Source organism: Bubalus bubalis, chromosome 5 (assembly GCF_019923935.1).
Source record: "Bubalus bubalis isolate 160015118507 breed Murrah chromosome 5, NDDB_SH_1, whole genome shotgun sequence".
Lineage (NCBI taxonomy): Eukaryota > Metazoa > Chordata > Mammalia > Artiodactyla > Bovidae > Bubalus > Bubalus bubalis.
The window spans coordinates 122,906,485-123,009,920 of NC_059161.1; the positions used below are offsets into that span (position 1 = coordinate 122,906,485).

Consider the following 103,436-nt stretch of genomic DNA (forward strand, 5'->3'; position numbering starts at 1 on the left):
CCTCTGTCGTCCCCTTCTCCTCTTGCCCCCAATCCCTCCCAGCATCAGAGTCTTTTCCGATGAGTCAACTCTTCCCATGAGGTGGCCAAAGTATTGGAGTTTCAGCTTTAGCATCAGTCCTTCCAAAGACCACTCAGGACTGATCTCCTTTAGAATGGACAGGTTGGATCTCCTTGCAGTCCAAGGGACTCTGAAGAGTCTTCTCCAACACCACAGTTCAAAAGCATCAATTTTTTGGCGCTCAGCTTCCTTGACAGTCCAACTCTCACATCCATACATGACTACTGGAAAAACCGCAGCCTTGACTGGACCAACCTTTGTTGGCAAAGTAATGTCTCTGCTTTTCAATATGCTATCTAGATTGGTCATAACTTTCCTTCCAAGGAGTAAGCGTCTTTTAATTTCATGGCTGCAATCACCATCTGCAGTGATTTGGGAGCCTAAAAAAATAAAGTCTGACACTGTTTCCCCATCTATTTCCCATGAAGTGATGGGGCCAGATGCCATGATCTTAGTTTTCTGAATGTTGAGCTTTAAACCAACTTTTTCATTCTCCTCTTTCACTTTCATCAAGGGGCTTTTTAGTTCCTCTTAGACCTAAATAGACGTTTCTCCAAAGGAGACACACAGATGGCCAAGAAACATATGAAACATCATTGTTCATTATTAGAAAAATGCAAATCAATACTACAATGAGGTATCACATCACACCAGTCAGAATGGTCATCATAAAGAAATCTATAAGCAATAAATGCTGGAATGGGTGTGGAGAAAATAAACCCTCTTGCATTGTTGGTAGGAGTATAAATTGATACAGCCACGATAGAGAACTGTATGGAGGTTCCTTAAAAAGTTAAAAATAGAAGTACCATGTGCATCCATTCTCAGTTGCTTCAGTTGCATCTGACATTTTGTGACCCTAGGGACTGTAGCCCACCAGGCTCCTCTGTCCATAGGAGTTTCCTGGCAAGATACTGGATGGGTTGCCATGCCCTCTTCCAAGGGGTCTTCCTGACCCAAGGATCAAGCCCGTGTCTCCTGCATCTCTTGCATCTCCTGCATTGCAGGACTCTTTATCACTGAGTCACCCAGGAAGCTGATGAACTACCATATAACATAGCAATCCCACTCTGGGCATATACCTTGAGAAAACCATAATTCAAAAAACATGTGAACCACCATGTTCATTGAAGCAATATTTACAATAGCCAAGACATGAAAGCAACCTAAATATCCATCAACAAATGAATGGATGCAGAAGATGTGTACATTTATACAATGGAATGAAACTGCTTCATTTGTGGTGATGTGGATAGACCTAGAGTCTGTCATTTGAGTGAAGTAATTCAGAAAGAGAAAAACAAATATTGCATATTAACACATATGTACGAATCTAGAAAGATGGTACTTGTTTTCAGGGCAGTAATAAAGATGCAAACATAGAGAAGGGACTATGGATATGGGGAAGTATGGAGGGTGAGACAAACTGGTGGAGTAGGACAATCATTGACACAGCCACACATATCCCAGACAGGCACACAAGTCCCCTAGAAAGCACAGCAGCTGGGAAGTTGAGCATGGGAATTGGAGGGCAAACCCAGGGCAAGATCTGTTGTTGATTGCAGGGAGATGACCCCAGGGCACACGAGGGAAGAGATCATGGTGGGAAATGCCTGTGGGGGAAAACCAGGCGAGGGGATACTGCTGAGTCACGTGCAAAGAGTGGAGCCATCACGGTAGCCTCTCTCCCCACACACCAGCACAGGCAGCTGAACAATAGAGAAAGACTCCAGAGAGGCTGGCCCTTTAAACACCTGAGGCACTGAATCAGAGAGAAAGACCCCAATCAGGAGGCTTCTTTAAGTGCCTGACATATGGAGCAAGAGAGAAGGACTCCAGCCAGGGTGGCCATTTAAGTGTCTGAACAGGCTGAGAAACATAGAAGGACCAGCCAAAGAGGCTGTCTGATTGCCAGCTGCCAGAGGCTAGAAAAAGACTCTGATAGGGCCATGGAGGTGGCCATGATGCTTTGAAAGTGCTGCACTCAATATGTCAGCAAATTTGGAAAACTCAGCAGTGGCTAGAGGACTGGAAAAGGTCAGTTTTCATTCTAATCCCAAAGAAAGGCAATGCCAAAAAATGTTCAAGCTACCACACAATTGCACTCATCTCACATGCTAGCAAAGTAATGCTGAGAATTCTCCAAGCTAGGCTTCAACAGTACATGAAGCAAGAACTTCCAGATGTTCAAGCTGGATTTAGAAAAGGCAGAGGAACCAGAAATCAAATTGCCAATATCTGTTGGATCACATAAAAAGCAAGAGAATTCCAGAATAGCATCTACTTCTGCTTCATTGACTTCAAAGACTAAAGTCTTTGACTGTGTGGATCACAAGAAACTGCGGGAAATTTTTCAAGAGATAGGAATACCAGACCACCTTACCTGCCTCCTGAGAAGTCTGTATGCAGGTCAAGAAGCAACAGTTAGAACTGAACATGGAAAAATGGACTTGTTCCTAATTGAGAAAGGAGTACATCAAGGCTGTATATTGTCACCCTGCTTATTTAACTTATATGCAGAGTACATCATGCAAAATGCCAGGCTGGATGAAGCACAAACTGGAATCAAGATTGCTGGGGGAAATATGAATAACCTCAGATATGAAGATGACACCACACTTATGGCAGAAAACAAAGATGAACTAAAGAGCCTCTTGATGAAAGTGAAAGAGCAGAATGAAAAAGCTGGCTTAAAACTCAACATTCAAAAAACTAAGATCATGGCATCTGGTCCCATCACTTCATGGCAAATAGATGGGGAAACAATGGAAACAGTGACAGATTTTTTTTTCTTGGGCTTCAAAATCACTGCAGATGGTGACTGCCGCTATGAAAAAAGGCGCTTGCTTCTTGGAAGAAAAGTTATGACCAACCTAGACAGCATATTAAAAAGCAGGGACATTACTTTGCTGACAAAGGTCCATCTAGTCAAAGCTATGGTTTTCTTAGTAGTCATGTATGGATTTGAGGGTTGGACCATAAAGAAAATTGAGCCCTGAAGAACTGATGATTTTGAACTGTGGTGTTGGAGAAGACTCTTGAGAGTCCCTTGGACTACAAGGAGATCAAACCTGTCAATCATAAAGGAAATCAGTCCTGAATATTCATTGAAAGGACTGATGCTGAAGCTGAAGCTCTAATACTTTGGTCACCTGATGTGAAGAACTGACTCATTGGGAAAGACCCTGATGTCAGGAAAGGTTGAAGGCAGGAGGAGAAGAGGATGACAGAGCATGAGATGGTTGGATGCCATCATCGACTAGATGGATAGTTTCATAGGGCTTCCATAACAGAGTTCTACAAACTGAAATTTTGAAATTGTCTTACACACATCAGGAGGCTGGAAGTCTGAGTTCAAGTTGTTGGCAGGGGCACGCTTCCTCTGAAGGCTCTAGGAAGGGTCTGTTCTATGTCTCTCCTGGCTTCTAGTGGTTCCTTGACTTGTGGAAAAATAACTCCAATTTTCACATGGCATCTCCCTGGCATGCCTCTTTGTCCACTGAGTGCATGCTCAGTTGTGTCCGACGCCTGGTGATCCCATGTACTATAGCTTGCCAGGCTCGTCTGTGGAATTTTCCAGGCAAGAATACTGAAGCTGGTTAACATTTTCTACTCCAAGGGATCTTCTGAACCCAGGGATTGAACCTGAGTCACCTGCAAGGCAGGTGGATTCTTTACCACTGAGCCACCTGGGAAGACCCAGAATTCCCCTATTTATAAGGATCCAACTATATTGGATTAGGGGCCCATTCTACTCCAGTTTGACCTCATCTTAATTACTCATATAAGCAACAACCCTATTTCCAGATATGGTAATCTCACATCTGAGATACTGAGAGTTGACAATATGGGTACTTTGGGAGGGACACATTTCAACCAATAATAAATGGGGAGTTCCCTTAGATTTAAAAAAATATTCAATTAGAGGATAATTGCTTTACATTGTTCTGTTGATTTCTGCCATACAACACCACAAATCAGGTGTGTTGATATATATATATAGACTTCCCTGGTGGCTCAGTGGTAAAGAACCTGCCTGTAATGCAGGAGACATAAGAGATGCAGGTTCAATCTCCGGGTCGGGAAGATCCCCTGGAGAAGGGCATGGCAACCCACTCCAGTGTTCTTGCCTGGAGAATCCCATGGAGAGAGGAGACTGCTGGTCCATAGGGTCTCAAAGAATCAGAAACGACTGAAGCAACTATATATATATATATATATATATATATATATATATATATAGCAGCAGCAGCAGCAGTGTACATATGTCAATGCTACTTTCTCAATCTGTCCTACCCTCTTCTTCCCCCACTGTGTCCACAGATGAATGGATAAAGAAAATGCTATACATATATATAATGGACTATTACTACTACTACTAAGTCACTTCAGTCGTGTCCGACTCTGTGCGACCCCATAGACGGCAGCCCACCAGGCTCCCCCATCCCTGGGATTCTCCAGGCAAGAACACTGGAGTGGGTTGCCATTTCCTTCTCCAATGCATGAAAGTGAAAAGTGAAAGTGAAGTCGCTCAGTTGTATCTGACTCTTAGCGACCCCATGGACTGCAGCCTACCAGGCTCCTCCGTCCATGGGATTTTCCAGGCAAAAGTACTGGAGTGGGGTGCCATTGCCTTCTCCAAATGGACTATTACTCAGCCATAAAAAGGAATGAATTTGAGTCAGTTTTAGTGAGGTGGATGAACCTAGTGCCTGTTATACAGAGTGAAGTAAGTCAGAAAGAGAAAAGCAAATATTATATGTTAATGCATACATATGGAATCCCTTAGATTTTTAATTTACCTCTTGCCTTCCTAAAGGTGTCATTGGTCAGAGGTCTGAAAATCTCAAGTGAGAGCAGCAAGTTTCAAGACTACTTTCTTGGGTCTGTATGGTTAGCAAAGCCTTTCTCCAGCATGAGTTTCAATCCCATGGATTTTACTGGATTACAAAAAGGTGATGGTTAGAAGGCCAGTTTGTATTTATGCAGCGAGTGCATCCCAAATTATTTTTATTTTTGTTTTATAATGTTTATTTTTGCTAATTGGTTGATTGGCTGTGTCTGGTTTTTTTTTTTTTTCAGCAGAAAATTCTCGAGAAACAAATGAAAAAGATTCCTACCTGACAAACTTTTAAGACTTCATATCACTGATGAGAAAGAGAAAAATATGAAGGAAAAAACCCTTTCTATCTACAAAGTAGCAAGAAAATACACTGGAAATATTAATTTCATTTACAATTCAATGTATAATATATGGGAACAGGCAATTCTACTAACAATTCAATATTTGGGGGAGGTAGCTGAAAAGCTAACTTATCAATAAATTATTAATATTAATGGATGAGATAATTCAGAAACAGAAATACTATGTAATTAGGATGTGGCTGGTTTATATATGGATCAGCACATAATGAACTCTAAATTTACCAAAATCAGAACAGAGTAGCATAGGTAACCAGTACCAACAGAAATACAGAAGTAGATACCAATACATTTGTAAACTTAGTACATGCTAGTTTCGACAACAAAAGTCACTGGCAAAGAGAAAGATTAAGTGCTCCTTGGAAATTCACTCATTGAAATTATAATGACGGGGACCTTTAAAGAGCAGATTTTTAAGTGGTTACTACTTTTTCTTTGCAATTTTCTCTTCATTTTTTAAAACAATAAATATATGCAAAATATCATGAAGTTATAAAAATCGTGGGGAAAATAACAGGATAAACAGAATTCAAAATGTATATACATTTAATAAAATCACTACAAATTAAATTTATATTCCAAATGCTCTGGTTAATTAATATATGAAAGTTGTTCAAATTTAATAGTAGTTTAAGTCAAATCCAGTGTGAAATATTTGCTTGCATTTTTAAAACAGCAGGTTCAGGCGGGGGCGATCAGCGCTCAGGAAAGTGGATGGGTCCGAGCCTGCCCGGCGTGATCCCGTGGGCCCGCGTGTCCCGCGCTGAGCTGTCATCGCCGCAGCGCACCTGAGCCCGCGCCTTCACCCCTCCAGCCGTTGCCTCGAGAAGACGCGCTGGGGCTGGAGGAGGGACTCCAGCGGATGCGGCGCCCTCAGAGCCTTTTGTGTGTCCAGCTGGTGGAGCGTTGGTTTGGAAGATGACACTCAACGGCGGCAGACTTCTTCTCATTGTTCATTTGCTCAGTCGTGTCTGTCTCTTTGCCATCTTATTGACTGCAGCATGCCAGGCTTCCCTGTTTTCCCGGAGTTTGCTCAAACCCATGTCCATTGTGTTCATGGTGCCATCTGACCATCTCATCCTGTGTCAACCACTTCTCCTCCTGCTAGTGGCTGGAAAAGTATGGCATAAGTCGGATGTCTGTGTCTGCTTCCCCTAGGTCAAGAAATTATCTCCTTAAAAGGCAACATACTATGCATGCTATGAATTGTATCTGCTTGGTCAGTAATAAAGGAAGTAGGAATAACACCACAGCAGCTGGATGCATGGCTGGGCAAGCACCACCACCAACTCCTCTCCACCCACCGACCAGGTTCAAACTCCTTAGAAGGGTTTCCTCTCTCTCCTCCCTCTCCCCCTCCGTTGACTGGAGGGCCTCTGGTCCCCCTCCCCACCCCAGAACTACCCTCAACCTCTCACCTGAACAGCTACAGCCACCTTGGTAAGAAAAAGTGAATGAGAAGCTTTTTTTTTTTTTTTAATTGGAAAACCATTCCAGAGGACCAAGTTCATAGCAAAACCAACGTCTGGACCTTGGCATCAGGCAACAGCATCAGTACCAAATCGACACAGGGACCACCCAGGAGCTGTTTGGGCAGCAAGAAAATACCACCAAGTCTTCCTCTTCTAGGAGAGGAAGGCTTTAAAATTGTCCTTCAGGAAGGCCAGAGAAGAGATTACTATCTTGGATGCAAAACAGAGCATGAACGTTGGGATATTTCCTAAGTTATTTAAGAATTCTCCTTGGTCCATTGAAGAAGACATTCACCAAGGAAAGAGTGAGCATGATGGACCAGAGGCATTGCGAGAATTTCTTAAGCTTTTGCCAGAGTCAGAAGATATGAAGAAATTAAAAGCATTAAGTGAAGACATGGCCAAGCTGTCCTGGGAAGACCCCTTAATTCAGATGCCGAACTACTCACTGCGGATTGAAGTCATGGTGCTAAATTAGAATTTTTGCCTTCTTCTTGTCTATACACAGACATGATGATTCTCAAAACTGCTACAAAAGAGCTGATGTGTGTGAGGAACTACATTCGATATTATTAATATTATTAATATACTTGGTGCTGCAAGAAGGGAATATCATGATTGCAGAGGGGGCATGCTAGCAATGCAGTGTGATTTAAACTGTCTTCTTTGCTCAACTTGGCAGACAACGCAAATAAACCTATGGTGAATCTCCTGCATTGTTGCACGGGAAGCCCAAAAGGAAGATGCCGTGCTTCTGAACTTTTCTGAAAAGTTTCATCATGTTCTCAAGGATGCTAGATTATCTCTGGAAAATGCGGAGGCAGGGTGCACCCTCTCTTTTTTTAAAATACAATTTTATTTATTTTTGGCTGTGCTGGGTCTTCATTGCTGCACGTTGGGTTTCTCTACTTGCAGGAAAAGGGGGCTACTCTCTAGCTTCTCAATGCCGTGGCTTCTCTTGCTGCGGATCTCTGGGCTCTAGGGCGCTGGGGCTTCGGGAGCTGCAAGTGGGCTCAGTAGTTGTGACCCACGGGCTTAGCTGCTTCCTGGCCTTTGGGATCAGGACGAGATCTCTAAAGAACATCCAGTGGGGTGGTGGGTGGGTGTCAGTGGACGAAGATTTTCTTCTTTCAATGTGCCCTGGAAAAGCTGGGGCGCTGGAAGCAAGGGCTCGAAGACAAGCCGCAATGCCTTCACGGACTTCTTTTGTGAAGACAAAGACACCGCGCAACTGGACAAATGCCTCCGGATAGTCAGTGACTTTGTGTCAGATTCAACGAAGCGGTGAAGGACAAACGAGACCACGAGGCGCAGGAGCTGAAGTAGCGGCTGGGAAGCTGGGGATCCGGCTGGAGCAGCAGAGAATGACTCTGGGCTGTTGACCGAGAGGAGCGCGGAGGACCCGCCCGCTTTCCTCCACCCCACCACCCCGCGCCCATTAGCCCTTCCTACCAGACCCTCAACGCCCGCCGCTCCAGCCTCTCCCTGGGCGCCTCGGACCCTGAGCTTCTAATTTTCGTGGAGAGAGCTCCACTGGCAGCCCCAAGGAGGAGCTCAAGTTCAACAGCTCGGCCGGGAGCTACCCCCGGCGGGATCCGCCCAGCGGAGCCTGGAGAGCCTAGGGACCAGGACCCCAGCCCAGCGTTCAGACCTCCGGCCTCGGAGAGCCAGGAGGAAGCCCCCGAACCTGCCTTGGCTTGGCCGAGCTAGTCCCAGCTCTCCCCGCACCCCCGGTCAGAGGACCCTCCTCCGTCTTACCCGGGGTTCAGCGCAGTGGGCTCGAGCAGCGAGCCGGGGTCTGGGTTCCGAGCGGTACCCCCTACTCTCGCCGTCGGCTCTAAGGATTAGGGGGCATGAGCTGGTGACTGGACTGGCTCACTTCTACCGCCAGGTTCCCACGGGCCCGGAAGAGCCGGGCACCTGACGGTGAATGACTTCAGCCCTGTAGAGCTGGCGTCTGTGGGTGGATGAGAGACTTAGTCTCCGGGCGCCTGAAAAGACAGCCTGACGCCCGTGCGGGCAGAGGTGCCCAGGGCGGGGGCTGGGGAATGGCGGGGCGGCCCCGAGGGGCCCAGGAGCGAGGGTCTGATATTTGAGGGCAGCAGTGACCCTGAGAACCAAGATCCTGGCTCTCGGTTCTAAGTCTCAGACACCACTGACTGCTCGCTGCCCCTGGACTGCCAGGAGGGAACCGACTCCAGACCCGAAGCGGGGGACCCGCAGGATCAGGGCGGATGGGGGAGGGCTCCGTGTCCTCCGGAGCCAGGGAGACCGGAGGCAGCTAGGTCTCCTCTAACCACACCTGCATCCCACCTGGGGAGGCTCCCACTGCAGCCGAGAGCCCGGCTGGCTGCCACAGGGACCTGCCCAAGGACAGGCCGGCCAGAGGGAAGGAGGTGATGGCCCCCCGAAGAGGAACTCCCTCAAAGAGGCGTCGGCGTCTGCTGCGGCCTCCGCGGTCACTGTTGCCCAGAGGGTCGCGGGGCCCGGGCTGGCGCTGATGTGCTGGGAGAGCGAGAGCGGGTGCGCTCCCCTCCACACCCTCCTCCCCCTGCTCTTCCCGCTGCAGAGGGCTCCCTTCGCAAGGGCTGGCGGCTGGGACCGAAGCTGGTGAGGGGGCCTCCGACAAACTTCCGAGGAGGCCCTGGACAGCGGCCTGGCGGGGAGGGAGCCCCGCGCGCCACCCAGGACACCTTCAGGAAGCTCGGCTCCGAACTCCGCGCCCCCTGCCCCCTTCCCCTGCCGGCAACTTCAGGCGGCAGAAGTGCGGGGGTGAGGGGTGAGGAGTGGGGTGGGGGCGGGGGCAGGGTGAGGGGGACGTCTCGGGCCGGCCGTGTCCTCAGGTTCGCTCGCAACACCAGAGGACCAACTCTCACCACTGTGGGCAGAGCCCCCGGCCTCACCCGGACCGTGTCTCAGCGGCAGCTGAGGGTGAAGGGTGGCCCAGAGACTCCGCTCCCCAAGGAAAGCGGCATCTGCGTTCCCCAGTAGGGGCTGGAGTCGGCCTGGGGCCCCGGGGCTGCACAGAGATCCCGGGAAAGGACCGATAGACCGATAGAGATAGACCGGGGAAAAGGCCTCCCTCCCGTTGAAGGACGCCAGTCCAGCGGACCTGGGGAAGGGGCTCCATCCCTTACGGAAGCAAAGAGCATCCGCCCTCCGCTCTCGCCTCCAGGACAGACTTCTGAGAATGGCCGACCCGCCTCTCCTTCCAGCTCATGGGTGTTCCACATAAAGTCATCCTCTGAGGCCACCTGCTCCTGTCACAGAAGGTGACAGTCTCTGGAAGAATGCTGGAGCTTCTGGAATTTACACGTGCTGCATTTTGATGGAAGGTCATCAGAGAGGTTTCAGTGAGCACATCTTTCCCCTTCTGTGTTTTCTCATTTGTTGTTGCTGTTCAGTTGCTAAGTTGTGTTCAGCTCTTTTCTACCCCATGGACTACATGCAGTACGCCAGGCTTCCCTGTTCTTCACTATCTCCCGCAGTTTGCTCAGACTTATGTCCATTGAGTCGGTGATGTCATCCAGCCATCTCATCCCCTGTCTCCCCCTCTTCTTCCTGCCCTCAATATTTCCCAGGATCAAGGTCTTTTCCAATGAGCTGACTCTTTACATCAGGTGGCCAAAGTATTGAAGCCTTTTCTCCTTTGAGTATCTTATAAAACTAAGTGACCGCTGCTATGACTTGTGCTCGCTCTAGTTACAGGAAAGAATTAACTCTTCAGTCTCCCAGTCTTTCTCCTGGAACCTGGAGAAAGTCCCTCTTTTGTCTGTCTGTCTGTCTCTCAATACTTTTTAATGTTGATATCTCTTTTCCAGGTGGCTCAGTGGCAAAGAATCTGCCTGTCAATGCAGGAGACGGGATTGATCTCTGGGTCGGGAAGAACTCTTGAAGAAAGAAATGGCAATCCACTGCAGTATTCTTGCCTGGAAAATTCCATGGACAGAGGAGCCTGGTGGGCTACATGGGGTTGCAAAATGTTGGACACGACTGAGCACACACACACACACACACATCTGTTCTTTGGTACTGTAGTTTTAAATCCTGAATAAAACCAGATCAACTTTTTAAGGGCCATTGGGCCACTGGGTTTTTAAAAACAGACCTCCCAAAATGAAATTGCTTTCCGTTCAGTTCAGTTCAGTCACTCAGTCGTGTCCGATTTTTGCAACCCCATGAATCGCAGCATGCCAGGCCTCCCTGTCCATCACCAACTCCCGGAGTTTACTCAAACTCATGTCCATCAAGTCAGTGATGCCATCCAGCCATCTCATCCTCTGTCATCCCCTTCTCCTCCTGCCCTCAATCCCTCCCAGCGTCAGGGTCTTTTCCAATGAGTCAACTCTTCACATGAGGTGGCCAAAGTACTGGAGTTTCAGCTTCAGCATCAGTCCTTCCAATGAACACCCAGGACTGACTCCTTTAGAATGGACTGGTTGGATCTCCTTGCAGTCCAAGGGACTCTCAAGAGTCTTCTCCAACACCACAGTTCAAAAGCATCAATTCTTCGGTGCTCAACCTTCTTCAAAGTCCAACTCTCACATCCATACATGACCACAGGAAAAACCATAGCCTTGACTAGATGGACCTTTGTTGGCAAAGTAATGTCTCTGCTTTTTAATATGCTATCTAGGTTGGTCATAACTTTCCTTCCAAGGAGTAAGCGTCTTTTAATTTCATGGCTGCAATCACCATCTGCAGTGATTTGGGAGCCTAAAATAATGAAGTCTGACACTGTTTCCACTGTCTCCCCATCTATTTCCCATGAAGTGATGGGACCAGATGCCATGATCTTCGTTTTCTGAATGTTGAGCTTTAAGCCAACTTTTTGAAAATATAAATTTATTTATTTTAATTGGAGGTTAATTACTTAACAGTATTGTATTGTTTTTGCCATACATCAACATGAATCCTCCACAGGTATATCCATGTTCCCCATCCTGAACCCCCCTCCCTCCTCCCTCCCCGTACCATCCCTCTGGGTCATCTCAGTGCACCAGCCCCAAGCATCCAGTATCATTCATCGAACCTGGACTGGCGATTCATTTCACATATGATATTATACATGTTTCAATGCCATTCTCCCAAATCATCCCACCCTCTCCCTCTCCCACAGAGTCCAGAAGACTGTTCTATACATCTGTGTCTCTTTTGCTGTCTTCCATACAGGGTTATTGTTACCATCTTTCTAAATTCCATATATATGCATTAGTATACTGTATTGGTGTTTTTCTTTCTGTCTTACTTCACTCTGTATAATAGGCTCCAGTTTCATCCATCTCATTAGAACTGATTCAAATGTATTCTTTTTAATGGCTGAGTAATACTCCATTGTGTATATGTACCACAGCTTTCTTATCCATTCATCTGCTGATGGACATCTAGGTTGCTTCCATGTCCTGGCTGTTATAAACAGTGCTATGATGAACACTGGGGTATGAACATGTGTCTCTTTCAATTCTGGTTTCCTCTGTGTGTATGCCCAGCAGTAGGATTGCTGGGTCATAAGGCAGTTCTATTTCCAGTTTTTTAAGGAATCTCCACACTGTTCTTCACAGTGGCTGTACTAGTTTGCATTCCCACCAACAGTGTAAGAGAGTTCCCTTTTCTCCACACCCTCTCCAGTATTTATTGCTTGTAGACTTTTAAGCCAACTTTCCACTCTCCTCTTTCACTTTCATCAAGAGGCTTTTTAGTTCCTCCTCACTTTCTGCCATAAGGGTGGTGTCATCTGCATATCTGAGGTTATTGATATTTCTCCCAGGAATCTTGATTCCAGCTTGTGCTTCTTCCAGCCCAGTGTTTCTCATGATGTACTTTGCATATAAGTTAAACAAGCAGGGTGACAATATACAGCCTTGACGTACTCCTTCTCCTATTTGGAACCAGTCTGTTGTTCCATGTCCAGTTCTAACTGTTGCTTCCTGACCTGCATATAGGTTTTTCAAGGTATTTTTTCAATACCAGGTAGTCTGGTATTCCCATCTTTTGAAGAATTTTCCACAGTTTAATTGTGATCCACACAGTCAAAGGCTTTGGCATAGTCAATAGAGCAGAAATAGATATTTTTCTGGAACTCTCTTGCTTTTTCCATGATCCAGCCAATGTTTGCAATGTGATCTCTGGTTCCTCTGCCTTTTCTAAAAGCAGCTTGAACATCTGGAAGTTCACAATTCATGTATTGCTGAAGCCTGGCTTGGAGAATTTTGAGCATTACTTTACTAGCATGTGAGATGAATGCAATTGTGTGACTGTCTGAGGAGGCATTACAAATAGCTGTGAAAAGAAGGGAAGTGAAAAGCAAAGGAGAAAAGGAAAGATATAAGCATCTGAATGCAGAGTTCCAAAGAATAGCAAGAAGAGATAAGAAAGCCTTCCTCAGAGATCAGTGCAAAGAAATAGAGGAAAACAACAGAATGGGAAAGACTAGAGATCTCTTCAAGAAAATTAGAGATACCAAGGGAACATTTCATGCAATGATGGGCTTGATAAAGGACAGAAATGGTATTTACCTAGCAGAAGCAGAAGATATTAAGAATAGGTGGCAAGAATACACAGGAGAACTGTACAAAAAAGAGCTTCACAACCAAGATAATCACGATGGTGTGATCACTGACCTAGAGCCAGACATCCTGGAATGTGAAGTCAAGTGGGCCTTAGAAAGCATCACTACAAAGCTAGTGGAGGTGACAGAATACCAGTTGAGCTATTTCGAATCCTCAAAGATGATGCTGTGAAAGTGCTGCACTCAATATGCCAGCAAATTTGGAAAACTCAGCAGTGGCCACAGGACTGGAAAAGGTCAGTTTTCATTCCAATCCCAAAGAAAGGCAATGCCAAAGAATGCTCAAACACTTAGGAAAATAAAATAAATCAGAGAGTCAAAAAAAAAAAAAAAAAAAGAAGAAGAAGAAGAAGAAGTTAACTAGGATATATAAAACATAAAATATTCTATAGTGAAGGGAAATATTTCTCTATAGGAGAAAATTATTTGTATACATTTGCAAATTTCCTTGTCCTGCCAGGAAGGTAGAAGTAGTTTTCCATGGCAATGGCTTTAGGGAAGTGGGACTTACAGGAACCTCATCTCACTACCCCTTCCTATCTCCATGAAGCTAAAGCTGGGGCCTTCTAGGTCCCAGTTTACAGTAAGACCTAGCCAAGTTGGCCAAGTCCATTCCTCCCAAGGGCTCCTCACTTCAGCTTGTGGAGGCCCAGCAGCCCCTCCTAACCCCAGCCCTTCTTCCTTAGGCAATCATCAGAGCCCTCCTTGAATCAAGCTCCCACACCTTATCCTGCCATGGAGACCCTCTGGGGACACCAACTCTAAGGCCAAGGATCACCCAAAGACTTCTTAAATAGCCTTCCTCCATGAAAAAGTATTCTGAATAGACTGGCCTTTCCCTATATAAGGTCCTTCTCTGTGAGACTGGGAAGTGCATGGAGTTGGATAGGCAGGAGACGAAGATGCTGAACAAGAGCCAATCCCATCCCATCCGTGCTCCTTGAAACTGCCATGTGTCACCTACACAACTCTGTGCACTGAGATGTGTGGTTGGGAGTAACTTCTCTCTGTTTTGCACTTTGGACTCAGGTCACTGAATGTGGTTAGTCACTTTTCCAGGAAATGTGAGACTGTAACTACCAAGCGAATCCTTGGAATTTCCTGGCAGTCCAAGTTCATTTAACTCTGACTTCAGAGGGGGATCAGTCTCCCAGTTTATGCACCCTGTACTCTGTTCTCAAACTTACAATGCTGCCTCTTCTCTTCCCCCTCCATACCCCCCACTGCATGTTGGAAGGTGTCCCATATGTTACTGGGGAAGAGTGGAGGGCAATTACAAATAGCTGCAGAAAGAATGAAGTGGCTGGGCCAAAGCAGAAACAATGCTCAGTTGTGGGTGTGTCTGGTGGTGAAAGTAAAGTCCAATGCTGTAAAAAACAATGCTGTGTAGGAACCTGGAACATTAGGTCCATGAATCAAGATAAGTTGGATGTAGGCAAGCAGGAAATGGCAAGAGTGAACATCAAAATTTTAGAAATCAGTGAACTAAAATGATGGGAGTGGGTGATTTTAATTTAGATGACCACTGTATCTACTACTGTGAACGAGAATGACTTAGAAGAAATGGAGTAGCCCTCATAGTCAACAAAACAGTCTGAAATGCAGTACCTGGGTGCAATCTCAAAAAACACAGAATGATCTCAGTTCATTTTCAAAGCAAACCACCCAACATCATAGTAATCCAAGTCTATGTCCCAACCACTGATGCCAAAAAAGCTGACGTTGACTGGTTCTACAACACCTTCTAAAACTAACACCAAAAAAAAGAAAAAAGAAAAAGATGTCATTTTCATCATATAGGATTGGAATGTGAAAGTAGGAAATCAAGAGATACCTGGAATAACAGGAAAGTTTGGCCTTGGAGTACAAAATGAAGCAGGTCAAAGGCTAACAGAGTTTGGTCAAGAGAACATGCTAGTCATAGCAAACACCTTTTCCCAACAACCCAAGAGGTGACTCTACACATGGACATCACTAGATGCTCAATACCAAAATCAGACTGATTATATTCTTTGCAGCCAAAGATGGAGAAGCTCTATACAGTTAGCAAAAGCAAGACTGTGGCTCAGATCATGAACTTCTTATTACAAAATTCAGGCTTAAATTGAAGAAAGTAGGGAAAACCACTGGACTATTCAGGTATTACTTAAATAACTTATGATTATACAGTAGAAGTGATGAATAGATTCAAGGGATTAGATCTAGTAGACAGAGTGCCTCTAGAATTATGGACAGAGATTTGTAACACTATGCAGAAGGCAGCCATCCCTAAGGAAAAGCAATGCAAGTAAGCAAAGTGGTTGTCTCAGATAACCTCAGTGGTTATCTGAGGAGAGAAGAGAAGTGAAAGGCAAAGGAGAAAGAAAAAGATATACTCAACTGAATGTAGCATTCCAGAGAATAGCAAGAAGCAGTAATAGTACAAGTGCTTAGCTGCTGAGTGGTGTCTGACTCTTTGGGGCAGTTTGGACTGTAGCCTCCCAGGTTCCTCTGTCCATGGAATTTTTCAGGCAAGAATATTGGAGTGGTTTTCTATTTTCCTCCTCTAAGGGATCTTTGCTATTTTTCTCCTCTGAGGGATCTTCCTGAACCAGGGATTGAAGCCACATCTCACAATGCAAAGAAATTGAGGAAAACAATAGAATGGGAAAGACGAGATTTCTCCAAGAAAATTGTAGATATCAAGGGAATATTTCTTGCAAGGATGGGCACGATAAAGGATAGAAATGGTGAAGACCTAACAGAAGTAGAAGAGATTGAAAAAAGGTGGCAAGAATACACAGAAGAACTATACAAGAAAGGTCTTAATGACCTGGATAATCATGATGGCGCCATCACTCAACTAGAGCTGGATATCCTGGAGTTTGAAGTCAAGTGTGTCTTAGGAAGCATTACTACAAACAAAGCTAGTGGAGGTGATGGATTCCAGCTGATCTATTTCAAATCCTAAAAGATGATGCTGTTAATGTTGCACTCAATATGTCAGTAAATTTGGAAAACTCAGCAGTGGCCACAGGGAAAAAGTCAGTTTTCATTCTGGTCCCATAGAAAGGCAATGCCAAAGAATGCTCAGTTCAGTTCAGTCACTCAGTCGTGTCCAACTCTTTGTGACCCCATGAATTGCAGCACGCCAGGCGTCCCTGTCCATCACCACCGAACTCCTGGAGTTCACTCAAACTCACATCCATCAAGTCGGTGATGCCATCCAGCCATCTCATCCTCTGTTGTCCCGTTTTCCTCCTGCCCCCAATCCCTCCCAGCATCAGTCTTTCCAATGAGTCAACTCTTCGCATGAGGTGGCCAAAGTACTGGAGTTTCAGCTTTAGCATCAGTCCTTCCAATGAACACCCAGGACTGATCTCCTTTAGAATGGACTGGTTGGATCTCCTTGCAGTCCATGGGACTCTCAAGAGTCTTCTCCAACACCATAATTCAAAAGCATCATTTCTTCGGTGCTCAGCTTTCTTCACAGTCCAACTCTCACATCCATACATGACTACTGGAAAAACCATAGCATTGACTAGATGGACCCTTGTTGGCAAAGTAAGAATGCTCAAACACCACACAATTGTACTCATTTCACATGCTAGCAAGGTAATGCTCAAAATCCTTCAAGTTAGGCTTCAATGGTATGTGAACCAAGAACTTAGAGATGTACAAGCTGGATTTAGAAAAGGCAGAGGAACCAGAGATCAAATTGCCAACATTTGTTTTATCTTGGAGATAGCAAGGGAGTTCCAAAAAACATCTATTTCTGCTTCACTGACTAAGCTAAAGCCTTTAACTGTGTGGATCACAACAAACTGTGGAAAATTCCTAAAGAGATGGGAGTATCAGACCACCTTACCTGTCTCCTGAGAAACCTGTTTGCAGGTCAACAAGCAACAGTTAGAACCTGACATGGAGCAACTGGCTAGTTCAAAATTGAGAGAAGAGTATGACAAGGCTGCACATTGTCACCCTGCTTATTTAACTTCTGTGCAGAATACATCATGTGAACTGCTGGGCTGGATGAATTACAAGCCAGAATCAAGATTGTCAGGAAAAATATCAACATTAGATATGCAGATGATAGCATTCTAATGACAGAAAGTAAAGAGAACTAAAGAGCATCTTGATGGCAGTGAAAGAGTGAAAAAGCTGGCTTGAAACTCAACATTCAAAAACTAAGATCATGGCATCTTGTCCCATCACTTCATGGCAAATAGGAGGCAAAAAGTGGAAGCTGTGAGAGATTTTATTTTCTTAGGCTTCAAAATCACCGCAGACAAGAACTGCAGCCATGAAATTAAAAGACATTTGCCCCTTGGAAGGAAAGCCATGGCAAATTTAGATAGTGTATTAAAAAGCAGAGGCATCACTTTGCTGAAAAAGGTTCATTTAGTAAAAGCTATGGTTTTTCCAGTAGTCATGTATGGATGTGATAGTTGAACTATAAAGGAGGCTGAGCACCAAAGAATTTATGCTTTTGAATCATGGTGCTGGAGAAGAGTCATGAGAGTCCCTTGGACAGTAATAAGATCAAACCAGTAAATCCTAATGGAAATCAACCCCTGAATATTCATTGGAAGGACTGATGCTGAAGCTGAAGCTCCACTACTGTGAACACCTGATGGCAAAAGCTGACTCATTGGAAAAGACCCTGATGCTGGGAAAGATTGAAGGCAAAAGGAGAAGGGGGTGGCAGAGGATGAGAGGTTAGATAGCACCACTGACTCAGTGGACATGAGTTTCAGCAAACTCTGGGAATTAGTGGAGGATAGACCCTGGTGTGCTGCAGACCATGCAGTTGCAAAGAGTTGGACATGGCTTGGCAAGTGAACAACAGCAGCAAAGTCCATATAAAGAAGTAAAACCCTTCCTTTTTTGTTCTTTCCACAGAAAAACCATGAAGCAGTTCAATTCTGTCCTTTCCATCTTCTGAAAATGACTGAATACTTGTAGCAGGTTTATTTTAACTTGTTTGGAGACCATGTACATGCCAAAGTTCACTGTTGATGATACAGAATCACTGAGGACAAGCACATCAGAGAGTAAATCTTTAAACAGATTTAATGTTCATCAGATACAAGTATCTTTGGTAAATAATTTTCCCTATGACTATTAAAAAACGAACATCCTATGCTTCCAAAAGGACTAGGGAAACTGTTTCCATTTCTCTGTTGTAGTAGTGAGGTGAGTTGGATCCACTCGGTAGTGAGGAGAACCTGACATGAGGTCACATAGATTTAATGTGAATTAATGAAAGGATGCTGTTTTCTCCCTTTGAAGTTGCAGCTTTGATGTCATTGTGACTCTTCTTGAGGATCACCTGTTCACAATGGCCTTTGAGGAGCTCCTGGATAAAGTTGGTGGCCTCAGGAAATTCCAGATTGTTCAGATGGTTTTTGTTCCCCCCATTTACATGACAGTAGTCTGTCACTCACTGTTGGACAACTTCACAGCAGCCATTCCTGGTCATCGCTGCTGGGTCCACATTCTTGATAATGCCACTGTCTCTGGTAATGATACAGGGATCCTCAGCCCTGATGTCCTCCTGAGAATTTCCATCCCACTGGATTTGAACTTGAAGCCAGAGAAGTGTCATCGTTTCCTTCACCCCCAGTGGCAGCTCCTTCACCTGAATGGGACCTTCCCCAACATGACTGACCTGGACACGGAGTCCTGTGTGGACGGCTGGGTGTATGACCACAGCTTGTTCTCCTCCACCATCGTGACTGAGGTAAAGGCCCCATTTACCTCTTGTGAGTACTTGTTCTCTGTGTTTAGAATAATGTAAAATAAACACAGGTTCATTATTCAGGTAGCCAGCTTTTATTCATTCTTTTAGCAAATAGTGATTGCTGATTTTTTAAAATTGTCAGTTACTTACAATTTGAGGACACTGAAATTAACAAACTGATTATGGATTTTACTATCACAAAACTTAAGTTTTGTGTGAATTTTTATATTTAGCCAAGTTAATACTTGATATAAATTGTGGAAAATTATTCTTGGTCACATGTTCTTAGCCTCTGTGCAAGTTGGAAATACTTATATTTATTAAAAAAAATTCCATGTCCTGGATTCTTATGAAAGACACAAACCAAATACATTTTATTCCATGTGTAAAATCCAGGCATCAGTAATGAAAAAAAAATCCCCTCAATATTTTCAATGTGTGGCAAAGTTTGAGAACCAGTGAGGCACACGGTGCTACGTGAGTATGATTTGCCATGATAGAACTTAGAGGATTTAGTTGAGGATTTGGAGAATTCCGTGCTTAAGCTGAGACTTGAGTAATATATGTGAGTAAATGTTCAAAGGAAATCAGAGGCTGTGTTCTCTGAGGGTTGTTAGAGTGAGTGAACGTTCGTTGAGGGATATAAGAAGCTGTGAAGCTCCTCTGTGCTGGTTTCCTTCTCTTCCAGTGGGACCTCATTTGTGATCATCTGTCACAGAAATCAGTGGGTCAATCCCTATACATGGCTGGAATGCTGGTGGGAGGCCTCATATACGGCCTTCTCTCAGACAGGTGAGTGTCTCCACATCACTGCTGCCCTTCCTCTGGGTGGTTTCACAGTTTTCTATTAACTCTTTCATAAAGAAGTCTTTATTGAGTTCCAATAGGCAGTTTATACTGTTGGTTTCTAGGGAGCTATAGACAGAAATGGAGAATTAGACTCATTGTTACAAATGCAATTTTTAGAGCTCATTGTACTGGACACAGAAATAACATCTCTATTAGGTCGGGGGGCATTTCAGAACAGTAGAGGAGGGTTACGTAAACTTCATTTGTAAAGATGAGCAGAAATTACCAATGAGAAGTGAGAGTAAGGTGCTTCAAGACAGGAGGTTCAATCTTTTTAGAGAAACAATATTGCAGGTTTATATGTTATGACTCTATGTTAATTCACTCCTTGACTCTGTGAAATAAATGCCTGTGGATTCTCATATTGGTCCTGCTGTCATAGTACCCCCCATATTCATTTCTAGAAAACTTTGGTGTTTAGTGAGACGGTTCTGAAGCTGAATTAAGAAATAATTGTGACTATAACCTGGATGTTTGGTTTTGCTTAAAAAACCTCATTAGAGGTAATACTTCCAGCCACGTGAGTTAACTAATCTGTAAACCTCAGGTGCTATAATTTGTGTTGTGAGACATTTGGGTTATCTTGTACCTGGCAGTGGTCATCCAAAAGTAAGAGAACAACTGTGGCAGCCACACATCAAGTCCTCTGTAGGAGAAGTGGGAGGCTTAAAATATCCCTTGTCTGTAAGCCTAATATCATTTCCTCTTACATCTGAAAATTGTGAACTCTAAATGTATCACCTCTGTGTAATTCATAAAAGATTTCAGAGCTGAAGTGCTCATATTGGCCAGTCTTCTGACTGAGCCTTTTATGATGATTCACAACCAATGCTGATTGATCAATTTATTTTATTTTATTTTATTATTTATTTATTTTTTTACTTTACAATATTGTATTGGTTTTGCCATACATCAACATGCATCCACCACGGGTGTACATGTGTTAGATAATACTGATGTGTGGTGATGCTTATAGATATGTGTTTGTTAGTATGTTATGACAGAAAATGAGAGAAGAAAATTCAGTGAAGAAGCAGGAAACTTATAGCTCAGTCAAAGATTTTGAACTAAAAATAGATAAAAAGCTCTGGACATTGGTATCAAAAGCAAAAATAGACAAGTGGGGTTATGTCAAACCAGAAACTTCTCCATTGCAAAGAAAATGATCAGCAAAATGAAATGGAAACCTACAGAATAAGAGAAAATATTTGAAAAACATATGTCTGATAAAGAATTAATATCCAAAGAAAGTATTACAGCAAATAAGAAAAGCTTTCAAATATCCTGATATTTAAAATGGCATAGGACCTCAGTCAATATTTCTCCAAAGAACATATAGAAATAGTCAATCAGTATATGAGAAGACTCTTTTTTTTAAATTTTATTTTATTTTTAAACTTTACATAATTGTATTAGTTTTGCCAAATAACATCACTAATAACCAGAGAAATAGAAATCAAAAGAACAGTGAGATATATCCTCATGCTGGTTCTGATGGCTATTATATCTAAGATACTATTGCCAAGGAGATTTTCCTTTTCTTTCTTCCAGGAGTTTTACTGTTTTGGGGTAATGTTTAAGTCTTTAGTTCACTTTTAGTGAATTGAAAAATTTTTTGTAAGTTTTCAGAATTTTATATATATAATTTCATATCATATGCAAAGTCAATATAATTCCTCCTTTCCAGTGGATGCTTTTTGCTTTTTTCTTGCCTTATAGCTCTGACTAGGGCTTCCAGGATTATGTTGATAGGAGGGGTGTGAGCTGGCACCTCCTTTCCCCTCCTGAACTGAGAGGAAAATCTTTCAACCTGTCCATACTAAGTACGCTGTTATCTGAAGACTCATCATAATGTTGATGTGCATTGCTTCTATCCCTAATTGATTGAGTATTTTTATCACAAAAAGATGTTGTATTATGTCAAATGGCTTTTCCTGCATCTTTTGAGATGATCATATTATTTTTATTTTTTGTTCTATTAATGTTGTATATCGCATACATTGAATTGTGTATGTTGAACTCCAGGCATCCTAAGGATAAATCCCACTTGATTCTAGTGTATAATCCTTTTAGTGTGCTGTTGAATTCGGTTTCTAATATCTTGTTAAGAAATTTTTGCATCTATATGCAGCAGAGATGTTGGTCTGTAGTTTTCTTGCAATGTCCTTATCTAGCATGAAAATGGTGGTCTTTTCCTGTGAGTTTGAGAGTGTACTCGCCTCTTTAATTTTTTGGAAATGTTTGAGAAGAATTGGTGTTAATTGTCATTTGAATGTGTGGGAATATTCACCTGTGAAACCATCTGGTCCTACCTTTTAAAATTTAAATATAGTTGATTTGTAGCATTATATTACCTTCAGGTACACTAAATTATATTTCAATATTTTATAGATTATGCTCCATTTAAAGTTATTATGAATTAATGGTTACATTTTTCTGTGCTGTACAGTAGATCCTGTGGTTTATTTATTTTATACATAAAGACATATTTATACATAAGAGATACATTTGTATCTTTTAATCCCATCCTAGTTTGTCTTCTGTATCTGTGAGGCTGTTTCTGTATTGTTACATCCATTCTTTTCTATTAGTTTTTGATTTCACATATAAGTAATAGAGTACTTGTTTTTCTCTGTCTCCGTCATTTCATTAAGCACGTAGGTTCATCCACGTTGTTGCAAATGACAGAATTTCCTTCTTCTCTAAAGCTGAATGATATTCCATTGTATATATGCACTGTATCTTGTTTGTTCATTCATCTGTTAATGGCCACTTAGGTTGCTTCCATGTCTTGGCTATTATAAATAATGTTTCAGTGAACACTGGGATGCATGTATCTTTTTGAATTATTATTGTTGTTGTTGTTGTTTTTTTTCTGGTATGTACCCAGGAGTGGTATTGCTAGATCATATGGTAGTTCTATTTTAATTTTTTGAGGTGCCTCCATATTGTTTTATACAGTTTTTGCACCAATTTACATTCCCACCAATATTTCATGAAAGTTCCCTTTTCTCCATACTTCTGCCAACAGATGTTATTTTTGTCTTTTCCTTGATAGTGATCCTGATATGTATAAGGTGATATCTCAGCGTGCTTTTGATTTTCATTTTTCTAGCAAATAATGAGGGAGAAGGCAATGGCACCCCACTCCAGTACTCTTGCCTGGAAAATCCCATAGACAGAGGAGCCTGGTAGGCAGCAGTCCATGGGGTCACTAAGAGTCAGACACGACTGGACAGCTTCACTTTCACTTTTCACTTTCATGCATTGGAGAAGGAAATGGCAGCCCATTCCAGTGTTTTTGCCTGGAGAATCCCAGGGACGGGGGAGCCTGGTGGGCTGCCGTCTATGGGGTTGCACAGAGTCGGACACGACTGAAGTGACTTAGCAGCAGCAGCAGCAACTAATGATGCTGAGCATTTTTCATCTTCCCATGGGCCATCGGTATGTCCTCACTGGAAAAATGTCTATTTAGATCTTCTGATCATTTTAAAAATTGAATTATTAAAAAAAAATTGAGTTATTTACTTTTTGATACTGAATTACATGATCTGTTTAAATATTTTTGATAGTAACTACATTTTGTATGGGGTAAGGTAGTTCAGATTTTCTATTTTTATGACAGATAAATAGGAATTTATCCATTTATTCTAGCTTATCAACTTTATTCTTTATAAATGTCAGTAGCAGTCTCTTAAAATCCTCTGTATTTCTGTGGTATTAGCTGAAATGTCTCCTTTTTAAAAAAATTTGAGTCTTCTTTCACTTTTTTAGTTTAGATAAAGTTTGTCAATTTTGTTCACTTTCTTAAAAAATAATCTCGGGTTTTTTGATGTTATTATTGATTTTCTGGTTTCCATTTATTTTATTTCTGATCTTCCCTTTGTTATGTAATTCTTTCTGCTAACTGTGGGATTGTTTCTCTCTCTTTTTTCTGTTCCTTGAGGTTAAAGTAATGTAATTTGAGAAATTTCTTTTTCATAACTGCCTTATCTATTGCTATAAAGTTCATTCTTAGAGCTGGTTTTGCAGCATTTCGCAAGTCTTGATGTGTTGTATTATCATTCTTGTTTGTTTCAAGATGTTGGGGATTTCTCTTTTGAATTATTTTATGTCCCATTGGTTTTTTAGTTAATTTTTATATATTTTAAAATTTCCAATTTTCCATCTGTTATTTATTTCTAGCTTCATTTTATTGTAGTTAGTCACAAAGATACTTGACAAAATTTCAAAAATTCTTAACTAAGACTTTTTTTGTGACATGGTATATAATCTATTTCAGAAAATGTTCGCTGTGCACTTAAGCATGTGTATTCTGCTGCTGTTGGATGAAATGTGCTTTGTATCTGTTAGGGCTGTTTGCTCTAAAGTATAATACAAGTTTATTGTGTTTTTATTGACTTGCAGTCTGGATGATCTCTTTCCATTGTCAAAAATGTGGTATAGAATTTCCCTCTTATCATTGTATTGTCTATTTCTCCCTTCATATATGTTGTTGTTTGTTGTTCAGTCACTAAGTCATATATGACTGTGACCCCATGGATTGCAGCATGCCAGGCTTCCATGTCCTTCACTATTTTCTGGGGTTGCACAAACTTGTGTCCATTATGTCAATGATGCCATCCAACAATCTCATATTCTGTCGCCCTCTTCTCCTATCCTCAATCTTTCCCAGCATTGGGGTCTTTCCCAATGAGTTGGCTCTTTATGTCAGGTGGCCAAAGTACGGGATCTTCAGTTTTAGCATCAGTCCTTCCAATGAATATTCAGGACTGATTTCCTTTAGGATTGACTGGTTTGATCTTGCTATCCAAGGGACTCTCAAGAGTCTTCTCCAGCACCGCATTTAGAAAGCACCCATTCTTTGGCTCTCAGTCTTCTTAATGGCTCAATTGTCACATCCATACATGACTACTGCAAAAACCATAGCTTTGACTATATGGACCTTTGTCAGCAAAGTGAAGTTTCTGCCTTTTAATATGCTCTCTAAGTTTGTCATAACTTTCTTTAAAAGGTGCAACCTTCTTTTATTTTCATGGCTTCAGGGACCATCTGCTGTGATTTGGGAGCCCAAGATCATAAAATCGGTCACTGTTTCTACTTCTTACCCATCTATTTGCTATGAAGTGATAGGACCAGATGCCATGATCTTGGTTTTGTGAATGTTGAGTTTTAAGCCACCTTTTTCACTCTCCTCTTTCACTCTCACCAAGAAGCTCCTTAGTTCCTCTTCACTTTCTGCCATTAGAGTGCTATCATCTGTATATCTGAGGTTGTTGATATTTCTCCTGGCAGTCTTGATTCCAGGTTGTGATTCATTCAACCTGGCCTTTCACATGATATACTCTGCATAAACTTAAATAGACAGGGTGACAATATACAGCCTTGATGGACTCCTTCCTCAATTTTGAACCAGTTCATTGTTCCATGTCTTGTTCTAACTGTTGCTTCTAAACTTGCATGTAGATTTCTCAGGAGACAGATAGAGTGGTCTGGTGTTCCCATCTCTTTAACATTTTCCCACAGTTTGTTGTGATCCATACAGTCAGAGGCTTTAGAATAGTCAGTGGAGCAGAAGTAGATGTTTTTCTGGAACTCCCTTGCTTTCTCTATTATCCAATGGATGTTGGCAATTTGATCTCTGATTCTTCTGCCTTTTCTAAACTCAGCTTGTACATCTGGAAGTTCTCGGTTACCTATTGCTGAAGCCTAACTTGAAGGATTTTGAGCATAGTCTTACTAGCATGAGAAAAGAACACAATTGTCCAGTAGTGAAAAGTTGTTGTTGAATCACGCGAATACACCGGGATTCTTGGCCCCCGGAGGAGAAGAATTCAATCCGGGGCCAGAGACGAGGCTTGATCACTCAGAGCTTTTGTGTAATAAAGTTTTATTAAAGTATAAAGGAGATAGAGAAAGCTTCTGACATAGGCATCAGAAGGGGGCAGAAAGAGTACCCCCTTGCTAGTCTTCAGCTGGATGTTATATAGTCACTAGCAGTCTGTTAATGAAAGAAAGGAATGTCTTATAATTCAGAATAGCACCAGGCCCCTCGCCCATAAGATGCATTTTGGGATAATCTTGGCACCAAATGATTTATCTTGGGCCATAAAATAATTAACTTGAATATTAAGGAAGGGCAGACCACCATACAAATAGTTTCATTTACATAGATTAGGGGAACAATATCTGAGTATAACATACTGGTTTGTCAAGTAGGTTTTGGGCCAAGAGGCGGAACCGACTTGGAGACCGAGTTTGGGGTAAAGGCGTAGTACATTAGCATAGCTTAAGACAAACATTTCCATAAGAAAAAGGCATTGGTTATCTCTAGGCTCAAGAATAGCTAACTTCAGGTGAAACCAGGTGTCATTATGGCAACACAGTATTTTAAGAGAAACCTCTCTTTAAATTTGTATAGAGAAGGAAAAAAATATTGCTAGTTTGTTTCCTCCTGCCACTTAAGAGAGATAAAAATGTCTGACACTTGCAGGCTATTTCCTCCATTTGGAGACCCCTGGCCTTCCTGCCTGTTACCCTCTCAGTAGTCTGAACATTCTTGGGCTTCCCTGGTAGCTCAGTGGTAAAGAAATCACCTGTAAATCAGGAGCCACAGGATATGCTGGTTCTAGTTCTGTGTTGGAAAGATTGAGGGCATGGCAACTCATTCTAGTATTCTTGCCTTGAGAATCACAGGCCTGGACAGAGGATCATGGTGGGCTACAGTCCACAGGGTTGCAAAGAGTTGGACATGACTGAAGTGATTTAGCATGCACATTGAGCATTCTTTGGCACTCCTCTTCTTTGGGATTGAAAGGAAAACTGACCTTTTCCTGTCCTATGGTCCTACCAAACATTTAAAGTAGAATCAATACCAACCCATCTTAAATTTATCCATACAAATAGAAGGTGGGATAATATTTTAGAATTTATTTACTAGGCCAGCATCCTACTGATACTATAATGAAAAAACAGCAAAGTAAAGCTATAGGACAATATCAATGGTAAACATAGATGCAAAAATCCTCATTAAAATACTAATAAACCAAATTCAATGACACAGTAAAGCATTTTATACCATGAACAAGTGGTTTTTACCCCAAGGATGCAAGAATGGTTCAAAACATGCAAATCATTCAACATGATACAGCATATTAACAGAATACAGGATCATATCAATAGATGGTTAAAAAATTGAAAATATTCAGCATCTTGCATGATGAGATATTTGCTATGACCAGTGTATTCTCTTGACAAAACTCTGTTAGCCTTTTACTTGCTTCATTTTGTACTCCAAGACCAAACTTGCCTGTTACTCCAGGTATCTCTTGACTTCCTTGCATTCCAATCCCCTATGATGGAAAGGACATCTTTTTCTGTGTTTGTTCTAGAAGATGCTGTAAGTTTTCATAGAACCAGTCAACTTCAGTTTCTTCAGTATCAGTAGTTGGGGCATAGACTTGGATTACTGTGATGTTGAATGGTTTGCCTTGGCAACAACTGAGGTCCTTTCATCGCTTTTGAAATTGCACACATGTACTGCATTTTGGACTATTTAACTATGAGGGCTCCTCTATACCTTCTAAGGGATTCTTGTCCACATTAGTAGATACAATTGCCATCTGAATTAAATTCTCCCATTTCCATCCATTTGAGTTCACTGATGCCATCTTCTGTTTTACCATGTCCAATTTACCTTGATTCATGGACCTTAAATTCTAGGTTCTAATATTATGTTGTTCTTTAGAGCATCAGACTTTGTTTTTACCACCAGACACATCCACAACTGAGTTTCGTTTGAGCTTTGGCCCAGTTGTTTAATTTTTTCTGGAGTTCTTTGTTATTGCCCTTCATTCTTTCCTAGTAGCATATTGGACATCTTCTGACCTGGGGGCTCATCTTCTGGTGTCATATCTTTTTATGTTTTCATAATGCTCGTGGGGTTCTTGTGGCAAGAATACTGGAGTGGTTTGCCATTTCCTCCTCCAGTGGACCATGTTTTGCCAGAACTCTTTACTATGACTCATCAGTCTTTGGTGGCCCTGCATGACATGGCTCCTAGTTTCATTGAGTTACACAAACACCTTCACCATAACAAGGCTGTGATTCATCAGAAATCTTATCAGTTGCAGTAATACGAATAAATAAATTATTATACTATGAATGTATTATTACACTACATGAATAAACATGACACAAGACACATACTGCATGACTAACTTATATGTCGATTATGAAATACTTGAATCAGAGGAAGATAATGTAGAGAAGTGATTGTCAAGATTTTGGAGGTGAGAGAAATGGGAAGATGTTGGTCAAAGGGTATAAAGTTTCAGTCTTGCAAGATGAATATATCCTGGTCATGTATGGCACAGTTGTTTTTCAGTTGCTAAGTTGTGTGCAACTCTTTGCGACCCCATGGACTACACCATGCCTGGCTCCCACGTCCTTTCCTGTCTCCCGGAGTTTGCTCAGATTCATGTCCACTGAGTAGATGATGCTATCTAACCATCTCATCCTTTGCCTCTCTCATTCCTTTTGCCTTCAATCTTTCTCAGCATCAGGGTCTTTTTCTTTTTCTTTTTAAATATAAATTTATTTATTTTAATTGGAGGTTAATTACTTTACAATATTGTATTGATTTTGCCATACATCAACATGAATCTGCCACAGGTATTTTTCAATGAGTAGGTATAGTTAATAATTTACTGTATACTCAAAACTTGCAAGAGACTAGATCATGAGTGCTCTCTCACACACAAAAATTGTATCTGACATGATGGGTGTGTTAATAAGTGGTTGAAGTGATTGCTTCACAATATACATATATCAAATCATCACACTGAACATCTTCAGTTCAGTTCAGTCACTCAGTCATGTCTGACTCTTTGTGACCCCATGAATTGCAGCACGCCAGGCCTCCCTGTCCATCACCAACTCCCGGAGTTCACCCAAACTCATGTCCGTCGAGTTAGTGATGCCATCCAGCCATCTCATCCTCTGTTGTCCCCTTCTCCTCCTGCCCCCAATCCCTCCCAGCATCAGAGTCTTTTCCAATGAGTCAACTCTTCGCATGAGGTACATATATGCAATTTTATTTGCTTTTGTCAATTATATCTCAATAAAGTGGACAAATTACCAATGGATTTGAACACATACATTTCTTTACAAAGAAGATATACAACTTGTAAGAAGCACATGAAAAGAAGCACAACAGCATCACTTGTTAAGCCATACCAATCAAAGCTATATTGAAACCCCAACATATAATATAGATAACTAATAAAGACCTACTCATAAAAAAAGCAAGAGAGTTCCAGAGAAACATCTATTTCTTCTTTATTGACTATGCCAAAGCCTTTGACTGTGTGGATCACAATAAACTGTGGAAAGTTCTGAAAGAGATGGGAATAGTAGACCACCTGACCTGCCTCTTGAGAAATCTGTATGCAGGTCAGGAAGCAACAGTTAGAACTTGACATGGAACAACAAATTGGCTCCAAAAAAGAAAAGGAGTTTGTCAAGGCTGTATATTGTCACCCTGCTTATTTAGCTTATATGCAGAGTACGTTGTGAGAAATGCTGGGCTGGGTGAAGCACAAGATGGAATCAAGATTGCCGGGAGAAATATCAGTAACCTCAGATATGCAGGTGACACTACTGTTATGGCAGAAAGTGAAGAGGAACTAATAAGCCTCTTGATGAAAGCGAAAGAGGAGAGTGAAAAAGTTGCCTTAAAGCTCAACATTCAGAAAACTGAGATCATGGCATCCGGTCCCACCACTTCATGGCAAATAGATGGGGAAACAGTGGCTGACTTTATTTTTTGGGGCTCCAAAATCACTGCAGATGGTGACTGCAGCCATGAAATTAAAAGACGCTTACTCCTTGGAAGGTAAGCTGTGACCAACCTAGACAGCATATTAAAAAGCAGAGACATTATTTTGTCAACAAAGGTCTGTCTCGTCAAGGCTATTGCTTTTCCAGTAGTCATGTATGGATGTGAGAGTTGGACTATAAAGAAAGCTGAGCGTCAAAGAACTGATGCTTTGGAACTGTGGTATTGGAGAAGACTCTTGAGGATCCCTTGGTCTGCAAAGAGATCCAACCATTCCATAATAAAGGAGATCAGTCCTGAGTGTTCATTGGAAGGACGGATGTTGAAGCTGAAACTCCAATACTTTGGCCATGTGATGCGAAGAGTTGACTCATTTGAAAAGACCCTGATGCTGGAAAAGATTGAAGGTGGGAGGAGAAGGGGACGACAGAGGAAGAGATGGTTGGATGGCATCATCAATTCAATGGACATAAGTTTGAATAAACTCTGGGAGTTGGTGATGGACAGGGAAGCCTTGTGTGCTCTGGTCCATGGGAGTCGGACACAACTGAGTAACTGAACTGAACTGAGCTGAAAGACCTACTGTATAGCAGAGGGAGTTGGAGAAGGGAATGGCAACCCACTCTAGGATTTTTGCCTGGAGAATCCCATGGCCAGAGGAGCTTGGTGGGCTACAATCCATTGGGTCGCAAAGAGTTGGACACAACTGAGTGACTAACACACATGTACACACATAGCAGAGGGAAATCTACTCCATACTCTGTAATAACCTATATGGGAAAAGAATCTAGAAAAGAGTAGAATCCCTTGGACAGCAAGGAGATCATACCAGTCAATCCTAAAGGAAATCAACCCTGAATATTCATTGGAAGGACTAATGCTGAAGCTGAAGCTCCAACACTGGCCACCTGATGCAAAGAGCTGACTCTTTGGAAAAGACCTTCATACTGGAAAAGATTGAAGGCAGAAGGAGAAGGGAGTAACAGAGGATGAGATGGTTGGATGGCATCAGTGACTCAATGGACATGAGTCTGAGCAAATTCTGGGAGATAACGAAGGACAGGAAAGCCTGTTTTGCTGCAGTCCTTGGGGTCACAAAGAGTTGAATTCGACTTAGTAACTGAACAACAACATGTTTATGTATAACTGACTCACACTGCTGTACAGCAGAAACTAGCACAACATTGTAAATCAACTATACTCCAACTTAAAAAATCTAAATTGTATGGCAAAACCAATACAATGTTGTAAAATAACTAGCCTCCAATTAAAATAAATAAATTTATATTTAAAAAATCTAAATTGAAACCAGTTCAAACACACTAGGATGACTAGAATAACAAACAGTAAAAATCAGAAATAAGAGTGAGATGGTAGTTCAAGAGGATATGTAATTCACCCTCCCACCTGAACACATGAAAAACTACATCCATGTATGGAACGATCCTCAGCAAGTGCTATTGGGAAAGTAGCATAAGGACTTCCCTGGCAACCCAGTGATTAAGACTTTACCTTCCAGGGCAGGGATTGTCAGTTTGATCCCTGGTCAGGAAATTAAGATCCCATATGCTTTGAGGCCTAAAAACCAAAACATAAAACAGAAGCAATATTTAATAAAAGACTTTAAAAGATGGTCCATATCAAAGAAAATACGGGCAGGGAGGTGGGAGGAGGGTTCAGGATTGGGAACACATGTACACCCGTGGCGGATTCATGTTGATGTATGGCAAAACCAATACAATATTGTAAAGTAATTAACCTCTAATTAAAATAAATAAATTTAAATTTAAAAAAGAGATACATTTGACATCTTTAGCATTATTATTTCTGGAAATGTATTTTGCTTTGAAATTTATTTGATGTTAGTATAAATATTCCAGCTTATTATTATTACTATTTGTGTTGTATATATTTTTTGCCAATTTAGTTTTAATCTATAATAATGTAAGTACTATTGTGGGAAGCGTGGACTTCCCTGGTGGCTCAGATGGTAAAGAATATGCCTATGATGCAGGAAAAGCAAAAAATTAAGTTTTCAAAGAGTCCATTCTGGTAATTTCTATCAGTTGAAATTAGTTTGATATGATTGCTACATTTTTTGTCTATCAAGTCATTTTGTGTTTTCTAAATTATTTTCTTTATGATAATGATTACATATATGATTATTTGATGTGTTTGTTCCTATGTTGTACATTTTCTGTTTTTGGAGGAACTGTTTGAATAACTTAAAAATTTCATTTAAATATTGCAGAGGAATTCCTGATCCCAAATGTGTTTATCTGTTTTTATTATTGGATATATAGATTTGCATATCCTGTTTAGTCCTAGATGTCTCCACTAAGACTCTGTTTTCATGACTCTCAATGAAACAGAAAATTTATTTTTCCTTCTTTGTTCTTTATCTTTTCCTATTCATTCTCCATCTTACATAGTTCTTTTCTCTGAGAGATTTATATAATATCCTCTATCTGTGTTGTAGTGCTTTTACATTCTGTTCTAGAAAAGAATATTGCTTAGACTAATAAATCCAGATTCAACAAAGAGTGGTCCTTACATAAACCTCTTACAACTTTGTTGCATTTCCCACCAGTCTTTTGTATCAGTTAGCCTTAATCTGTCTGATCCTAGAGACCCAAGTACACTTTTAGCTCTTTTGTGGTCTACACACTGGATAGACTATCTAGTTTGTTAAATATGTAAGTTAGTACAATATGTGCTTACAGTATGTTACAATTTCCAACATTATAGTTCTCTTTATATGCTAGATGACAGAGTCCATTAGTGATTGGAGGATGAAATTTTGGTATTGCTAGTGTACATTTGTAGCAAGGAATTTTATTTGAGGAGATTTCCATTGCTGATTTAGCTCTTGATTTTTCAAGCATTCAGGTACAAATAATCATTTGTTAAAGCATTCTTTACATTTCAGTGTATGCTTTTGCTTTCTTAATGTTTTGCCCCAAATTATCATTGCTTTCATATTCTAACTGCCTTCTGTTTCTTAGGTTTGGGCGGAAGTTGATTCTCAGGTGCTGTTTGCTCCAGCTGGCCATCTCTGGGACCTGTGCAGCCTTTGCTCCCACCTTCATTATTTACTGCTCCCTACGCTTCTGGTCAGGTTGTTCTGCAGTGGTCATCTTATCAAATAACGGTATGCTCGGTAAGTTGACAATTTTGATATCCTCCATTTTCCAAACCTTGAAATTTCTTCATCTAACATTACTACCTCAATTTTGTTTCTTTCAGTTGCAGAGTGGACCAGATCCCAGTCAAAAGCCATGGTAATAACATTGACATCCTGTTTTCTTAGTATTGGACAGATAATGCTGGGAGGACTGGCTTTTGTCTTTCGAGAGTGGCGCACCCTACAGCTGGTGGTGTCTGTACCTTTCTTTGCCTTCGTTCTCTTCTCAAGGTAAAAGTCTTCTCTCTCACTCTGACTTAAGGGAACTGGGGTGAAAATACATATTGAATTGGAATATATTGACTTCCTTATTCCCTGGGCCCTTTCTTATTGTTAGGATATAAAACCCATATTTCTCATCTGTTCATTCTATACAATTTGAGATTCCAGGAGCAGATTTGTTGTTGTCATTCATTTGCTAAGTCATCTCTGACTCTTTGCAACCTCAAAGACTGTAGCATGCTAGGCTCCTTTGCCTTCCACTGTCTTCTGGGGTTTCCTCCAATTCATGTCTATTGAGTCAGTGATGCTATCTAACCATCTTATCCTCTGCCTCCTCCTTCTCCTTTTGCCTTCAATCTTTCCGAGTACCAAGTCTTTTCCAATGAATCATTTCTCCACATCAGGTAGCCAAAGTATTGGAGCTTCAGCTTCAGCATCAGTCCTTTCAGTGAATATTTTGGGTTGATTTCCTTTAGGATTGACTGGTTTGATCTTGCTGTCCAAGGGACTCTCGAGTCTTCGCCAGCACCACAGTTCAAAAGCATCAGTTCCTTTGGTGCTCAGGCTTCTTTATGGTCCAATTCTCACATGCGCCTGTGATTACTGGAAAACCTATAACTTTGACTATATGGACCTCTATCAGCAAAATGATGTTTCTGCTTTTTAATATGCTGTCTAGGCTTGTCATAGCTTTCCTTTCAAGTAGCTAGTATCTTTTAATTTCATGGTTGCAGTCAAAGGTCTACAGTGATTTTGGACCCCAAGAAAATAAAATCTGTCACTGCTTCCACTTTTTCCCTTTCTATTTGTTATGAAGTGATGGGACAAGATGCCATGATTTTAGTATTGTTTAAAGACCTAGATAAGAATTATTGATCGGATTGTTTTAGAAAACCAACATCAAAACACTGACAAGATATGTCAATACAGATTGGACATTTTAGGGTAAATTCACTGTATTTCCTACCTGCTTGTAGGTAACTAGGTAAGGTGGAGAAACTATCCTGATCATAAGACATGCACATCAGACTGCAAAAGGACTTCCACACTATTTAACCGAACTGTGGTAAATAGCTTTAAAGTAAGGCAGGCATCATGTGAGGCCTAAGCAAAACATTTTTTAATTTAATTAACTACCTGACCTATTTACAATATTTTTTTCCCTATTCTCTTAGAATGGGACTGGTGATGGGACCAGATGCTATGATCTTCGTTTTTTTTTTTTTTTTTAATTTTTTTTTTTAATTTTTTATTTTTTTTTTTTATTTTTTATTTTTTTTTGCTTTTTTTTTTAATTTTATTTTTAAACTTTACATAATTGTATGTTGAGTTTTAAGCCAGCTTTTTCACTCTCTTCTTTCACCTTCATCAAGAGGCTCTTTAGTTCCTCTTCACTTTTTGCCATTAGGGTGGTGTCATCTGCATATCTGAGGTATTGATATTTCTCCTGGCAATCTTGATTCCAGCTTGTGATTCATCTAGCCAGGCTTTTCACATGATGTCCTTGCTGTGGCTAGGACTTCCAAAACTATGTTGAACAGTGTCTAGAGTGAACGTCCTTGTTTTGTTCCTGGCCTTAGGGGAAAGGCTTTCAGGTTTTCACCATTGAAAATAAAGTGTGCTGTGTATTTCTCCTATATGGCCTTTATTATGTTGAGGTAGGTTCCTTCTATGCTCACTTTCTGGGAAGTTAATCATAAACGGGTGTTGAATTTTGTCAAAAACTTTTCTGCTTCTATGGAAATTGTCTTATGGCTTTTATCTTTTAATTTGTGACTGTGGTGTATCACATTGATTGATTTTTGTGTAAGCATTCTTGTATCCCTGGGATAAACCCCACTTGATCACAGTGTATGATCCTTTTAATGTGCTGTTAGATTCATTTTGCTAGTATTCTGTTGAGGATTTTTGCATCTATGTTCACCAGTGATTTTGCCCTGTAATTTTCTTTTTTTGTGTGATGTCTTTGTCTGGTTTTGGTATCTGGGTGATGATGGCCTGTAGAATGAGTTTGGGAGTGTTCCTCTCTGCAATTTTTTTGAAAGTGTTTGAGAAGGATAGATGTTAGCTTTTCTCTAGACATATGATATAATAGAAATCACCAGTGAAACCATCTGGCTCTGGACTTTGGTTTGTTGGAAGGTTTTTGATCACAGTTTCAATTTCAGTGCTTGTGATTCATCTGTTCATATTTTCTATTTCTTCATGGTTCAGTCTTGGAAAGTTGTACTTTTCTAAGAGTTTTCCTGTGTCTTCCACATTGTCTGTTTTATTGGCATATAGTTGCTCATAGTAGTCTCTTTTGATCCTTTGTATATTTGTGGTATCTCTTGTAACTTCTCCTTTTTCATTTCTAGTTTTATTGATTTTAGTCTTCTTCCTGTTTTCTTGATGAGTCTGGATAATGGTTTATCCATTTTTCTCAAAAAGTAGCTTTTAAAAAAATATATAAATTTATTTATTTTAATTGGAGGTTAATTACTGTATAATATTGTATTCGTTTTGCCATACATCAACATGAAACTGGAGCCTATTATACCGAGTGAAGTGAGCCAAAAAGAAAAACACCAATACAGTATACTAACGCAGCTTTTAGTTTTATTGATCATCACTATTATTTTCTTCATTTATTTATGCTCTGATTTTTATGATTTCTTTCCTTCTACTAACTTTGCCCCCTTTTTATTCTTCTTTTTCTAATTGCTTTAGGTGTAAGTTTAGGTTCTTTATTTGAGATTTTTCTTGTTTCTTGAAGTAGAATTGTACTGCTATAAACTTTACTCTCACAACTGCTTTTGCTGCATTCTATCGGTTTTGAATGCAAGACCCAGATTTCCCCACAGCCAGTCCCTCCCATCAGGAAGCCTCTTATACTCGTCCATCAGAGCACAGACAAAATGAAAACCACAGTGTCAGAAAACTAACCAAAATTGATCACATGGATCACAGCCTTGTCTAACTCAATGAAACTATGAGTCATGCCATGTAGGATCACGTAAGATGGGCAAGTCATGGTGGAGAGTTCTGACAAAATGTGGTCCACTGAGAAGGGAATGGCAAAGTACTTCAGCATTCTTGCCTTGAGAACCCCATGAACAGTATGAAAAGGCAAAAAGATATGACATTGAAAGTTGAACTCCGCAACTCAGAAGGCGAACAAATATGCTGTTGGAGAAGAGTGGAGAAATAGCTCCAGAAAGAATGAAGAGATTGATCCAAAGTGGAAACAATGCCTAGCTGTGGATGTGTCTGGTGGTGAAAGTAAAGTCCAATGCTATAAAGTACAATATTGCATAGGAACCTGGAATGTTAGGTCCATGAATCAAGGTAAATTGGAAGTGGTCAAACAAGAGATGGCAAGAGTGAACATCAAAATTATAGGAATCAGTGAACCAAAATGGACCAGAATGAGCGAATTTAACTCAGATGACCACTATATCTACTACTGTGGGCAAGAATCTCTTAGAAAAAATGGAGTAACCCTCATAGTCAACAAAAGAGTCCAAAATGCAGTACTTGGGTGCAATTTCAAAAATGACAGAATGATCTCTGTTCATTTCCAAGGCAAACCATTTAATATCACAGTAATCCAAGTCTATGTCTCAACCACTAAGGCTGAAGAAGCTGAGGTTGAATAATTCTATGAAGATCTACAAGACCTTCTAGAACTAACACCAAAAAAGATGTCCTTTTCATCATATGGGACTAGAATGCAAAAATAGGAAGTCAAGAGATACCTGGAATAACATGCAAGTTTGGCCTTGGAGTACAAAATGAAGCAGAGCAAAGGCTAACAAAGTTTGGCCAAGAGAATGAACTGGTCACAGCAAACACCCTCTTCCAACAACACAAGAGATGACTTTACATATGGACATCACAATGGTTAATACCAAAATCAGATTGATTATATTCTTTGTAGGCAAAGATGGAGAAGCTCTATAAAGTCAGCAAAAACAAGACTGGGAGCTGACTGTGGCTCAGATCATGAACTCCTTATTGCAAAATTCAGATTTAAATAGAAGAAAGTAGGGAAAACCCCTAGGCCATTTAGGTATGACCTAAATCAAATCGTTTACAATTATACAGTGGAAGTGACAAATAGATTACAGGGATTAGATCTGATAGACAGAGTTCCAGAAGATCTATGGACAGAGGTTCGTAACATTGTAGGGAGGCACTGATCAAAACCATCCCCAAGAAAAAGAAATGCAATAGTGCAAAATGGTTATCTGAGGAGGCCTTACAAATAGCTGAGAAAAAAGAGATGCAAAAGCAAAGGAGAAAAGGAAAGATATATCCATCTGAATGCAGAGTACCAAAGAATAGCAAGGAGAATTAAGAAAGCCTTTCTAAATGATCAATGCAAAGAAATAGAGGAAAACAATAGAATGGGAAAAACTAGAGACACTTCAAGAAAATTAGAGACACCAGGGGACCATTTCATGCAAAGATGAGCACAAAAAAGGACAGAAAGAGTATGGACCTAAAAAAAGAAGAAGATATTAAAAAGAGATGACAAGAATACATAGAAGAACTGTACAAAAAAGATCTTATTGATCCAGATAACCATGATGTGTTTGCTCACATCCTGGAATGAGTGTCTGTCCAGCCAGACATCCTGGAGTCCAAAGTCAAGCAGGCCTTACAATACATGACTATAAACAAAGTTAGTGGAGGTGATGGAATTCCAGTTGAGCTGTTTCAAATCCTAAAAGATGATGCTGTGAAAGTGCTGCACTCAGTATGCCAGCAAATTTTGAAAACTCTGCAGTGGCCACAGGACTGGAAAAGGTCAGTTTTCATTCCAATCCCAAAGAAAGGCAATGCCAAAGAATGTTCAAACTACTGCACAATTGCACTCATCTCACATGGTAGCAAAGTAATGCTCAAAATTCTCCAAGTTAGGCTGCAGCAGTACGTGAACCAAGAACTTCCAGATGTTCAAGTTGTATTTAGAAAAGGCAGAGGAACCAGAGATTAAATTGCCAATATCCATTGGATCATAGAAAAAGCAATATAATTCCAGAAAAGCATCTACTTCCGCTTCATTGACTTCAAAGGCTAAACCCTTTGACTGTGTGGATCATAATATACTGTGAAAAATACTTAAAGAAATGGGAATACCAGACCACCTTACCTACCTCCTGAGAAACCTGTTTGCAGGTCAAGAAGCAACAGTTAGAACCAGACCAGACTGGCTCCAAATTGTGAAGTACATCAAGACTATATATTGTCACCCTGCTTATTTTACTTTTATGCAGAGGACATCATCCAAAGTGCTGGGTTTGATGAAGCTCAAGCTAGAATCAAGATTGCCAGGAGAAATATCAAGTACCTCAGATATTCAGAAGACACCACTCTAATGGCAGAAAGTGAAGAGGTACTAAAGAACCTCTTGAAAAAGGAGAGGTAAAAGCTGGTTTAAAACTCAACATTCTTAGGGCCTACACTATAGCTGACAAGTTAGATTAAGAGTGATGAGCCTAGAAATCTGCATTTTTAACAAGCTTGCCTTATGAAATGTCTGCTTACTATAATTTGAGAATTACTAGACAGAGGAGAGTGAAAAAGTTGGCTTAAAGCTCAACATTCAGAAAATGAAGATCATGGCATGCGGTCCCATCACTTCATGGGAAATAGATGGGGAAACAGTGTAAACAGTGTCAGACTTCATTTTTGGGGGCTCCAAAATCACTGCAGATGGTGACTGCAGCCATGAAATTAAAAGACGCTTACTCCTTGGAAGAAAAGTTATGACCAACCTAGATAGCATATTGAAAAGCAGAGACATTACTTTGCCAACAAAGGTCCACCTAGTCAAGGCTATGGTTTTTCCAGTGGTCATGTATGGATGTGAGAGTTGGACTGTGAAGAAAGGTGAGTGCTGAAGAACTGATGCTTTTGAACTGTGGTGTTGGAGAAGACTCTTGAGAGTCCCTTGGACTGCAAGGAGATCCAACCAGTCCATTCTGAAGGAGATCAGCCCTGGGATTTCTTTGGAAGGAATGATGCTAAAGCTGAAGCTCCAATACTTTGGCCACCTCATGCGAAGAGTTGACTCACTGGAAAAGACTCTGATGCTGGGAGGGATTGGGGGCAGGAGGAGAAGGGGACGACAGAGGATGAGATGGCTGGATGGCATCACCGACTCAATGGACGTGAGTTTGAGTGAACTCCGGGAGATGGTGATGGACAGGTGATGGACAGTGTATTAAAAAGCAGAGACAGTACTTTGCCAGCAAAGGTCCATCTGGTCAAAGCTATGGTTTTTCCAGCAGTAACTTATGGGTGTGAGAGTTGGACCATAAAAGGCTGAGCACCAAGGAATTGATGCCTTTACATTGTGGTGCTGGAGAAGACTCTTGAGAGTCCCTTGGACTGCAAGGAGATCAAGTCAGTCAATCCTAAAGGAAATCAGTCCTGAATATTCATTGAAGGACTGATGCTGAAGCTGAAGCTCTAATACTTTGGCAACCTGATGCAAAGAGCTGACTCATTAGAAAAGGCCCTGATGCTGGGAAAGATTGAAAGCAGAGGACAGAGGATGAGATGGTTGGATGGCATCACTGACTCAATGGACATGAGTTTGAGCAAGATCCAGGAGACAGTGAAGGACAGGGAAGCCTGGCAAGCTACAGTCCATGGGGTCGCAGACAGTCAGACATGACTGAGCAACTGAACAAAACCACCCAATAGGTCTTGGGTCAGTGTGTTTTTGTTGTCATTTGTTTCTAGGTATTTTTTATTTTCTCTTTGGTTCCTATAGTGATCTTTTTGTTGGTTAGAAGTGTATTGCTTAGTCTCTGTGTGTTTGAGTTTTTTAGTTTTTCCCTGTAATTGATGTCTAATCTCAGCATTGTGGTCAGAAAAGATGCTCAATATGATTTCAATATTCTTAAATTTATGGAGGTTTGATTTGTGCCCCAAGATCTGATCTATCCTGGAGAGTCATGTGCAGTTGAGAAGAAAGTGTATTCTGCTGATTTGGGATGGAATGTCATGTAAATATCGATTAAGTCCATCTGTTCTCATGTGTCACCTAAGGCTTGAATTTCCTTATAAATTTTCTTTCTGTATAATTTGTTCATTGGTGTAAGTAGGGTGTCAAAATCCCCACTGTTATTGTGTTACTGTTGATTTCCCCTTTTATGGCTGTTAGCATTTACTTTATATATTGAGGTGCTCCTTTGTAGGGTGCATAAATATTCACAATTCTTATATCTTCTTGTATTTATCCCTTGGTCATTACGTACTGTCCTTCCTTGCCTCTTATAACAGTTCTTATTCTAAAGTCTATGTTGATCCCCTTACTTTCAGTCTATACATGTCCCTAGGTCTAAAGTGGGTCTCTTGTAGACAGCTTATATATGGGTCTTATTTTTTTATTCATTCAGTCAATCTGTATTTTTTGGTTGGAGCTTTTAATCTATGTACATTTAAGGTAATTATTAATATTTATGTTCTTATTACCATTTTCTTAATTGTTTTGGGTATGTTTTTGTAGGTCTTTTCCTTCTCTTATATTTCCTGCCTAGAGGATTTCCTTTATCATATGTTGTAAAGCTGGTTTGATGTTGCTGAATTCTCTTAACCTTCGCTTGTCTGTAAAATTTTTTATTTCTCCATTGAATTTGAATGAGATCCTTGCTGGGTAGAGTATTTTTGGTTGTAGTTTTCTTCCTTTCATTACTTTAATTATATTCTGCCACTATCTTCTGGCCTGCAGAGTTTCTGCAGAAAGATCAGATTTAAACTTATGGGGATTCCTTTGTATAGTATTTGTTGCTTTACCCTTGCTGCTTTTAATATTTTTCTTTGTGTTAATTTTTTAAAAAATTTGATTAATATGTGTCTGTCATGTTTCTCCACTGAGTGTATGCTGTATCAAACTCTCTGTGCTTCTTGGACTTGATTGGCTATTTCCTTTCTCCTGTTAGAGTAGTTTTCAACTATAATCTCTTCAAATATTTTCTTACCCCTTTCTGTCTCTCTCTCTCTCTCTTTCTCTCCCTCTTTTTTCCCTTGGGATCCCTATAATTTGAATGTGTGCATTTAATATTGTCTCAGAGGTGTCTGAGACTGTCCTCAATTATTTTAACTCTCTTTTTTATTCTAGTGTGCTTCAGTAATTTCCAGCAATCTATCTTCCAGCTCATTTATTCATTCTTCTGATTCAGTTATTCTGCTGTTGATTCCTTCTAGAGTATTTTAAATTCAGTTTTTGTGTTGTTCATCATTTTTTATATTATTATTCTTTATTTCTTCTAGGTCCTTACTAAGCATTTCTTGTGTTTGCTCCATTCCATTTCTGAGATTTTGTATCATCTTTACTATCATTGGGCTTCCCTGGTAGCTTAGCTGGTAAAGAATCTGCCTGCAATGCAGGAGACCTTGGTTCAATTCCTGGGTTGGGAAGTTCCCCTGGAGAAGGGACAGGCTACCCACTCCAGTATTCTTAGGCTTACTCTGAATTCTTCTTCTTGTAAATTTTCTATTTTCTGTTTGTTTATTTGGTCTTGTGGGTTTTTACCTTCTCCTTCATCTGCACAATATTTCTCTGTCTTTTTAATTTTGTCTAATTTTATGTGTTTAAGTTTTCCTTTCCCCAAGCTGCAGGGTTATAATTTTTGCTTTTGGTCTTTTCCCCAAGTGGGTGAGGCTGGTCTAGTGGCTTGTGTAGAGAGGGGCAAGTGTCTGCATTCTGATGGGTAGAGCTGAATCTTTTCACTCTGATGGGAGGGTTGTGTAAAGTGATGTGTTTTGGGGTGTCTGTGGGCTTAGTATGACTTTAGGTAGTTTGTCTGCTGATGATTTGGTTTGTGTTCCTATCTTGCTTATTGTTTGGCATGAGGTGTGCAGCTCTAGGTGCTACAGGCAATTGGGTGGAACTAGGTCTTGGATTTGGACAGAGGCCTTTATGGGAGCTCTCACTGATCAATAGTCCCTGGGGCCAGGAATCCTCTGTTCAGTGTCCTGGACTCAGTGCTTCGACCCTAGAGGCTCAGGCCAGACTTCCAGTCATGGAATCAATACCCCACAAGCCATTCATCATGGTAATAAAAGGGATAAAAAAGAAACCCAGACAAATGTTAAAGCAAAATCTAAAAAAACAGAAGAGCGAAGGAAATATAAGCATGTGTATGCATGTGTGTGTGTGCACACGCATGCACACACACACACACACACACACACAAGAAACCAAAACAAAATCAAGAGGGCAAAGTAGAAGACAGCAACCAGACAATCAAAGGAAACCCAAAATGAAATCAACCAATTAAAAACAAAACTAACAAAAATACAAAACAGAAAATAAAACCAAAGCACAGTGCCAACTGAGGAATAAAACAAAGAAAACAAAACAAATGGAAAAATGATAAAAAAAAGGAACAACAGAAAAGCAAAGTTAATACAGAAGTATATAAAAGATGTATATCTATATTTAAATAAAAGAAATCCCCACAAAACAAAAAGAATCAACCCCCTCCCCCCAAAAACAGAACAGAAAACCAAAGTAAAAGTAGAGATAGATTTAAAAAATTAAAAGTATGGTTAAAAAAGAATCCAACAAAACTAAATAGAAATAATAATAATAATAGGATTCATGTTGATGTATGACAAAACCAATACGATATTGTAAAATAATTAGCCTCCAATTAAAATAAATAAATTTAAATTAAAAAAAAAACAGCAACCACAACAGCAGAGAATAAAGAAATTTCAAAAATAGCCAAAGTGAAAGTGAAGTCACTCAGTTGTGTCCGACTCTTTGTGACCCCATGGACCTCAACAGACCTCCAGGCTCCTCTGTACATGGGATTTTCCAGGCAAGAATACCGGAGTGGGTTGCCATTTCCTTCTCCAGGAGATCTTCCCAACCCAGTGATAATGGCACAAATCAAAACACAAAAACAATAATAAAAGTTTTCCTAGGGTCTCAGCCATTGGTGTCCTTTGCCCCACCTTGAATCATTTCCCTCCACTGCTTTCCCAAGAGACCCCACAAATGCTGGGGAGGGCTAATCTCTAGACCTGCTGTGGACCCTGTGAGGACAGCTGAGACTCTAATTTGGCCCTCCTCCCATGTGTGCTTGCCATCAATATCCACAGCTGCCAGAGCTAGAGCATTTTCTTTTGTGGGAGCACTCGTTATACTCTCATATATTCCATAGATGCAGAGTCTTTAGTTGATGTTGAGTATTTAATCTGCAGCTTGAACAGCTGATGAAAAGGTTTTTGATCCTCTTACTTAATTGCCAGGCCCCTGTTGCTCACTTGTGGTTTTATCGCCAACTCTGCATGTGGGCCACTCACAGGAGTCTGTTCCTAAGGCTGCCCTGGAGGACTTGGGTCTGCTGCAGTGGGGACCAGGCATGGAGGTAGCATAGCTGCTTGAGTTGAGAAAGGCTGGTGGTGCCCAGCATACAGGGAAGCCAGTGGCCATGGATGCAAGAGATAAGGCTCTATTGGTTGCTTTTCCTAACCTCCAGAGACAGTCAGGCAAGGGGCAGCCATGGCTGGTTCTTCTCTATTGCTAGGTAGCCCAGGCTGGTTTGTAGGGCGAGAGAAGCTTCAGTGGTGACTCTACTCCCTGCATGTGACTCAGCAGTAGTGCTCTGCTTCCATGGCAGTCCAATTTTCCTCCAAAGGCATTCCCTGTTGTGGATTTTCTCCTCCTATTCCCTTAAGATGTCTCCCCCAGCCAATGGCAGTCTTCGCCTGGGTTTGCTCTCCAATCCCCAGGCTCCAGCTCCCAGACCCACTGCATACCCATGGATGTGGCTTCGAGTCTAGGGTATCTAGGACTGTGGCACAGATTGTCTGTATGGTTCTAACTCTATCCAGACTGTCACAGATCAGCTGGTTCATAACTGACAGCCTCAAATTCTTCCCTTCTGTCCCAATTGATTTCCCTGGATGTGGGAATCTCTCTTTTCCTTCAGCTACCCCACCCTGAGGTGTAGGTCTGGTCCTGCTTGCTCTCCTCCTTCTTCTCCCTTCTTTCTTTCATCTTAGCCAGTTATGTGTGGCTCCATATGGTCCTTTCTGGTGATTGAAGTCTCCTGCTAGTAGTGTTCAGCCAGTGTTCTGTGAGAACTTTTGCATCTGCAGAGGTATTCCTGATGCATCCTTGGAGAGAGATGCACTTCATGTCCATCCACTCCCCTACCATCTTGGAAAGCCCCAACAAACAGTTTTTAAATAAATAAATTCATTCCTACACTTAAAACCATTCTAGGATGAATCGGATTTAATAGATCACAGAAAGATGACTATAGATTTAACAGTGAGATGAGTTCATAGAGAGAGGACAATGTAATCCATGTCTGAATCACATGCTCAGTCATTCTATCCTCTTAAAAACCATAAAAGGAAGCTAGGCTTCTTGTTCCCATTTTACTGATGAGAGAATTGAGGCACATGTAATACGTGACTCACATGTGTAGTTAGATATTAACATTGTTGGTAGTGGCAGGAGTATGTATTTACTTTTTTTGGGGGGGTTAGTTATTTTATTTATTTATTTTAATTGGAAGCTAATTACTTTACAATATTGTCATGGTTTTTGCCAGACAGTCACATGAATCAGCCATGGGTGTACATGTGTTTAAAAATATTTGTTGACCTCTACCAGACCACCTGATCTGCCTCTTGAGAAATTCGTATGCAGATCAGGAAGCAACAGTTAGAACTGGACATGGGACAACAGACTGGTTCCAAATAGGAAAAGGAGTACGTCAAGGCTGTATATTGTCACCCTGCTTATTTAACTTGTATGCAGAGTACATCATGAGAAATGCTGGACTGGAGGAAGCACAAGCTGGAATCAAGATTGCCAGGAGAAATATCAATAACCTCAGATATGCAGATGACACCACCTGTATGGCAGAAAGTGAAGAGGAACTCAAAAGCCTCTTGATGAAGGTGAAAGTGGAGAGTGAAAAAGTTGGCTTAAAGCTCAACATTCAGAAAACGAAGATCATGGCATCCGGTCCCATCACTTCATGGGAAATAGATGGGGAAACAGTGGAAACAGTGTCAGACTTCATTTTGGGGGGCTCCAAAATCACTGCAGATGGTGACTGCAGCCATGAAATTAAAAGACGCTTACTCCTTGGAAGGAAAGTTATGACCAACCTAGATAGCATATTCAAAAGCAGAGACATTACTTTGCCAACAAAGGTCCATCTAGTCAAGGCTATGGTTTTTCCTGTGGTCATGTATGGATGTGAGAGTTGGACTGTGAAGAAGGCTGAGAGCCAAAGAATAGATGCTTTTGAACTGCGGTGTTGGAGAAGACTCTTGAGAGTCCTTTGGACTGCAAGGAGATCCAACCAGTCCATTCTGAAGGAGATCAGCCCTGGGATTTCTTTGGAAGGGATGATGCTAAAGCTGAAACTCCAGTACTTTGGCCACCTCATGCAAAGAGTTGACTCATTGGAAAAGACTGTGATGCTGGGAGGGATTGGGGGCAGGAGGAGAAGGGGACGACAGAGGATGAGATGGCTGGATGGCATCACTGACTCTATGGACATGAGTCTGAGTGAACTCTGGGAGTTGGTGATGGACAGGGAGGCCTGGCATGCTGTGATTCATGGGGTCTCAAAGAGTCGGACATGACTGAGCGACTGAACTGAACTGAACCATACATAACTGGGGCTTCTTTTTTTCAAAAAGTTTTTATTCATTTGTTTATTTTTGCTATGCTGGGTCTTCGTTGCTACATGGGCTTTTCTCTAGTTGCAGCCAGCAGTGGCTACTCTTCATTGTAGGGCATGGGTTCTTACTGGGGTGGTTTTTCTTGTTGTGGAGCAGGAGACCTGAAGCACACAGACTTCAGTAGTTGTGGCACATGGGCTCAGTAGCTGTGGTTTCTGGGGTCTAGAGCACAGGCTCAATAGCTTTGGTGCATGGGCTTAGTTGCTCCCCGGAATATAGGATCTTCCCAGAACAGGGATTAAACCTAGGTCTTCTGCGTTGGCAGATGGATTGTTTACCACTGAGATACCAGGGAAGCCTGGGGCACTTTTTGAAAAGAATATATATTATGTGCACAAAATTGCTAGATCTCCTGTCAAGCTTTGAGAGGGAATTATGTATGTGAGGCATTCTCCAGTTTAACCTTCATAAACTTCTAGGAAAAATTTCTGCTGAATAAGCATAAAGGCAATTTGTCTCCAAGTCTGTCATCCCAGCATGGAGTTATCACTCTCATATTTTCCTAGAATTAGTTTAACACAACATGAATGTCTAGTTGATGTAGTGGATAGTAGGTGGAAGGCATAAAACATGTTGTCAATAACCATATAGCAAATAAGCAAAGAAGCGTTGACTATACCTGTCTGCTCTTCTTTCATCAGGTGGCAGGTGGAATCTTCACGGTGGCTGATTGTCACCAATAAACCAGATGAGGGCTTAAAGGAACTTTAAAAAGTTGCACACAGAAATGGAATAAAGAATGCTGAAGAAATCTTGAGTATGGAGGTAAGCCGGAAAGGGAAGGTGGTTATTGGGTTGGAGGGAAGTCATGAACTAGTACCTGCCTCCTCCTTATTGAGAGAGACAAACTGCTTTTCTAACAAGGCCATCTAGTTGAGAATGCAAGCTCAGTTTCCTGGTCTTTCATGCCCATTTCTTACAAAAGGAGCTTTGAACACTATACAAGGACTTCTTCCTTTAGTTCATCTGCTGATTTGAACCTGCAGCCTATGTGCTCTCATGGATGCCCTGCCCACTTCCCTCCACCATGGCCTCATTAAAAAAAAAAATCATTGTTGCTGTGTAATTTCCTGGAGTCTCCCTTAACTCCCTACATCCTCCTTCATATCATGTTCACACATGTGATTGCATGCGTAATCTGTTGTACTACAAAGAAAGGGAAGGTATCTCTCCTATCCTATTGGGTGCCAGTGTTCATCACAATACCTGGCACTATATCAGCAAGTGATATGTGTTTGTTGTTGTTGAACGGCTTGAAAGCGACCATGCAGGAGGAGCTGGAGGCAGCACAGACCAAACCTACTCTGTTTGACTTGTTCCGCACACCCAAATCTGCGTAAAAGGATCTGTCTTCTCTCCTTTTTGAGGTGGGCTTCACAGAATGCATGTGGTTGTTGCTATTGTTCAGTTGCTAAGTCATGTCCAACTCTTTGTGACCCCAGGGACTATAGCATGCCAGGTTCTTCTGTCCTCCACTATCTCCTGGAGTTTGCTTAAACTCATGTTCACTGAGTTGGTGATGTTATCTAACCATCTCATCTTCTGAAGCCCCCTGTCCTTTTGCTTTCAATCTTTTCCAACATTGGAGTCTTTTCAAACAAGCTGGCTCTTCACATCAGCTGGCCAAAATATTGGAGCTTCAGCTTCAGCATTAGTCCTTCCAATGAATATTTGGGACTGATTTTCTTTATTATCGACTGATTTGATCTCCTTGCTGTACAAGGAACTCTCAAAAGTCTTCTCCAGCACCACAGTTTGAAAGCGTCATTTCTTTGGCACTAAGTCTTCTTTATGATCCTTCTCTCACATCCATACAGGACTACTGGAGAAAACAGAAACTATAAGCAAGGTGAAAGACAGCCTTCAGAATGGGAGAAAATAATAGCAAATGAAGCAACTGACAAACAACTAATCTCAAAAATATACAAGCAACTCCTGCTGCTCAATTCCAGAAAAATAAATGAACCAATCAAAAAATGGGCCAAAGAACTAAATAGACATTTCTCCAAAGAAGACATACAGATGGATAACAAACACATGAAAAGATGCTCAACATCACCCATTATCAGAGAAATGCAAATCAAAACCACAATGAGGTACCATTTCATGCCAGTCAGAATGGCTGTGATCCAAAAGTCTACAAGCAATAAATGCTGGAGAGGATGTGGAGAAAATGGAACCCTCTTACACTGTTGGTGGGAATGCAAACTAGTACAGCCACTATGGAGAACAGTGTGGAGACTCCTTAAAAAAAACTGGAAATAGAACTCTCATACGACCCAGCAATCCCACTGCTGGGCATACACACCGAGGAAACCAGAACTGAAAGAGACACGTGTATCCCAATGTTCACTGCAGCACTGTTTATAATAGCCAGGACATGGAAGCATCCTAGATGCCCATCAGCAGATGAATGGATAAGAAAGCGGTGGTACATATACACAATGGAGTATTACTCAGCCATTAAAAAGAATACATTTGAATAGTTCTAATGAGGTGGATGAAACTGGAGCCTATTATACAGAGTGAAGTAAGCCAGAAAGAAAAACACCAATACAGTATACTAACACATATATATGGAATTTAGAAAGATGGTAACGACAACCTTGTATTCGAGACAGCAAAAGAGACACAGATGTATAGAACAGTCTTTTGGACTCTGTGGGCGGGGGGGATGATTTGGGAGAATGGCATTAAAACATGTATAATATCATATAAGAAACGAATCGCCAGTCCAGGTTCAATGCAGGATACAGGAAGCTTGGGGCTGGTGCACTGGGATGACCCAGAGGGATGGTACAGGGAGGGAGGTGGGAGGGGGGGTTCAGGATGGGGAACACATGTACACCCATGGTGGATGCATGTTGATGTATGGCAAACCAATACAATATTGTAAAGTAAAAAAAATAATAATTAAAAAATAAATAAAATAAAATAAAAATAAAAGAGAGTGTACATGAAACTATTTCATTAATTACAACAGTGTTGTGAGAGGGAGGCACTGATTTGAAGATAAAAGATGAGGGAAACACACCAAATAATACTGCCACAGAAATTAGTATATGAAGTAGAGTTGGTTATATCACTGTGTCAGTCTCTTCAGTGAAGGTTTATGTTGGGAATTTCTGTCACAGTGTGGATTTGGGGGTTTATTTTTTCTTTAAATTTTAATTGAAGCAATTTTTGCCAATTGATACATGAAGATATTATGAATATATACAGATTAATAAATATTTCAACATGTAAAAATGTAGCAACCTCCAGATCAAAGCAGGAAAATCCTGATACCCCAGGATTCCCCTCACATATCCTGTACAATAATAAGCACCACTACCTCCACCACTGCCTCATTCTTGTTCTCTTCTCACTGCCCTGGCCTGTCCAGAAGCTCTCATCTCTTTCACTGCAGAAGAGTCTTGCCTGATCCTGACCTTCACCTAATGTAAATGATAAGAGGATTCTGTGACAGGCCCCCTTTTCTCATGCTCGTTCCTGAAGATTCACCCATTCTGCTGCACGTAACATTAGGTGGTTTTCCTCCCTAGTGCTTCAGTTTTCATTAGATGGATACACTACAATTTCTTTCTTTTTTTTTTTTTCCAAATTATACCTTTTTATTATTTTTTAATATAAATTTATTTATTTTGATTGGAGGTTAATTACTTTACACTATTGTATTGGTTTTGCCATACATCAACATGAATCTGCCACAGGTATACACGTGTTCCCCATCCTGAACCCCCCTTCCTCCTCCCTCCCCATTATGTACTTCAATGTTGGTGGACTTTTATTGGTTTCCAATTTGGATACATTTTATTTGTGTATTAGCACAAGGGCTTCTGTAAGAAAATCTTGGTCATTGTCTTTTGAGGGGATATAAGTACTTACTTTGGTAGAGTCAAGAGAAATTTTAAATATAATTCTTAATTTTTGAATACTGAATGCTCATGCACGAAAAACATACAGGACAACATAGACCCACTGACAAGCTTAAGTAAGTGACTATTGCATTGCATAATTGATCTCTTCCCAGGCATAACCTAGTAGACCATTTATGCATTTAACTTTATTATGCTTTTTCATAATGAAGAATGAGGGGGAGGCACTGATTGGGAGATAGAAGATGAGGAAAAGACACCTAATAATACTCACATGGAAATTAGTGCCTCCTTTTTTTGAGGGGCTTCCCTGGTGGCTCAGACAGTAAAGAATCCACCTGCAGTGTGGGAGACCTGGGTTGGGAAGATCCCCTGGAGGAGGGCATGGCAACCCTCTCCAGTATTCTTGCATGGAGAATCCCCAGGACAGAGGAGCCTGATGGGCTACAGTCCATTGGGTTGCACAGAATCTGACACGACTAAGTGACTAAGTTCACAGCACAAGCATTTTCAACTTTTCCATATTCACTAGGACATAGACTTGTGTTTCTGAATCCTAGACAATCAGAGTGGAAGGAAAAAGTAAAGATGACAGTCATCAGACACCTTTCTTGGAATACTGTGATCTGTGATGTTTCTTCTATTTTAGTGTCTAAGTCTAGTTGTACTAAATCTAGCTCTCTATAGGTATAGTAGATCATTAAAGTGGGCTTATTTCCTTTAAATGTTTTCTGGATAAAATCTGAAGTGAGATCCTTTGATTCCATTTCTGATGTTACTGTTGGTATATGTTTGCTTTCCTGTATTCTTACACTGTTTCTTAGCCTTAAAAAATCAGGAATGAACTTTAAATTTCCTAGAACTGTGTTAATCCCCAGGGCACTATGCTGTCAAGTCAAGGGGACACAGACAGTATTTTCCAGCTTCAACCACTAGTTGAGAAAATAGAAATTCTTTGCAGTATTGGGATTGGGCGAGGAGGGGAAGGACACACAGCATATAGACAACCCTCAAAAAGAAATTATTTCCCTAATTTCTAAGTTTTACTATTAATGCTTCTGTTGTCAAATATTATATACTATCCTGTTTGGAGACTGAGTCACGTTATGTTTCCTCTTACTGTCATATTTGTGTTTAATAAATCAGACAAAAGAATGTCGGAAAAAGTGTTGTTTTCATATACAGCCATGTAATTTTTATGGCAACTTTTCACTTTAAAATGAAGAATTACACAAGTCAGATAGGGCCTTTATTGTTTAATATTGATCATTGGCTGCCTGGGTGAATATAATCATCAATTATAGTACCTTTGCTCTAAGTCTTATGGCTAATGTCTTTTTTCTTCTTTTTTTTTTTTTTTTCCGCTACAGATTTGCAATCACAATACCCTATTATGGCATCTTTATGAATCTACAGCACTTTAGGAGCAATATTTTCCTGTTCCAGGTAATCTTTGGAGGTCTCACTGTCTCAGTCCGAAGTCTTGCAGTTTTACCACTGAATCACATGGGCCATCGACCAACCCAGATGTTTCTCATGTTCCTGGTGGGAATTTCCATTTTGGTCAACACATTTGTGCCCCAAGGTGAGAGAAGACTGGACTTTAGGGAAACGAAGGGTCTTTTTCTTATTCTTCAAGGTTTGTTTGGTCATACTTGTCTGAAGCCAGGAGTAAAAAGAGGTCCTAATGAAAGGTTAAGTATTCCCCCAAACCAAACTGGTGAGAAATTCTGCTAGTAAGTTTTTGAGAAAAGAGCTAAAGGTCAGTAAGGGGCAGCGCAAACATATATTTATCTTTCATCACATAGTGGAAACGTCTGGAAAATGGTCCCATTTATTCCAGGTAGTCTCTCTAGGACAGCAATCATTCACTTGTGGTTTTCCCATTCACACATTAAATAACCAGTAAAGAGGGATGAGGCCTTGCAATTATACCCCATGTGAGAGCATACTATGGCCACTCCCTCTATTTGGGCTCTTCATTACCAGCTTTGATGACTGGTCTACTTCCCCATTTCTATGTATCTACATATGACTCTGAGCTTAAGTCACTATGACTACAGTTCTTGCTTAAGAAAGTCTCCCAGGAAATGAAAAAAAAAAAATCCTCTTTTTCAAGTGGGGAAGGAGGGTGTAGTAGAAACAAGAATTGAAGCTGAGAAAAATCCTGTCCATTCCCTATCAGATTACTTTATAAGTTAATAGAATGATGATATGTAATAATTAGGAGAAACTTGGTGGGCAATTTGCATCTCCAATGCAGGAATGTGACACAGCATTACAGATAGGTATTTTTATTGCTCCTCAGAATATCATCAATAATGCATTAATAATACTTCTTTACTATGGAGTTCTTTCCAATATTATCCAGTTATAATTACATTTCTTTTTATACTGTGTAGAAAACTGATTCCCCTCAATTTTCTCAATTGTTCCCTAATTCTAACAATTTTTCCCAACTAGAGGCTTCGATTTTAAGTTCTTCATGTCTAACATTGATGTAGATCTAGCTTCTCCACAGCCTGTTCACTAATAGAGCAGTACTGTCCTGTTACTCTCTGGTGTCATACTTACCCCATGGCAATGCTGTATCTACACTAGGTTGATTGACTTATTTGGGTTTACCTGGGACTTTTCTGACTTTATCAATGAAAATCTCACATTATCAAAACCTTCAAATTCCCAGGATGACTGGTCACTTTAAAACCTGCACTTTAATTATAAACGTCTCAAGATTGGAGCTGAACATTAGACTCAGTAATTGTCCATATCACGGTCTTAACTTCAGCAATAAGGATATTGCAAATACTAGACAAAATTAGTGAAAGCAAATTTCTGCCACACTGTTTCCTTTTTCTTTTCTTGCAAATCTCAGATATGCAGATGGATTTGTTGCAATTATTCCAGATAGTTTTATGTAATTTTACCACATATATTGATGATTTTACATCTCTCAGTTTATATATATATATATATATATATATATATATATATATTCTATGGTATATTTCAAATCTATCAATAAACCATAGTTTTCTTTTCTTCCTGAGTAAATTTGGTGGATGCCACTTCCTCTAGCCCAGATTTCTTAGTGTTGCTGGTCTTCCTGTCTCCAGAAATGCAGACCCTGCGTGTGGCTTTGGCAAGTGTGGGAATTGGCTGTGTTGCTGCCTCTGTGTCTGCTCTTTCTGTCCACTCTACTGAACTCATCCCCACTCTCCTCAGGTAAGAGTTTATGGATGCTCTGCCAGGATCTAAAGTATGACTTTCCCATCTAACTGATGCTTATTTCAGGAGTGAACACAATAAGATCTTTAAGTTATAAATTAATCATTTGTAATGGTAATAATATATGTACAGCAACTATAGCCAAAGTTAATTGAAAAACCGAACTTTGTTCTGTGTATTGTTCTGAGTAGTAATTCAATGTATCTTCTCATTAATCTTTTGAATCTCTTATTACTAGAGGTCCAATGTGTAACATTCCATATAAAATAATGAAAATATATCAATACACTTGGACAAAGACAGCTAGAAAACCAGGGAGCAAATCTGAATAACAAGGGTTTATCATCAAGCTCATGAATATAGTAATTGTGTTTCATTGCAGAATTATATCTCATGAATTTTGTGTGCAGATATTTAGTGAATTACTACATCATGTAATTTATTCCTTCAGGGCAAACTCTTCAGGATTAGATATGCTAGCTAGTAGATGTGGGGCAACTCTGGCTCCCCTCTTGATGACCCTAGTAGTGTATCTACCCATCCTGCCCTGGATCATCTATGGAGTCTTTCCCATCATTGCTGGTCTTCTCATTCTTCTCCTACCTGAAACCAAAAATCTGCCCATTCCTGACACCATCCAGGATGTGGAAAATAAGTGAGTAAATCTTCTACCATCCCCTGGGAGGGACTGTGTGCTTTGGATCTGTGGGTGAGAAAGGCAACACACCTCATAAGTCCCTCAGATCACTGGGGAGGCTGAGCCTTGCCTGGGATACTCCCATCTTAGGCCATTATCTTCATGAGAAGCAAGGTCATTTCCATCCATTGTGAATTCTAGTCTAGACTGCAGAGATCCCCTCTGCCCTGTTCTCATTGGTAGTTTTAGTGCTGAAGTGATGGTAATTAGCTCTGTTATGATTTTATATCCTACCTGTCCTCATGAGAAACACACATTCATATTGGGATCATGATCTTCAGATCCATAAGAGCTTGGGATAGAGGGGAAAGAAATGGGATGACTGGTGAAGGAGCATTGTTAGGAAAATCACATTTTAAGGACTTTTCCACAATTTAAGGACTTTCTGTGGAAAGGCAGTAAAAAAGTTATTTATTTCTATGTGGCTGTAAGATTCAGTCAGTTTTGCTGCCACAAGTTATGCAAAGATTGAGGATAATAAGAAACTGGAAAAGGCATTTTAAAACTATAACGTTGTATCTTAGTTTCATAGGGCTTCTACAGTAGAATCTGATAAACTGAGTGACTTAAGCAAAATAAATTTACTGTGTCAAGTTTCAGGAGGCTGAAAGTCTGAGCTCAAGTTGTTGGCAGGACTCTACATCTTCTGAAGGCTCTAGAGAAGGGTCTGTTCCAGGTCTCTCCTGGATTCTGGTAGTTCCTTGGCTAGTGGAAAATAGCTCCAGTCTTCACATCGCATCCCCCTGGCATCCCTTTATGTTTCAAGTTCCCCCCTTTTAATAAGAACATCATCATATTGGATCAGGGGCTCTTTCTACTCCAGTTTGACCTCATCTTAATTAATCAGCAACAATCCCATTTTCAAATATGATAATTGCATATTCTGAGGTAGATGGTTAAGACTTCAATATATATACTTTGGAAGGTACACAACTGAACCTATAACAAGTTGGGAATTCCTTTAGATTTTTAACCCAGCTCCTGTTATCAAAGGTGTCATTGGCCAGAGATCCAAATGACAAAGTGAGAATCCAAAAAGACCAAGTGCGAGTAGCACTTTCAAGTGCTTTCATGTGCCTGCACAGTTGGTGTCGTTTAGTCGCTAAGTCACGTCTGATTCTTTTGGGACCCCATGGGCTGTAGCCCATGAGGCTCCTTTGTCCATGGAATTTACCAGCAAGAATATTGGAGTGGACTGCCATGCCCTTTCTCCAGGGGATCTTTCTGACCCAGGGATCAAATCTGTGTCTCTTGCATTGGCAGGAGAGTTCTTTACCATTGAGTCATCCTGATTCAGTGGTAAGGAATCTGTGACTTAGTGACTCAATAGCAACAATGAAAAAAGCTGATGGTTAGGGATCAGTTTGTACTTGTACAAGGAGGGCATCCAAACTTACTTTTATTTTTTCTCTTTCATAATGTCTAATCTTATTTTCTGATTGGTTGGTTAATTTGTTGTTTCTCCTTTGGTTTTTCAGCCAAAAATTCTCAAGAAAAATAAATGAAAAAGATTCTTACATAAAAGTGACAAAATTTTAAGGCTCTTCATGGTCTTGCTGGTGAGGAAGAAAAAAATATGAAGAAAAAATATCTCCAGGAGTAGATATCTCCTTTATATCTACAAAATGGCAAGAAAATACACTTGAAAAATACATCTCATTTATAATTATTGCATTAATTGGCAATTAAACATATAATAAATGAGAATACATAATTCCATGAACAGACCCATTTTGGGGGGAAGGAGTCAAAAAAGTTTCAAATTTGTCAATAAATTATTAATAGACAATGTGATTCAGAAACAGGAATACCATGGCAGGTTCATGTAAGGAGGACCATATGATGAACTCTAAATATATTTGCAAAAGTCAAATCAATCAATGTAATACACCACATTAACAAATTGAAAAATAAAAGCCATATGATTATCTCAATAGATGCAGAGAAAGCCTTTGACAAAATTCAACATCCATTTATGATAAAAACTCTCCAGAAAGCAGGAATAGAAGGAACATTCCTCAACATAATAAACTATATATGACAAACCCACAGCAAATATTATCCTCAATGGTGAAAAATTGAAAGCATTTCCCCTAAAGTCAGGAACAAGACAAGGGTGCCCACTATCACCACTACTATTCAACATAGTTTTGGCCACAGCAATCAGAGCAGAAAAAGAAATAAAAGGAATCCAAATTGGAAAAGAAGAAGTAAAACTCTGTTTGCAGATGACATGATCCTTTACATAGAAAACTCTAAAGATGCCACTAGAAAATTACTAGAGCTAATCAATGAATATAATAAAGTTGCAGGATATAAAATCAACACACAGAAATCCCTTGCAGTCCTATACACTAATAGTGAGAAAATAGAGAAATTAAGGAAACAATTCCATTCACCATTGCAACAAAAAGAATAAAATACTTAGGAATATATCTACCTAAAGAAACTAAAGACCTATATATAAAAAACTATAAAACACTGGTGAAAGAAATCAAAGAGGACACTAATAGATGGAGAAATATACCATGTTCATGGATCAGAAGAAACAATATAGTGAAAATGAGTATGCTACCCAAAGCAATCTATAGATTCAATGCAATCCCTATCAAGCTCCCAGTGGTTTTTTTCACAGAGCTAGAACAAATAATTTCACAATTTGTATGGAAATACAAAAAACCTCGAATAGCCAAAGCAATCTTGAGAAAAAACGGAACTGGAGGAATCAACCTGCCTGACTTTAGGCTCTACTACAAAGCCACAGTCATCAAGACAGTATGGTACTGCCACAAAGACAGAAATATAGATCAATGGAACAAAATAGAAAGCCCAGAGATAAATCCACACACCTATGGACACCTTATCTTTGACAAAGGAAGCAAGAATATACAATGGATTAAAGACAATCTCTTTAACAAGTGGTGCTGGGAAAACTGGTCAACCACTTGTAAAAGAATGAAATTCGAACACTTTCTAACACCATACACAAAAATAAACTCAAAATGGATTAAAGATCTAAACGTAAGACCAGAAACTATAAAACTCCTAGAGGAGAACATAGGCAAAACACTCTCCAACATAAATCACAGTAGGATGGTCTATGACCCACCTCCCAGAATATTGGAAATAAAAGCAAAAATAAACAAATGGGACCTAATTAAACTTAAAGGCTTTTGCACAACGAAGGAAACTATAAGGATGGTGAAGAGAGAGCCTTCAGAATGGGAGAAAATAATAGCAAATGAAGCAACTGACAAAGAATGAATCTCAAAAATATACAAGCAGCTCCTGCACCTCATTCCAGAAAAATAAACGACCCAATCAAAAAATTGGCCAAAGAACTTAACAGACATTTATCCAAAGAAGACATACAGATGGCTAACAAACACATGAAAAGATGCTCAACATCACTCATTATCAGGAAAATGCAAATCAAAACCACCATGAGGTACCATCACATGCCAGTCAGAATGGCTGCTATCCAAAAGTCTACAAACAATAAATGCTGGAAAGAGTGTGGAGAAAAAGGAACCCTCTTACACTGTTTGTGGGAAGGCAAACTAGTACAGTCACTATGGAGAACAGTGTGGAGATTCCTTAAAAAACTGGAATAAAACTGCCATACGACCCAGCAATCCGACTGCTGGGCATACACACTGAGGAAACCAGAAGTGAAAGAGACACGTGTACCCCAGTGTTCATCGCAGCACTGTTTATAATAGCCAGGACATGGAAGCATCCTAGATGTCCATCAGCAGATGAATGGATAAGAAAGCAGTGGTACATATACACAATGGAGTATTACTCAGCCATTAAAAAGAATACATTTGAATCAGTTCTAATGAGGTGGATGAAACTGGAGCCTATTATACAGAGTGAAGTAAGCCAGAAAGAAAAACACCAATACAGTATACTAACTCATATATATGGAATTTAGAAAGATGGTAATGATAACCCTGTATACGAGACAGCAAAAGAGACACAGATGTATAGAACAGTCTTTTGGACTCTGTGGGAGAGGGAGAGGGTGAGACGATTTGAAAGAATGGCATTGAAACATATATAATATCATATGTGAAATGAATCACCAGACCAGGGTCGATGCATGATACAGGATGCTCAGGGCTGGTGCACTGGGATGACCCAGAGGGATGGTATGGGGAGGGAGGTGGGAGGGGGGTTCAGGATGGGGAACATGTGTACACCTGTGGTGGATTCATGTTGATGTATGGCAAAACCAATACAATATTGTAAAGTAATTAGCCTCCAATTAAAATAAGTAAATTTATATTCTAAAATAAATAAACAAACAAATAAATTTGCAAAAGTCAGAACTGTATAGTATATGCAACTGGACATCGAAAGAAATCCAGAAGCAGATACCAATATATCTGTAAACTTAGTGTTTGATACTTTTGATGTCATAAATCACTGGCAATTAGAAAATTATGTTTTTTTTTGGAAATACATTCATTGAAATGGTAACAATGGTGAACTTTAAGTGGTCAAATTTTAAGTGAATACTTTTTCTTTGCAATTTTTTATGTTCATGTTTTTAAAAAGTAAGCATACAAAATTAAAATATTATAAGGGGATGACCAATAACTGCTTAATAAGGAAATTGTTATGGATCAGCCATCTCAACAGAAGCAAAGCTATTGTTCAAGGTCATGGAAGAATGACCGTGAAGGCAATTCAGAGAGCTGCCACTCCATTCAAAAGCCCAGAGGGCAAGGGGCTGAGAGGGCCTTGTTGTTATTGTTATCTGGTCTCTAAGTCATGTCTGACTGCCACCCCATGTGAGTTCTGCCTGGTGCTGTCTCATCTTGTTGTTGTCTATGGTTCCCTTATTTTTGGTATAATTTACACATGGTAAAAAGTACAAATCCCAAGGTCAAAATTCAGTGTATTTGCATAAATTCATATACCAGGGTCAAATGCAACCCAATCAACAGGGAGATTAATTCCATCACCCAGAAATTACTTTTGTGCTCATTCCTCAGTCAGAATTGTCCCTTAGCCTTCAATCCTCTTCCACTGTGTATTTCACTAGGTGTTAACTTTGTTTCTCCTAGAACATCACATAAGTTTATTACAGATTTATACTTTTTTTGTATTGACATTTGCTTGGTATATTGTACTTGAAATTCATGCCTGTTTTTGTTTGTATCAGTATTTTATTCCTTTTTATTGCCATGAAGTATTGCATAGTATGGATTTGAAAATACTGCCAAGTTAGATATCTGAAAAAGGGTTAATATCCAAAATTCATAAGTAATCCCTACAATTCAATAACAAAATACCAAGTAACCCAATTTAAAAAAGACAAAGAACCCTAATAGACATTTTCCTAAAGAAGGCATACAAATGGCCATCAGTTTTTGGACAGTTGCTCAACATTACTGGTCATCATGGAAAGGAAAATCAAAACTACAATGAAGAATCTCCTCACACCTCTTAGAATGGCTGTGATGGAATAAAATTTGTACTTTAAAGCAGGACAAGAAACTTTAAGCATGACATATTCCCTGCCCATACTGATCCCTCCTTCATGTGCAATGTGTGTCTGCGTTAAACATTAATCAGAGCTCCTAAAGGATGAGACTGCTCAACTGTAACAGGTAATGGTGATCTGCTGCCTGCTTGGTGTGTGCAGAACTGGACTATGTATCTTTGGTGAACTTGATGCAAAATGTCAGTGTGTCATTTGTGACATAAATTTCTTTGTCTCAAAAATATATATATGACTGTACCTTCAACTTCTAACAAATAGAACAGTCCTCAGGGTTTTCTGAAAGGCTGTCTCCTGGATTACAATCCTCAGCCTGGTTCAAATAAAATTCTCTATTTCTCCTTTGGATTGACTATTGGTTAATTTTTCATTGACAGCTAGCATCAAGAAGACAAGAGGCAATAAGTGTTGGTGAGTATGTGGTTATGGTTGTTATTTAGTTGCTGAGTCTTGTCCAACACTTTTGCGATGCCATGGGCTATATCTTGCCGGGACCCTCTGTCCTTGGAATTTTCCAGGCAAGAATACTGGAGTGGGTTGCCATTTCCTTCTCCACGGGATCTTCTCGACCTAAGGATCAAGCCTCCCTCTCCTGCATTGCAGGCGGATTCTTTACCACTGAGCCACCAGGGACATTAATATGTGGAGTAGAGGCAATACTTGGTGCTAATATGAATCAGTGCAGTCATTATGGAAAACAGCATAAAGATTCCACAAAAATTTTTTTTAAATAGCATATAATCCAGCAATCCTGTTTCTTGTTTTACATGCAAAAGGAATGAAAACAGGACAATGAAAAGATATTTGCATTCCCATGATTATTTTTTACAATAACAAAGAAGCAACATAAGTGCTCATCTGAAAGTAAATGGTTAAAAACATAGTGTAAGTTTAAACAATAGGATATTATTCAGTCATGAGAAAAATAGAAGTGCTATTTGTGAAAACATGAATATACCTTGACAGCACTGTGCTAAGTAAGATAAATCAGACAGAGAATAACAGATACTGTATATAAGTTAGACGTCAAATGTAAAAAAAGTCAAACTTGTGTAAAATGGTATAAGTAGGATGGTGGTTATCAGGAGCTGGGAGATCGGGGAATTGGAGAAAAGTTTAATGGTACAAATTTGCAACTAGTAGATAAGATGTAATGCATAATTTGTGATTATAGTCAACAATGTAGGTGTGTGTATGTGTGTGTGTGTGTTTGTGTATGTATGTGTGTGTTAGTTGCTCAGTCGTGTCTGGCACTTTGCAATCCCATGGACTATAGCTTGCCAGGCTCCTCTGTCCATGAAAGTCTCTTGGCAAGAATGCTGGAGTGGGTTGCCATTTCCTTCTCCAGGCGATCTTCCCAAACCAGGGGTCAATCTTGGGTCTCCCGCATTGCAGGCAAATTCTTTCCCATCTGAGCTACCAGGAAAGCCCATAGTCAACAATACTATATTGCAAATTTCAAACGTTGTTAGTCTGGATCTTAATTATTCTCCACACAAAAAAGAAATGATAATTTTGTGGCATGATTAGAGTGTTAGCTTGTAGCTAACACTATGATAATAATCATATTGAAGTATATAAATGTATCAAATCAGCACTGTTGTATATCTTGTTGTTTAGTTGCTAAGTCATGTCCAACTCTTTGTAACCCCATGGACTATAGCCCACCAGGCCACTCTGTCATGGATTTCCCAGGCAAGAATACTGGAGTTGGTTGCCATTTTCTTCTCCAGAGGATCTTCCCTACCCAGGGATCATACCCACCAGTTTCTTGCATTGGCAGCAGATTCTTGACCACTAAGCCACCAGGGAAGCCCCCACTGTACATCTTTTGCATGTGAGCTAAGTCACTTCAGTCATATCCGATTTTTTGCGACCCCATGGAATATAGCCCACCAGGCTTCTCTGTCCATGGGATTTCCTAACCAAAAATACTGGAGTGGGTTGCCTTGCCCTTCTCTAGGGGAGCTTTCCATCCTAGGGACCGAACCTGCATCTTCTCCATTTCCTGCAGTGGCAGGGGGGTTCTTTACCACTAGCACCACCTGGGAAGCCCCTTATCTTAACCTTATACAATTTTTTATGTCCATTATATCTCAATAAAGAACAAAGAGACAAATAAAAACTTGAAACAATCCTGTTGGGCTTTGCCAGTTAAACTAACAATGTATATACATTTCATGTATTCAACAGTGAAAAGAAATAAGCTATAGAAACACATAGAATGGGGCTTCCCTGGTAGCTCAGCAGGTAGAGAATCCACCTGCAATGCAGGAGACCCCAGTTTGATTCCTAGGTCCGGAAGATCTGCTGGAGAAGGAATAGGCTACCCACTCCAGTATTCTTGGGCTTCCCTGGTGGCTCAGCTGGTAAAGAATTCACCTGTAATGAGGAAACCTGGGTTCAGTCCCTGGGCTGGGAAGATCCCCTATGGAAGGGAATGGCTACCCACTCCAATATTCTGGCCTGGAGAATTCCATAGACTATTCCATGGGATGGCAAAGAGTTGGAGAGGATTGACTGACTTTTACAATAGGATAGGCTGTCCAGGTGACTCACTGGGTAAAGAATCTGCCTGTCATGTGTGAGACCTGGATTCGATTCCTGGTTTGGGAAGATCCCCTGGAGGAGGGCATGGCAACCCACTCCAGTATTTTTGCCTGGAGAATCCCATGGACAGAGGAGCCTGGCAGGCTACAGTCCATGGAGTGGCAAAGGATCGGATGTGACTGAGTGACTAACACTTTCACTTTTCATTTTATTTGCATCTTGATACAATTTTCAACACGATTTTTTTTTATCTTTTCTTTCAGATATTCCATTAGAAGTGCATAGAAATGCAATAGGTCTCTGTATTAATCTTGTGTCCTATAGCCTTGCTAACTTCATTCATTACCTCTAACAGTTTGTTGGCGGTTACTTTAGGGTTTTCTGTAGAGAGTATCATGACATCTACAAATAGTGATAGCCTTACCATTTGGATACATTTTAGTTCTTTTCCTTGTCTGATTGCTGTGCACAGGACTTTCAGTACTTTGTTAAGTAGAAGTGGTGAAAGTAGGCATCCTTATTTTGTTCCTGAATTTACCAGAAGTCTTTCAACATTTTGCCTTTGAGTATTACATTGGCCATAGGTGGTTTTGTTAAGAGGCCTTTATTATGTTGAGTTATGTTCCTGCTATAACCACTTTGATGAAAGTTTTTATAATGAATGGATGTTGAATTTTGTCAAATGTGTCTTCTTTGTCCATTGAAGTAATTATGTGATTTTTTGGTCTTTCTTGTGACCCTGGAATAAATCCAATTTGATCATGGTAAATGATCCTTTTTATATACTGTTGGATTTAGCTTGGTAATATTTTTTGTTGAGGATTTTTGCATCTATATTCATCAAAGATACAGGCATGTGATTTTATTTTGTTTCTTGTGTTGTCTGATTTTGGTATCAGGGTAATAAGAGCAGCCTTGTAGAATGAAGTTGGGAGTGTTACCTCATCTTCATTTTCTGGTAAATTTTTGAGAAGAACAGGTTTAATTTCTTCTTTATATGTTTGGTAGAATTCCTCAGTGAAGCTGTCCAGTCCTGGACTTTTTTTGGGCACGGATTTAAAAAAAATACAGACTCTACTTCACACATAGTGATTGGTTTGTTCAAACTGTTTCATCTTGACTTATTTTTGGCAGGCAGTATGTTTCTGGAAATTTGTTTATTTCCTCTAAGTTGTCCAATTTGTTGGCGTATATTTGTTCATAGTATTCAATTCTGGTTTTTTTTTTTTTCCTGTATTTCTATGGCATCAGTTATTATTATTTCTCTTCTTTCCTTTTGAATTTTGTTTATTTGAGTCCTCTATCATTTACTTTTGGTGAGTCTGGAAGTTTGTCAAACCTCTGAGTCTGGAGGTTTATCAATTTTGTTTATCTTTTCAAAATATTAGCTCTTGGTTCCTTTGATCTTTACCTCTGATTTTTATTTATTTATTTTTTTTACAGATGCACATTCATTTTAATAAGCACTGTTTTAGGAACATTAGATATTATCTATTATTGCTCATTGATTCATAACCTTCATCTCATATTAGTCAAGCAGTAATAGCTACCACAAGAGGGCAGAGGGTGAATGCTAATGATTTAAAGAGAGTTATCTTGTCCAGGATAATCTTATTCCTGAGGCAGCCTCAGACTCCAAAGCTCTCGTTTATTGATCTCCTCACTGATCTTTATTATTTCCTTCTTCTGCTGACTTTGGGCTTCTTTTTTCTGATTATTTTAGATAGTACGTTAGGTCTTTTATCTAAGATTTTTCTTGTTCCTTGGTGAAAGCATGTACAGCTCTAAATTTCCAGCTTAGAATTGGCTTTTTTGAATAATTAGCTCATTGGGTTTCCTCTTTGATTTGATCATTAACTTATTGGGTTTTTAGTAGTATGTCGATGGACGTGAGTCTGAGTGAATTCTGGGGGTTGGTGATGGACAGGGAGGCTTGGCGTGCTGCGATTCATGGGGTCGCAAAGAGTTGGACACGACTGAGCAACTGAACTGAACTGTATAGTCCTCATATATTTATTCTTTTCTGTTTTTTTTTTCCCCCTAAAATTGATTTCTAGCTTCATAACATTGTGGTCAGAAAATATGCTTGATATAATTTCTATCTTCTTAAATTTGTTGAGACTCGTTTGGTTACCTAGTATGTAGTCTGTTCTGGAGAACATTCTATGCACAATTTAAAGAATGTGTATTTTGTTTTATTTGTTTGTTTTTGGTTTGAATGTAGCATCCATTAGATATCAATTAAGTCCAACATTGTTTCATTTAGGACCTCTTTTGCTTTATTGCTTTTCTTTATGGATATTCTCTCCACTGATGTCAGAGGGGTTTACAGTATCTACAATTTCTGTATTATTGTCATTTTCTCCCTTTATGTCTATTAGTATATATATATATATATATATATATATATATATATATGTGCTCCTATATTGGGTGTGTGTATTTTAATGAATGTAATAGCCTCTTCTTGTATTGATCTCTTTATCATTATTTATGCCCTTCTTTGTCTTTCTTTATGTCTTTGTTTTAAAGTCTGTTTTGTCTGACATGATTGCTACTCCTGATCTCTTATTTCCATTTGAATAAAATATCTTTTCCCACACATTCAGCCTGTGTCTTTTGTCTTGATGTGAATCTCTGGTGGACAGCATACTGCAGGTTCTTATTTTTTAATCCAATTAACCACTCTGACTTTTTTAAAGATTAATTTATTTATTTTAATTGGAGGCTAATTACTTTACAATATTGTGGAGGTTTTTGCCATACATTGATATGAATCAGCCACGAGTGTACATGTGTCCCCCCATTCAGAACCCCCTTCACACCTCCCTCCCCATCCCATCCCTCTGGGTTGTCCCAGTGCACCAGCTTTGCCATTCTGACTTTTGATCTGGCTATTTAGTATGTTGACATTTAAAGTAATTATTGATAGCATGTACTTAAGACCATCTTAATTTTTGTTTTCTGATTGTTTTTGTAGTTCTTCCTTTTCATTTCTTCTTCTTTTTGTTTTTCCTTTTATAGTTTGATGATTTTCCTTTTTAGTATGCTTTCTTTCTTTTTAGTTTTTGTGAATCTGTTGTTTATTTTTGATTTGTGGTTACCATGAAGTTCATGAAGTTCACCACTGTGTTTTCTTTCTGTAACCTATATTCATTTAAGTTCAACAACATTCTAAAAGATTTACATTTTTGTACTTCCCCCTACATTTTTTGATGTCTTATTTATATCTTCACACTTATCCTTTTTACTGTGTATTGTATTTATAATTGTCTTTATAAGTTTATATCTCTTTTAATCTACATACTGGCTTATTTTACTAATCTTCAATCATTTCTATATATTTGCCTTTCCTACTGTGATTCTCTCTTTTCTTTATATTCTTGCTTATTCTCTATTTAGAGAAGACCCTTCAGCATTTCATTTAGTTTAGGCTTAGTATTGTTGAATTTGATATTATTATGAAGGTAGGTAAGCTTCATGTCCTCTTACACCACCATCTTGATCCCTCCCCTCTAAAACAGCTGTAAGTGACAGAGTTTAAAAAATGGAAAACTCAGGTATACACGTGTTCCCCATCCTGACCTGTGGCGGATTCATTTTGATATTTGGCAAAACTAATACAATTATGTAAAGTTTAAAAATAAAATAAAATTAAAAAAAAAAAAGGAAAACTCACTAATAGTTGCCAAAATTGGAAAGGGAATAATAGGAGCAAGGGCAGATGGTATATTTATATCAGTACAACAAGAAGAATACTTTAGTTAGGAATTCTTTAGTATCTTGACTGTGGAGATGGGCACAGGAAGCTACACAGATGATTAACCTATATGGTACTAAGTATCACACACACACACAAATACAGGTAAACTGATTGAGAAATCTGGATAAGATCAGTATATTGTATCGCTCTCAAAAAACTAATAGTAACATTATACTATAATTTTACAAATATTATAATTGGGGGAAGCTGGGTGAAGTGCATGCAGTTTATCATATTATTTCCTACAGTTGCATATGAATCTATAATAATCTCCTATAACACACCAATTAAAAATGTTTATGAATGTTATAGCATGTAAATTATAAGAAATCTGGAATGGTTATATTAATATAAGAAAATAAACAGTTGAAATTGAGGAGTATTACTAGAGATAAAGAGGCCATGTTCATAATGAGAAAATGATCAATTCATCAGGATTCTTAGCATCACCACATAAAAGATCCTTAATATATTCTGTTAAATAAATAAATAAGCCTGAGAAAATAAACCCTTATGTGAGCTTACCTATCACTACTTTTCTCCTGTATCTTTATTTGGAAGAATTTAAACTTATTGTGAGGTCCTGGTGTGATTTAAATTGATGTAGAATGTCAGTTACCAAAATGTAGTAATTGTGCCACTACCATACTGTCTTGATGACTGTAGCTTTGTAGTATAATCTCAAGTCAAGAAGGTTGAATCTTCCAGCTCCATCCTTCTTTCTCAAGACTGCTTTGGTGGTTTGGTGTCTTCTCCATTTCCATATGAATTGTGACATTTTTTGTTCTAGTTCTGTGAAAAATGACATTGGTAATTTGATAGGGATCACATTGAACCTGTAGATTGCATTTGGTAGTACAGTCATTTTCACAATATTGATTCTTCCTTCCCGGGAACATGGAATATCTCTCCATCTGTTTATGTCATCTTTGATTTCTTTCATCAGTGTCTTATAATTTTCTGTATACAGTTCTTTTGTCTCAGATTATTATTATTCCTAGATATTTTATTCTTTTTGTTGCAATGGTGAATGGGATTGATTCTTTAATTTCTCTTTTTGATTTTTCATTGTTAGTATATAGGAATGCAAATGATTTCTGGGTATTGATTTTGTATCCTGCGACTTTGCTAAACTTATTGATTAGCTCTAGTAATTTTCTGATAGTATCTGTAGGGTTTTCTATGTAAAGTATCATGCCATCTGCAAGTAGTGAGAGCTTTACTTCTTCTTTTCCAATCTGGATTCCTTTTCTTTCTCTTTTTTTCTCTGATTACTATAGCTAGGACTTTCAAAACTATGTTGAATAATAGTGGTGAGAGTGGACATGCTTGTCTTGTCCCTGGCAAAAATACAGAAATCTACACCAATGGAACAAGATAGAAAGCCCAGAAATAAACCCATGCACCTTTGGGTACCTTATTTTTTTTAAAAGAAGGCAAGAATATACAATGGGGAAGAGACAGCCTCTTCAATAAAAGGTGCTGGGAAAACTGGACAGCTACATGTAAAATAATGAAATTAGAACAATTCCTAATATCATACACAAAGATAAACTCAAAATGGATTAAAGACCTAAATGTAAGACCAGAAACTATAAAACTCTTAGAGGAAAACATAGGCAGAACACTCCATGACATAAATCAAAGCAAGATCTTCTATGACCCACCTCCTAGAGTAATGGAAATAAAAACAAAAGTAAACAAGTGGGACCTGATTAAACGTAAAAGCTTTTGCAAAGGAAACTATAAGCAAGGTGAAAAGACAACCCTCAGAATGGGAGGAAATAATAGCCAATGAATCAACTGACAAAGGAATAATTTTCAAAATATGCAAGCAGCTCATACAACTCAATGCCAGAAAAGCAAACAACCCAATCAAAAAGTGGGGAAAAGACCTAAGCAGACATTTCTCCAAAGAAGACGTACAGATGGCTAACAAACTCATGACAAAATACTCAGTATCACTCATCATTAGAGAAATGCAAATCAAAACTACAGTGAGACATCGCCTCACACCAGTCAGAATGGTCATCATCAAGAAGTCTACAAACAGTAAATGCTGTAGAGGGTGTGGAGAAAGGGAACCCTCTTGCTCTGTTGGTGGAAATGTAAATTGATACAGCCACAATGGAAGATGGAGATTCCTTAAAAGACTAGGAACAAAACCACCGTATGACCTAGCAATCCTACTCCTAGGCATATACCCTGAGGAAACCAAAATTGAAGCAGACACATGTACCCCAGTGCTCATTGCAGCACTATTTACAATAGCTAGAACATGGAAGCAACCTAGATGTCCATCGACAGTTGAATGGATAAAGAAGTTGGGGTATGTACTCACAAAGGAATATTACTCAGCCATAAAAAGAAATGCATTTGAGTCAGTTGCAAAGAGGTGGACGAACCTAGAGCCTATTATACAGAGTGAAGTGAGTCAGAAAGAGAAAGATAAATACCATATTCTAACGCATATGTATGGAATCTCGAAAGATGGCACTGAAGAATTTATTTGCAGGGAAGCAATGGAGAAACAAACACAGAGAATAGATTTATGGACATGGGGAGAGGGGAGGAGAGGGTGAGATGTATGGAGAGAGTAACATGGAAACTTATGTTATCATATGTAAAGTAGATAGCCAATGGGAATTTGCTGTATGTCTCAGGGAACTCAAACAGCAGCTCTGTATCAACCTAGAGGGGTGGCATGGGGAAGGAGATGGGAAGGAAGTTCAAGAGGGAGGGGACATAAGTATACCTATGACTGATTCGGTTGAGGTTTGACAGAAAACAACAAAATTCTGTAAAGCAACTATTCTTCAATTAAAAAATAAATAAATTTTTAAAAATGTAGTTATTGCACCACATTCCACCTTGCTTTAATTAAAAACAAAGGATTATATTTTGTTAATTATTTTAATCTAAATTCAATGAAAAACAGAAAAACACTTGTTTTATCTTCTTTCCACAGGAAAATCATAAAGCAGTTCACTTCTATGTGTCCCAAATTCTGTTTTCTGGAAATGACTGAAGACTGTGTGGCAGTCTTATTTTAACACATTTAGAGAATATGTACATGCTGAAGTCCAATATTGATTTTACAGAATAACTGAGGGGAAGTGTTTTCAGAGAGTAAATCTTTAAACAGATTTAAAGGTTTACATCACATAGAAGTGTCTTTGGTAAATAACTTTCTTTATAACTTTACGAAAACAGTGATACCTCCTGATTCCAGAAAGACTAAGAAAACTGCTCCCACTGCTCTGTTGCAGTAGAGAGGGGATGGGACACATTGACGAGATACTGGTGTGAGTTACACAGATCTAACATGAATTAATGAAAGGAAAGCTTTTTCTCCTTTGAAGCTAGAACTGAGGTCATTCTGACTCTTCTTGAAGATTGTCTTTGCCCAATGGCTTTTGAGGAGCTCCTGGATGAAGTTGGTGGCCTGGGAAAATTCCAGATCCTTCAGATGGCTTTAATTCTTCCTTCCCTCATGATAATAGTTTGTCAAATACTTTTGGAGAACTTCACTGCGGCCATTCCTCGTCATCGTTGCTGGGTCCACATTCTTGATAATGACACTGTCTCTGATAATGACACTGGATTCCTCAGTCCTGATGTTCTCCTGAGAATCTCTATCCCACTGGATTCAAACTTGAAGCCAGAGAAATGTCATCGTTTCCTCCACCCTCAGTGGCAACTCCTTCACCTGAATGGGACCTTCCCCAACATGACTGACCTGGACACGGAGCCTTGTGTGGACGGGTGGGTGTATGACCACAGCCTGTTCTCCTCCACCATCGTGACTGAGGTAAAGGCCCCATGTACCTCTTCTAAGTATATGGTCTGGGTATTCAGAATAACACAAAGTCATGTCTGAAGATTCATGTCTTCTTTCACTGAATAGATAGTGTAGCCAGCTGTCTTTCATTCTTTTAAGAAAACTGATTACTTATTTATTTAATTGCCAAGCACAATTGATGACAGTGAAATCAATGACTAGATATGAATTTTAGTATCACAAAGGTTTAAGTTTACTTTCCTAACCATCAGTTGTCACATAATGTGAGAAGTACTTGATATAAACTGTGGAAAATTATTCTTGGTCATTTGCTCTTAGTCTAGTTGCAAATTATAAATATTTGTATACATTTTTTTTTTAAAAAGTCCTTTCCTGGATACTTGTCATACAAGCAAATCAGAGTGCATTTCGCTCTAGGTGTGAAATCTAGAGCTGTTGAAAAATCTAGGTTGTTGAAAAGGCAACCTCAAAGTTTTCAGTGTGTGGAAATGATTGAGAACCACTGAGGTATGCAGTGCTAAGTGAATATGAAGATTGGCCCTAATATAACCTAAAAGATTTAGTTGATGATTATTAGAAGAAAACAATGCATAAGCTGAGACATTAATGATATAGATCAGTAAATGTGGTAAAGAGAAGCCAGCGGACATGAATTTCACTGATGGCTTTTTGACTGAGTGAGCGTTGAGGGCTATAAGACTATAAGATTCTGTGAAGCTCCTCTGTGCTGGTTTCCTTCTCTTCCAGTGGGACCTCATTTGTGACCATCAGTCACAGAAACCAGTGGCTCAATCCCTATTCATGGCTGGAATGCTGGTGGGAGGCTTCATATATGGTCATCTCTCAGATAGGTATGTCTCCAGATCATTGCTGCCCTACTCTGTGTTGTTTTCAGAGTTTATGATTAATTGTTTCATAAATAAGTTTTATTGAGTTCTGATAGACAGTTTATAGTGTTGGGGGTTTTCTTAGTTCCCAAGCAGCTGCAGTTGGAAATGTAGGATTGGACTCATTGTGAAGAATGCAATTTTGTTGCCATGGAGATCTCTGTACTGGGCACAGAAATGATATCACCATAAGATCTGGGGGCATTTCAGAATAGCTTTTTATTATTATGAAACTGCTTTATTATAACTGGAAGAGTTGCTAGAGAAAGAACATTCAATTTGAAATTATTTTTTAAATTAAATTTTATTGGAGTATAGTTACTTTACAGTATTAGTTTCTGTTGTACAACAAAGTGAATAAGCTGTTTGTATACATATATCCCTTCTTTTTTGGATTTTCTTCCCATGTAGGTCACCACAGAGGGCTGAGTAGGGTTCCCTGTGCTACCCAGTAGGTTCTCCTTAGTTATCCATAGTAGTGTTACACAGTAGCTATGGTAGTTATACATAGTAGTTATGACTATGTAGTGTTATGTAATAGTTACACATATTAGTGTGTATATGTCAATCCCAGTCCCCCAGTTCATCCCACTCCTCCTCCCCCTACTAGTATCTATATGCCCATTCTTTTGTGTGTGTCTTTACTTCTGCTTTGCAAATAAGTTCATCTACATTATTTTCTATATTCCACATATAAAAGTTATTATATGACTTTTTTTTTCTCTTTTTGACTTTCTTCACTCTGTATGACAGTCTCTAGGTCCAACTGCATCTCTGCAGATTGCACAGTTTTGCTCCTTTTTATGGCTGAGTAAAATGGCAACCCACTCCAGTATTCTTGCCTGGAGAATCCCATGGATGGAGGAGCCTGGTGGGCTACAGTCCACGGGGTTGCAAAGAGTCGGACATGACTGAGTGACTTAACTAAACTAACATTAATTGCATATATGTACCACATCTTCTTTATCCATTCCTCTGTTGATGGACATTTAGGCTGCTTCCATGTCCTGGTTATTGTAAATAGTGCTGCAAGAACATTGAAAGTATCTTTCTGAATTATGGTTTTCTCTGGGTATATGTCCAGAAATGGGATTGCTGAGTCATATGGTAGTTCCATTTTTAGCTTTCTAAGGAATCTCCATACTGTTCTTTGTAGTGGCTATATCAATTTACATTCATTCTGGAATTTCCTTGTTTTTTTTCTATGATCCAATGGATGTTGGCAATTTGGTCTCTGATTCCTCTGCCTTTTCTAAATCTTGGTTGCACATCTGGGAGTTCTTGGTTCCTATACTTGTGAAGCCAACTTGAAGGATTTTAAGCATTATCTTACTAGCATGTGAAATGAGCTCAATTGTATGGTAGTTTGAACATTCTTTGGCATTGCCCTTCTTTGGGACTGGAATTAAAACTGACTTTTTCCCGTCCTATAACCATTGATGAGTGACCTAGGTGAGTGATCACACTGTGGTGGTTATCTTGGTCATTAGGACCTTTAAAAAAAAATGGTTCTTCTGTGTATTCTTGCCACCTCTTCTTAATCTCTTCTGCTTCTGTTAGATTCTTGCTGTTTCTGTCCTTTATTGTGCCCATCTTTGCGCAACATGAGAGAACCTCAAAAAATTATGCTAAGTGAAATAAGCCAGGTACAAAAGGAAATTGTAGGCAACCACTTATATGAAATATCCAGAATAAGCAAACGAATGAAGAGAGAGTTTAAAATTTTCAAAAGGATAAAGGGCAGGGATGGAGAGTTATTGCTTAATTGTGAGAATTTGTCTTGGGTTGATGAAAACGTTTTCAAAAAAGACAATGTTGATGGTTCCACGATATGATGAGTATAATTAATTACTGACTTGTACTTCTAAAAAGATTAAAATGAAAAGTCTATATAGTGTTAGTTGTATCAAAATTAAAGGTATCAGTGTATCAAATATATCTCTATCATAAATTCTGTTATCTAATTCTGTCAGTTTTGCTTCATGTAGTTCACCTTTGCTGAGTAAAGATACACTTGATGTTTTCAGCATTATTGTGTCTGTAAATAAATTTTGTTTTGAAATTTTTTTCTTTGATGATGATATAAAGACTCTAGTCATCTTATTATTACTACCTGAATTGTATATATATTTTCCTGTCAATTGACTTTCAATCTATAATATTTTAAGTAGTATAGTGGGCAGCATAAAAGTCCATCTCTTTTTAAACCCATATGGTAATCTCTATCATTTGATAGAGATAGCAATTAGTTCATGTGGTTGTTGTTGTTCTTGTTCTTTTTAATTTATTTTTTATTGAAGGATAATTGCTTTACAGAATTCTGTTTTTTTCATCAAACCTCAACATGAATCAGACATAGGTGTACACATATCCCCTCCTTTTTGAACTTCCGTCCTATCTCCCTCCCTACCCCACCCCTCTAGGTTGATATAGAGCCCCTGTTTGAGTTTCCTGAGCCATACAGCAAATTCCCATTGGCTATCTATTTTACATATGGTAATGTAAATTTCCATGTTACTCTCTCCATACATCTCACCCTCTCCTCCCCTCTCCCCATGTCCATAAATCTATTCTCTATGTTTCTCCATTGCCCTGTAAATAAGTTCTTCAGTACCATTCTTCTAGATTCTGTATATGTGTGTTAGAATACGATATTTATCTTTCTCTTTCTGACTCACTTCACTCTGTATAATAGGTTCTAGGTTCATCCACCTCATCAGAACTGACTCAAATGGATTCCTTTTTATGGTTGAGTGTGACTGCAGCCATGAAATTAAAAGATGCTTACTCCTTGGAAGGAAAGTTATGACCAACGTAGATAGCATATTAAAAAGCAGAGACATTACTTTGCCAACAAAGGTCTGTCTAGTCAAGGCTATGGTTTTTCCAGTAGTCATGTATGGATGTGAGAGTTGGACTGTGAAGAAAGCTGAGTGCTGAAGAATTGATGCTTTTGAACTGTGGCATTGGAGAAGACTCCTGAGAGTCCCTTGGACTGCAAGGAGATCCAACCAGTCCATCCTAAAGGAGATCAGTCCTGGGCGTTCAATGGAAGGACTGATGTTGAAGCTGAAACTCCAATACTTTGGCCACCTCATGCAAAGAGTTGATTCATTGGAAAAGACCCTGATGCTGGGAGGGATTGGGGGCAGGAGGAGAAGGGGATGACAGAGGATGAGATGGCTGGATGGCATCACCGACTGGATGGATATGAGTTTGGGTGAACTCCGGGAGTTGGTGATGGACAGGGAGGCCTGGCGTGCTGCAATTCATGGGGTTGCAAAGAGTCAGACACGACTGAGCAACTGAACTGAACTGAACTGAATATTCCATTGTGTATATGTACCACAACTTCTTTATCCATTCATCTGTTGATGGACATCTAGGTTGCTTCCATGTTCTAGCTATCGTAAATAGTGCTACAATGAGCACTGGGGTATGTGTGTCTGTTTCAATTTTGGTTTCCTCACGGTATTTGCCTAGGAGTGGGATTGCTAGGTCATATGGTGGTTTTGTTCCTAGTTTTTTTTTTTTTAATTTTTAAAATTTATTTGTATTTATTTTTTATTTTTTAACTTTACAATATGGTATTGGTTTTGCCATAGTTTTTAAAGGAATCTCCATATCATCTTCCATTGTGGCTGTATCAATTTACATTCCCACCAACAGAGCAAGAGGGTTCCCTTTCTCCACACCCTCTACAGCATTTACAGTTTGTAGACTTAAAAAAAAATTTTTTTTTTACTTTACAATATTGTATTGGTTTTGCCATACATCCACATGTATCCGCCACGGGTGTACACGTGTTCCCAATCCTGAACCCCCCTCCCACCTCCCTCCCCATACCATCCCTCTGGGTCATCCCAGTGCACCAACCCCAAGCTTCCTGTATTGTTTGTATACTTTTTGATGATGGCCATTCTGGCTGGTGTGAGATGATATCTCATTGTTATTTTGATTTGCATTTCTCTAATAATGAGCGATGTTGAGCATCTTGTCATGTGTTTGTTAGCCATCTGTACATCTTCTTTGGAGAAATGTCTGCTTAGGTCTTTTCCCCACTTTTTGAATGGGTTGTTTGCTTTTCTGGTATTGAATTGTGTGAGCTACTTGTATATTTTGGAAATTAATCCTTTGTCAATTGATTCATATGCTATCATTTTCTCCCATTCTGAGAATTGTCTTTTCACCTTGCTTATAGTTTCCTTTGCTGTGCAAAAGCTTTTACATTTAATCAGGTCCAACTTGTTTACTTTTGTTTTTATTTCTATTACTCTAGGAGGTGGGTCATAGAGGATCTTGCTTTATGTCATGGAGTGTTCTGCCTATGTTTTCCTTTAAGAGTTTTATAAGTTCTGGTCTTACATTTAGGTCTTTAATCAATTTTGAGTTTATCTTTGTGTATGATATTAGGAAGTGTTCTAATTTCATTCTTTTGCCTGTAGCTGTCCAGTTTTCCCAGCACCATTTATTGAAGAGGCTGTCTTTGCCCCTCATTGTATATTCTTGCCTTCTTTTAAAAAAATAAGGTACCCAAAGGTGCATGGGTTTATTTCTGGGCTTTCTATCTTGTTCCATTGGTCTAGATATCTGTTTCTGTGCCAGTACCATACAGTCTCGATGACTGTAGTTTTGTAGTATAATCTGAATTCAGGAAGGTTGATTTGTTCCAGCTCCATTCTTCTTTCTCAAGACTGCTTTGGCTATTCGGGGTCTTTTGTGTTTACATATGAATTGTGAAATTTTTTGTTCTAGTTCTTTTAAAATGCCATTCGTAATTTGATAGGGATCACATTGAATCTATAGATTGTATTTGGTAGTAAGTCATTTTCACAATATTGATTCTTTCTTTCTTTTTTTTTAAATTTTATTTTATTTTTAAACTTTACAAAATTGTATTAGTTTTGCCAAATATCAAAATGAATCCACCACAGGTATACATGTGTTCCCCATCCTGAACCCTCCTCCCTCCTCCCTCCCCATACCATCCCTCTGGGTCGTCCCAGTGCACTAGCCCCAAGCATCCAGTATTGTGCATTGAACCTGGACTGGCAACTTTTTTCATACATGATATTTTACATGTTTCAATGCCATTCTCCCAAATCTTCCCACCCTCTCCCTCTCCCACAGAGTCCATAAGACTGTTCTATATATCAGTGTCTCTTTTGCTGTCTCGTACACAGGGTTATTGTTACCATCTTTCTAAATTCCATATATATGCGTTAGTATACTGTATTGGTGTTTTTCTTTCTGGCTTACTTCACTCTGTATAATAGGCTCCACGATGAATGGATAAGAAAGCTATGGTACATATACACAATATTGATTCTTTCTACCCAGGAACATGGAATATCTCTCCATCTGTTTATGTCATCTTTGATTTCTTTCATCAGTGTCTTATAACTTTCTGTATACAGTTCTTTTGTCCCCTTAGGTAAGCTTATTCCTAGATATTTAATTCTTTGTGTTGCAATGGTGAATGGGATTGCTTCCTTAATTTCTCTTTCTGATTTTTCATTGTTAATATATAGAAATGCAAGTGATTTCTGTGTTTTAATGTTGTATCTTAAAACTTTAAATTCACTGATTAGCTCTAGTAGTTTTCTGATAGTATCTTTAGGGTTTTCTTTGTACAGTATCATGTTATCTTCAAACAGTGAGAGATTTATTTCTTCTTTTCCAATCTGGATTCCTTTTTTTTCTTTCTTCTCTGATTGCTGTAGCTAGGACTTCCAGAACTATGTTGAATAATAGTGGTGAAAGTGAACATCCTTGTCTTGTTCCTGATCTTAGGGGGAATGTTTGCAATTTTCCACCATTGAGCATAGTGTTTGCTGTCGGCCTATCATATATGGCCTTTACTATGTTGAGATGGAGAAGGCAATGGCACCCCACTCCAGTACTCTTGCCTGGAAAATCCCATGGGCGGAGGAGCCTGGTGGGCTGCAATCCACGGGGTTGCAAAGAGTCAGACATGACTGAGCGACTTCACTTTCACTTTTCACTTTCATGCATTGGAGAAGGAAATGGCAACCCACTCCAGCGTTCTTGCCTGGAGAATCCCAGGGACAGGGGAGCCTGGTGGGCTGCTGTCTATTGGGTCACACAGAGTTGGACACGACTGAAGTGGCTTAGCAGCAGCATGTTGAGATAGGTTCCTCAACATAAGTAGGTTGGGTTGGAACATCGGAACCTTGGCTAGGTTCCAATGCTCATGTTTTGAATAGTTTTAATCATAAATGGGTGCTGAATTTTGTCAAAGCCTTTTTCTTCATCTATTGAGATTATCATATGGTTTTATCTTTCAATTTGTTAATATAGTGTATCACACTGATTGATTTGAATATATTGAAGAATCCTTGCATTCCTGGAATACCCAACGTGAGCATGGTATATGAGCTTTTTGATGTGTTGCTGAATTCTGTTTGCTAAAATTTTGTTGAGGATTTTTTCTTCTATGTTCATCAGTGATATTGGCCTCTAATTTTCTTTTTTTTGTGTGTTGTCTTTGTCTGGTTTTGGCATCAGGGTGATGATGGCCTTGTAGAATGAGTTTGGAAGTGTTCCTTCCTCTGCAATTTTTGGAAAGAATTTTAGAAGGATAGGCCTTAGCTCTTCTCTAAATGTTTGATAGTTTTCTCCTGTGGCACCATCTGGTCCTGGACTTTTTTGGGGGGGAGATTTTTGATCACAGCTTCAATTTCAGTGCTTATAATTGGGTTGTTCATAATTTCTATTACTTCCTGGTTAGTCTTGGAGGATTGAACTTTTCTAACAATCTGTCCATTTCTTCCAGGTTATCCATTTTATTGCCATATAGTTGTTCATAATAATCTCTTATAATCCTTTGTATTTCTGCACTGTCTGTTGCAACTTCTCCTTTTTCATTTCTAATTTTGTTGATTTGATTCTTCTCTATTTTCTTCCTTATGAGTCTGGCTTAAAGCTTGTCAATTTTGTTTATCTTCTCAAAGAACCAGCTTTTAGTTTTATTAATCTTCAGTATTGTTTCTTTCATTTATTTCTGCTGGGATCTTTCTGATTTTTTTCCTTCTACTAATTTTGGGGCTTTTTGTTATTTTTCCAGTTGTTTTAGGTGTAAATTTAGGTTTTCTATTCAATGTTTTTCTTGTTTCTTGAGGTAGGATTGTACTGCTATAAATTTCCCTCTTAGAACTGCTTTTGCTGCATCCCATGGGTTTTGAGTTGTCGTGTTTTCATTGTCATTTGTTTCTAGAAATTTTTTGATTTCCGTTTTGATTTCTTCAGTCCCCTGTTGGTTATTTAGAAATGTGTTATTTGTCTTCATGTGTTTGTGTTTCTTAGCATTTTTTTTTTTTTTGGTAACTTATATCTAGTCTCACAGCATTGTCATCAGAGAAGATGCTTGATATGATTTCAATTTTCTTCAATTTACTGAGATTTGATTTGTGACCCAAGATGCGGTCTATCCTGGAGAATGTTCCATGTGCACTTGAGAAGAAGGTGTATTCTTCTTCATTTGGATGGAATGTCCTGAAGATACAAATGAGATCCATCTCACCTAATGCATCATTTAAGACTTGTGTTTCCTCATTAAATTTCTCTTTTGATGATCTGTCCATTGGTGTGAGTGTAGTGCTAAAGTCTCCTATTATTCTTGTGTTACTGTCAATTTCTCCTTTTATGTCTGTTAGTGTTTGTCTTATGTATTGAGGCGCTCCTATGTTGGGTGCATAGATATTTACAATTGTTATGTCTTCCTCTTGGATTGAGCCCTTGATCATTATGTAGTGTCCTTCCTTATATCTTGTAATCCTATTTATTTTAAGGTCTATTTTGTCTGATATGAGGACTGCTACTCCAGCTTTCTTTTGCTTCCCATTTGCAGGAATATATTTTTCCATCCCCTGACTTTCAGTCTGTATGTGCCTTGAGGTCTGAAGTGGGTTTCTTGTAGACAGCATGTATATGGCCCTTGGTTTTGTATCCATTCAGCCAGTCTGTGTCTTTCAATTGGAGCGTTTAACCCATTTACATTTAAAGTAATTATTGACATATATGTTCCTATTGCCCTTTTCTTAATTGTTTGGGGTTGATTATGTAGATCTTTTTACTTCTTTTGTATTTCTTGACTATATAAGTCCTTTTAACTTTTGTTGTAAAGCTGGTTTGGTGGTACTTAATTCTCTTAACGTTTGCTTGTCTGAAAGGCTTTTTATTTCTCCATCAATTTTGAATGAGATCATTGCCAGGTACTGTAATCTTCATTGTATATTTTTCCCTTTCAGTACTTTAAATATATCCTGCCATTCCCTTCTGGCCTGCAGAGTTTCTACTGAAAGATCAACTGTTAAGCATATGGGATTTCCCTTGTATGTTACTTGTTTCTTCCTTGTTGCTTTTAATATTCTTTCTTTGTGTTTAGTCTTTGTTAGTTTGTTTAGTGTCTTGGTGTGTTTCTCCTTGAGTTTATCCTGTATGGGACTCTTTGTGCCTCTTGGACTTGATTGACTATTTCCTTTTCCATGTTGGAGACATTTTCAACTATATTCTCTTCAAAAATTTTCTCATAAACTTTGTTTTTCTCTTCTTCTTCTGGGACCTCTATAATTCAAATGCTGGTGCATTTGATATTGTCCCAGAGGTCTCTGAGACTATCCTCAATTCTTTTCATTCCTTTACTTTATTCTGCTCTTCAGAAGTTATTTCTATCATTTTATCTTCCAGCTCACTGATTCATTCTTCTGCTTCAGATATTCTGCTATTGATTCCTTCTAGAGTATTTTTAATTTCAGTAAATGTATTGTTTGTCTCTGTATGTTTATTCTTTAATTCTTCTAGGTCTTTGTCAATTGATTCTTGTATTTTCTCCATTTTTTCCCAAGGTTTTTGATCATCTTTACTATCTTTATTCTGAATTCTTTTTCAGGTAGTTTGCCTATTTCCTCTTCATTTATTTGGACTTCTGTGTTTCTAGTTTGTTTCTTCATTTGTGTAGTATTTCTCTGCCTTTACACTATTTTTTTTTTTAAACTCATTGTGTTTGAGGTCTCATTTTCCCAGACTTAAAGGTTGAATTCTTTCTTCATTTTGGTTTCTTCACTCCTATGGTTGGTCCAGTGCTTTGTGTAAACTTCGTATAGAGTGAAATTTGTGCTGAGTTTTTGTTTGTTTGCTTGATTTTCCTCTGATGGGCAAGGCAGAGTGAGGTGGTAATCCTGTCTGCTGATGATTGGGTTTGTATTTTTGTTTTATTTGTTGTTTGGGTGAGGCATTTTGCACAAGGTGCTGCTGGTGGTTGGATGATGCTGGGTCTTGTATTCAAGTGGTTTCCTTTGTGTGAGTTCTCACTATTTGTTACTCCCTAGGGTTAGTACTCTGGTAGTGTAGGGTCTTGGAGTCAGTGTTCCCACACCAAAGGTTTGGGGCTTGATCTGCTGGGAAGAGGATACTTGGGAGGGATGGAGCTGGGAGGCTGTGGCTGAGGAGCGAATTTTTACTCAGGTTCTAAGGGCAGCACTATGTGTGGCCCTGTGATGAACGAAAGCCTCATAGAACTGAGGACTGGGCAACTGTCCGTGGGAAGATTACAATCCAAAATCAATCATCTATTGCTCTTGTCAGCATCCCAGAAGTCTCTCTTCACTGGTTTCCCAGCTTGAACCTGGTGTCACCAGGATTTGAACTGCTGTCTCTTCTAACCCCAGCTCTTAGGCTCTGACAATGCCCAGAAGAGCATGTGGTGGGGATTACCAAAGCTTCTGCTGTGGTTCTCTCTATCGCCTTGAGAGCTTGGACCAGTACTCAACATCTCCAGCCTCTGGTTTCTTTGGATATTCCTCCCCCCCTCCCCTTTTCCTTTGTGCTTCGTCTAGTTTCACTTGCTCATAGGGTGCTGCATGCAGCGACCTCCACCCTGCTCTCAGACCAGAGTTATAAGTATGAAGGGCCAAGGCTGGCCCATGCAGTTAGGGCATGTGCTGAAGCAATGTGCATGGCACTGCAACTCAAGATGTGGTTGTTGTTTTGATTTTTCTCATTCTAACATTTCTCTTTGTTTGTTTTCTGCATTATTTTCTTGATGGTGATAATAATTACAATTTTTTTGGTGATGCTGGTTCCTATGGTTCACATTTTCTATTTTTAGGGTGAATTATTTGAGCATTTTAAGAATTATGTTTTAAGGATTGCAGAGGAATTTTCAGTTCCAGATTGTCTATCTGTTTTTATTACTGGCATATAGATTAGCAGATCCTGTTTAATCCAGGTTGCCTCCATTAAGGCCCTATTTTCTTGATGCTCATGGAACACAGAATTCATTTTTTCTTATTTGTCCTTCACCTTACTTTTCACTTCATTCTTCATCTTACATAATTCTTTCCTCTGAGAAATTTATATAATGTATGCTGTCTGGGTTATGATACTTTTATATTCTTTTCTAGAAAACACACTTCTTGAAGACTATAAATCCAGATTCATCAAAGAGTGGCTCTTTTTTTTTTTTTAAATATGAATTTATTTTAATTGGAGGCTAATTACTTTACACTATTGTATTGGTTTTGCCATACATCAACATGAATCCACCATGGGTGTACATGTGCTCCCCATCCTGAACCCCCCTCCCACCTCCTTCCCTATACCATCCCTCTGGGTCATCCCAGTGCACCAGCCCTGAGCATCCTGTATCATGCATCAAACCTGGACTGGCAATTCATTTCATATATGATATTATACATGTTTCAATGCCATTCTCCCAAATCATCCCACCTTTGCCCTCTCCCACAGAGTCCAAAAGTCTGTTCTATACCTCTGTGTCTCTTGCTGTCTCGCATACAGGGTTATTGTTACCATCTTCTAAATTCCATATATATGAGTTAGTATACTGTATTGGTGTTTTTCTTTCTGGCTTACTTCGCTCTGTATAATAGGCTCCAGTTTCATCTACCTCATTAGGACTGACTCAAATGTATTCTTTTTAATGGCTGAGTAATACTCTGTTGTGTATATGTACCACTGCTTTCTTATCCATTCGTCTGCTGATGGACATCTAGGTTGCTTCCATGTCCTGGCTATTATAAACAGTGTTGCGATGAACATTGGGGTACATGTGTCTCTTTCAATTCTGATTTTCTCAGTGTGTATGCCCAGCAGTGGGATTGCTGGGTTATATGGCAGTTATAAACCTTCAACAACTCTGTCCACTGATCTTTTGCATCAGTTTAACCTTAACCTGTCTGGTCCTAGAGACCCAAGTACACTTTTAGCTCTCTTGTGCTCTGAACACTGTACAGACTCTCTACTTTGCTAAATACGTGTTAGTACGGTGGGTTCTTATGGTATTTTCCAAGTTCCAACATTATAGTTTATTTTATATGGTGCCACTTGGTGTCAGAGGCCATTTGGTGATTGGAGGGTGAGGTTTTGGTCTTGTTAGTCTATAGAAAAAGAGTGTTATTTAAGGAGATTCCTATTGTTGATTTAGCCCTTCTTTTATAAAAGCTTTCATGTACAAAGAATCACTTGTTAAAACATTCTCTAAATTTCAGAGTATTCTTTTGGTTTCTTATGTTTTTACCACAAGTTATCATTATTCCCATCATCTAAGCAGATTCTGTTTCTTAGGTTTGGGCGGAAGTTGATTCTCAGGTGCTGTTTGCTCCAGCTGGCCATCTCTGGGACCTGTGCAGCCTTTGCTCCCACCTTCCTCATTTACTGCTCCCTACGCTTCTGGTCAGGCTGTTCTGCTGTGGTCATTGTGGCAAACAACATTATGCTGAGTAAGTCAATAATTTTGGTCTCCTCCCATTTTCCAAGCCTTAAAAATCACTTTGAAATTTCATCTTTATGTGACATTAATATCCCATTTGGATTTTCTTCCAGTTATAGAGTGGACAAGATCCCAGTCAAAAGCCATGATATTAACACTGGTAACCTGTACCTTTAGTATGGGACAGATGATGCTGGGAGGACTGGCTTTTGTCTTTCGAGAGTGGCGCACCCTGCAGCTGGTGGTATCTGTACCTTTCTTTGTCTTCTTTCTCTCCTCAAGGTACGAGCCTTCTCTCTTACTCTGTCTTATGGGAACCTGGGATGAAAATGCATATTGAATTAAGATATATTGATTTTCTTATTCCACGGACCATTTTGTATTGTTTGGACCTAAAACCCATGTCTCTCATCTGTTCACTCTGTGGGATTTGAGATTTGAGAAGCAGAACACAGAGTAATAATGACTTTTCTGTCTGGGATTTCTAGATATTTTCTGCCATCTTTATAAGTTTTACCCAGTATAGTGGACAGAGTTAGGCTAATATTATTTTCCTTAGTATAAAATCAGACATATTTTTAAAATACTATTTTTTGAGCTTTGGAGTGAATCCAATATAGTAAAGATTCAGCAATTTTCTATGTTGTTGCTGATTTTGGATAAAGGAAGAGGCAGCAAATTTGTTCATATAGCCAGTTGACAAAATAGTGGCATAATTTCTACATTACTAAAAATGGCATGTAGATAGGGTGATTTCTGTTATGTGTTCAGCACTTCCTTTTCCCTTAAATAGTTTTAACAAACATTTACTTATGGTAGGGAGAATCAGCTTAAGTGATCACAGAAGGATGACTATAGATTTAATACATTGAGATGAGTTCAAAGAAGGAGCAGAGTGTAGTCCTTGTCAGAATCATCTCCTAAGTCATTTTATCCTCTTTCCAGTTCTACAAAGAAGATGGTGCTACAGTCCCCATTTTATTGATGAGAAACCTGAGGCAGATGTAAACAAGTGACTCACTTGTGTAGTTAGGTACCAACAGTGTTGGTAGCAGCAAGAGTATTTGCAATATTTGTTGGGCTATAAGCTTACATCATTTGGGGGCTTCTTTTTTTAAAAAGAATATATATTATAAATATATACTATATTCACAAAGTTGTTAGATCCCATGCAAAGCTTTCAAAGAGAATATGCATACGAAGGACTCTCCACCTTAAACTTCATAAGCTTCTTGTAAATTCTCTTCCTGAGTAAGCAGAGAGGAAATTTGACTCCAAGGTCTGTGAATCCAACAAGTGAAATGGTGGATATAGATGGAAGGCAAAAAGCATACAATACATAAAAAAAGAGAGCTGACTGCACTTGTGTGCCTTTCTTCAGGTGGCTGGTGGAATCTGCTCGGTGGCTGATTATCACCTATAAACCAGATGAGGGCTTAAAGGAACTTAAGAAAGTTGCACACAGAAATGGAATGAAGAATGCTGAAGCAACCCTGAACATGGAGGTGAGAAGGGAAGGGAAGGTGGTTAAGGGTTGTAGAGAAGAAATAAACTGACACCTGCCTTCTCCTTCTTGAGATAGACAAGCTGATTTTCTAACAGGGCAGTTAGTTGGAAGACAAGCTCAGTTCTCTCATCTTTCAGGTCTATTTCAGAGAAAAGAAGCTTTGCTTGCTGTGCAACTACTTCCTTTAGTTCATTTCCTGAATTGAATCTATAGGCTGTGTACTCTCTTGGATACCATGACCTCATTTTCAAAATTTTGTTGTTGCCATTTAATTTCCTGGAGTTTCCCTTAACTCCTTACATACTCCTTCATATCACATTCACACTTGTGGTTTCATGTATAATATGTTACCCTAGAAAGAAGGAGGGGCTTTCCAGGTGGTGCTAGTGGTAAAGAACCTGCCTGCCAATGGAGGTAGACATAAGAGATGCAGGTTTGATCCCTGGGTTGGGAAGATCCCCTGGAGGAGGGCATGGCAACCCACTCCAGTATTCTTGTCTGGAGAATCCCATGAACAGAGGAGCCTGGTGGGGAATTGTCCATAGGGTTGCAAAGAATCGGACACAACTGAAGTGACTTAGGACACACACGCAGAAAGAAAGCGAATACATCATTTCTGTCCTTTTGGGATCCAATGCTAACCACTATACCTCGAACTATGTTGGCAAATGATATGTGTTTGCTGTTGTTGAAGGGTTTGAGAGTGACCATGCAGGAGGAGCTGAAGACAGCACAGATGAAAACTACTGTGTTTGACTTGTTCCGCACACCCAACCTGCGAAAAAGAATCTGTCTTCTGTTCTTTGTGAGGTGGGCTTGCTCACAGTGCATGGCAACATTCAGAGTTGGGGCATAAAACTATTTATTTCAAAGGTTACAAAAGTGTTGTGAGAGGGAGATGGTGATTTGAAAATAAAAGATGTGGGAAACACCAACTAAGACTCACAAGAAACTGATTGTATGATGAAGAGTTAGTTAGATTTTATCACTCTATCTGTCTCTTAACTGGAGACTGATGTTGAGAACTTCCATTAAGAACAGATCTTAGCACTTGTTTTTCTATATTTATCTTTCAATTTAATTGAAGCAAAATTTTAAAACAGAAACACGAAGAGATCATGAATATATATGAATCAATGAATATGTCAATATGTAAAAATGTAACCAACCTCCAGGTCAAGACAGAAAATTCTAATCTGCTAATAGAAAACTAATGAATAATTTGTAGCATATTTGTACAATGTAATTTGTACAAATTTGTACATTTGTACAATGTAATATCTTACAGCTGTTAAAATGATTGAACTAGGGCCAACTGCACCAACATAGATGCAGCTGTAAAAACATAATGAAAATGAAAAATTCAGAATGATTTGTGATTTATCAGCATGATGCCAATTGTTTTACGTAAAAAAAGGTAAAACAATCTTATATACAATACTATACCAGTGTGCATAGGATATACACATGTGTAAGAAGAGCAACCATGTCAATGGTAAGTATCAGCCCCTTTGGGAGGATTGAAGGAGAAGAGATCAAGAAGGAACATATAGGGAGCTTCAATTGTATCTATAAAACTTTAATGCTATTAAGTGAGTAAATAAGTAAAGCAATTAGACAATGTACTGAAATGGTGGGTACATATTATTCTCTTTATTTTTCCTGTGTGCAAGAAATATTTTTATAATAAAATATTTTAATTAAAAAATAATACATAAACCTGAAGAGATTAAGAATATATACAAATCAATGAATACACCAATATGTAAAAATGTAACCAACCTCCAGATCAAGACAGAAAATTCAAATTTCCCAGGAGTTCCTGTCAACTATCCAGTTGCACAATAACCACCACCAGCACCACTTCCTGACTCTATTCTCTCCTCACTACTCTCTCCTGTGAAAAATAAAAATTAACAACTGTTCTTATCTTCTTCACTACAGATGAGTGTTGCCTGATTCTTTTACATAATGTAAATGACAGATAGGTTCAGAGACAGCCCCCTTTCTTTATGCTCATTCATGAAGATTCATCCATTCTGTTGCGTATAAAAGTAGGCTGTTCTCCTCCCTAGGAATTTAGTTTCCACAATGGCACCCCACTCCAGTACTCTTGCCTGGAAAATCCCATGGACGGAGGAGCCTGGTGGGCTGCAGTCCATAGGGTCGCTAAGAGTTGGACATGACTGAGCAACTTCACTTTCACTTTTCCCTTTCATGAATTGGAGAAGGAAATGGCAACCCACTCCAGAGTTCTTGCCTGGAGAATCCCAGGGACGGCGGATCCTGGTGGGCTGCCATCTATGGGGTCACACAGAGTTGTACACGACTGGAGCGACTTAGCAGCAGCAGCAGCAGATGATTAAGCTACAATGTCTACATGTACTCCAGTGTTGGTGAACTGTCACTTGTTTTCAATTTGGATTCAGCTTATTTGAGTGTTGGGGCTTCCCGGGTAACTCAGATGGTAAAGTATCTGTCTGCAATGCAGGAGACCTGGGTTGGATCCCCAGGTCAGGAAGATCCCCTGGAAGAGGGCATGTCAAACCACCCCAGTATTCTTGCCTGGAGAATCCCATGGATAGAGGAGCCTGGTGGGCTACAGTCCGTGGGATAGCAAAGAGTCGGACACGACTGAGTGACTAACACTTTATTTGAGTGTTAGCACAATGGTTCCTGTGAAAATCTCATTCATTATGTCATGAGAGTATGTAAGTACTTGTATTTTGGTAGAGTCAAGAGGAGAAATTTTAAATATAATTCTAAATTTTTGAAGATTTAACAATCAAGAATGAAAAGCATACATGACAATATAGACCTTCCCCAAGCTTAAGAAAGTAGCTATTGTATTGTACAATTTACATCTTCCTAGGAATACCCTAGTAGGCTGCTTCTGTGTTTAACTGCATTGTGCTTTTTCACCTTTCCCATATCCACTAGGACACAGACTTTTGTTCCCGAATCCTAGACAATCAGAGGGGAAGGAAAAAGCAGAGATAGTGGTCAAGAGAGGACTTGCTTGCAATTGCTGTGATCTGTGGTGTTTCTTCTGTTGTAATGTCTAAGTGTAGCTCTCTCAGGGTGTAGTAGATCATTAAAGTGGACTCCTTTTTTTTTTAGATGTTTTCTGGGTAAAAGGTTGATCCCAAGTTGGAACATTTGATTCCATTTCTGACAGTGCAGTAAATGTATGTTTGCTCTTCTGAATTCTCACATATTCTCTTAGCCCTAAGAAATCATATATGAACTTTGAATTCCCCAGAATTGTGTTAAAACCCAGGATACTATGCTCCCAGGTCAAGAAGACATGCATGGTCCCTTCACAGTTTTAATCACTAGTTTCTGGTGATGGACAGGGAGGCCTGGCATGCTGCGATTCATGGGGTCACAAAGAGTCGGACACGACTGAGCAACTGAACTGAACTGAACTGAGAAAAGAGAAATGGTTTACAATATTGGGTTTGGGGTAGGAGATGTCAGACTCACAGCATACAGACAAACTTCAAAAAGTAATTCTTTTTCTAAATTCCTGGTTTTGGTCTTCTCCATTCAATTTCTATGTAGCATCCAATTTGCTGATCACAGCAGGTATGCTTTCCTGTCACTGCCAACTCTATGCTCAGGGACTCAGACAAAAGAAAGACAGAAGGAATATCGTTTTCATATATTTGTTATTCATTTACTCAGTCGTGCCCTACTCTGAGACCCCATGGACAGCAGCAAGCCAGGTTTCCCTGCCCTTCACCATCTCCCGGAGTTTGTTCAAAGTAATGTCCATTGAGTTGATGATGCCAAACAACCATCTCGTCCTCGGTCCTCCCCTTATCCTCCTGCCCTCAATCTTTCCCAGCATTAGCATCTTTTCCAGTGAATTGGCTCTTCACATCAGGTGGCCAAAGTACTGGAGCTTCAGCTTCATTATCAGTCCTTCCAATGAATATTCAGGATGATTTCCTTTAGGATTCACTGGTTTGATCTCTTTTCAGTCCAAGTGACTCCATGTAATTATTTATGATAATTTTACTTCTAAAATTGGAGAAATCAGATTGGGACTTTATTCTTTAACCTTGACTATTAGTTGCCTGGGTGGATATAATCATCAACTGTAGCATCTGGGCTCTAAATTTTATGGCTTCTGTCTTTCCTTTTTCGTTTACTACAGATTTGGAACCACAATACCCTTTTTTGGCATCTTCATCAATCTACAACACTTTGGGAGCAACATATTCCTGTTCCAGGTCATCTTTGGAGCTCTCACGGGCTTAACCCGATGTCTTATACCTCCAGTATTGAATCACATGGGCCGTCGACCAACCCAGACGCTTTTCATGTTCCTGGTGGGACTTTCCATTTTGGTCAACACGTTTGTGCCCCAAGGTGAGAGAAAACTGGGCTCTGGGGAAATGAAGGGTCTTTTTCTACTCCTTCAGGGACGGCAATTGATCACACTTGTTGGAAGCCAGGATTAAAGAGAGATCCTAATTAAGGGCTAAGTATTCCCTCAAACCAATATGATTGTTAATGAGAAATTCTGCTAATAAGTTGTTGAGAAATGAGTCACATGTCGAGGGACAAATCAGGCATCTGTTTATATTCACTCCATTATGGAAATGTTGGAAACTAGTGTCATTTATTTCAGACAGTTTCTCCAGAACAGCAATTGTTCACTTTCTCTTCACTCATTCACTCTTTTTGGCTTCCCTGATGGCTCAGTGGTAAAGAATCTGTCTGACAAAGCAGGAGCCACAGGAGATGCAGGTTCAATCCCTGGGCCAGGAAGATCCCCTGGAGGATGAAATGGCAACCCATTCCAATATTCTTGCCTGGGAAATCCCACGTACAGAGGAGCCTGGCAGTCTACAGATCTATGGGGTCACAAGGAGTCGGACATGAATGAGCACACATACACTCATTCACTCTTTTAATACAAACATGGAGGGGCAAGGTCTTGCAATTATATTCCAGGCGAGGACATGATATGGTCACCCACTCTGGGCGCCTCATTGCCAGCTTTGATGACTGGTCTACTTCCCCATATCTATGTATCCACATGTGACTGTGGGGTTAAGTCACCATAACTACATCTCTTGCTTATGGAAGTCTTCCAGGAAATGAAAAAAAAAAAAATTCCTCTTTAAGTAGTGAAAGAGTGTAGAGCAGGAAGAGGAAACCCTTGTCAATTCCCTGTTAGATTACTTCATATGTTAATAGAATGATGTTATGTAATGACTAGGAGAAACTTAGTGGGCACAATGTTTTGCCATCTCCCAATGCAGAAATGTGCTTTACATCCTCATAGACTGGTGAACTCTGCTCCTCAGAATATCATTAATGATGCAGGCTTATTGCCTTACAGTAAAGTTTGTTTCCAATATTATATAGCTATAATTAGATTTCTTTTTATATTGCTCAGAAAACTGATTCTTTGAACATGTGAACATAGGGAACAAATGTTTCCCTAATTTTGAATTGGGACTTCTCTGATGGCTCAATGGTAAAGAACTTGCTTGCCAATGCAGAAGATGTGGGTTCTATCCCTGGGTCAGGAACATCCCCTGGAGAAGCAGATGGCAGATGGCAATACTCCAGTATTCTTGCCTGGAAAATCCCATGGATGGAGGAGCCTGGAGGGGCTATAGTCCTTGGGATTACAAAAGAGTCAGACATGACTTTGCAACTAAACAACAACAGCAACAAATTTTGACTAATTTTTATTTCCTAGTAGGTTTCCATTCTTCCATTTTCTCCTAGTAGGTTTCCTTCCATTCAAAACTAAAATTGATCTAGATCTATATCTTCTGCCTGTCCTTTCAGAGATTAATCCTGTCCTTCTAGTACTCTCTGGTGTCATGCTTACCCCATGGCGATGCTGTATCTGCTCTCGGTTGACTGACTCATTTAGGTTTACCTGGGACTTTTCTGATTTTATCAATGAAAGTCTCACCTTATTAAAATCTGCTAATTCCCAGGTACACCAGGATGACTGATAACTTTAAATTCTGCACTTTAATCATAAAGTCCTCAAAGTTAGAGATGAGCCTTAGATTTAGGAATTGACTGCATGATGGTTCTACCTTCTACCATTAGGATATAACAAGTACTGGACTGAATAAGTAAAAGCAAATTTCTGCCAGATTCATTTTTTCTTCTGCTTCTCCAGTAAATCTCACCTATGTGAAGAGATTTGCTGCAATTAATCCAGATACCTTTATGTACTTTTTACCACCTATATTTATAATTTTACATTTTTCATTTGTTCAGTCACCCCATGATCACTGCCACTGTACAGTTTTCTACAACTTATTTCAAACATACAGGTAAAGCAGTAGGGTTTTTTCCCCCTTGACTAAATTTGGTGGATGCTGATTCCTTCCACATAGTTATTTTAATCTCTCTGATCTTCTTGTCTCCAGAAATGCAGACTGTGCGTGTGACTTTGGCAAGTGTGGGAATGGGCTGTGTTGCCGCCTCTAACACCAGTATTTCTGTCCATTTTGTTGAACTCCTCCCCACTCTTGTCAGGTATATGAGTTTATGAATGTTCTGCCGCTGCCCAAAAAAGAACTTTCCCAGCTAACTGATGGTTGTTGTGGGAATAAGCATAATAGGAAATGTTAACTATAAAGCAATTGTTTTTAACTGTACTAGTGATATGCTAACAGCAATTATAGTCACAGTTTATTGAAAAAGCTGATTTGGGGCCATGCACTGTCCTAAGCAATACTTCAGTGCTTCATTTCATTAACCTTTTGGGCCATTTGTTAGAATAGGTCTAGTGTGTAATGTTCTGTTTAATTATGACAATGGGTCTTTCACACTTTGACCCTGACAAAGACAGCTGGAAAATTACAGAGAAAACTGCAAAAATAAGTGTTTGTAGTCAAACCCAAGTATTTAATAATTGTCTTTTATTGTCTTCCATACTCATGTCAAAATAATAGATTATAAATTACAAGTGAAGATTTTTACTGAATTATTACAAAAATTATTACTTATCATTTAGAGCAAAAGCTGCAGGCATAGATATGATGGCTAGTAGGTGTGGGGCAGCACTGGCTCCCCTGCTGATGACCCTAGTGGTGTATCTACCCACTCTGCCCTGGATCATCTATGGAGTGTGCCCCATCATTGCTAGTCTTCTCGTCCTTCTCCAACCTGAAACCAGACATCTGCCTCTGCCTGACACCATCCAGGATGTGGAAAATAAGTGAGTAACCTGCTACCAACCCCTGGAAGGGACTGTGTGCTTTGAATCTGTAGGTGAGAAAGGCAACACGCTGTGTGGGTCCTTCAGATCACTGAGCCTTGCCAGGGATACTTCCATGTCGGGTCATTGCCTTCACGAGAGGCAGGGTCATTTCTACCCACTGTGTGCTCCAGTCTAGACTGCAGAGATTTCCTTTTCCCTGTTCTTACAGGTAGTTTTAGTGCTGAAGTGATGGTAATTATCTCTGTTGTGAAGGCACATCCTACATGCCCTCATGAGAGACACACATTCCTGATGGTGTTTCATGGTCCTTAGATCCATAAAAGCCTAGTATATGAAAGGGAAACAAACATGAAGGAATAATGTTAGGAAGATCACATAGAGTTAACGATTCTCTTTGAAAAGATAATTAATATTATGTATATGCCTGTAAGAGTCAGACAATTTGCTGCCACAAGTAATGGAAAGATTGTTACAGGAAAAATAGAAACTGACAAAATGTATTTTAAAATAAGAAAAATGGTATATTAGTGACCTGGTGCCCATAATCATGGTTCACAAAGTCAGTGACTTAACAGAAATGATTGCCTCACAGTTATCTAGCTTTTAAGTCTGAGCTCAAGTTGTTGGCAGGTTCATGCCCCATCTGTAGACTCTAGGGAAGGGTCTGTTCCAGGTCTCTCCTGGTTTCTAGTAGCTCCTGTGGCAGCATAACTCCAATCTATACATGACACCTCCCTGGCACACTTCTATGCCCAAATGTTCCCTTTGAATAAAGACACTAATCATATTGGATTAGGGGCCCATTCTAGTCTAATGTAACCTCATCTTAATTAATTTTATATGCAACATTATTGTTTCCAAATATGGCAATCTCACATTCTGAGATACTGAGAGTTATGACTTCAGTGTATGAATTTTGTGAAAGACATAATTCAACCCACAACAGATGGGGAGTGCCCTTAGATTTTCAGTTCACCTCTTGGCTTTCCAAAGGTGTTGTTGGTCAGAGGTCTAAACAGACCCAAGTGAGAGTAGCAATTTTCAAACTGCTTTCTTGGGTCTGCACAGTCTGTAGAGCCTTTTCCAGCATGAGTGTCAACCCTATGGATTTTATTGGATTATAAGAAGTTGATGGGGCTGGTGCACTGGGATGACCCAGAGAGATGATATGGGGAGGGAAGTGGGAGGGGGGGTTCAGGATTGGGAACATGTGTACACCCGTGGTGGATGCATGTGGCTGTATGGCAAAACCAATACAATATTGTAAAGTAAAAAAAAAAAAAAGAAGTTGATGGTTAGAAGTTCAGTTTGTACTTGTGCAGGGAGGGCATCTGAACTTATTTTCATGTTTTTCTCTTTTTTAATGTTTATTTTTATTTGCTAATTGGCTGGTTGATTTGTTTTTTCTATTTTGTTTCTCCAGTAAACAGTTCTCAAGAAAAGTAAATGAGGAAGATTTCTGCATAAAAGTGACAAAATTTTAAGGAGATTTTATGACTGACCAGGGAGGAAAGGAAAAATATGAAGAACAAAACTTGGAGTTTTCCTTTATATCTACAAAGTAGCAAGTAAATATACTGGAAAATTGAATCTAATTTATAATTATTGCCTTAGTATTCACTTAAACATATAATTTCTTGGTACATGTTCCATGAGCAGTTCAATATTTAGGGAAAGTAGTTGAAAAAGTTTAAGATCTATCAATAAATTATTAATAGACAAGATAATTCAGAAGCAGAGGAATGTCATGGAATTAATATGTGACTACTTGATATGTGGAATTCAGAAGCAAAAGAATATCATGGAGTTAGTATATGACTGCTTGATGTGTGGGACAGCATATGGTGAACTGTCCATAAATGTACAGAACAATATAGGATATGAAACCAAACATCAAAAGAAACCCATAAACAAATACTAATATAGATATGTGTGTATATATACATATATATATATACTTAAGACATGATACATTTAACATCATAAATTTCTCCAAATAGAAGGATTATGTGGCATGTGGAAATACATTCATTGAAATAAGAATGTTGACCTTCTAATGGTGAAATTTTAAATGATTATTACTTTCTCTTTGCAATTTTTTCTCTTCATATTTTCAACAGTTAACATATGTATTTTAAAATTCTTTTAAGTTATCAACATTGAATGGCAAATATAGAAAAAGCAATTTTTAAAATGTGTATGTATTAAATATAATTACTGCAAATTAAAAGTTATATTCTTATTGTCATGGCTAATTAATAAGAAAACTTTTCTAATTAATAGTAATTATTAAAACACAAATAATAATTAATAAAAGACAAATCCAGTTTGAAATATAAGTTTTCATTTTAAAAACATCAGATTTAACAAATTATTGTCTCATTTTGGGTGAGGGCACACAGTGATGGGCATTCATAAATGTGAAAACATGCTATAATCAGGATGGGGAACACATGTATACCTATGGTGGATTCATTATGATATTTGGCATAACTAATACAATTTTGTAAAGTTAAAAATAAAATAAAATTAAAAAAAAGAAATCAAACATGTTATAGGCTGTTGAAAACAATTGGCATTTTATTAAGAGTTTTATTCCAAAACTGAACCAGGAATAAATAGACAATCTTAACAGCCCCATCACAAGCACAGAAATCAAACCTGTATTAAAAAATCTTCCAACAAACAAAAGCTCAGGACCAGATGGCTTCACAGGTGAATTCTACCAAAAATTTAGAGAACTAACACTTATCCTACTCAAACTCTTCCAGAAAATTGCAGAGGAAGGTAAACTGCCAAACTCATTCTATGAGGCCACCATCACCCACCCTAATACCAAAACCAGACATAGATGCCACAAAAAAAGAAAACTACAGGCCAATATCACTGATGAACATAGATGCAAAAATCCTTAACAAAATTCTAGCAGACAGAATCCAACAACATATTAAAAAGATCATACATCATGACCAAGTGGGCTTTATCCCAGGGGTGCAAGGATTCTTCAATATCTGCAAATCAATCAATGTGATACACCACATTAACAAATTGAAAGATAAGAAAGCTGTGGTACATATACACAATGGAGTAGTACTCAGCCATTAAAAAGAATACATTTGAATCAGTTCTAATGAGGTGGATGAAACTGGAGCCTATTATACAGAGTGAAGTAAGACAGAAAGAAAAACACCAATACAGTATACTAATGCATATATATGGAATTTAGAAAGATGGTAACAATAACCCTGTATACCAGACAGCAAAAGAGACACTGATGTATAGAACAGTCTTTTGGATTCTGTGGGAGAGGGAGAGGGAGAGGGTGGGATGATTTGGGAGAATGGCATTGAAATACATATAATATCATATATGGAATGGGTCACCAGTCCAGGTTCAATGAATGATACTGGATGCTTGGGGCTGGTGCATTGGGACGACCCAGAGGGATGGTATGGGGAGGGAGAAGGGTGGAGGGTTCAGGATGGGGAACACATGTATACCTGTGGCGGATTCATTTCAATATTTGGCAAAACCAATACAATATTGTAAAGTTTAAAAATAAAATAAAATTAAAAAAAGAAACCCATATGATTATCTCAATAGATGCAGAGAAAGCCTTTGACAAATTCAATATCCATTTATGATAAAAACCCTCCAGAAAGCAGGCACAGAAAGAACATACCTCAACATAATAAAAGCCATATATGATAAACCCACAGCAAACATTAACCTCAATGGTGAAAAATTGAAAGCATTTCCCCTAAAGTCAGGAAAAAGACAAGGGTGCCCACTCTCACCACTACTATTTTTTTTTTAAAGATCTTGTTTATTATTTTTTTAATTTAAATTTATTTATTTTAATTGGAGGCTAATTACTTTACAATATTGGATTGGTTTTGTCATACTGGAAGTTTTGGCGGCAGCAATCAGAGAAGAAAAAGAAATAAAATGAATCCAGATTGGAAAAGAAGTAAAACTCTCACTGTTTGCAGATGACATAATCCTCTACATAGAAAACCCTAAAGACACCACAAGAAAATTACTAGAGCTAATCAATGAATATAGTAAAGTTGCAGGATATAAAATTAATACACAGAAATCCCTCATTCCTATACACTAACAATGAGAAAAAAGAAAGAGAAATTAAGGAAACAATTCCACTTACCATTGCAATGGCATCACTGACTCGATGGACATGAGTCTCAGTGAACTCCAGGAGTTGGTGATGGACAGGGAGGCCTGGTGTGCTGCGATTCATGGGGTCGCAAAGAGTCGGACACGACTGAGTGACTGATCTGATCTGATCTGATCTGATTGCAATGAAAAGAATAAAATATTTAGGAGTAAATCTACCTAAAGAAACAAAAGATCTATTTATAGAAAACTATAAAACACTGATGAAAGAAATCAAAGAGGACACAAATAGATGGAGAAATATACCATATTCATGGATCAGAAGAATAAATATAGTGAAAATGTGTATACTGCCCAAAGCAATCTATAGATTCAATGGAATCCCTATCAAGCTACCAACGGTATTTTTCAGAGAACCAGAACAAATAAGTTCACAATTTGTATGGAAATACAAAAAACCTCAAATAGCTAAAGAAATCTTGAGAAAGAAGAATGGAACTGGAGGAATCAACCTGCCTGACTTCAGACTCTACTACAAAGCTACAGTCATAAAGACAGTATGGTACTGGCACAAAGACAGAAATATAGATTAATGGAACAAAATAGAAAGCCCAGAGATAAATCTACACACCTATGAACACCTCATCTTTGACAAAAGAGGCAAGAATATACAACGGAGAAAAGACAATCTCTTTAACAAGTGGTGCTGGGAAAACTGGTCAACCACTTGTAAAAGAATGAAACTAGAACACGTTCTAACACAATACACAAAAATAAACTCAAAATGGATTAAAGACCTAAGACCAGAAACTATAAAACTCATAGAGGAAAACATAGGCAAAACACTCTCCGACATAAACCACAGCAGGATCCTCTATGACCCAACTCCCAGAGTAATGGAAATAAAAGCAAAAACAAACAAATGGGACCTAATTAAACTTAAAAGTTTTTGCACAACGAAGAAAAGTATAAGCAAGGTGAAAAGACAGCCTTCAGAATGGGAGAAAATAATAGCAAATGAAGCAAGTGACAAAGAATTAATCTCAAAAATATACAAGTAGCTCCTGCAGCTCAATTCCAGAAAAATAAATGACCCAATCAAAAAATGGGCAAAGAACTAAACAGATCAGATCAGATCAGATCAGTCACTCACTCTTTGCGACCCCATGAATCACAGCACACGAGGCCTCCGTGCCCATCACCAACTCCTGGAGTTCACTCAGACTCACGTCCATCGAGTCAGTGATGCCATCCAGCCATCTCATCCTCTGTCATCCCCTTTTCCTCCTGCCCCCAATCCCTCCCAGCATCACAGTCTTTTCCAATGAGTCAACTCTTCGCATGAGGTGGCCAAAGTACTGGAGTTTAAGCTTTAGCATCATTCCTTCCAAAGAAATCCCAGGGCTGATCTCCTTCAGAATGGACTGGTTGGCTCTCCTTGCAGTCCAAGGGACTCTCAATAGTCTTCTCCAACACCACAGTTCAAAAGCATCAATTCTTCGGCACTCAGCCTTCTTCACAGTCCAACTCTCACATCCATACATGACCACAGGAAAAACCATAGCCTTGACTAGACGGACCTTTGTTGGCAAAGTAATGTCTCTGCTTTTGAATATGCTATCTAGGTTGGTCATAACTTTCCTTTCAAGGAGTAAGCATCTTTTCATTTCATGGCTGCAGTCACCATCTGTAGTGATTTTGGAGCCCCGAAAAATAAAGTCTGACACTGTTTCCACTGTTTCCCCATCTATTTCCCATGAAGTGATGGGACCAGATGCCATGATCTTCGTTTTCTGAATGTTGAGCTTTAAGCCAACTTTTTCACTCTCCACTTTCACTTTCATCAAGAGGCTTTTTAGTTCCTCTTCACTTTCTGCCATAAGGGTGGTGTCATCTGCATATCTGAGGTTATTGATATTTCTCCCAGCAATCTTGATTCCAGCTTGTGCTTCTTCCAGTCCAGCGTTTCTCATGATGTACTCTGTATATAAGTTAAATAAGCAGAGTGACAATATACAGCCTTGATGTACTCCTTTTCCTATTTGGAACCAGTCTGTTGTTCCATGTCCAGTTCTAACTGTTGCTTCCTGACCTGCATACAAATTTCTCAAGAGGCAGAACTAAACAGACATTTCTTCAAAGAAGACGTACAAATGGATAACAAACACATGAAAAGATGCTCAACATCACTCATTATCAGAGATATGCAAATCAAAACCACAAAGAGGTACCATCTCAGGCTGGTGAGAATGGCTGCGATCCAAAAGTCTACAAGCAATAAATGCTGGAGAGGATGTGGAGAAAAGGGAACCCTCTTACAGTGTTGGTGGGAAAGCAAATGAGTAAAGCCACTATAGAGAACAGTGTGGAGATTCCTTAAAAAACTGGAAATAGAACTGCCATACAACCAAGCAATCCCACTGCTGGAAATACACAGAGGAAACCAGAATTGAAAGAGACACATGTACCCCAGTGTTCATCACAGCACTGTTTACAATATCTAGGACATGGAAGCAACCTAAATGTCCATCAACAGATGAATGGATAAGAAAGCTGTGGTACATATACACAATGGAATATTACTCAGCTATTAAAAAAATGCATTTGAATCAGTTCTAATAAGGTGATGAAACTGGAGCCTATTATACAGAGTGAAGTAAGTCAGAAAGAAAACCACGAATACAGTATGTTAATGCATATATATGGAATTTAGAAAGATGGTGATGATGACCTTATATACAAGACAGCAAAAGAGACACAGGTAGCAGAACCAATACAATATTGTAAAGTAATTAACCTCCAATTAATATAAATAAATTTAGATTAAAAAAATAAAAGTACTAGTTAAAAAAAAAGAGACACATGTGTAAAGAATAGACTTTTGGAGTCTGTGGGAGAAGGTGAGGTTGGAATGATTTGAGAGAATAGCATTGAAATATGTATATTACCATAGGTCACCAGTCCAGGTTCTATGCATGAGACAGGATGCTCAGGGCCAGTGCACTGGGATGACTCTGAAGGATGGGTTGGGGAGGGAGGTGGGAGGGTGGGTTCAGGATGGGTGACACATGTACACCCATGGCTGATTCTTGTCCATGTATGGCAAAACCACTACAGTATTGTAAAGTAATTAGCCTCCAGTGAAAATAAATAAATAAATTTTTTAATAAAGAGTTTTATTCAATTGTTGGTTCTGAAAATACTTGTTGGGCACATATAACTTAGAAAGGACTTGACTTATTATCGTGGACAGAGATTTAATGAGAAAACAGTATGAAATCAGATAAAACAGATAGTCCACAAATGCAGTTTCATTGTCACATTGTGATTCTCTACTAGTCCATTTGATTTTTACCTTGGAGGCTCAAGCCTCTGTCACTTGGCAGGATTCCAGAATTATTTTGGGTCCATGTACCTCAAAATCTCCCCATTTGAGGGGTCAAGATACTAGCATTTTCATACAAAACCAAGATTATGAGTTAGATATCAAAGAAGGAGTTTTCGCTTATCTATTTAAAAGTGATTTCTAGGTCTCCAGCAGTGCACCCTTTGTCTATGTCCACTTCACATTCTATAGTTCCTTGCCTTTTGCAATAGACTTTGTCAAATATATTGACATGAACATACAGTTATTTTCTTGTTTAGTCTCTGTAAGTGGTGAATTACACTGGTTCTTTTTTTAAAATTTATTCTTAATTGGAGCATAATTGCTTTACACTGTGATTCAGCCACACGCGTACCCACGTCCCCTCCCTCGTGAACTTCCTCCTACTCCCTAACCATCCCATCTCTCTGGGTTGTCACAGAGCACCAGGTTGAGCTCCTTGTGTTATACCGCAACTTCCCATTAGCTATCTATTTTATATGGTCATGTATATGCTTCAGTGCTACTCTCAATTTGCCCCACCCTCTCCTTTGCCCGCTGTGTCCACAAGTCTGTTCTCTATGTCTGTGTCTCTATTCCTGCCCTGCAAGTGTGTTCATCAGTACCATTCTCCCTAGATTCCATATATGTCATTAATCTACAATATTTGTTTTTCTCTTTTTGACTTATTTCACTCTGTATGGGACTCCCTGGTGTCTCAGACAGTAAAGTGTCTGCCCACAATGCAGGAGACCCAGGTTCGATCCCCGGGTTGGGAAGATCCCCTGGAGAAGGAAATGGCAACCTACTCCAGTACTCTTGCCTAGAAAATTCCATGGATGGAGGAGCCTGGTGGGCTACAGTCCATGGGGTCGCAAAGAGTCAGACACGACTGAGCGACTTCACTTCTTTCTTTCACTCTGTATAACAAGCTCTAAGTTCATCCACCTCGTGAGAACTGACTCAAATCCATCCCTTTTATGGCTAAGTAATATTCCATTGCATATAAGTACCACAGCTTCTTTATCCATTCATCTGTCACTTCCATGTCCTGAATGTTGGAAATCATGCTGCAATGAACACTGGGGTACATGTGTCTTTTTCAATTACGTTTTTCTCAAGGTTTATCTCCAATAGTGGGATTGATGGTCACTGCAGGCATGAAATTAAAAGACGTTTGCTCCTTGGAAGAAAAGTTACGACCAACCTAGACAGCATATTTGGAGAAGGCAATGGCACCCCACTCCAGTATTCTTGCCTGGAAAATCCATGAACAGAGGAGCCTGGTAGGCTGCAGTCCATGGGGCTGCTAAGAGTCGGACACGACTGAGCGACTTCTCTTTCACTTTCACTTTCATGCATTAGAGAAGGAAATGGCAACCCACTCCAGTATTCTTGCCTGGAGAATCCCAGGGACAGAGGAGCTGGCTGCTGTCTATGGGGTCGCACAGAGTCGGACACTACTGAAGTGACTTAGCAGCAGCAGCAGCAGCAGACAGCATATTAAAAAGCAGAGACATTACTTTGCCAACAAAAGTCCACATAGTCAAAGCTATGGTTTTTCCAGTAGTCATGTATGGATGTGAGAACTGGACCATAAAAAAGGCTGAGCACCTACGAATTGATGCTTTTGGACTGTGGTGTTGGAGAAGACTCTTGAGAGTCCCTTGGACTGCTAGGAGATCCAACCAGTCAATTCTAAAGGAAATCAGTCCTGAATATTCACTGGAAGGACTGATGCTGAAGCTGAAGCTCTAATACTTTTTTTCTTTTTTTTAAATTTAAATTTATTTATTTTAATTGGAGGCTAATTACTTTACAATATTGTAATACTTTGACCACCTGATGCAAAGAACTGACTCATTGGAAAAGACCCTGATGCAGGGAAAGATTGAAGGCAGGAGGACAAGAGGACAACAGAGGATGAGATGGGTGGATGGCATCGCTGATTTGATGGACATGAGTTTGAGCAAGCTCTGGGAGTTGGTGATGGACAGAGAATCCTGGCATGCTGCAGTCCATGGGATCACAAAGAGTTGGAAACGACTGAGCGACTGAACTGACTGATGGCAGTTTTATTTCTAGTTTTTTAAGGAATCTCCATACTGTTTTCCATAGTGGCTATACTGATTTGCAGTCCCACCAACAGTGCAAGAGGGTTCCCTTTTATCCACAATAGCCATTCTGACCAGTGTCAAAACGGATATATTTTAAAGTGTTAAACTAACCTTCCACTAGAATAAGCCGGCTTGTTCAGGGTATGATGACCTTTTAAAAAGAATACATTTGAATCAGTTCTAATGAGGTGGATGAAACTGGAGCCTATTACACAGAGTGAAGTAAGCCAGAAAGAAAAACACCAATACAGTATACTAATGCATATATATGGAATTTAGAAAGACGGTAACGATAACCCTGTATGCGAGACAGCAAAAGAGACACAGATGTATAGAACAGTCTTTTGTAATTTTTATTTTTTTAATTTTTTAAAATATAAATTTATTTATTTTAATTGGAGGTTAATTACTTTATTTTCTTTTGAATTCTGTGGGAGAGGGAGAGGGTGAGATGATTTGGGAGAATGGCACTGAAACATGTATAATATCCTATATGAAACGAGTCGCCAGTCCAGGTTCAATGCACGATACTGGATGCTTGGGGCTGGTGCACTGGGATGACCCAGAGGGATGGTACGGGGAGGGAGGAGGGAGGAAGGTTCAGGATGGGGAACACGTGTATACCTGTGGCGGATTCATGTTGATATATGGCAAAACCAATACAATATTGTAAAGTTAAAAAATAAAATTAAATTAAAAAAAAAGAACTATACTACAACACAGGGAATATAGCCAATATTTATAATAACTATAAATGAAATATAACCTTAAAATGCTGTGAATAACTACATTGTATACCTGGAACTTATATAATAGTATGCATTAACTGCACCTCAATTTTTTTAATTTAATTTTTTAAACTTTACATAATTGTATTAGTTTTGCACCTCAATTTTTTAAAATGTGCCACACGTACCCAGCAAAGCACATTTATCCCACATCACCATGACCAGTGTGTCGCAAGAAAACAAAGGTGGGAGGGACTGGAGGAGAGAGCAAATGACACAAACTAACGGGCCTCACGACATAGTGAGCCTGCTTCACAAGCAGCCTTTGTGGGAGCGGCCCAACGCCCGCCCAGGGGAATCAGAGCCTCCTCCCATCCCCAGCACGCTGGAGGTCAAGGGCAGACACGCAGCTGGGCCCGAATGTATGGGGACCCCTGTCCCCTGCATTTTACTGTTCTAGTAAAGCCAACCTGCCAGAAAAGAGGAAGCCCAGTATTACCCATCTTTCAGAGAAAGAATACAGAAGTGAGGGGTAAAACAAAAGCCAGGAAAGAAGGCTAGTCTGCTCTTATTTCAACTGCTAAATAAACCAAAATAATAATTTTCCTTTGCTTTCACCCTAAATCATCACTAACGCTTGAAATAATTTTAATTTCCTACATTTGTTTTGCCTTTTCATTTCACAGACACTTCATTTTTCTCCTTTACCATACAACTTCCACTTTTGTTTTAAATAACGTAAGAACAATCAAATGTGGCCACTTTGAATATTTAAACCTTTGTTATACACAAACTTTGGAAGAAATCTTTTTTTCCTACAAAGTGCAAAGAGAAATAGGAAACAGCCTAACAATGTAAATCACATAGGCAGTTGTAATTTATTACTCATGTCAATCACTTGAAATATTAGAAGGAGAAATCCAGGACTCATATAAAATTCAAATATTGTAACAACTGTGGCAATGAACCTAATTAAAAATCACACCTAAAAAAAAAAAGTTCTAATTCAAAGATACGTGCCCAATGTTCGTAACAGCTCTACTTACAAAGTTGTCCTTGTTGTTTAGTCGCAAAGTTGTGTATGACTCTTTTGCAACTCTATAGACTCTAGCCCACCAGGCTCCTCTGTCCATGGGATTTCACAGGCAAGAACACTGGAGTGGGTTACCATTTCCCTCTCCAGAGGGGATCTTCCTAACCCAAGGATCAAAGCTGTGTCTTCTGCATTGGCAGGTGGATTCTTTACTACTGAGCCATCAGGGCATTTGTAATAACAAATAGCATTTATGGAAGCAACCTAAATGTCCACTGACAGAAGAATGGATAAAGAAGATGTGATATTAATACATATAAACAAGGGAATGTTGTTGATCCATAAAAAGAATGCAATAATTCCATTTGCAGCAACATGGATGGACCTAGAGATTATCATACTAAGTGAGATAAATAAGGCAGAGAAAGACAAATACTGTATGATATTACTTATATGCTGAATCAAAACTGATACTAATGAACTGGTTTTCAAAACAGAAAGAGGTCACAGACATAGAAAACAAAATTACAGTTATCAAAAGGGAGAGGGTGGACAGAGGAATAAACCAAGAAGTGGGGACTAACATGTACACACTACTATATATAAAATAGATAACCAACAAACATAGCACAGGCACAGGAACCATATTCCATATTCTGTAATAACATATAAGGGTTATTATATAGTTATGGCAACCCACTCCAGTATTCTTGCCTGGAGAATCCCAGGGATGGGGGAGCCTGGTGGGCTGCCGTCTATGGGGTCGCACAGAGTCAGACACGACTGAAGCGACTTAGCAGTAGCAGCAGTTCCTTGTTACAATGATCTGTGTTTCTATTGATCAGTTCAGTTCAGTCACTCAGTCGTGTCAAACTCTTTGTGACCCCATGAATTTCAGCACGCCAGGCCTCCCTGTCCATCACCAACTCCTGGAGTTTACCCAAATTCATGTCCATCGACTCGGTGATGCCATCCATCCTCTGTCCTCCCCTTCTCCTCCTGCCCCCAATCCCTCCCAGTATCAGAGTCTTTTCCAATGAGTCAACTCTTCGTATGAGGTGGCCAAAGTATTGGAGTCTCAGCTTCAGCATCAGTCCTTTCAATGAACACCCAGGACTGATCTCCTTTAGGATGGAGTGGTTGGATCTCCTTGCAGTCCAAGGGACTCTCAAGAGTCTTCTCCAACACCACAGTTCAAAAGCATCAATTCTTCAGCCTTCAGCTTTCTTCACAGTCCAACTCTCACATCCATACACGACCACTGGAAAAACCATAGCCTTGACTAGCCAGACCTTTGTTGGCAAAGTAGTGTCTCTGCTTTTTAATATGCTGTCGAGGTTGGTCATAACTTTCCTTCCAAGGAGTAAGCATCTTTTAATTTCTATTGATATTCTTTCTTAATTTCTTTAACATCTTTATTACTTTCTTTCAGAACTTGGATTA

The 103,436-nt window shown here is 39.4% G+C and overlaps 1 protein-coding gene and 2 pseudogenes across 1 annotated transcript; all 3 read left to right on the plus strand.

The window, feature by feature from the left end:
- Positions 1 to 6,470: 6,470 nt before the first annotated feature.
- LOC102410200 lies at positions 6,471 to 9,259 on the plus strand (annotated as a pseudogene).
- Positions 9,260 to 18,084: 8,825 nt separating this feature from the next.
- On the plus strand, positions 18,085 to 55,176 carry LOC102409871 (annotated as a pseudogene).
- A 13,533-nt stretch (positions 55,177 to 68,709) lies between these two features.
- Positions 68,710 to 92,721, plus strand: LOC102409543 (solute carrier family 22 member 10). The gene is made up of 10 exons (XM_006064499.4): positions 68,710 to 69,273; positions 70,012 to 70,115; positions 81,756 to 81,910; positions 82,014 to 82,182; positions 83,282 to 83,405; positions 84,102 to 84,217; positions 87,570 to 87,784; positions 89,821 to 89,929; positions 90,411 to 90,614; positions 92,041 to 92,721. The coding sequence occupies exons 1-10, from the start codon at positions 68,872 to 68,874 to the stop codon at positions 92,099 to 92,101; spliced, it is 1,659 nt and encodes a 552-aa protein (XP_006064561.2). The 5' UTR covers positions 68,710 to 68,871; the 3' UTR covers positions 92,102 to 92,721.
- The last annotated feature ends 10,715 nt before the right edge of the window (positions 92,722 to 103,436 follow it).

Excerpts from the sequence above, each read along its gene's own strand:
- LOC102409543 (XM_006064499.4), top strand. The coding sequence starts at position 68,872 with ATGGCTTTTGAGGAGCTCCTGGATGAAGTTGGTGGCCTGGGAAAATTC. Across the intron at positions 82,183-83,281 it reads GTCTTCTTTCTCTCCTCAAG|GTGGCTGGTGGAATCTGCTC; the intron begins GTACGAGCCTTC and ends GCCTTTCTTCAG. Across the intron at positions 90,615-92,040 it reads ATCCAGGATGTGGAAAATAA|TAAACAGTTCTCAAGAAAAG; the intron begins GTGAGTAACCTG and ends TTGTTTCTCCAG.